Here is a 144179-nt window from a genome sequence, read left to right as displayed (position 1 = left end):
ATCTCCTTGACGGTATGTTACAAGAAGAAGTGAAGAAAATAAGAGGATTAATTAACCCTCCCTATGTAAGAGTAGGTAGCTTGAAGGAAGCTCTAGATAATACAACATTAGTAAGATGCTTCCTACAAGATATCTTAGTTTGGAGTGAGTGGTCTTTTGTGAAATGGGGTGTTGACCAACTTATAAAAGCCGAGGAACTCATGAAAAGAGTGCTGACCCAAGAAGTAGAGAACATAAAGGAAAGGTGGACTAAAGAAAGAAAGGAAGAACAGAATAAGAAGAAGAAATTAGAATTCGACCAACTGAATAACAACTGGATGAAAATACAGGCCAAGTTCCGAGCCATGGGTCACCCGGACTGGATGCCGGAAACAGAAAAGAAAAAGAAGAAAGGAATGATGGACAAAATAAGAGGATGGTGGAAAAAGTTAAGAAGTTAAAAGAAGAAGAAAAAAACCCAAAGGCCCTTTTCAGGGCCAGCCATATTTCTCGAAAAGAGATAGCCTTTCCATTGCCTACCCCTTTTTTATTTTGTTTTTATTTATTTTTTTTAAAAAAATAGAGACCCTCCCTGTTTCAATTTTACATAGACCCTATACAGTCCCAGGGTTTTTTTGGCCATGTTAAATTTACATAGACCCTATACAGTCCCAGGGGTTTTTGGCCATGTTAATTCCCATAGACCCTATATTGTCCCACGATTTTTCTCCATGTTAAATTTACATAGACCCTATATTGTCCCAGGGGTGTTTTTAATGATAAGTCCCATAGACCCTATACTATCCCTATTCACTACTTATACTTGATGAGCAGCAATACTGTTTTTGTCCCAGTCCTATAGGCTTGAAGATTAGCAATGCTGTGTTTGTCCCAGTCATGTAGACTTAAAGATTAGCAATGCTGTGTTTGTCCCAGTCATGTAGACTTAAAGATTAGCAATGCTGTTTTTGTCACAGCCCTGTATATTTAAAGAGTAGCAGTGCTAGTTCTGTCCCAGTCATGTAGACTCGAAGATTAGCAATGCTGCCTTAGTCCCAGTCCTGTAGACTTGTAGAGTAGCAACGCTGTTTTTGCGCCAGTTATGTAGGCTTTTCATTGCCTTGAATCTTATCATTGGAGAAATACAGTCAGTTAATTTGCTTTATACGAATAACAATTGAAATTGTGATTATCGTTTCTGACACGAAACGACAGATTAGGCAAAATTTTCCTTTGGTCAAGGAAATGTTTTGAAAAACTCAGTTAATTTTTATTCAAGTTACCGAAGCGAATTCTGTTTCAAATTATTATATTGGTGTATTATCATTTTGATTGACAACATTCGAAGAATGGAAAATACGAATGAATAATATAAAGGTAATATACCAGACCCTAGACAAAATATAAATTAGAAGCTACTGAAAAAATAAAGATTGTAAGAAAACGGTGTTGTCAAAATGGTAGAAAATGAATGAGTTAAAGTGGACAAAGAGAGAAACGAAAAGCGCTTGTGGTGTTATCAAGGAGGTGGTAAATGGAAATTTATGAGTTTGCATTAAAAAAATAAGTATAGAAAAAGCATAGCATTGAAAAATGCATAGGAAGAACCTGTTTTTTATACGACTTTTATTGCTGATGATACATTTTCGGACATCATTAAACATCGCAATTTCCTTTTGTGTGAGTAAGGGTAAGAATAAATTTGTATCGGTTGGCACATTTTCTGTTGGGCGATTTCTCAAAACAGTACATTGTTGGGAAATTCGAGGGGAATTGTTTCGGGAGTTTCTATTTCACCACACAAATGTTGCAACCTAATCTTAGTCCGTAAACTCCAGACAGTTCTTTCTCCATGGTAGTAATAAACTGAAACATTTACTGAGGCTCTTTCAAAATATGTTTTGGAACAGTGCAAAGTAGAGATCATAATCTTTGTTGGCAGATGGTTCAGTCAAACATTTTGGTATTAAGCGAGTTTTGATACAAGTTGTTCATAAAAAAAAACAAAAAAAAAAAACAAAAAAAAAAAACAAAAAAAAAAACCGGTGTTTTTAAGTGTATACCATCATGGAGTCGTCTATTGTTTACCTGCTGGACTCTTTGTGGAACCAAAGTCTGCAAGTAGTAGGGAGCACTGTCATTGGCTATTTTGGAAAAGGGCAGTATTTTAAGTTTGTACCGGCTGGTGGGGAGGTTTTCTCCATTTATTATCTTCCAATATTTGGAACATGGAGTGAACTGTGTCGACCCACAGATAGAATAGTGATAAATTAGAACTCCTTTTTTTATACCAAGAGACCGTATGAAAGAAAAAATAGAATTTCCAACGACTGCATATAGATCCCGAATTTGAGGCTCCGTAAAATGTAAATCGTCCAATGCCAAGTTAGATTTTCGTACTGAATGAAGCCTTAGTGTTTGTGAGATTTGATTATCTTGACAGAATCTTGTTCATGCAGAATATTGGTTGAAGATAATTTTGTTAACATAAAATAGTAATAGAGTATACTTTATCTGAGCTAAAATCCATAAGCAATTGATCATCCCGTGATTTTTTAAAAAATATTACTTTGCAGATGCCCATTCAAGACACAGCGAGCCAAGGCTTGGTTTTCTGCCATAATTGATATGGAGGTGTCGTCAGCTGACATGCTAATACCGGACCGTACCTCGCGAATAATATCGCTAAAATAAATGATAAACAGCAGCGGTCAAAGTAAAGATCCACGCGGAACACCGGTCCTGATTCTTATTGTTCTAACATTGACTCTTTTGCATGTTCCATACTTGATATAATTTTGAAACAATTTCAACAGTCTATTATAAATTCCAATATTTCCAAGGATGTGAGCTAGACTGTTATTGCCAATTTTGTCGACCATATAATATAAAATACCGCTATAATTACTTGGCCGTAGGTTATTGCGTTATGGCTTTGCAAAGGTATTATAAATGTCAAACACATGCATACGTCAAAACGATTAAGTTGTATTCTGTTTTTTTCTTCTTCTGTAAGATCGCCAACTCATTTAGGGCAAAAAAGAAGGATTAAATATGAATAATAAATAATAATAATATGAACATATATGGTTATATATATATAACACGTGGTTTCTAAAGTGTCAGAAGTTTGTTTCTGTAGCAGTATGTTGAAGTCTTTGTAACAGTATATGGGACTATGATCATTGCACAAGGAGTCTAACACTCCATATCAACACAACTCAAGGATAACTTATAAAGTATATAGTAAATCAATGAGGAATTGAAAGTTCTTTTTCCTATGGGGAGATTTTAGATTTTATCTATAAAGCTACACAGCAGTAGTTGAAAGTTCCATTTCCTACGTCGAGAATTCCAATTTCACATGTTGAATCAAAATGCTTGTTGATATTTTCTGTCATCAAACATATGTTGTTTAGGACACTTCATGTTTTTCTTCTTCAGAAGTGTGAAGATTAGACAACATTAGAAATAATTATATTCCAAATACTGGTTACAATCAGAGCACACTTGTATATTGCAAGATTTAAACACAGTTACTTCCATCTTCCTGAAGTGTTTCAAGCGAAGACATTTTATTCAGTTCTATAAATGATGATACACTTTGAACCTGTCATACCTTTAAGTTCCATCTTGTATGTCCTTGCATGAGAGCTAATTTGTTCACTATAATTTGAAGAACCAATGTTGTTGTTTCTTTTTGCTTGACTGTGGTCTTTTTATTGAGTAAGTCCTGTTTATATTATATTAAAATCAAAACGACCTTTGGCTGTGTATTGATTGAAAAATTATGTTGCAAAAAGGGATCAGTCATTTTCTGGCTTGTGTGTGACAATCATTTAGACTTTGCGGCACACTTCTAGCAAGAAATAAATTGTGCATGCCTCACAAATATTTCAAACACGGTCTAAAAAGAGCGTGTTAATTATCCCAAAAAGGGCACTTTAAATGTGTATCTCATGATCAAAAGGGCACCTCATTTTATCATGAATTGTATGGTCGGATCGAGAAGTATAGCTTAGGGCATCATCTGCATTTAATCCGTTCCAGAGCATAATTTTAAGCGTCTAACTGTAAAGAATATATGATATAGGAAATGTTCCGGTTCCATCGTGCTAATATTTTGTTGTGGAGTTGGGTTATGCCTCCATTACATCCTCTGAATTGTCGTGTTTCGTTGCTTTGTTTTTTTAAAAAAAATTAATTAATTAATTAATGCTACTACTATATACTACTACTACTACTACTACTACTACTAATAATAATAATAATAATAATAATAAAACAAAACAGCTTATGATGCATATAATCCTTGAGAAACTGAACACTAAACAAGAAGGCCAGGGCCTACATGTTGAGACCACAATCAAGCCAGTAATATAAACCATGTGACCTTGACCCCCAATGCACAAGGTGGAGCGAGCATGTTTCATTATTACTTGTCTAACGTTTCATAATAATTCAACCAATGTTTGAATAAAATCCGTCGAGGTTTATAGGAAATATAAGCAAATGAAAGAAGAAGAAAAAGAAGCAATAAAAAAGCCTTAATGCCAATTTTCTATATGAGTGTGACCTAGACTGATCTTAGCGTCGAAATGACGCAGCCCAAGTATGAAGAAAACTCGTCTAGTGGCTCAGGAAATGTAGGCAAATAAAAAATAAAAACCTTAAGGCAACGTTTCTATGGTGGTGAACATGACGCTAAGGCTTCCCACTAACATGAGCTCGAAAATAAATATTGAGCAAAATCGTGAAGGGTATCAATGAGATTGCAGTGATCTACTTTAGTTGATATTTGTGGTACTCCCTCAAGTATAATTTGATTTAATAAAAAACGAGATAATTTTTTTAAATAAAGATAGTAAAAGTAATTAGAAACCATGTTTAGGCATGATTGTTGGGAGTGCCAGTCAGTTCTCTCCATCTTGGATCAGATAGTCATTACAAGACAACATTAAAAGAATAGATTTAATGAAATCAACAACAAAGAGACTAAAAAAAGGTGCAAGAATAAATACAGATGCAACCATAAAACATTGTCTTTCACACTATGGAGATTTCCCGACATGGGAAATGGAACCTTCAGCCACTGCAGTAACAACAGAGAAAATCTAAGAAGTCCTCGTATTAAATGGAACTTTCATCACAAACAATTTGATTCAACGTGTGAACTTCGAATTCTAGACATCATTGGAAAGTTAAAATCTAAAAGCTAGACTTACAAAATTTAAGCTTTAACTCTCGCTGTGTAAATCAACAAACACAAGTTTTGAAATACGAGCTATGAATGGAAGCTTCAACGCAAAAAACTTTGATTCAGTGTGTGAATCTGAGCTGGAATTCTCGACATACAACATTGAACTTTCAACCACCGCAGTGAAATTAGATAGATTAAATCTAAAAACACGACAAAAGAAAATGGAACTTTCAGGCACTGCTGTGTAATTCAACAGATGAAGCTGAAAAACTATAAATATGAACTGGAATTTTCAACACCATCACTTTCATTCAACACGTAAGACCTGTATTTTCGACAGGTGATAGGTAATTAAAAACCGCAACTTTCTCGTTGGACCAGCCCTTATCCGCATTGGATCAGCTTTTGTATACTACAGTGCCCCATGATTCCACAGAGAAATTCCACCATGGGTCAATTGTCAAATCTTGGATGACAGTACATTTCAGTTAATGAATTCCCATTTAAAAATTTATTTTAAAAAATGCTATATGGTCCTACTTCTATTCCTGTCAAGGCAAATCGGTAGTTGAAAATTCGAAATTAAGATATTTCACTAGTAATCGTTCTATCAAGCTTCACTGACTGTAATATCATTCGAGTTGCTGAACTCATTACTGCCCTGAATAATTTTGTAAAATATTCTCCGAGTATTAACGTGGCAAAAATAAAGGCTTTTTAGAAAAGTCGTTTTTCAAGGGTGAGCCAGGAGTTTCAATAGCGTCAACAATATTAGCATTAACTATATGAACGATTTTTAAAAAATCTATATTGGTATATGAATATTTACAGGCTAATTTAGATTAAACATCAGTAGTGAAAGGGGTGAGATTAGCGACAATGGGAATTAGCATTAAAAACACCCCCTGGGTAAGATTAGCGACAATGGAAATTTAACATTAACCACCCTGGGTAAGATTAGCGACAATGGAAATTTAACATGGGCAAAAAACCCTGGGTAAGATTAGCGACAATGGAATTTAACATTGGAGAAAGGAAAAAAAAGAAATATCGATTTTAGCGACAAAGGCATTCGAACAATGGAAAAAAAATATCGATTCTAGGGACAAAGGCAATTGAACATGGGGAATAGAGTTTGGGTCTGTCTAGGGACAAGGGGAATTGAACATGGGAATAGAGTTTGAGTTTGTCTAGGGACAAAGGGGAATTGAACATGTTAGAAAAAAAACTACTTTAGGGACAAGGGGAATTGAACATGGGATTTTTTTTTTTGTAAAAAAAATTTTTTATAAAGGGGTAGGCAATTGAAAGGCTATCTCTTTTCGAGAAATGTGGGTGGCCCTGAAAAGGGCCTTTGGGTTTATGTTAATATTAATATTAACATAGACGGCATCTGTCACATCTTCTTCTTCTTAAACTCCTTCTAACTGCAGGTCCATACACAAGTACCCTCTTGAGACATCCTTGTCTTTCTATGTAAACTCTTCTCATCCATAGACTAGTATCTGTCCTATCAACAACAGTCCACTTGGACCGGACATACATGAGCATGTCCGTCCTAAACATCATTGAAGACACAAGGGTGGATGATTCAACTGTGGTCCACATCGTGAGGCGACGAGAACAGGTGAATCAATGCAGTGAACTGCGCTTATTTATAGGTAGAAGAAGGATTGAAACGGATTGAGTTCATTCACCAATCCGAACACGCGTTACAAAATTCAGTCAGTCCGCATCCAATCCGAAGAGAGCAGTCTGTGACGTCATGTGGTCTATATAGATTCGCTAGCGCCTGTGTGCTGTCAATCTATGCGACAGTGATTCAACATGACGGAAACTCAGAAAACGATCCATTGGGGTGCACCAGCAGTGGAGACCGCCCAAGGGAACCCGGACTTACTTTCAGAAGAGGTACATTGGGATTTTGTGGATTTTCTTACCTCGCAAGAATTTGTTCCGGAACCTTCGTCTCATTCTTCATTACCGCAAGTGGAGAATTTTAGACAGAGACAGAAAGAAGAATTGGAGAAATTTATGCAACGACAAAAGGAAGCGGAACAAGCTTTTCTCCTACAGCAACAGCAACAGCAACAAGAAGAGGTAAGAAAAAAACAACAACAAGAAGAAGTAGCAGCAAAGAAACAAGAGGGTGAAAATCAAACGGTCACGGTACTGTTGGACATTTTAGCGGAGTTAAGAAGTCTGAAACAAATGTATCAGACTTCTTTATCACGACCGAAGAGAATACGACCTTCCCGAGCTAAACACGCCAACCCTGTGACTAAGCCTATCGTACCACCCTTAGTGATTTCAACCCAATCATCATCATCAGAAGTAGGCCTCGGCCGTGGCAAAGGCTTAAGGCAGTTAAAGTTGATTGCTTAAACTCACCCCTACACCAAAAAAGACCCTTTTCAGGGCCACCCACTTCTCTCGAAAAGAGATAGCCTTTCAATTTGCCAATAACTCAAAAATCAACAAAAAATAAACCATTTTACCCTTATAGTACATGTCTGTGTATGAGTGCGTGAGTGTAGCTTCTTATTTTAAAATCAAAACTCAAAGACACTTACCTTATATAATTAATGTATTCTTTTCTCCATAGTTACAATCCAATTCACAATTCACAACAAAACACTTTATAAATTACATTCACTTCTTCTGTTTCTTTTTTTAATCTCTCTTTGTTTTCAATTTCTTCACCGTCACAGTCTTTTCCTCCTCTTCCTCCTCACTTTCTTCCCTTCTTCTTTTCTTCTCCTGTTTCTTTTTCTTCACCTGGCTGCTTTCTTCCTCTGAAGAATCTCTCTCTTCTTCTGAAGAATCCCTCTTTTCTTCCGACTCCTTGTTTCTTTTTTGGGCAATCTGGAGACCAATGTCCTTTTTCTTTACAATAATAACAGGTATCTTGACTTTTGTCTTTTCTAGCCCCTGTTTTTGTTCTTTTTTGACGGTCTGGACACTCTGAAGACCAATGCCCTTTCTTCTGACAGATATAGCAAGTATCTTGACTTTTATCTCGAAAGGAAGGAGAGTAGTCCGTCGGCTGGTCTGAAGAGAATTTTCTAATGACCCCTCGCAAAGCTCTGATGAAACGTTCCATCTGGGTAGTCTCTTCCATCGTTGTGCTCGGTTTGAGAGTGAAATGAATAGTGAAAGGATAAGACACACACCCTTTTTATATACGCTGGTTTGCCATGACTATAAATTAGTCTATGGTGTTTAAACTTGAGTCATTTGACGTTTTGCACTCAAGATGAAACGATCCTATTCATTCAAGAAGAAAGAAGAAGAAGAAAGTAAGAGGCAGAAACGTGATCTATCGCCTCGTACCAGAGCTGAAGTCTTGGCACAAATTCATGCCAGTGATTTTGAAGAGGACATGAGTGAACCAGAATCCGAACCCTCTAAACAAAGTTCACCACCCTTAGTCAACCCTGAAAAGTACTATTCCATTCGAGAGACGGAAAAGCGCTCCTCTAGAAAATTTAGAACCACGGCTTACACCTACACGGTGAAGTTTAAAGATTTCAAGTCCGACGTACCATTGGAGAAAGCAGAAGGGTTTATCACCGAGATGTGGGATTCGTTGCTCACCGCACTCAAGCGAAAATGTCAACCCAAAGAAGACGATCGCTTGACACTATCCATAGATCACGACAGCTTGAAATCCCCTGTTTGGATCGAGTTTAGCAGACCCGCAGAACTAACCCCTTCCAAAGTCATGGACAAGATTCAACACGTACAACAATCTAATGACCAGTTTGACATCACCGATGGTAAAGCCACACTGAAAATGGCCCACGTCTCTACTCCTCAAGGGACCGGATAACGCAATAAGGTGTTATTGGTGAACGACCTTCGCAACACCAAAAAGAGTCTCGTCCAAATTCACAATTCTCAAGACCAGATGTGTTTAGCCCGAGCCATCGTTGTGGGACGAACCTATGCCAACAAGAACGACACGGTAGAATGGAAAAGAACCTGGAAAACTATTCAACGATCCGACCGAGCCAAACAACGAAACGAAGCAGAACTCCTGTTACAACAAGCCGGACTGTCCAAAGACACACCCTGTGGTATTCCTGAGATGCAGAAATTGCAAGATGTCCTAGCTCCACTCTACACCTTGAAAGTGCACCCTCAAGAAATGCGCGGACCTCTGTTGTTTCGAGGGAAAGACTTTAAGGACGGAAAATACATTCATGTCTATTATCACGATGACCATTTCGATACCATTACCACTATCACTGGATTCCTGGGATACAGTTATTACTGTGAGAAATGTGACTATGGCTATAACAATCGAGAGCAACACAAACATTGCGGATGGAAATGCCCAGGATGTTTGGCCTCTCCACCCTGTCTGAGCGAAGGACAAGAAAGAGTACAATGTCCTGCTTGTCTGCGCACGTTTGTCAGCCCTGCCTGTTACCAACAACATCTGAAGACGCAAGGTTCACAGCAGAAATGTGCTTGTCAACTGCTGAGATTGTGCCCTACGTGTCGACAAGGCCTACGTACCAATAATGCCAAGGCACACGTATGTTCAGGAAAGAAAAAATGTCACATTTGTCACCACATCGTGGACTTGGAACACGAATGCTACGTGCAAAAATACCAACCCACACCAGAGAAAGAGGACGGTCACAAGAAGAAAGGCAATTTCATCTTTTTCGATTTCGAATGCATGCAAGAGACTGGCATTCACATTCCTAATTTCTGCGTGGCTCATCGAGCGTGCGAGAAGTGCATTCAAGAACCTATCTTCAGTCATTGCCCTCACTGCAGCAAGATTCCTGGAGGGCGTGAAAAAATCTTTCGAGGACCGAACACGTTAGCCGATTTTGCCCAATGGGTCTTAGATCCCATCGACAAGACGTGGAGCCAAGAGGACATCGAACGTTACGGAGATTGTCATCGTCATGCCACAGTGATGGCTCACAATTTCTCCGGATACGATGGACAGTTTCTTCTCAGATACTATACGGAACAAGGCACCGAACGTCCTAAAGTCACTTTGAACGGAGCCAAAATCATTTTCATGCAAGTGGGACAAGTACAGTTTAAAGATTCGATGAGCTATTTGGCCATGCCTTTGAGTCGAATGCCTAAAACGTTTGGAATGACAGAAATGGCTAAAGGGTACTTTCCACACTTTTTCAATACGGAAGCCAATCAACACACCGTTCTACCCCATTTGCCCGAGGCTCACTATTACGACCCCGACAACATGCGTACCGAACAACGAGAAGCTTTCTACGCTTGGTACCAGGCTCACGCCTCGGACCCTTTCGACTTTCAGGAAGAAATGCTAAAGTATTGTCGTTCCGACGTGGACATTTTACGGCGTTGCTGTGTAAAATTTCGAGAACTGTTCATGGAACACGGAGGGGTCGATCCTTTGAAAGAAGCTTGCACCATTGCCAAAGCGTGTTCCTTAGTGTATCGACAACGATTCATGCCTGAAAACAACGTGGCTGTCATCAGCCCTCAAACGACCCACTATGTCAAACGTCAATACTCGGTCAAAGCCCTACGCTGGTTACATTACTTGTGCGACAAGGAAGACAAGTGGATTCAGCATGCCCGCAACGGAGGGGGCGAAAAGACCATCGGAACGTATTCGGTCGATGGTTGGGACTTAGAAAACCCCAAGATCGTGTACGAGTTTAACGGTTGCTTATTTCACGGATGTCCCGTCTGTTACCCTGACCGTGGCACTAAAAATCAGTTTTTACAACGAACCATGGAAGACTTGTACCAGGACACTTGTCAGCGACGCCTAAAGTTAGAACAGCAAGGATACCAAGTGGTGGAAATGTGGGAACACGAGTACGATCACCGTATGAAAATCGATCCCGAGTTTAAACGCCTCGTGGAAAGTTACCAGTTCATGGACCCGCTGAACCCGAGGGATAGTTTGTACGGAGGAAGGACCAATGCCACCTGTTTGCTGTACCAAGCCGACGAAGAGAAAGGAGAAGAAATCAAATACTTGGACGTGTGTTCGCTGTATCCCTACGTGTGCAAATATTGTCGCTTTCCTGTAGGGCACCCGCAATTGCTGACGGAACACATCGACCTGGTCAACATTCGACAATACGAAGGCTTGATCAAGTGCAAAGTTTTGCCTCCCACGAACCTATACCATCCCGTCTTACCTCACCATTGTCAAGGCAAACTGATGTTTCCCTTGTGCCGTACTTGTGCCGAAACGTGCAACCAAGACCAGCCTTGTCATCACAGCCAGGAAGAACGGGCCTTGACGGGAACCTGGGTCAGCGTGGAATTGTTCAAAGCTCTGGACATGGGATACCAACTGTTAGAAGTGTACGAAATTTGCCACTTTCCCAAGACACAACAATACCGCAAGGGTGACCCCATGCAGAAAGGCATTTTCGCAGACTACGTGGATGCCTTTTTGAAACTAAAGCAAGAAGCCAGCGGCTATCCTTCCTGGTGTCACACTCCCGAAGACCAAATACAATTCAAAGAGAAATACTACGAACAAGAAGGCATCACTTTAGACCACATCGAGAAAAACGAAGGCAGGCGATCGTTTGCCAAAGTGATGTTAAATTGCTTGTGGGGTAAAATGGCACAACGACCGTGTTTACCTAAGACGGAATATTTGACAGAACCTTCCCGCTACTTCCAGATGATTCACGACAAAACCAAATACATGAAACACGTGGACGTCGTTCGAGAGAATTTGATCTTGGTCAATTACGAAGAAGATCTGGACTTTGTACAAGACGACCCTTTTGGAAATGTCATCATTGCGGCTTACGTGACAGCTTATGCTCGCTTAAAATTGTACGAAGCTTTAGAACTGTTAGAAGAACGCGTCCTGTACTTTGACACGGACAGTTGCATTTACATCCATCACCCGATTCAACATCACCCTAATATCGAAGGAGACCGTTTAGGAGCCTGGACAGACGAGCATCCCGACGACAAGATTCTAAGTTTCGTCAGTGGCGGTCCCAAAAATTACGGCTACGAATACCGGGACAAACAAGGAGAAGTGCACACGACGTGCAAAGTGAAAGGACTGACTCTGAATTATCGTACCAGTCGAGTGGTCAACTTTGGGGTATTGAAAGAAGCCTTGCAATCGGGAGAGGATGGAAACTTTAAAGTGACCACTTACCAACCGAACAAGATTGTACGTTTACCCACTCACCACATCGTCAGTCGACCTTTGGAAAAAGTTTATCAAATCGTGTACCAGAAGCGAGTTCGACTTCCCAATCATTTCACCTTACCGTATGGACACGTTGGTATAAAACATTGGTTGTAAGAGGATAGCCACTCACCAGAAAGATGACTTCGCCACAGCAAGAATCGAGTGAGAAACCCGATGAGAACTCCAAGTTCAAACCCTACCATTTTTCAGTCTTCTTACCTGACTATTGTGATTGTGCCCGTCGATTGGACACGTTTCAGAAATGGCCTACGGATAGGGAAGGATTACCTTCTTCGCATGTTTTAGCTAGAACAGGATTTGTCTACTTGGGACCTGAGTCAGGATTGGGATACGAGGTACAGTGTTTCGCTTGTGGACTGAAGTTACGAATGGATCTATGTATCTATAAAGATTCAGCTATTCTGGAACATACTCGATGGTCTCCGCACTGCCCTTACCTTTCTATGGCCTTTCCACCCATTACACTACGGTACAATGTTGACGGTACCTTAGAGACGGTACCTTCCGAAACAAGACATAAAAAACGTAAAAAAGGAAAGATGTACAAGCTGGAGACTGCATTGCGACTAGTATAAAAAGGGGGCTATGGTCAAGATCGATAGTTCATTGTGACTACCAAGACCGAGCGAACAAGATGAATACTTTGAAAAAGACATCGTTCCAGTTTGGGGATTGTAAAAAAGTTGTATCTTCCTCTAGTGTGACTAATATTGGATGGATAAGACCCATGCATTGCGACGGAAAATGTCCGGAAGGAAACTGCGATTGTCCATGTGGTTACCATTGTAATTGCGTAACGGAGTTTGCAGACGAGTGCGATTGTGAGCCTTGCGATGGGTACGATGCTGTACGTTGTGACCTGAGCGATGCCGTAAAGCATCATGGGAACTTTGTTCTCACTACCCCTGTCATGGAAAGTGATGCTGTGCGTGTCAAACCTGAGGGATGCGAAAGTGATGCCGCTCGTCCTCTTGGACATTTTACTGGGTTTCGTTTTAAAGGGGAATGTTCACCTTCACGTCTACCCCCCTACGGATGTCATCCAGCCCTGAGCAAACTCCTACCCATGTCACTCAACCCTCATCGAAACGAACCTGTGAAAGACGAATATTCGTTCCCTGTGCGTTTGTCGGAATACTGCGACTTTGAAAATCGTCTTCAATCGTTCAAAGGAAAATGGCCTAAGTATCTGGGAGGACCGACCCCCGAAGAATTAGCCAGAGCCGGATTTTTCTACTTGGGCGAAGGAGATAAAGTCAAGTGCTTCAGTTGCGGTGTGTCACTTCACCACTGGGAACCGCAAGATTCGGCCTACGTTGAACATGCTCGATGGTCACCGAATTGTCATTACTTACCCTTAGTGGGACCGAGACATTGAAGTAACTTCTTACCATAATAATCTGTTCATGGATACTTTACAAGAGAACATTCGTGCTTTGCCTGTGGAGTTGAGAGAACGCATTTACCGAGAGCTGGTCAAAATACAAGTGAAACGTAAAGAACAATTGCATCCGTTACGTCACCGGTGTTTGAACCACTGGTACCTGAAGGCTATACAAGGATTGATTCAATTGAAAGTGTTCCATCGGACAGACATTGATCAACGATCCTCTAGTTTTAAAAAGGATTGGTTTGGTATGGACGATTGTAGTTACATCATTGTAAACGTACTGCATCGAATTCCAGAGGAAGAGTTAACGAATTACCAACATCTTGAACACAATGTCAACTTGGTGAAAGAGGAAACTTCTGAACGAATTGTAATGTGTAGATTAGTGACTCAACGATTTAAATTCGACACTGAAGTGAAACCATGTTTGTGCAAAGAGTACATTTCTTGTGTCAGACCAAAGAGGATTTAGTATGACCTATTCATGGATACTTTGCTAGAGAACATTCGTGCTTTGCCTGTGGAGTTGAGAGAACGCATTTACCGAGAGCTGGTGAAAATACAAGTGAAACGTAAAGAACAACTGCATCCGTTACGTCACCAGATCTTTAACCACTGGTACCTGAATGGTATAAGAGAACTGATTCGTCAGAAATTGTTTCAGTGGTCAGACCTTGTTCAATACTTCCAGGCCCCCGATGATTCACGTGTTGATCATTTTGGTTACTTCGAGATTCACCTAGAGCAACCCATTGAGGAAGACGAGGTAAAGGATTACCAACATTTGTTACGTGGAATCTACTTAGCGGAAGAGGAAACTTCTAATCGAACTCTGACGTTTCGGTTACAGTATGCAAGATTTACATTCCCAACTGGAGAACGAAGATCTCTGGCTAGAAAGTACGTGTATTCTTTTCGAAACAAAGAGACTATAAAAACAGGCTGCTATGCTACGACTTATGTCGTATGTAATCCAACAGATTCCGTGGAAGGAACTCAATGACCATATTCAAACTGTGGATCATTACCATCGATTATTACAAGAACTGTATCCATTCAATTTGGGACGACAAGTGGTGTGTGTCTTAGTGACTTGTTTTCTGGGATTTCGTTTACCAGCCGATTCTTTGTGGACTCTTTACGATCAGTACTTACCACCTCCATGGCCTTAAATGGTCACGAAAAACTCCTTTTGCTCAAAGCCTTGCGTTTTCATCTGGATACTTCTCGACCTCAACAGGAAAAAAAGATTCGTCAACTTTTAGCTACCCAAGACGTGTATGACGATGTGTGTGTAGCTTGTGACTTACATCCCCATTGGACAGATGTCCGTGCCTGGAAAGAATGGGGTTTTGAGGCTTGGACCCAAGAAGTGGTCCAGTATGCACGAGAGTTGTTCAAGGAAAAAAGTTACTTTTCAACCCGTGTTAGTGACGGTGCCAGAAGAACCCGTCACCCAGGACAGGACTGTCGTGGACAGGCCTGAAAGACCCTTTCGGGAGGACACTTGTGTGACCTTACCCCCTACTATAGAACTGGTTAGAACATTACCCAAAACATGTGATTGTTGTACAGACACTTGTGTTTATTCCACGTTCATCGTTATCATGTGCCTTTTATTGTTGTACTTAAGCCTTTGGCTTTTATGTATTTTTGTCTTTCGTATTCATGTTTGATAAAAAACATTCAATAAACGTGTTCTGAAAAAGTATATAAACTCTTGTCTTGTTTGTTTTCGTGTCACAAGTGACATTTCTGACACCATGGCTACCTCTACTGTCTCTGCTCCCTCTTCCTCTACTGTCAAAGTCATCGACGAACACTTAGATCGTGCCAGTTGGGAGGCTTTGTATCTTCGCCATCCCTTTAACATGCTCATTGCTGGACCTAGCGGTTCTGGCAAAACCGAATTCGTCAAACGTTTGATCGAACATAAACATCATTTGATCGATCGGCCCCCCAACGGATCGTGTGGTGTTACAAAGAGTGGCATTCGGCGTACAGCCTCTTGCGAGAAAGTCAAGGCGATTCCATCGTGTTTGTGGAAGGCATTCCTAAAGAAGACGATGGCATCGTCTCTGACTCCCGTCTAACCCATTTGGTCATTTTCGACGACATGTTAGGAGAAGACGAAGAAGAAATTAAATTGTGGTTCACGCGCAAAGGGCATCACCGTAATGCCAGTGTCATTTACATCACCCAAAATTTGTTTCAACAAAGTAAAGCCCATCGTACCATCAGTCTCAATGCGCATTACGTAGTCTTGTTTAAAAGCCCTCGAGATAAATCGCAAGTGCAAGTCTTAGCCAAACAGTTAGGAACGCCTTGGCTGACTCAGGCGTACGACGATGCCACTCAAACGCCACACGCCTATTTACTCGTCGATTTGAAACCTACGACTCCCGAGGATTTGCGATTTCGTACCCACTTGTTTCACCACTGGTGCCAAGACGGAGGACCTGTCCTGTACACGTCTCCGTCCTCGACTTCATTTCACTCCCCATGAAAAAAATCTATAAAACCTCAGACCCTTTTTCGTCTGTCTCACACAGTGTGAACATGACGTCCCTTCAGTCGCATCTTCCCGTCAAATTGATTCGTGCCTTGTATGGCATCAGTCGAGAAAAAAATCCACAAACACGAGCTCGTGTCTTAGAAGCTAGTCTCAAAGAAGTCTTACGATGGTTCACGGTGACGGCACGTCAAATACTCCAAGGAATCATTCAGATTCCTCATCAAACCCAACGTTTTTTCGATCGAAACAAAGTCGCTTTGGTCCAACTGGCCGATCCCCGCATCGACACTCAAACCAAAAAACAAATCATTTTGAAACCTGGAGGGAGCGGTACTCTAGGAGGGGTCATCATTCGCTCACTCTTAAGATGGGATCCTAATGCCCCCAAAGTTATCCCCAAGACAAAAGTCCAACGAAGCCCCAAGAAGAAAAAGAAAAAGACCAGGTCCCCAAGAAGAATAACTTCTCCAGTGGCAGGACCCTCCTCTTACCAAACACCATCCCGGAAAAAGAAAAAAAGCCCCCAGAAAAAGAAACAGAGAAAAAGTCCTCAGAAAAAGAAAAGTCCACAGAAGAAAACTAGTCGCAAGAGAGGCACTTCGGCCAGGACGCAACCTTACACTCGCAAACCACGACCTGCCACAGCGGTGACTGCGTCTCCGGCAGCCTCACGTTTGTCCACTTCTCCGTTGATGTCACCAGGAACTGAAGAGTACTTGGAGACGTTGATCACACCAAGAACTTCTCCGTTGATGACCCCCAAAAGAACTTCCCCAGTGGCAGGACCTTCCAATTTAGCGGCAGTGGCTGCTGCTCACAAAGTACCTTCTCCCAAAATCAAAGTCCATGAAAGATCGGGCATGTTGCAAAGTTTACTGGATTTGTCCAAGCAAGAACTGGCTCGATTTAGTCCGTTACGTACCCCTGCACGACGTGTCATGCCTGTCCTCAAACTAATACGCCGTAAAGACAATCAGTGGCGACGTGTTCCAGTATAAAAAAGGCCTGTGACCGAGTAGGGTATCAGTGTTTTTAGGTGCTCCTAAAGACTCAAAGATGTCACCCTCCAGAAAACCCCAAGGAAAGAAAAGGAAACGACTGCCACCACGTTTAGCCAAACATGGGGACCTGTTATCTGTCCTGTCCAAAGCTTCTCCACCCCTACGAAAAAAAATCATTCAAACGGCCTCCAAAGAGGTCATCGATACCGTGTGCGAATGTTGTTTGAACGTTTTGAAAGGCACGATCCCTTTGTCCAAACATCAGAAACAATGCTTAGGCAAACATCGTCACGTTCTTCGGAAAATGGTTCAAAAGAAAATTCCCATTCGTCAAAAAAAGAAGATGTTGGTCCAACGTGGAGGCATTTTACCTCTCTTGTTAGGCCCCATACTGAAAGGAGTCTTGGGAACCATGTTGGGAGGACTGGTGGGAGCAAGATAAAAAGGCCTTCGGAAGTCCCAAGATCTCAGAATCGACCCCTGACAACCCCATGGAAGGACGAAAACTAGCTTTAGTGCCTTACAAACGATGGATGGAATACCATCGGTGGCAAGAACAACGCACCCCGCATTTACCTCCCAATCCCAATTTGAGCGAGATGTCCCAGTTACAACACGAATTGCAGTCCTTGATGAATCGCCAAGATTTGTCCGAAACAGAAAAATCGCAAAAGTACGGTCAACTCTTGCAAAGACTGCAACTCTTTCACCAGAAAGCTTTAGACGAAACAGCTCTACCCACTTTGAAAGATTTTAAGACCTTGATGAAAAGTCCAACACCATCACCAGTACCAGTACCGGTACCAGTGGTCAAGACAGAAAAAGGAAAAGAAGAAGAAGAAGAAGGGTTTCAAACTCCACCAGAAAAAGTACGCAAGTTAACAACACCACCTACCTCCAGAATTGGATGGATTAAAAAGATGATGGCCACCCCTTCTTCATCACAAGAGAAAAAGAAAGTGAAGACAGAAGTGAAGACAGAAGTGAAACAAGAACCGATATTCCCCGCTCAAACATCCTTCTCCTCTTCGACACCTATTGCTGGCCGCACACGCAAAGCCTTGCAATCCAAGAAAATACCCCAAGAGAAAAAGAGTAGCCTCTTCCAAGAGTGGGTGCCTTATTAACACACCAACCAACACAAAAAAAAATGGAAAAAGTCTTAGCCAGCATTTACTACGATCCCTCGCATCCTGCAGGTTACGCAGGAGTTCAAAAATTGTATCGTGCTGCCAAAACTCGAGTGAAAAGTCTCCGTTTACCTCAAGTGCAACGATGGTTACAAGAACAAGCTACCTACACTTTACACAAACCCATTCGACGCAAGTTTGCCAGAAGTCGCACCCGAGTGGAAGGCATCGATCATCAATGGCAAGCCGATTTAGCCGATGTCTCTCATTTGGCCAGCTACAATCGTGGCTACAAATATTTGTTTTGTGTCATCGACGTCTTTTCCAAATTTGCCTGGGTCGCACCCTTGACTTCCAAATCGAGCAGCGAGTTAGTGCGAGCCCTGCAACGGGTGTTGAAACAAAGCGGTCGTCACCCTCTTCGATGGCAAACGGACAAAGGCACCGAATTTCTGAACCAAGCTTTCCAAAAAGAATTAAAGAAACGTGACATTCATTTTTTTACCACCGAGAATCCCGAAACCAAAGCCAGCATCGTGGAACGTTTTCAACGCACTTTGAAAGAACGCATGTGGAAATATTTTACGCATCACCACACTCTGAAGTACATCGACATCTTACCGCACCTGGTGCAAGCGTACAACCAATCTTACCATCGAAGCATCGGACGTGCCCCGCAAGACGTGACTCCCGACAACGAAGTGCTGGTGTTTGAGCGCCTGTTCGGTACGTCCCCGACGAGGGCTGTCCCCAAGAAAAGTGGAGAGTTGGCCGTAGGAGATTGGGTGCGCATTGGCAAAACCAAACGCACTTTCGACAAAGGTTACTTACCTAACTGGACGACCGAACTGTTTCGCGTTACTGGACGAGTGCATGGCCGTCATCCTACCGTCTATAAATTGGAAGACATGAACGGAGAAGTACTCAAAGGAACGTTTTATTTGCCCGAGTTACAACGTGTCACCAAAAAAGAAGACGACGTGTACGACATCGAAAGCATTCTCGAACGCAGAACCCGTAAAGTGGGCAAACGACGTGTCAAAGAAGTCAAAGTACGTTGGAAAGGATATCCACCCAGTTTCGATTCTTGGATCGACGCTTCGCAAGTCATCGACTATAAAAAGAAGAAGTGACCATCATGCCCTTTCACACAGCAGACGCAGCTACGTCGACCACTCCTTCTTCACCTAGTTCTTCTGTGCAAGATTTACAAAAACAACCCTTGTGGGTGTGGTGTGGAGAACGTGTGCCTAAAACGCAAATCGTCTTTTTCTGCCAAATCTTCGTGGTGTATTGTGTCATCGGGGCAGCCATTGCCAATTTGAGTTTGCAACAAGGAGACAAACAATTGTGGACCATTTTATTGAGCAGTTGCATCGGTTACCTGCTTCCCAATCCCTCCCTGAAATTCTCCTCGAACGTGAAGCCCGGGAACCTTGTGTCCAGTGCCAGTGTCAGTCACCATTCCAACAACTACAACCAGAACCCCATTTTGGACGGAGACACGCCTCTGACGTCCAGTAACCCCTCGGACAGCCACAGAACTCTGGAATTATGAGTCACCAAAACCAATTTTACTTAACCTTACCCAGTGACAGTTCCATGGAGGTGTTTCCCCACAACACGTTGTGCTGTTACACGGCCAAATTACCTCAAGCCATCCCCTTAGATCACGAAGCCCATTGGGAAGTGGCTTTAGTAGAAATGATTCACCCGACCCAAGTCCTCAATGTCCTTCCCAATCAAAATAAATTTGATGTGGAAGTTTATGACGAGCAATTGCAACAGGAGTTGGATAAGAGAGTTACCATATCTGACATTAAAACCTATAATGAGAAAACTCAAAAGTCGACCTACCACTTGTCCATTCTCCCAGGCTATTATTTCAGTGGTCAACATTTGGTCAACACCATAGCTACCAAGTTTAATGGCGTGTTTGGGAAAGCTTTTGACATTGTCAAGAACAAAAGTGTCACCATGGAGTACCACAAAGTAGCTCGTCGCTTCTTAATAAAATTTGAACGGACTAAAATCCTGTCCATTTTATTTTGTCCTGAATTGTATGACATGTTGGGCGGAGACATGAACATGAGAATGACCATACTCAAGAACAACGAATTACCCAGCGTTTACGACAACGAGTCTTTTAGCAAGTTATTTCGTACCCCGGTAGAACTGAACCAAGGACTGAATTTGATGTTCGTGTACTCCGATGTGGTGGAGTACAACGTGGTGGGACACACCTCCGTGCCGTTACTGCGTGTCATTCCTTTCAAAGTGGATTCTGCCGCGAACGCTGACAAGGAAGGTGGAAACACTTACCACGTTCACCGCGAATTTGTCCATCCTCACTATTTGCCGGTCAGCAAGTCGTATTTGGACACGGTCAACATTACTATAAAAGGAGATTTGGGACAAAATATTCCATTCACCAAAGGAAAAGTCACGGTGAAACTCCATTTTCGAAAACGGTTCTCTCACGACTCGTAAGTAAGTCATGTATCCAGTGTACCGAGGGGTTGCTCGACAGCGAGGACACGGTTTAGGAGACATGTTAAAATCGGCCTTTCGTTCGGTGGCCCCAGTGTTGAAACCGATGGTGACACGCGGATTGCACGCCTTGAAAGATGCGGCACTGACGCAAGGCAAAGAATTTCTCCAAAATGTCATCATCGACAAACAAAACCCTAAAGAAGCCTTCATGAGGGCAGGCAAAAATGTCTTGCTGCAAACGGGTAAAGACATTTTAGGTCGACGAGACACACCTATAAATGCCCTGCACGCTACCGAGTCAGGCATTCAACAAGGACAAGGCAGAAAGAGACGACGAAGAAAACACCCTTTCACCAGACTTCAAGCGAGAAAGGCCAAGAAAAGAAGAACCGTTCGAGACTTAGACGTTTTCGATTATTGAGAAAGAACAGAACAAAATGATGCACCGAGAGTCTTGCGCTTGTTCCAAAACGGAACTGGATCTGTTTACCATGCCCCCCACCATGATGACGATGCAAGAATCCCAGTGGGTGGAATTTCACCCAGTCTCCTCATTGACCGATTCCGCTCCCATCGAGTTTGAAATCAAAGGACAGCCCGAAGATTACATCGATCTGAATAGCAGTTATTTGTACTTAAAAGTCAAAGTTCTAGATAAGGATGATGGTGGAATAGATGACACTGAGAATATAGCTCCCGTCAACAATTTCATGCATTCCTTGTTCAGCTCAGTGGACTTGTACTTGAATAACAAACTGGTCAGCAGCAGCATGGATACTTACCCTTACCGTGCCTACCTGGAGAATCTCTTGACGTACGGAATAGATGCCAAGGATACTCATCTCAATGCCTGTGTGCTGTGGGAACCTGACGAAGCGGGCAAGTTCGACTTGTAGATGGAACCAATAGCGGCTTTGAGCAAAGAGAAATCAAAATCTTAGACAAGAGGAGTTTAGAACTGATGGATCGTTTGCATTTGGACATGTGGTTGCAAGAGAAGTATTTGCTGAACGGGGTCAATGTCCGCCTCAGACTGAATCGCAGCAGTACCGCTTTCCATTTGTTGGCTGATGCTACTAAGGCTCCTAAAAGCAAAATCGAAGAGGCCAAACTCTACGTACGACGCGTGGAAGTGTTACCCAAAGTAGGTAACGACATCAGTCAAACGTTGAGCAGAACAACCGCCAAGTATCCCATACGACGCGTGGAAGTGAAAACGTTCACCATTCCCGCTAACCATCATTCCATGATCGAAGATCATCTGTTTCAAGGACAGTTACCCAAGCGTTTAATCCTTGGCATGGTCGAGAATTCAACCTTCAACGGACACTTCGCTAAAAATCCTTTCAACTTTCAGCACTTCAACGTGAAGAAAATCGAAGTCAGTCGCGATGGCAAGACCTTGTGTACCAGACCTTTCGAACCCGACTTTGCCAAGAACAATTACTTGAGATCGTACTTGTCCTTGTACGAAGCCACGGGCCAGTTAGGAACCAACACCAGTCACGGCATTACGTACGACGATTATGCAGGAGGCTATGCTTTGTGGGCTTTCGATTTCACTCCAGACCAGGGCAGCGACGAGGGACATTTCCACCCTATAAAATCAGGCCAGATTCGTGTGGAACTTCAGTTTGCAAAGCCACTGGACGATACAGTGAACGTCATCCTGTATGCAGAATTTGATAATACCATAGAAATCAACAGTTTGAGAGAAGTCATCCTAGATTACTAGAAACCATGGAAGACTGTTATCTCTCTTTACCTAGTGGAGAAACTTTGGAGATGGAATGTAAGGAGACCGTAGAAAAAGAAGAAGAAGTGATCATGATAAAATCGAGATGGCCAGAACAAGAAGCCCATTTAGTCTCCTGTTTTGCCAAACACTTGGTACACAAAATGACGGAATTGATCAAGAAAAATTGCTATGGATGTCAAAACGATCATCCCAGTCAAATTCAACACGATAAATGCCTAATGTTGAGTCAAGAAGAAATATTGGACGAGTATCTGGACGAAGCTTGGAGTCTCATCTCGAACAAAGACGTGTTGCACCAGTGGTATAAAGACTTGCGTGAACATTCTTGTCCACCATTAACCACTCAAGAGATCCATCGTATCGAAGCTCTCCTGAATCAGAGTGAGGAAACAGAACGAATAACCGTTTATTCGTCAGACATTTTCAAGCAAAAAGTCAGGATCGAATTGACGACTTATTATTACCTGTGAAGAAGAAGAAGAAAAAAACACAAAACAATGGATACCTGGGAACTTTATTACCTTTTGAACCACAGTTCGTATACGGCTTCTTGGAATCCTGTCGTCTGTGCTAAAGATGAACTCCCTCATCGCAAACCTAAAGACCATCAAGCTTACGTGATCAACACGGACGACAGTCATCTCCCAGGAACCCACTGGGTAGCCGTCTACTTTCCTCAAGAAGGATGTGTGGAATATTTCGGTTCGTACGGATTGCCCCCTTTGGAAGACGATATCATCGACTTTATGAGAAGAAATGCTCAAACCACCCGATTCAATAATGTGAAATTACAAGGCACAGATTCCTTGGTGTGTGGACAGTACTGTGTGTATTTTCTGCATCATCGCAGCCTGGGCTATTCCTTAGAACATTTAGTGACTCATTTTGATCCTCGTTCTTCTGCTAGAAACGATGTGAAAGTAGATCGATGGTTTTGTGACCATTATGCTTATCTTTTGTCTCAAGCTAGGAAACGTAGTGTCCATCAATGGCCTAATGATTTCCAACAGTGGAAATCACAATTTCATTCACAACGTTGTCAGCCCTGTTTAAAGTAGAATGTCTTTTGAGAAAAAAATGTTTGTGATTTGAAAAAAATTGTTTGATGTTATAGTGTTGGATTATTGTTAAAAAAATGTTAGAGTTGTTGTTTAGTGTTAAGTGATTTTTGAATAAAAAATGTTGTGTTTTGAAAAAAATGTCTTTGTCTTTTGTTTAGCTAGAAGAATGTTGGATTGATGCTCTTTGATTTCTTACTATCCATCTCATGACACTCACTAAACGTTGCGGCTCGAAAACCGTGTGGGGATGTTTTCCTTCACGTCCGCGCTTTGACTTTAAGAACCGGGGTTGTTTCCAGTCTAACCATCCATTGTCGACTCATCCTCCTACGAAGATGTGCTCCAAACTAGCTAAGCTCAACGAAGCCTACGTGAATTTGCATAGGGTCAGACACAGTCTGATACCGAAGCCAGAAGAAATAGAGAATGTGAGAATGTTAAAAATCACTGAAGACCTGATAGAAGAGCTCTTCAGAGAAGAAATGAACAGGGAAAAAGAAGAATGGACAGAGAAGTACAGACTTCAGAGACAGCAGCAACAGCAGCAACAACAGCAGCAGCAACCTGAAGCTGACAGAGGCTTTGTCGATTGCCGTATCGACACCAAAGAGTTCTTCTTCTCTTTTCGAAGAAGCAGACCTATTGCCAGAAGGTCTATCCTCAGAGGACATCGCATTCTTAGAAACTAAAAAAAGAATGCCATAGCAAACAAAAAAAAACAGCCCTTTTCAGGGCTACCCAATACTCTAGAAAAGAAATAACGATCAATTTGCCAATGTGTGTAGGTAGAGTAGTGTGAATATAAACACTAACTCTTTTTTTAAAAAAATGTGAGGGTATGTGTTTGTGTTTGTAAGTGGTTAAGTAAGTTGGTATGGATAGTAGATTAAAAATGATGTCTTTTTTGGTGTTTGAGGTGTATATTTGGGGTTAGATTGGATTGCTTTGCGTATGTGGATAGTCGCTTGAAGTGATTTATAAAAAAATTTAAAATAGTGATGGGGAGCATAAAAAGTGAGTGAGTGTTTCTTTTAGGTCCGCGCGTTGTTGTTGATTTTGGTCACGATCTAGGTAAGATGAATTTTATGTTTTTAGGGGGATGTTTTCCTTCACGTCCGCGCTTTCAGTATAAATTGAAACTCGTTCGGCAGTCCAGCTACCCTTGTTGATTGATCAACACCAAAAATGAACACGAGACTGGAGAAACTGTTGGAACTTCATGTGCATCTGGAATATGCCAGGCGCATATTAAATGAACTGGCCGCGGAAGCCATTGTCGAGGAGGGAAGGATAAGAGAGGAGGAAAGAAGAAACAAAGAAGAGGAGGAGAGAAGATATAAAGAAGAAGAGGAAAGAAGATACAAAGAGGAGGAGAGAAGATACAAAGAAGAGGAGGAGGAAAAGGAGAGAAGAAAAAATTTCAGAATCCCAGAGAGCGAAAATTGGGATTTTGAAGCGACATATCCTGCCTCTGCTCTCTCCCCCCAAAAGGTAAAAAGTAATTGGGGGATAAGATGTGTATGTGGCGCCAGGCCTGGAAGGTGCCACCATTAACCAGGTGTCCATGAAGTTCCAAACAAAACAGCCCTTTTCAGGGCTACCCGATACTCTAGAAAAGAAATAACGATTGATTTGCCAATGCGTGTAGGTAGAGTAGTGTGTATATAAACACTAACTCTTTTTAACAAATGTGAGAGTATGTGTTTGTGTGTTTGTGTTTGTAAGAGTAAAGGTATGTTTGTGAGAATAGTAGATTATGGGTTTCTTTATTGATTCTTAGCGTATGTAGAGAGTATAGTTAGGGTTATATTATATGAAATGAGAAAGTAGGGGATGTTTTCCTTCACGTCCGCGCGTTGTTGGGTCATGATCTAGGTAAGATCAATTTTATGTTTTAGGGGGATGTTTTCCTTCACGTACGCGCTTTCAGTATAAAACTAACAGTGTTGGCCATTGGAACCCATTCTACGGAATAAGCAAACAAGAAGATGCCAGCAGCTTCAGCTTTATACAACGATCTTATGGGAAGTTGGTATTGGATGGTAGATGGATTGAGTGTAGTAGAAAGGGTTGAACAGGAATGGAGGTATGCAGTGACAAAAGACTTCGTCTCAAGACAAGTAACCAGCCTCCACTTATCCGTAAATATTGTAAAAGAAATGATAGAGGATGAGGAGAAGAGAATCAGAGGTTTTATTAACCCACCGTATGTCAAAGTGGGTAAGTTAAAAGAAGCGATAGATCATGTGACGAGTGCAAGGTGCTTTCTAGAAGACATTGTAGAATGGACAGATTGGTGTTTCGCGAAGTGGGAGTTAGAAAAACTTAAGAAAGCTGAAGAACTAATGAGGAATGTGCTGACCGAAGAGGTCAAGAAGATCAAAGAAAAGTGGTCAAAGGAAAGAAAAGAAGAAGAAAATAGAAAAAAAGGGATGAATTCGAAAAACTTAACACAAACTGGATGAAAATCCAAGAGAAGTTCCGGGCCATGGGCCACCCGGACTGGTTGCCGGAAACAGAAAAGAAAAAGAAGAAAGGAATGATGGACAAAATAAGAGGATGGTGGAAGAAGTTAAGAAGTTAAAAGAAGAAGAAAAAACCCAAAGGCCCTTTTCAGGGCCAGCCATATTTCTCGAAAAGAGATAGCCTTTCCATTGCCTACCCCTTTTTCAAATTTTTTTTTTTAAAAAAAAAAAAATCCCATGTTCAATTTCCCTTGACGCTATACAGTCCCACCCTGTTTAAATTCCCCTTGACGCTCAACAGTCCCACGATTTTTCTCCATGTTAATTTCCCTTGACGCTATATGTTCCCACGATTTTTCTCCATGTTAAATTTCCCTTGACGCTATATGTTCCCAAGGGTGTTTTTAATGCTAAGTCCCATTGACGCTATACTATCCCTATTCACTACTTACATATTTCTTGAAAAACATACGTCAGAATTTATAAATTTAGTTGCTGAGAATTACTTCTGGAAACTCTGCCACATTTGTAATGCTTAAATATTTGGAAGCAAGTTTGCAATGTTTGGTGAAATGAAGTTTTTTTTTACCATTGCTAGCATTGCTATGTTAAGTGCCTGAAACATTGGTCATTTATATTTCTGACTTATATGGTATTTACTTGTGTTTAGTCTGTGCATTCGACATTCTCATCAAAAGATTGCCCACAGTAGTATGTAATGTCTGTTCATCCGTGTGTTGCTAATTTTATTTCTGCACAATGAATCGAGTTCACCTAATATCTCAAAAGAAAAATGGGTTTTGCAGAATAACTCTTATTCTAGAGTAAGTTCCTTTACCAAATTCTGTGGATTCTTACACTTAGAGTAATAAAAACACCTCTAGATTATGGGATATAAAGGTCAGAGATTATGGTTATGGTACGGCTAACAAGAAAATAGTTCTTTCTGCGCACTAGGTCTGGCGTGTTAAGTTCCTGCATAGCGAACTATTGTCAAGGCTGCATACAGGTGCCGCTGGCAGTACTCCTTATGTTGTATCAAAGTGTTTCTTCTGTGGATTTTTGGTTAAAATAAAAGCAAAGGTGTTCAGTTTGAGAATAACATGTCTTTGTCTTTTGTTATTGGAGACCCCAAATCTAATCCAAGGCAAGTTTTTGACGAGTCCATTAATTCATCTTCAGATTCGGATGCTGTGCAGCAGAGAGCATAATGAAGCTTGTCAAGTCGCTGTGAATTTCATTTCACACATATTTTTGTAACAAGCCAGCCATACACAGGTATATTTTAATGTTATCTCCAGATTCATATAACAAATGTTTTGACTCTATCCCCATTTTAATCAAATAAATATCAATTTAAAAAGGTTTCTCTGTGTGTTTTGCTTTAATTAGTAAGCCGAATGTAAATGCAGCAGTAAATGTTGTACATAAGGAACCAAGAGAAAATAATTGTACTCAAGCCATCACTGGTAGCAACTCTTCTACATAAAACATCTGATACGGCTTCCAGTAAAACTAAGGACCGTCTAGTTATAAGCGAGCATAATCTTCAAATTAGGTAGGATAGTTGTACAACTCATGAAACAGTGTCATACAAATTTGTGAGAAAAAAAGAGTTATATATTAGAGAATCATTTCACTTGATTTAATTAATTATTAATATAAATATTATTAATTATTCCAATCTTTAATTACATTAAATCAAAGAAGGGTATTGTCCTGCGTCTGTCATGCTTCATTCATCCATCAGTACTTGCTATTTTCAACTTTTCAGGAAACACTAAACCAGCCTCAACCAAATTTAACAAACAGCATTCGGACCTGATGGCCTTTCATGTTGGTACAAATGATACCTATCCACAATCAAATATGCCCACCATTATTAAAAGAGAAGAACCTTGAAGAAATGACTTCTCAAAAACCACTTAGTATTAATATGACCATATTTGACAAAAAAACATCCTGGCATGAAGAGCTTTCAGTTTTTTTTTTTTTTACAAATGCTGAGGACTTAACGTGGCTACTACTACTAACAAAATAGAACAACTGTATCTAAGAAAGAAGGTTCAAACCATTTGACCATCTTTGACAGAACGCATCCTGCCATTAGGGAATTTCTGTATTAGACAATGCCTTCATATATGGACAAGGATACAACTTTTTTTAGAAATCTTGAAACTTTTGTTCTCACAACATATGCACTTGTAACCTTTGAAAGGAATTTCTACACAATGCATACTTCTGACAAAGATTTCTTGGCCAGCTGGTCTAGTGTTTCACTGTAAAGCAGATTTCATTGAACCATCCCAGGCCTCTTTGTTAGCTAGGTTGAAACCAGGCTGCCGATTTAAAAAAAAAATTTAAATGGCCAAATTATTCCACTACTAATAGTTATTAAACATAAATCTGGATGTAATTTAACCAAAAGTGCAAGCAACAGCCCGTCATAACTATTTATGTACAAAAAGTTCTGTAATTGTTCATCAATAATTGAAAAGTATAATAGCTATAATTCTGTCCATGAGGCGGGTTGGGTTCAGAAATCAGCGTTGGCTTTAGGCAAGGTATTAAAGCAGGAAAATGAAGAAAAAAATGTAATCAGATGTCAGCATGCTTTTTCTGTTAATTCCAGTAAAGGAGTAATGTAACCTCCTGGAATAAATTTATTTTAGAACTTCTCTCTCCATTTGCAACTGTTTTCTTTGTTAATATTGTGAATGTTACTAGAATTTAACGAGATCAGTGCATACCCTGGTCACAGTTGTGACAGAAGTACCAACAACAGATGCAAACAAAACTCTCTTACAGAAAGTGGAAAGACATAACACTACTATATATATATATATATATATATATATATATATATATATATATATATATATATATATATATATATATATATATATATATATATATATATATATTGGTTATACATTATCCATATATCTCCTACGCTAATAAGAATTTTTACAAGCCTATGCATCTATTGGTTTGAGATGAAATTAAATAGTAGCAAAGTAAGATTTCAGTTTAGTTCCCATGAGCCTGGGTCAAGAATGCTTTTTGACTGCCTATAACTGGAAGTCCGCATCATATGGCAGAGGTGTGCTGCGGGTAGTGCTCAGTCAAAATGGCCCCAGAACACAATTTTACTATATATTCTCTACATTTATTTATCAGCAGTGAACTTTCCACTGTGTGTCAGTCAATACAAATCGTATGTTAATCTAAAATACCTTCAAAGATGACTTCACGGCGAAGTTCTTGCCATAGGTTCACCAGCAGTTTCTTAAGAGGCTGGACTCTTAACAAAGCAACATGCAATGGAACACAGATTTCACTTCTGGATCATCAACCAATGCCTTATTACTCACTGTGCATTGTCTCCGAAATACACACAGACAACCACACCCTAAGCTCATATTCTCAAGAATAAACAATTACCTTTAAATCCCTACCAAAAATGAATAAATATAACTCTTCTATCACCACCAAAATGAGAGAGGAAAAAATGCTCTAAAAATAAACGAACTACATTTATGGTTACTGAACTGGAAGTGCTAATTGTGACCCGATTCCTGACAGTGTTAGACAATTCACCTGAATGGACAAAACCTCCATCCATGATAAAATCAAATCAATGTCTCTTAAGTACTGCTGCAAAGTTTCAAGGAATGTAATCCAAGAATATGACAGTTAGAGGCTTTTATCTGACACCACTGAAACAGAAGCATAAGCTAATTCCAAATGGCCGGCTGTCAAAAATGCACAAAACTTAAAGTTTAATTGTTATTTTGCTAATCATGATAAACACTTCAAATAAACTGTAATTAGTTTTTAGTCCTAACACCAACCTGGAAAGTACTAGAAATTAAACTTGACTGTTAAACTTTCCAAAAAAATTCAAGCAAGACAAGGAAATATGATATAGGTCCATCTGAGGTACAGGACTCAGCAAGACAATAGGAAGTCTGACTACTACAAAGGACTGCTAGACTCCAAGGGCAATTACTCCTATGCACAGATTTAGCAGGAGCCAATGGACACTGCAGATAGAAAAGATTATCTTAATTCCATGTGCAAAATGACAGTGCTCAAAGACACCATGAAGAACACATGGTACAGAAGGGAAAACTAGTGGGGAAATCTGTAGGTAACACAATACATGTTATGTGCAGTTGTGTTACTTACCGTACTACCACCTGATTAGACCTATGGAAAGGTCGAAACAGTTTTCTCTGAGTATGAAGACACAAATAAAGAAAGTAAAAGAAAGTAAAAAGCAAAATAAATAATTCTTTAAAAAATTCTAAAATAAAATAACATGAAATGACTTAGCAGAATGAATGAATGAATGAATGAATGAATGAATGAAATAAAATGAAGGAAGGAAGGAAGGAATGTATATAAGACCGCAGTGTGAACTAGTAAAATAAAGACCACACTCTTTCTTTTCTCATTCTTCCTCAACACAGTCATCCATCCATTCATCCATGCATGCCAGACATGATTCGATATAGATGTGGGTGTGGGTGTAGGACATATCATGATACCTGTATTATTCCATGTTACAATTTCAACGTTATCATGCAGTCTGGAATGTCACCATGCTCAATGCAATGCCCATAACCTTTGCAGCACTGCCTCTTGTTGTTAACATAATGAGGTTCTAGAATCAGGCGATCAACATTCACACACAAACTACACAAACTATTATGGCATAAATGGGTTGCATCAAGCTCCTTGGAATATTCAGACTTCTCAACTTTAGTATTAATGTCCGTCAGTGGACATGCTTTTTCTTCCCTATATGACAATAGGCCATATAAATCTATTGGATGTTACATTTCTTGTCCATATTATACAATCATTATTAATTATATGCTGGGCACAGAATTTAAAGATATTTTCGCTGACAGGCTTTGAAAAAATCCTGCATTGCAACTTGTATATGGTGTAGGAATACACTGCTGCTAATAATAATGAGTGTCATCTACAACAGAAGCCATTTCTGTGAATTTATGGGGAAAAAAAATCGTTTTTAATTTTAAAGAAAAATTCTAATTTTTAAAAAATTAAATTTGTAAAATTTTAATTATATTTTCTAATTTTTACAGTCAATATACACAGGATGTGAAAATTTCATGTGTCTATCATTAATAATAAACATGTTTTACTAATTTAAAGTTTAATCAATACTGCCCTGACAGGACCCAGAACACAATTTTACTATACAATCTCTACATTGTTTATCAGTACTGACCTTTCCACTGTGTGACAATCAGTGCAAATCATATGTTAATCTAAAATACCTTCAAAGATGACTTCATGGTGAAGTTCTTGTCATAGGTTGACCAGCATTTTCTTGACAGGCTGGACTGTAAACAAAGCAACGGATCATCACCAAGGCCTTAAAACTCACTGTGCACTGTTGCCGAAATACACACACAAAACCAAACCATTACCTTTAAATCCCTACCAAATATGCATAAATATAACTCTTCTATCACCACCAAAATGAGAGAGGAAACAATGCTCTAAAAATAGACTAGAACTACATTCGTGGATACTGAACTGGAAGTATTAATTGTGACCCAATTCCAAATGCAGTTTTTCCAATGATTTCTTTTCTTTCGATTTTCCTGTTGTTTTGATGGCTAAAACACAGCTTAATATGAATTTTCAGTGAGAGTTTTCATGAACTCGCAAGCATCATTTCTTTTACAGGAAATTAATTTTGTTCCATTTAGTCAATTGCCACCAAAGTGCACACCTTGTGCAACGCAGTCCATATTTCATTTTTGGAAGTGTCTATCCATTGTTTTCACGTGACGTCACAAATGTGTGTACTTCCATATCAGCTATTTTGATTCTCTAGCCACGCAAAGCTGGCACCTAACTACGTTGTTCTTCCCATATAATTATGAAGACATGTCTCATTTTGTGTGCAAGGATATAATAATGCATCACATTTTGTTGTGCATATTAACTGCACGAGAGAAATGCGTGACTTTTCTCCTTTTGTCTTCAAGTAAAACAATGAAACTTCAACTATCTTTGTTATTCTTTCATAAACAAACAGATCCATCAATACACAGACGCATAAACAAATCACAGGGACTTGTATCATTGCTTACAATTTACCTGTCATACATGCACTATACAATAACTACAAGCTTGTAGTTATTATATTGTACATGTACGGCAGGTGAAATGTAAGCAGCGATACAAGCCCCTGTGTAACAAATGGATACACAAACAAGTAGAAACATGTAATGATTTTCAATTCATATGGACTGAAATCAATCATTTGTTTATAGTTCAAGTTAAAAAGCCAATTGTTCATACATAATTTCATATTTCTATAAGTATTTCAAGAATAATTTGTTTTGACATTCGGTACAAAGTTATGTTCCATCTGGCAAATGTTTCATTTTAATACTCTGAAGATGAAACTTCTTAGAACGGTTATCGCTTACATTCAATATCATCCTACGTCCCTCATCTCCACTGCAAATACAATATTTAACCATACTAATCAAAATTGGTTCGTCAGCTGTCTTTGGCAAGGTGACAAGCTTAGGGACATCCTACAAAATATTTTTTAAAAAAGACAATATTGTCTGTCTGTATAAAAAATAACTGCATTTCTATTTGATAGCAATATGCATGATAATGGTTCAACTTCACTCTTCTGTCTTTCAATATAAGGTAACATAGTTTTATTTTTATTTTCATGTTATTGGGGCACATAATTTCATGTATAATCTATTTATCATTTTGATTAAGTAACACATAATTTCAAGCATAATCTATTTATCATTACATAAATGTCCTTATCGACAATTAAATCAGATTATTATCTTGAATATATGTGATTGACTAATGCTGACTATATATGTAATGACTAGTGTTGACTATATATGTAATGACTAGTATTGACTATATATGTAATGACTAGTATTGACTATATGTAATGACTAGTGTTGACTATATATGTAATGACTAGTGTTCATATAGGTTTGTTAGGTACTCAAAATAGTGGCACAAGATTCGCATGCATTGCATTGTGGGTATTGGATTACACAAATGTGATGTTTGTGAAAACAATCCATTCGCACAACTGCCATGTGGCTACTTTTGAAAAGACTATTCACATGGCCACCGTGCGGTCAGAACAGAAAAGACTATCTGCATGGAGATAAGTGCATTAGGGATGAGTACATGTTTAAGAAAATAAATTGAATTTACAATAATTTGGACATCTGGGCATTATACACTTAGTAACATGTTTATATAGTTAAATGGAACAAGAGGTATTTGTCCATCTGGATGATTGAACTTTCCTAGAATCATTTTGTAATGTAGCAATGCTTGTGACCTGCTAATAAATCAATCGAAAAATAGGTTTTGAAATATAATAATTTGCAAGCATTTGTACAACAGGTGATGCATAACAATTTTCTCAGGATTAGATGTTTGTTTTGTTTTGCTGCAAAAATACAGATAGTATATATGCAATTTTCACATTTATTAACCAGATCATGATTCCACTAAGTAAGTTTATATTTTTTGTATTTTGCATTATGTTACAAGATTAACAATATAAAAATGCAAATAGCACACGATTCCCTATCTCCTAAAAGCTTCTGACATATGCAGATGAAATCAACATATCCAACGCATGTTTACTTGCTAAACCCAAGGCTATTATTTCACAAGTTTCTTCAGAAAGTAGTGGCGAGACTGCCAACGTTTCTACATCTAATGTACCTATACATATGGACCACTGATCAATACTATCACTGCAAAGGTGATATATGAAAATCACATTAATTCACAGACACCAGCAGTTCAATCTGATTAAAATCAGATCTCCACTGTCCTACTTCACCCAGGACAGTGGAGATAAGATTTTAATCCGATTGCTGGCAGCTTGATGGACTCTCAGATTTAATCTGTCATCTGACTGCCATGAATCTTTGTAACATGAGCATTTTTCAACAATTGAAGAAATTTTCAGTATGCGCTAAAATAACAAAACTAATTCACACTGGGTGTGTGTCAACCTAAAACACTTTGATTTTATATGATGTACTATGCAAAGAGTATGGGGGTATTTTTATGTGTGCACTGGTTAAAGGTCAGTTTTATTTGAAAATCATGTCAAAACCAAAGCAGTTTTATATGGATTATGGAGTTGGGGTTCTTTTACTCCAAGATTTGAGGATAGTTAATAATGGACTGAACAGTTGCAGTAGTAGTTTTTTTTCTTCGGTCTTTCAAATGGTCATTAGTACAGAGAACTGACATTAACGTAACATGATGTCAAAGATGCTCAAGGAAAAAGCTCATATCGCCCCTTGCCCCCAAGCCCAAAGTACCAAATCATCAAATTAACATTACTTTTAACACAGAGAAACATACTTACAGGATTTAGCATATTTTTCTTGTATTCCGTTAAGTTTTATGCATATTAATTACTGAATAAATTTGAGAAATGGACTTAAGATTATTCATATGCATTATTCGGCTCATACTAATAAACCAACAAACACGAGACCAATTAGATAGAAGAATCAGAAAACGAAGAAGAGGAAAAAGGACAAGAAAATTAACAATACCAGACAAACAATTTTGTTTCTAAAATTAATCATCTTTAAATGGACTAACCCTTGCTTAACTTCTTTGGACAGGACTTACTATAATATATACTCATCTCATATTTACTTCATTATTTTATACATGCTTTGGATGGGTGTACCCAATGTATAGAAATTTTATTGCATTTAATCGAGTTACAATGTGTGTGTATGTGTGACTTGGGATTTTTAACGTAGCTTTAACAACTTTTCAATCATTTCACTATGATGTCTGCAGTGTGACAGTTTATAGTGATGTCTAGCACTGGGGCATCATGCTGTAGACATGTAGCATGATGTCAAACCAAGTCACATTATCCTGACACCAGGCCGACCAGTCCTAACACTAACCTCTTAATGCTGAGCACCAAGTGAGGCAGCTGTTAGTACCATTTTTGTAAGTCTCTGGTATGATTTGGCCAGGGATCAAACCCACGAACTCCCGCATCTGTGGCGGACGCTCTAACAACTAGGCCACTGGAGCAGTGTAATCGAATTACAAAATGGATTGGTAAATTACAGATAGGCAGGTATTAGCTTTTCAGAAATTTAAAAGATCATCTTTAATAAGTTTTTTTACGCATGAAAAAAAATATTTTCTTGAAACGGCAAGTACAGAAGTAAATCAGGTAATCTCTTTGGAGCAGGTTCGGATAACGATGAGATGGGCTTTTTAAACAAGTTTTGCTATTGTTACTCAGATCATAAAATAGTAAAAAAAATCATGTAACTTACATGTAAACCTATCTATAATTATGCAAATGTGCTTGTGATATGATGCAACTGATGCAATGTGGTTTCCTGATAACCCTTAAACATAGCTGTCAGAAATAGTCCCATACCCACAAGGTTTGAATGGGGGTGGTGGTATTAATTCTGTTGGCTGGGTCAAGGGGACGGTGTGTGCATTAGGAGCTCAGAAGCAAAGTCATAATGGGACGCCTCAATTCAAATCCCCAAGAAGTTCCTAATAATAGGTAAAGGCATTACATAGTTGGCAAAATGGATTATGCAAGGATAATGAAACCAATCATACTAGTTCACAGGAAGATAGAAAAGGATATCCAAAATGAGGTGGAGGAGGTGGGCTCAGCACCCATTGCACCCACCAGGCACCACCTGCCACCAGATAGTGGTCTGAGAAAATAGTACCTAAAATTTTTTTATTATTAAGCCACTAAACCTAGAATTATGATAAATGCTTTAAACTTCATGCATTAACGATATCCATACTAATATCTTCATTGCAGCACTGGTACCAGAAAGGCCATTAAACAGATGGATGTTTAATATTTTTTGAAAAGTGAAGCAGAAAATGACTGAAAAGATACTGACATCACACTAAAATCCAGATAGCAGGGTTACAGTTGTTCCGAGTCAGTGAACAAGCGCAAAACCACACTATCAACCTGGATATTTAACTGTGGAAAGTGAATGATGTCCCTTATCCCCATATGGTCGGGTAGGTTTGATATTTATTTTTTCCTTCTTTTTGATCATGGGAAATGAAAAGAAAGACAGAAAAGATAATAGAAAAAATACATAGAACAATTATGATTATACTCATTTTACAGTATTGCAAAGTTTAAGATAATTGATAGTTTTCCATCAATTACCATCCACTTTCATGTTCTCATATTTTCTTCAGTGAATTCTTGTTAAATTATTAATTTAAATTAAAAAAAATAAAGTAGATATAAAAAGGCAAATTTTGAGGGGAAAAAATGCCAAGAGGTCCTGGCCAAGTGGATTTCCATACATACATACAGCAAAAGTATTTTTTGTTTATAAATGAAATCTGCCATCAGATATTTTTGTTGAAATAGCTTCCACTGAAATTTTAAAAAAATATTAAACTTTTCATTTATGTTATCATTAATGAGCTGAACAATATTTATGGACAAGAGCATTGTTGTTGTTTTGATATACTGTCTTTATTGGTGTTCCATTTTCTTGTTTTATGAAAAACTGTATTGAATATATAAATAAATTATAAAATAAAAAAAATACAGGTGTTGTTTATAGTGACATAATTTGATACTATTTCTCTAAAAGTTCCATAAACACGTCCATTATCAGAATTCTCAATGACATATCCCAGGCAAGTATGTTACCACTGTATTGACTTTCATCATGAGAATTCTTTCCATTGTTTGTTTTAGGAAGTCTTCCTGTAGTTTAAAAATAGTCACTTGATTCTATAAGCTTGAAATTTTCATATCTCCAAGTTTGATTTTTCCATTTCTGTCTAATGGATAAAATCAGGCAAAGAGTCTGATGTTCACAAATCACCAAGGCAGGTAGACTGGAAGGCTTTGTTGCTGCTGCTAGGTCACTCCAGACTGAACAAAAACGGATATATTTAACTGGATAAAACTGTGTAATAAGATGTACTTTCAATTTAATTCTGTACTCAACAAATATGATTCAATTTTGTTGACATATAAACAGAAGTAACTTAAATTTGTTATAACTACAAATTTGTAGGTGAAAAGCCCACTATAACCTTGAAATCCTTTGTGTCTTAAGTTCGAAAAGATTTTGTATTAGACTCGTGCAGTTTGTTTGAAGTAATCAGTAGAACAAATGTAGACCCTGATCTGAAAGCACATTAAGTGATGGCAGCTTAGGGTCTATGCTGCTTGCAGTTGGACTCTGCTTACAAGCAAATTTCTATAACACTATTTTAATTTATTGTGCTTTGTTTCTGATCTTCCTCTTTCATCCTGTGCATATCAAGTTTACACATATTAATTTTGGGATGCAGTGTGTATTAAAAGAAACATCCCAAAAATTTAATGAGAAATGGAGGATATAGATTTAAAATAAAAAACACTAGCTGAGCTTCTGATGTATAGTATAATAGTATTTATTACATCAATTTGCATAAAGATGAAACAGCAAATCAAACCAACAATTAACTTACATCAGATTTTCATTATTTTGTGATTTAAAAAAAAATGATTATCACATACCATTACCTTGAAAAACAGTATTCATGCATTCAGATACAGTATGAGATAATTCACAATTGTAATTTAATTCACTTGCCACCTATTCTTTAGGTGAAACAACATGTATATACAGTATTAATTATTACTCAAACTCTGAGAGCACTCTTCCTTCTTGGTTAAACTGCAAACTAAAATCAACAACTGGTGATTTTACAAGAACTGAAAGTCAGATTAATTAGACTTTATTACACTATCTTAATCTGACTCAAAATTGCTCCATTAAAAATACAGGATTAACTTGTCTGAGAATTGATACAATGAGAGAATTACTGCCATATTTTTAATGCAGGGGTCTCAAATACAAATCACCATGAGGGCCACATAAAGACTAGTACACTGTTCCGAGGGCTTCATCACTAAAACCTTTTCATACATCGAAAGCAGCTCATATAAAAGATAGCCAGCTGACACGTTGAAAACATGAAGAAAACAATGTAACAACTGAATTTTCATAAAAGCTAGGTGACTGTGAAGAAAACATTAACATTATTAATTATTTTACAAAATTTCGTTAGTCATAGCAGGCTGATGTTGTTGATGTTGATGTTGTAGGGTTTAACGCCATGTTTCAGCACACGATAGGCTAGACATGGTGGCCAGTATTAATGGTGGAAGAAGAACCCAGGAAAACCCCAGAAAGAACCACCAACCCATGAGAAGCTACTGGCAAGCTTTCTCACATACCCACATTGGCTGAATCCGAGACTCGAACCCACGCAGACAGAGGTGAGATGGCAGTGATCCGTAACGGAGCACTTTAGACCACTCGGCCACCCCATAGCAGGCTGAAGGAAATAACTCCATGGGTCACATGCATCTCACAGTCTGCATATTTGAGACCCCTGATCTAAATAAAGCATTGTAGTAGAAGACTACTCAAACAATTCGTTACTAGAATATGGTAGTGATGGTGGGGGGTGGTGTGTGGGGTTTTCAGCACAGCAACACCCTAAAAGTTATACTGTGCCGAGATAAGTGCCTTGCCGCAGGACACACCATGGCAGGCAGAGCTGGTATGTATACTTGTAACATCATCATACATCATCGTGATTTCAGACAAATTTGATTACAAGACATCTACACATATTAACAAGGTAATCTTGCATCAGACTGGTTTACCCTGTGAAACACTATTGAGGACATATTTCTGATCAGATTTGATTTGATTCTGTATGTAAGGTTATATCACTGAGATTTAAGATGATCTGGATTATAAGCAACATTCACACATTAATGCAGTAACCTTGCATCTGATTGGCTGTAATTGTGAACTTGCTAGAAGCCATACATCTAATGAGATGTTGATTAGTTTTGGTATGTAAGCTTATACCATCCAGATCTGTGGAGCATCATTATGATTAGGATCCACACACATTAATGAGGATCCAGGCTCATCTGTAGTGCGAACTGAGCCTAGTACCTTCTTGTCATGATCACTAAACCACCACAGCTCCCTTTGTTGGGATCTTACTGTGTGTGATTCTGCATGTCTGCTTCCCAAATAAGCAAATACTCGGTGCACTTGGGCCTCTTCTTCAAATCCTGTGCGGATATAATCTGAATGAAATCAACTTTTGAAACAAGAAATAAAATTTGAAGGTCACCATTCCTGGGATAAATCTAAAGAAAATATTTCATACAGACTGAATAAAAGTATGCTTTCAGTCCAAGACGCAGATCAGAATATTGTCCTAATTTCACCCGATACAAGTAAATCAACAAGTCATTTTAATTTGGAAATTAATTAGTTTGTACTAAAAAATTTTCAACCTGCCTGAATCTGATTGTATAAAGGCAGTTTTCTGTGTCAAATAAACACGTCTCAAAGCCATATTCACTTTGGACCTTTTTCACTGTATGTTGTAAAATGACTTATCTAAGTGTAACCTTTACCAGCAGTGAATATTATTTCATTCATTTGTATGAAATTGCTTTCTGTTAACAACCTGAAGGTTACAGAGTGTTTTTGTGTGTGTTACTTGCAATAAACTGGTTGTCTATTGATTCGTATACTTTTATCTTGAATCAAAGTAATTCTGAGTCAGATGAACAAAAGTACATCTGATAAAACTACATGGTGTAATTTCTGTACACTTTAAATGATCTCTTAAAACTGGAATATTTACAAAATCAATGCTTTTGTACAAAAATAGTATTGATAAAATCATTCAATTCACGTATTGACATAATGACAAGAAAATTACATGTCCATTGAAAATTTGTATTAGTACACTAACCATGTATACTTGCTTATAAATCCAATTGCAAATAACACAGATCCTAATCTGTACAATGTATCAGCAGACCAGGGTCTATGTTGCTTGTCATTACTAACAAACTGCACATACCCAGATCTGAAAGCATGTTATGTAACTGCAGTTCTGGGTCTATGCAGCTTGTAGTCAGACTCAAATCATATGTGATTACAAATGGTATTGTGCATGTTCAATGTGCATCCTTCAAATACATGCTATAGTGTTGCACCTTGAATATAGTACTCTTTTTTTCTTCCCCCCCATGTCCTGCCAAATATTCACTAGGGATGGTTTTCTGTCATAAGTAGAATTTTTTAAAAATCCCCATCAATTCTCTTATGTACACACTGTTCTATGTCTATTTTGGTGCTAGCAATGGCTAATGTCATCAAAAGTTACGAAACCTTTCAGAAGGCAATAAATTTCAGTTTTAAAATGACATCTGCCTACTGAAACATTCAAGGTTTAACATAGTTTGCCAAGTTCTAGAAGAAAGTCACTGACGGTTGATTGTGTATTTTTTTTTTCCTGGTTGAATTAATGATAAAAGCAACTGTATTTATTTTGTAAAAATAGATTTTTTTAAAAATCAGTAAAGATGTGAATTTTTATAATAAACACTTGTAGATAATGAGTGAATGCTAAAGTTAAGAGCAAGAATCAGAAAAGAAAATTCCATTGTGTAGCTCTTTTCAAGTGAATTGTGTATTCAAACATCTAACATTTGTATGGATTACCTGAGTTCTTAATAACACATTACAACAATGTAAACAGCTAATGAAACATAGCAAAGTCAAGGTGGCAAAAGTGTTGCATCAAACAAGATTATTTTTTATTTTTATTTTACCACTATTAATGCATCAAGTAGTAATGTATCTAGCATTTTCTTTGTCCCTTTGAAATTCTTTGCATGCCCTCCAAAATGCATTGCAATATCTATGTTTTGTGTGGACTCAGCTGTCATGAATATTCCATTATCAGATGACTGGATCACTTGAATGAAAAGAATCAACATCAATCTTTAAAAAAGCAGAATGCAATGAAAAATAAATTTAAATTTTTTAAAACAAATATCATTCATTTAATTGTGAATTATTTAGGGAAGATAAATCCAACAAAATTACAAATGCATGTAGCATAATTAATTTTTACTGATATGCAAGGACCTGCTGAAAAAGTGTTTCTTTTTGCCTAATTGGCATCATGAATGTACTGTCCAATTTTTAGCACTGTGCTGGCTGTTAAAACAGCTGTCTTTAAAGCATTAAGGCATGCTGAAAAATTATCCAGGACCATGCCTCTTGACTTGATGATACCCAATATTTCTTGATTATCCACTTTTGTAAATGAGAACCTCAAGTCTAATTTCTCTTTTAGGAAAACATACTGAATATGGCCATTGTCAACCATTGCACGGAGTCTGCAGCAACAATGCTTGCCATGATGACCACCTTGGTTTGTATAAAGATGGCCACAGTCATCAGTCATGTGATCCCCATCTCCATGGAAACTATGAAGTGCTGCCATCTGGAGGCAGTTGGAGAAAATTTGAGCAGCTGCTGATAATACAGTTGAAGAACACTCCAGCTCTTGCTGTAGAGATTCCATATCATCATGAACCTACAACAAAGAGATGGAAAAAAGTGTGATATTGTACATTAATTTATTCATAACTCGAACAAAACAACCAAAGCAAATTTTGTGTCACACTCAAAATTAGCTTCACAAGATCAACTGGCGGACATGAGTTGTCAAGATCACTGGATAGACACGAGTAGTATTAGCTAATTAATATTACATACCATATGCACTGGCTTATACATTGAGTCACCCTGCACACAATATAGACCCTGATCAGCAATAACAGGTTAGTATTAGGACCGGTTGGCCTTGTGTCAGGATAATTTGACTGGGTGGGACATCATACTACATGTCTGCGGCATGATGCCCCAGTGCTAGACTGCCACACTGCAGACATCATAGCGATATAACTGAAAAATTGTTAAAGCTACGTTCAAAATCCAAATTACACACACAAATCACACACGATATGCTTGCAGATGTAAATTACAATTAAAATTTTGATTACTCAGGGTTATAACTGTTCAATTACAATTAAAATTACACCATAACGGTAATGTTCAATTGTAATTACAGTGTAAGTGTAATTAATTACTCAATTACACCAATTATGTTGTAACTGAATCAAATCTGAATCCCATAGTAGATTAAGTAAAATCATTTATATACACAGCTAAAACTTAGCTTTATTGTCTATTCTATATTAATTTCTATATTATTAGCCTAACATCTGGCAGTTAAGATAAATCTGTATAGTTTCTCAATTTTTATAATCTGTTTGGCATGAAAAAACAAGTTTATCTTTGCTTTTGAAACTGACTTGCAATTGAGCAATTATGAAAATCTAGATCTTCAATTACAATTACACCATCCTGGTGATGTTCAATTACAATTACAAATACAGTGTAATTGTAATTAATTACTTAATTACACCAATTCTGTTGTAATTGAACCCAAGTCTGCTAAAAATCATGACAAGTAGGAGCAAAATCTTTGCTCATCACAGTGCAAGCATATGAGTGACTATTCAGGCATTATAAATTCACTATAAACTTTGGAACTTGTCTTTCCATAACAAATTTTATCTGTGAAACTAAGCACTGAGCATGGACTTCAGTTTTTTGTTGTTGCTATTTTTGATCATATTTGCAAAAAAGTAGGATAACCCACTAAATAATGTTCAATATTTTAATTATGTTTAATTAGTTGACTTAACACATAACCATGCCCGCTAGCTTTTATGTAGGTAAGAGTCACATCGGCTGTAACTCTTGTCATTCTTACCCCTTTAACTGATTTGACACAAAGACATAAATAATGTCACAATACAAAACTGATCTACTTTGAATTGATTCAATATAACAATAAAATAAATACTTCCACAAGTCAGAGGTCAAATCACAGTAGAAATGCTTACAGGCATCACAGTAACAATCGATTTACACCTTTCATGTCTGAATACAAGAGGGCATATCACGTTTATGATGATTACACTAAAACCAAATAAAAAAATAGAACTGAAACATGAATTTCACTTGAAAAAACTTATTTACTAAGTTTTTATTTCATAAAGGTGTTGTCACCAGTAGATATTACTAACATTTATTCAATATTTTATTGAATATTGGTATGTACATTATAATGAACATTTTAAAAAAATAAAATTTAATAAATTATGTGATTTCCTATTGCAATTTGTGAATACGAGCCAATTATTTGGTATTTTTAAAAGAATAAAAATGGAATCCATGCCTGCCCTAATAAGTGGATTCAGCAGTTATCTGGCCATACTACAAGTGGTTTAAAATGAACTGTACATTATAAACCCATCTTAAGTTTAATAGCCCTGTATGTACAAAGAATCTAACCAGTACTGACATATGGGTCTTGGCCCTGTATGTATGTACAAAGAATCTAACCAGTACTGACATATGGGTCTTGGCCCTGTATGTATGTACAAAAAATCTAACCAGTACTGACATATGGGTCTTGGCCCTGTATGTAAGTACAAAGAATCTAACCAGTACTGACATATGGGTCTTGGCCCTGTATGTATGTACAAAGAATCTAACCAGTACTGACATATGGGTCTTGGCCCTGTATGTAAGTACAAAGAATCTAACCAGTACTGACATATGGGTCTTGGCCCTGTATGTATGCACAAAGAATCTAACCAGTATAGACATATGGGTCTTGGCCCTGTATGTATGTACAAAGAATCTAACCAGTATTGACATATGGGTCTTGGCCCTGTATATATGTACAAAGAATCTAACCAGTATAGACATATGGGTCTTGGCCCTGTATGTATGTACAAAGAATCTAACCAGTACTGACATATGGGTCTTGGCCCTGTATGTATGTACAAAGGATCTAACCAGTATTGACATATGGGTCTTGGTCTTTAACTCCATAGACAATAGGTTCATTTCCTACCTGAAAGGAAAACATTTAATGAATTATGTTGAAAGGAAATTGTGCAGAAAACCCATCTTTATTAGGGTCATTGTGACCTTGACCATTAAGCTGTCTTAATTGAAACCTGTAGCATAATTCCTGCCAATATCATCAAGTTTGGTACCACGATCTGGTTTGTGATTGAAGTTAATTTACAGAAACTGTCTCCCTTATTTATGCCATAATTACCCTGACCATAGACCTTTTCACTACTGATCAATAAGCATTTTTTTTCTAAATCCATGTGCCAGTTATGCACATAATTTAGTCAATGTACGTAGTCTATACCATTATGATACCATTGTGTTCTTATCCAACTTCACACAAATTTTACTTTTGGCCTTCTGACCTACAAAATATTCCTGTTCTTTCTTATCCCAATTGCAAGCCATCTACAAATCATAGTCAAGGAACTTCAACTAGAGCAAATGTTATTATGTAGAAACCATGTTTCTTCCACAAGTCTCTATGAACTTGACCATTTGACCCATGTCCCCCAAAAGGAATGAAAAACAGAACAGATATGCCATCTCTTTTGTTGTAAGAGGCAATGTAAGCTGGAGCTGCCTTTGCTCAGTAATTAGTGTGCCAGACTAGTGATCAAAAGGATGCAGGTTAGAATTCTACCATTTTTTCAGCCTGGGTTGGCTATCATAGTGAGTTAATGGGGCAGGCAATTTTACCTACTTGTGTTGCTGTGGCACCAAATACCAAACCAAACCAAAATAAAACTGATAGGAATCTTCATCATCTCAGTGCAAGCTATGCACAAAGTTTGGTTAAGGCATATGGCCTAAAATCAAAACATTACTGAACAAACTAATCTTATTTTTTATTAAACATAGTGTCCTCAACCTAAAATCTTTTAAACCCAAATCTGTCTTTCTTACTCCAAGTGTAAGCCATGCACAAATCTTGGCTAAGATATTTGGTTCAGATCTAAAATTACTGTGCAGAAATATTTTTCTTTGGTCTATCAATGCCTCTGACATCCGACATTTTGACCCTTAAATTGAAGGGTTCTATTTTTACCCCATCAACAAAGTTTGTTTAAAGTAAATTACTGTGTGGCAACCATTTTTCTTCTTTCAATAAGTGTCCTTGACCTTTGACATTTAACTGATGACACTAAAATCAGACAGCCAGGTAATTTAAGGACGTAACTACTGCAAATGAAGTCATGGAATGCAATAAACTGATGTCATTCACAGCCTGATGACAACCTAAATGTACATGTAAAATGTGGTTGAAAGTAACTGTTTAGTAAATTATATTTCTCTGAAAATATTTACCCAATGCCACTATGTTTGGAATTGAACTCTGCTACCTCTCAAATCCAGCCTTCTCAGAAAGATGAATATCACATATCTTGTTCTTTATATCTAATATAGACAAACGGATTTAACTCTCACCATTTATCTCCCCTAGCAGTGGCTACTTATAAATCCGATGTTTATGCTGTGAGATACATTGACATGGATGCTCTGATTTGCAGCAAGGTGTGGAGGGGCTTTTGGAGTAATGTGACCCAGCAAGTATTCTCTGAGAAACATAGCTTGCTAAAAATTTAATTTCTATATCAAATATGTATCTTGATCATATCAACGTTAGGAGATTTGATGATACGTGAGGAAAATGCATAAGCATCAAACCTCAAGCATGGTTACTCTTTCCCTTTAAGACAGATGTGGCTAGAGTCCTCTTATGATTGATAAACCACTCCCACTCTTCTAATGAGAAGGCACATCTACTGACATATATATCGAGGAGTTCAAGTAAGTGACCACCTTCCGATTGCATCTAGATAAACTGTTCTTGGCTATTATTCCTGGTTCCATTATTTAGACCATAAAAATATCTGAGCTGAAAACATGCTGCACTCACCTCAAGTTCCTGGAGTTGCAAATGTGGAAATAGTGCAAGAAATGGCATGACAGTTTGCTGGCTTTAGGGGGGTTTCTGTCTCTGTATTTTTAATGTCTCTCCAAAACAGTCTTAGAGTTGACTGGAGACTGTTCTCCCATTTATGGCAGTACAGTGGGCACAAGTCCCAAGCATGCAGAGCATGGCCTGTAAGTAATGCTTGCACGGGGTATAACACTATGTTGAATCAGTCATCTGTGCCATACACTGATCTGGACGCTGACCAGCTAGTCCAGTTATTCTTTTCAAATAACAGCCACAAGTCCATCATACTGACAGCTTGTGCCACATACCTGCTGATTATTTCATTACAGAATCTTCTGGGGATCCATCAAATAGGTTCTTCCAATTTGTTGACTGTCTATTCACCCATACAGAATGCTTTCTGGCTTCTTCTCAAGTTACTAGCACCAGCAAGACAAGTTGAGCTGCTGGCATGGCAAACAGTCCAGCTGGCAGATTGGATGTTTATGATATGTCCAGTGGATATATGTCATGTTCTGCATAGGGACAATGGTGCAATCTCATCCATGCTGCTGGGAATATTTTATCTGGACACACAAGTATTGCTGACAAGGTAAAACCCAATAGTGTGGAGATCATAAGACTTATTTCAACCCCACCTGGGAGAGGTCTTTATGGCATTCTCTGGCACAATAATTTTTTATATGGTCTTACGGTGAACACTTGAAATGTCATTGACTGACTTCAACATCACTCGTTCCTCCTGGCTTCTTTAACCTTCTGTGCACCATTGTGGAACATTTTCCCTCTGAAACTTTGCAAAAATCAATGCATGGTGAAGATGATGAACACTTACTGCAAGCTAGGCATAACTGGAGTGGGTGCTTGATGATTGTAACCCTCTTCAAATCACAAGAATTTTTAAAAAAAACAATGGGAAATAACAACACATAAGTGTTCACTTTTGAAATAATGCACTCACTAATAAACAAGTCAAAAAATTCAAGCTGTGTATGCAAATAAGACAACCAAAAACAAACACCAATGATACCATGTACGAGTACAAAATAATGTTGCCAATTATTAGCAAATACATTAATAATAAGTACTATACAGAATTTTGAAATGTATGGGTAGAATTTACAATTTCTGATTGATGACAAGGCAATACATTGTGTGTTTAACTGATGTAACTGCAGCAAAAACATAAACAGGTATACATCCAGTTTATGGGAGGCCATCTAGCAGTGGGAAGGAGAAGTAATTGTTAAGTTTCTTCCCTTTGTCTATATGGTCTAATGAGAGGAGGGTTGGATAAGAAAGGTACTGGATTTTATTTCTAACATTAACATGAGCAAGAAATTTATTTGACAAACAAATATAACAGTCCTTGATAAAGTTATGCTGCAGAATTGAAGGCAGGCAATCACAGACCATAACTTCTGAGGCTGAGAATAAAACTGCATACCAAATTGGGCGGAAACGAAACAATTCACAGCAAAGTTATCTTTTACTGATTGACTAATGGATGAACAGACAAGCTGATGGATGGATGTACAATGGGATTACTATAGGGCTTTGCCAAGTTCATTGAGTGGGACCCTAACTGTATTACATGCTCACTAGCCAATCCACCCAGCACGTGCACATAACTTTGCTTGTGCTGGCAGTCTATCAGTTTTCCATTTAGTGATTTTGTGTCCTAAGTTAACAGTAATGCAAAATGTGACATACTTTCCATTGGATAAACTGAGCCAGACTGGTTTGCCAACATCCTCCTCCACACAGCACATATGGGTGGTGAAGTAACTGGTACAGACTGGTCAGTGCAGTATGGCACACTTCCTAGAAATGTAACATACACGATATAAACAGTGCTGTAGGTGAATAATTTCATTCATGATTAAATACTGTAAATCTGGAACAAATAACACATAAAAATTATTCTGGGCAAAGCAGGGAGATATATACCATACTTTGTTACATTTTATTTTTACATATCTTATATTGGTCAGAGTAAGTTATGTAAGTGACATTATCAAAGTTCCTCTGAACAAATTTAACTATCAAAAACTTCAAGAGGGCAAACCAAATTTTCCATAAACAAATTCTGGCAAAATTAACAAGTCAGGAATGTCAAGGTGAAAGGAAAGAAGAAAAAAAAAAGAGAAAAGCTTAACAAGACAAATGTGTATTGAAAATTCCAACTTTGGTTACTTAATCATCTAAGATCCAATTGCAATGAGAAAAATGATATCAAAATTTTCAGTGTAAAAAGCCTATCATGATCATTTTTTGTCCTCCAAGTAATTCATTGCTCCTATTTCACCTTCCCATATCTGTTGGCCCTGCTTCTTGGCTCAAGATTAAAGCTTGAAAACGGATATGCACATTTATGATCAAATTTCATTCCTACTTTTGTAAGGCCGCAATTTTAATATTGTAGATATAATGCAACACCTGGAAACACATACAGATGTATCTTCTGACGGGCATGATCATAGAGTCTGGTATTACATCGCTGAGGGCCCTACAGAATTGACAAGCGGAGAACCATACAATGATGCAGGTAATAGGATTTTCAAAAACTCGGACACAAAACTTCAGCAGTCACTCAAGAAGTTCAATATTAGCTTATGGTCAGACAACAATGGAAATTTAACAGCTCTAAATTTGAACGGGTTTCCATTAAAACCCATTAGAATTGTGCAGCTTTCATATAGAGATAGAGTCTGAATATACCTCCCCATTCATTTGTACCCCCCTACTAATTTAAAAAATGAAAAGCACATATGAGATAAAAGATACATAGAAGTTAGTCAGTTCATTTATTGATTTATAATTTCAAACCTGATTATGTCCAGGGGGCCTTAACATTGTTATCGTCTGTACACGTCATTCCAAAGGGAAATTTTCAGTGTAAAAGACAACCCTGTCCACCAGTCATTTCCAGTTCCTGGACAAGTCCATTTTCAGCGATGGGGTACATGCATAACTACACATGTACGTACATAGAAGGAAAATACTATGTCATCTGTTTCCGATATTTACAATGTCGAAAAAGAAAGAAAATACTATGTTGTTTGCTTACGACATTTACAATGTCGAAAAAGAAAGAAAATACTATGTTGTTTGCTTACGACATTTACAATGTCAAATCAAGCAAAGGAAAAGAATGAACTACAATCTGCTGTTCACATGGATTTCACAAGTGGTGTAAATTCTTCTATGCACATGCACGCAAAAGGAAATACCTCTAAACTCACAACATTATGGTAACTTACAAATTATTCTGCAGTTACCAAATAGGATGAACTACGTCACAATGTTGTCTGAGAAAATCAAATTGCACATATTGCACGCAACATGGCCCGTGTTAGTAAGGAAAGTCCATTAAGCATGAAAGTTCAAGAATGCCAGTGTTTGGGCCATTCTGGTCATAGTCAGGTTAGAAATTATTAATCAACGAATGAATGACTAAGTTCTGTGCATTTCTTTTATCACATTAAAGATTTCCGTTATTGAAATCAGTAGAGGGTACAAACAAATGGGGAGGGTACATTTAGACTATAGCACATTTTTTTAGTTATTTTTATATATATAAAAAATCCAATTTGCATTCATGTGAGAAAACAGACAGGCTTGGTTACCTAAGGGTTGTTGCTGGAATTAAGTTGCTGAAAAGTCAATTTCTCATACTATATTCAAATAAATAATCATGCACACATTCTTCAAACCTCATCAACTAGGGGCTATTCCAGGAAATCTTGATGTTTGAGAAGACGCAATGGAGCAGTTTTCAGAGTTGTGCAGAGCTTTAGGTATGATTTGTGTGAGTGAAATCTGATATAACAGTCTAACTCTACAGAAGGAGGAAGGAAGGACTGGGATGAGGGAAAGATGTTTGAAATAATATGCATCTTAAAAAAAGGTTTAAGCCAGCAAACCTTAAATTCTTGTAACTGCTCTTCTTCAGAGTGACATAAGAAAAGCGTAGTAAGTGTTTTATCATTCCTCTTCATTCTGAGGTAACTTTTGTTGAACAGAATTTCATGTTCCATGCTGTCAACATAGCCAAAACCTTCCTGACTGGGTCTAGAGATGACAGAGACTACAGGAACTGCATCTGAAGTAACAGGTTAAAAAAAATTACAGTACTGAACATTGGATAAGTGTGAATAAAATGTTGCAACTATTTACCGTAATCATCTATATCAAAGGAAAAAATATTTAAATACCTTACAATTTACATATTACACAAGGTCTAATCAAGCATGCACAATTGCATGATTCAAATCAAGCATGCACAATTGCATGATTCATGCAAATGTTCTCAAAACTCATGCCAACACCTGCCCATCATATTTTCAAGCCCTGCCTTAATTTCTTCATTAAATCCCTCTTATATGCAGGAAATACTGTCTTTATTGCATATATTGGGACAAGATAAAATGAATGAATTTTTTGCCATCCCATAACTTATGTTTCCACTTTTTTTTTTGACCTAGATCATGTCCCAAAACATACAGAATTGAAGCAAACTGTGTTGAATATGCTCCAATTTAGATGTTGCAAAAGCAATAAAGGAAGTAAATAGAACAGTTATCTGATAATACACTGACAGAAAATGACCATGTTCTGTTCTCATTTATTTCATTTTTCCTAAGTAATTTATGTGCAACAGACACAAATGTATCCACTATCCAAATTCTGCATTTCTGTATCACTGATGTCAGGTAAAAAACATTGGCATATTGCCCATTGACATGAAGATATATATCACAAATCATGTTTGAGAGAGAAAGAGAGACAGAGAGAGATGACATCAAATAGGGAGAAATAATTCAACTTGGGATACTAAATACAAAATAAATTTACTTACAATACAAGCCAAACCCAGAAGCTAAATTCTGGTTCTCTTAAGTATATATATAAAGCTGAAATAATGGAACAGTTGGGGCTCTTTAAGTGACACCTTGAGCATATATTGTAAATTTTATTAAACTGCCATCTCACCGATCTGTGTGGGTTCAAGTCTCGGGCTCAGCCAATGTGGATACATGAGAAAGCTTGCCAGTAGCTTCTTGTGGGTCAGTGGTTCTTTCTGGGGTCTTCCTCCATCATTTATACTGGCCACCATGTATAGCCTATATTGTGCTGAAAAATGGTGTTAAAAATTACAACAACTTGCTAATACAGCAAAGTAAAGTAAGGAAACAGGTGTTGCTCCTCCCCCCGCTAAGGTGGCACTTTTCCATGCACCTTATTATGCACACTGGGTCTTGCATTACTGCCTCCTTTGACTTACTCATGGTGAAGAGGGGATGACAATTCTTTCTTTCTTCTGTTCTTTTCTATATAGCCTGGGTGTGTTATCAAAATCAGTGAACCATGAGGACTCTGCACAGTGAAGTTACAGCTCTCAAGAAACATGTTTTGCATGAAAACAGTTTCAAGGAGGTGCTGACTAAGAGCTCAAATGATCTGAATTGAGCCATGTCAATACCCATGGTAAATTCTACTTTGGAAACTGGTGAAAGATTTTGGTCTATTACATTCAAAATTGGATATTAGGTCTAATAAATCCTTATTATGACCTATATCCACTCTATCATGATGTCTGAACGTGTCCAAGATTATGGAGCAGGAGACTTTGATCACAAAAGGCAGCAAGCTTGTATCCTTGAAGAGCCAGAAGTCAGCCAATTCTGAGATTCAGGCACTAAAAGGGTCAACACTGTTGTTGTTGTATCAGTCCCTGAAATCTTGCCACTTTCCTGCATACACCTTCAAAGAAGAGGGACTTCAGACTTGCAAGGTTCTTTCAATGTCAGAAAACTGAAATTCTTTTGTTCGCAAGACTCTCCTGACAAGAGCCAATCGTGATGAAGTAAACTATTGGGGCATGGATGGCCTGCCTGCAATAATGGCTGTTTGAGAAGCTTAGATCTAGGGGAATTTTTCCAAGGTACATCTATCACTAGATCAAGCAGCTTGCTCACCCAGGGCTTGTTCCATCTGAGAGAGGATGTCTTTGCATTTCTGTACCACTCACTGTCTGAATTATTTTCATCATGATGGGGAATGGGTAGGCATAGCCCAAAAACCCCATCTATTTGACATTTGACAGAATGCATGCACAGCTCAGGACTGCTGAGATGAACATGGACACTAATTTCACCTGGTTGCAAATAGATCTATCATCGGGTAGCCCATATGTACACAAATCTCTTGAAAAATATTGGATGGATGGAAGATTCTGTATGAAGGGTCTGGCCCATTCTTGTCAGTGAATAAGCCAGGGTATTGGGCCTGCTCGAAATATGTCTGATCTGGGCAGTTATATTCCTCTGAGTGCACCAGCTGAGAAAATCCCAAACTGGTATGCTAAAATCCGGCCTGACTCCCCCCCCCCCCCTTTGCTTGATAGATAGACCACCATCGCAGAATTGTTAGACATAATGGAGAGTGCCTTTCTATATACTTGGTTCATTTTATCTTGATGCCTGGAAAAATTTGCCATTGAGGTAGCAGGGCCATTCACAAAGGGTGAATGAAAAGGTGGCCGAGTGTGATGTGCACAACTGAGGAAGGCAAACAAGACTGAGATCTGTAAATTATTCATGCTCAGATGGACAAAATGCTGGTATAGAATGATCTAACATCCCAACTGATCAGAGACACAAACTGACTCAAGTAGCAAAGAAGATCATTTCTGACCCTGACCAAAGATAAATTCACCATGTGGTTTTTGAGGATGTTGTTGAAATACGCTGCCATCACTGCTACTGTGGTATGCAGGAGTCAGGTTATGTGAGCTCTATATATGATTGGCATAATACCATCTCGTGTCTGCCTTTTGTTTTCTGTATGAGGAAGTCACATTTACAATCATGGGATCTGAAGCTTGTTCATGCAGTTTTTGCCAAATATATAGAACATGACATCACATTTGAAGTCATTATACAGAATCTTCCATTCATAAAAGGATGACAGGAGTGCAACTTTGTAAAATTATTAGCCTTAATATGAACATGTAAAGGCAGCCAAAAACAGCAAAAATGTTGGGGGGGGGGGGTTTCAGACAGTACAAGTAAATCACATTTCTATAAGATGTGGGATATTAACTGGTTGTCAAGTTTAAGATTTAGGATGCTTTCATTATGGAAACTGAATCTTAAAAGATCAAATTTGTTTTGAGAGGTTTCATGTAGTTCAAAGATTTGAGCATGGATCTATTTATTTTCCTGCTAAAAATGAGTCTGTATCTAGTATCTAGTTTGAGATGGTGCCATTAAGTGTTGCAATGGCAGCTTCAACCTTGTTGCCATATTTCAATGGAATTAAAGAACATTTTAGATTATACAACATGCAGAAAAGATGATCATGTACAAAACCACAAATGTATCACACAAAACAAGTTTGATTATATTCCTATAAATTGGCATGCAAAGTCATTTCAATGTACAGAATAAAAAATAATTCTAACTTTATTTTGCTGACCTGCATTATGTTGCTAAGTGGGAACAACATGATAAACATAAATTAGTTTTGTTTCTTTTCAAACCTTTAATTCTAAAGAATTCTATAGTAATATATATATGTATGTGTGTGCATCTTGTAGAAAGTAAACATTTCCTATTACAGTATAAAAAAACAATAAATGCAAATAATTAGAATCTTGTCTTGTAACAAAGAGTTTAACCCTGAATTTATCTGTGCCAATAAAATCCCTAACAAGATTTTTCAAACAACCTAATCTCCTTAAAATGATCTGTTTAAAAAAATACATCATTTAAAAAAAAATTCAAATGGGTTGATTGAAATTTTGAAGAAAAAAAACTTCAAAATTATATACTGTTGTATACGCAAAGACTGATTTTTCTGTAAAATCAACTTGTCTTCTTGTAATTCAGTAAACCAGTCCCCAAACCTGTTCTGATACAGAGGATCGTATTGTTTGTAATATATAACACACGGGATGACAATTTCTCATTTCTCATTTCAGTTCTGAGATTCAACAATTTGGACTACAAATTTGGCTTAAAACGAATAGCAGTCCATTTTCTAATCTGGGTTTCCTCAGAATATTCCCACCCCATTTTTCATATTTGGATATTTGGGTGTGAGGTAATTGCAACTGCATATTGAAAATTTGGAATCTGCTGCAGCAGCAACATATGGTAGTCACTTATCAGTGGGACTAGAAAATTTAAATGTATGTTATATCGACTTAAACCTGTATGAAATCTATAGGAAAATGATTTATTTTCTCAGAAATGGCAAGTATTATAATCGTTATGTCTTTAATCTGCTGACAGACTAGACAAAACTACAGCGTAGATGAAATCTGACCATGTACTTGCCATTTGCTTTACTAGTCACATGACTTCACAAATCTCAAACGATGACACTGGAAGTCCAATAGTCATGTGATATCAACAACAAGCTCTTTTTTAATGTTGTTGTACAGAAATTCAAATATATTAAATGAAAGTCTGATACTTTTTGTAAAAGCCAGCAATCTGGCCAGTCTGATTTATCAAACAGAGAGCACATGTCAATGTGGTAGTCATGTGATACAACAAAACTCACGAAGTTGTTCTTGGAATATATATATAGGTGGCAACCTGGTTATTCTTGGAGATTTCAACTTTCACTTTGACTGTCCCGGAAACCCAAATACATTAAAACTCATAGATTCCATTAATGTTTTAAACCTCAAACAGTCAGTTAACCAACCCACCCATAAACATGGTCACATTTTAGACTGGATTCTTCATAGACCTGATGATAACATTCTACGATCCTCACTGGTATCCCATGACCTTGCATCAGATCACCTCTGCATTATATGCCATCTTGACATATCAGTCCCTAACCCTCCACCTTTATCTGCTACTAAGAGAAACCTCCGTATGATAAATAGAACCAAATTAATGCACGACATCCAAGCTAACCTAACAACATGCTTACTTCCTACCGCAGAACAACTCAATAACTGTCTGCGTTCATTACTTGACAAACATGCCCCAGCTACCAAGTGCAGAGTATCAATTAAAAAGTGTTCTCCATGGTATAGCAGTGTTAGGGACCAGCTTCGCACTGCTAAAAGAGACCGCCGTAAAGCTGAGAGGCTCTGGCTTTCCACCAGACTCACTATTCATAAGCAAATCTATGAAGTCGCTAAGAAGAATGTCACAAATATAGTCCATGCAGCGAAATCAGCCCACTACACTACTAAGATCATGGAAAGTTCCAGCTGCAAAGAGCTCTTCGAGATTACTAACAAGCTAATGTCAAGGAACAAATCAACACCACTTCCAACTACCTTTTCTCCAGTTGACCTTCCAGACATGTTTGCAAATTTTTTCCATGACAAAGTACAAACCATTAGAGATAAGCTTGACACCACAATTTCAACTGACTCGTCGTCACCATACAGTTGGGATACAGAATTTGAGCGGCAACCATTAGCAGCATTTGAACCTGTCTCTATGGATTTCGTACGTACAATCATGATGAAGAGTGCACCAAAGTCATGTGAACTTGATTCAATTCCAACATCACTGCTGCTTAAGTGCTTAGATCCAGTATTGCCTTCACTAACTGATGTTATTAATACCTCTCTCTCATCTGGGGAATTCCCATCATTTTTCAAAACTGCCATTGTAAAGCCTCTGCTGAAGAAACCAACACTAGACCATAACGATTTAAAGAACTACCGCCCAGTTTCTAATCTCCCATTAATTTAAAAAATCTTAGAAAAGGTTGTTCTATCCCAGCTTGTATCTCAACTAAATTCAAACAGTCTTTTTAGCAATGTACAATCTGTATATCGCCCTTGCCACAGTACTGAAACTACTCTTATAAAAGTACTGCCCATGCGCGAACTCGGTCTTGAAACGTGGGTTGTACACTAAATGGTATGACGACCATAACGATTTAAAGAACTAACCGCCCAGATTCTAATCTCCCATTCATATAAAAAAATCTTAGAAAAAGTTGTTCTATCCCATCTTGTATCTCAGCTGAATTCCAACAGTCTTTTTAGCAATGTACAGTCTACATGTCGCCCTTTCCATAGTACTGAAACTACTCTTATAAAAGTAGTTAATGACATTCTTTCTGCTTTGGATAGCGGAAAGATTACAGTCCTCGCCCTCCTTGATTTGTCTGCAGCATTTGACACAATAGACCATGATATATTACTTCACCGTCTCCAGCATGTATTTGGCATTCATGATACAGCCTTACTGTGGTTCAAGTCCTACTTGGTAAACAGGACACAAATTGTATCTGCAAATGGAATACACTTAAACCCAGTTGATCTATGTTGTGGTGTTCCACAGGGGTCTGTTCTCTTCATTCTGTACACTCAGTCGCTCTCAAGTGTCATAGATCATCATCCAGTGTCTCATCAACTGTTTGCTGATGACACCCAAATATACAAATCTAGCCACCCAACTGAAGTTGACGCTACCATCCGAGGTGTAGAGAGGTGCATTTCTGATGTGAAATCATGGATGACATGTAACAAGCTGCAGATGAATGATGATAAAACTGAGGCCATTCTGATCACAACACAAAGACTTTCTCATTCACATCCTTCACCTCAAACAATAAATATCAGCAATACCAACATTAAATTCACACAATCAGTATGAAACCTAGGTGTTACTCTGGACAGTACTCTCACATTGCACCAACATGTCATGAACATATGCAAGGCTGCATATCTCGAGCTGAGACGCATCAGCTCAATTCGCAAATATCTTTCAGCTGATGCCACTAAAACACTTGTGTGTTCATTAGTACTTTCAAGACTGGACTATTGTAACTCAATTCTGTCTGGTTCATCTCAATATCTACTCCAGAAACTTCAAAAAGTTCAAAACACAGCTGCTCAGATCATACTTAGAGTACCATGATCAGAGCACACCTCCCTGCTGCTCTGTACCCGACACTGGCAATCCATTCGATCCAGAATGAAACACAAAATTTATTCTCTGTGCTACATTACACTGACAGACTCTAGTCCAACATACCTATCCGACCTCACTTATGTGTATACACCAGCAAGATACTTACGCTACTCTTCTGACAATTGTATACTCATTATTCCAAGTATGAAAACAAAGTCATATGGACAGCATTCTTTTGCATACCAGGGCCCAGCAACGTGGAATAAATTACCCACTGAACTTAGACACAAAGACACAGTGATCACATTCAATGAGGGCTCTCAAATCTCACTTATTTTGACAGCAAGAACAAACTTAAAGACCTAATAATGTTTCCTACCTGAAATATTCTCAGCATGTTTTTTTATAATTTTTTATAATGTTTTTCTAATTTCATGTTGTTTGTTTTAATAATATTATTATGTTTCTTATCTTATAGGTGTTCTCTAAAGTTGTAAAGTGCTTACAGCTTCTAAAGATTAGGCGCTAAACAAGGTCCCCATTATTATTATTATATATATATATATATATATATATATATATATATATATATATATATATATATATATATATATGGAAAATTTTGTGTTATTTCGTTTTTGCATTTTTATTACAACCACTATATGACTTTCATTTAATATTATTTTCTTTTTTTTTCTCTACAACATCTGAAGGTGTGGGTTGTTAGATTTGTGTATTCATGCAACTAGCAATGCAAATCACTAGTACCAGTTTATATTTCACCAATGCCGTAGTTTTATCTTGTCCTTCTGCAGATTGAAAACATAATGTCAGATTATAATAGTCATATAATATAATATTCTGGTTAGAACTCCATAAATTTAACTCACAATCAGTTTAGTTATGACTTAATTATGTGATTGTTTTGGACATCAAGTGCTGGCAGAAAATGCCTGGGTTTTTCCCAATGTTCATCAATATTTGCAAAATTCAAGGACTTTTCACGGTTGGGAAAAAAATTATCATTTCTCTTGACTTTTTCCCTGATTTCCCAGTTGAGTGGGAACCCTGTTCCTCTAATGAAACATGACATCAGCTGTTCATCCTGTACTTACACAGAATGTTTGTTTCATCCAGTATATGAGAGTATTAAACAAGATCTCAATTTCATTTCTTATATTACAATGTAACTGGGCTCATGAAAATTCCCTTTTATCAAAATATGTAACATAGCAAAATTTACTAACATTTTACCTGTTAATCTGAGTACCAGTTTTGTTTGCTGCAGGCCAAGTCTATCAACCACTATTATGCCAGACTGAGTTAGCTGACTCTTCAGTTTGGGATGGATCACTTTTTGACAAAGGACCAAACCAACATCCTGTTCCTCAAGACTGGTACAAAATTCTTTGTGTCTTTCAAAAAGAATCATTCCAGGATGAAGATCTGATTCACATTCATATTTTGTTTCCACAACTTCCTCAACATCACCTGACATTGATACAATTATAACGGCAACTTTCACTCTTTTTCCCCCATTATGCATCACTGTTCTCGGAGAAAGTTTACGAACTCTCAGACTTGACACTTCTGGAAAATCAATCGACAAACCATCTGTACAGAAACTCTTCTCAGCACAAACTCCTTCAGAATACATGATATGAATATTATCCAAAATATATGTTAAAGTTCCTTCTTTGGGCAAAATGTTCAGAAAGACTTCAAGTAAAAGTTTAGCAACAATGTTCAGCCTTGACCCTTGAAGTCTTATCAATGGCTTGCTCTGTATAATTGACCTAACACAACATAACATAAAGTCAATATCTCCAATGGCAGTCTTGATAATAAATGGACAAGATGAAGGGTCTAGAAACAATGTTATTAAATGAAGAAACCTTTCATAAATCTCTGGCAACAATTTCCTATTTATATCTGATTCCAGAGATCTAATAATTAAATGAGTGGCAAACTTTACAAGGAACAATCCAGCATCATCACAGGTAGCCAAGTGACCCTGAGCAGCAGTTATTATTAGACGTATCACTGGTTTAGAGATCGAGATGCTGCTAAATAACCTTTTGGAGGTCGTTGTCATGGTTATGTGACCCCCTGATGAATTTTGAACCATTTTAATTCTTCCCCATGGACCCTGCGCAGAAGATGTGATGTCTAGCAGTACAGCCAGGGCATCTCGAAGTTGTGGGCTCTCATGGGTCTCGCACTCAAGGCTCGACTCTTGCTTGGGAATCATTCTAGATGATGCGGACATTCTAAATTGTGCCTTAAATCCTGAAAACTAGGAAAGGAAACTGCTGTTAGGCAAACAGTCAAGATAATTATTCAAGACTGAAAAATCAATATAATACAGTTCCTACAACAAACAACATAGACCCTGGTCTGCCACTGCATAATGTGTAGGTGGATCAAGGTCCACACTGTTTCCTCCATGGATTACTCTTAACTGCATAGACCCAGACTTGCCAGCACATTATGCAACAGCAGATATGGGTCTGTGCAGTTTACAACTGGACTCATCTTACAAGCATCCTTGTAGCAATTTAAAGTATTTACCTGTTTAAAAAATGCGAAACTGCAAGCAATAAACACCCAGATATGCCAGCACACACTATGTTGGCAGGTCATGGTTTACAGTGTTTGGCATGCCTTATATGTCATCATATAAGCTGTTCATGCATCCTGTATGCACTATAGTTGACATATTTAATGTGTCACAATGTTGAACATCACTTCAATGCTTGCAGGTAAAATAAGTGATGTTATGGAGTAAAAAGAATATAAAAATCCACTTCCTCTCAGACTAAATGGGTGAGTAAAATAATCACTGTGGGGTTTGGCATCAAGACAACGAAATCTGCTTTGGAGATACATGATCTTCTGCTCTACCAAGCCTTGCAAAGTAAAAAAATCGTAACCCTTCAGTTGTGATATCCTCGTCTCAGATGTCTACCCCAACATGGATTTTACTGGTCTCGTATAACACTAATATTTTTCTTGATTCCAGCTTTAGCCAATAGCACATTAATAACTTTTCAGCCGCTAGAGATGGACTGGTATCAGCAATGTTAAGATTTTCATGTTAATATTTTGTATCCCTGTTTTAGAAAGTCAAACAACATTCATTATAGTTCAGTGTTCCATTGTAGACTTCCTATACAAGGTTATTCTTCATATGAGAATTCATTACCTGTCAGAAACATAAGAAATGAGACATCTAGTTACAATATTTTCTGTGTACCAAAGCAGCAGACTGTCATATTTTTCATAATTATTAGATACATCCCAATTCCCTGACCCTTGCTTACAAAAATAGGACACATGTTAATAAAGTCTAAAGGTACAAATATACATAGGCCTCAGGTAAATGCTGCTTAAAAACTGTTTATACGAGATAAGAAACTAAACAAAAGTAAATTTATATTTTTTTCCATCAAGATTTAGATATGCCTTGTGATTATATTATCAGAAACTAGATGCTAAATATGATAATTTTACACAGCTTTATATCGCAGTGGCTAATGGATGGATAGCCACTAAACACACTGATCACATCATACAAGGAACCTAAAATGCTTATGTAACATACATATTCTAATCAAAAGTATACAGGAAATACAAGAACTTTATAATCATGATGAAACGAGATTAAACAAGCATGCATGGGAAGTTAATATTCTAAAGGGAAGGTTGAAATTTATTTTAAAAAATGAAAATAAAAAATGTATATTTTTGACACCTCAAGTAAAGTAATAACAATATAAATATTTATAAATTTCTTTGAAAATAAAAAGAAACAATAAATATGTCAACTGTATTTATGCTGATAATCATTTTCACATGCAGAAAAACCATTTAAATCATAAAAAAAAATGTAGATGGGGGGGGGGATAAACTAATTTTAACAATGCAGTACTTACCTGTCGTATTGTGTTGCTCATCTTTCTGGGAATGCAATTACCTTCATCCATGTAAGACAATTCCATCTTCCCATTAGATGGAAAGTTCCTGAAAGTTCACAACCAGAAAGAACACAGACCCAGTCTGTCCACCACATCATAAGCCGGTGCACAATGGCCATGTTCTTTCTTAGGAACTGAGACTTCTTATGGGACATCAGAGTGGGATGGGGGAATTGAATCTGGCAATAATGACAGGTAAGTATTACATCATTAAAATTAGTTTACCCCTGTCCCCAGTATTAATTTCAGTAATAAATCACATGTTGCTATTGGCCCCAAAGAAAATACGTTTTCATTCTGGTGCACCAAAGACTGAAGGTAGAAGCAGGAAAAAGCAGTGTTTGCTAAAACATGGCTCTCAACATCCTCCAATGATGAATGAGTTAGAGAGGTCCAAGAAGCAGCAGAAAAGACCCTCTCAGTAAGGACCTGACAAGCTCTCTTGAATGTGAGCTCAATCCAACTAGAAATAGTGAATGCCAAAATATCACAAAAGCCATTAAGAGGAAGGGAAAAGATGCTTCCAAAACTTAATTCTCCCTTTTGAAGTGGTCCAATAGAAATGCAGTGCCCTAACTAGGAATAAGAGTCTACCCTGATCATCCCCAACACAGACACAAATGAGAATGGGATCACAATAGGGAGTGCAGCAACCAGAGGAAGCTGTTTATCTGTAAAGAATCCTGGTTGATAGAGGAGAGTTAGACTCATAATTGACAATCAAACATAAACAACTTTTCCAATAGATAGAGCATGAAACTCAGATGCTGAGAGCAGGAAAATATTTTTAAAGGAAAGGTTCTCAACAGAAGTGACATAAGTTAAAGGGCATTTTTATAACAAAGATCACAACAAGCAGGGCAAATGGATCTCTGAAGCTCAAAATACCTTAAAGAGCAGAAATATGAGGATCTGAACCAATGGCCAGGTCCTCTGAGAATTTGAACAGGCAGGATGGGGCTGCCCTATTGCCCTTAATAATAAAAAAAATAGAGCATTCTCTCTCTTAAAAACATGAATACAAGTTTGTCTTAGAGGGACAGCTAATGCACTAATTAAAAATGATTCTGCACTCTGCATCACTGAACCAGGACATGGACTGTGCTCGAAAACTTGTCCTGGCAGAAAGATCACTTGAGATGAGCCAAGCATGAAGATGGAGAATCTGCACTGTTGTGCTGCTACAGGTCCCTCCTCTGATGCAATGTTCTGGGCCTGACTACTAACAGATTGTGAAGATAAACCAAGGTAGTAAAGACCACAGATCACTAAAACAAAACAAACAAAATGAGCTTCACAGTGGAGATCCTAACTCTCTTGGGTTTTGCTGAATCTTCTGAATGATAGGAAGGCATAAGCGAAAAGACAATCCCACTTAAGAATGAAGGCTTCTACTGCCTAGACCCTCTGGTCTTGGAGTGCAGAAACATAAATAGGTATATTTTTGCTAAGCCTCTTCATGAACAAGTCCACCAAAGGTATATCCCCCCCACCCCATCTAACTGAGACTCAGTACAAGATTGGTGCAGACACCATTCAAAGACTAACCTGCCTCTACTGGACAGATTGTCTGCCAGAATATTTGAAGCTGACCAGCAAAAGTAGGTTCCAAACCTTCTCACAAAGAGAAGGAGCCTGTCTTCTGAGGTATGCTATGACTGATGTTTATCAGGAGACAAACATACAGAGACTTCTTACTTGCTTGACTTCAAAAAACATGCACTAACTCAAAAATACTGCCCTCATTTACATAGTGTATTTGTAGTTTCTTCCCAGAACAATGAACCCTAAAGAACTAGTCCTTCCAGCTCCAAGTCCAACACATCTGTAAACGGACAGGATTGGGTTTCAGGGGCATGCATGGAGACTCTGGACAGAAGCCGGTTCCAACTGACCCACAAACTCAAATGGTGGTGAAATTCTGATCTGGAGAAATCAGACTTGTTAGGGGTTTTCAGTTTGCCTGGACAAACTGGAGATGGCGCAAATGTAGTTGTACTACGGGAACCTAGTCTGCCATGATCAAAGCCCCCAACAACGAGGTCTTGGCCTAAAGCATCTCCAAAAGGGCCAAAATTCTGTCTCTGTCAAGAGGACACAAAATAATCCCATTTTAGTGAGGAAATTCATTCCCACATATGCAAAATCCTGAAAGGGAGCAAGCTCCAATTTTCCCAAGCTTTGAATGAGTCACATCCAGGACACTATGGACCAGCAGCTGGACAGATCTTTTCTGAGGGACTCCACTCTGACCTCAGGTGGGCTGCAACTACTCTCATTTTCTTTATGCTAAGCCAAATGGCTGAGCACAAAACAGGAAAACATCCTGGTTGAGGCAAAACCAGAGGTATTTCCCATGAGGAGAAAAACTGCGATGTGAAGGTATGCATCCTCACAACTGATGGAAACTGCCAGTTGCTGAGTTTAATGAAGATACTTTTTACAGCAAAAAGAACAATAATCAGCTGAAACTTTCTGCCTTTTCTGGATACCAGGAAATCCAGGAGTAAAAAGCTGGAGAAAAGTCATTTAATGCCCTCTCAAATGTACCCTTCTGAAGAAGGGTGTGCACATCTGCTATTAACAGCACCAGATCTGACTGGTGGAAAAGCATGGGGGTTATTGCCAGAGAAGGATGTTCCCATATCCTTCCTTTATTATATAGGACCCAGCAAATCATCCAAAGAAGTCAGAAGGTCAAAACACTTCTCAACCTTCCTTGGGCATCTGGGATAAGGTCAGCCACCCTCCATTCTCTGATTCCATATAAGCAGGTGATATAGTACATGAATCACAAAACCAGTACTGCTACAAGGCCAAAGGCTGGATGTCCATGTCACTATAAATGGGAAGGTCAATTCACTTCCCTGAAATGAATGCCCCCTGAAAAAATTAAAAGGAATCAAAGGGAAGGAAGTCTGTGCATGCAGACTGCCTGTCCCAAATGGGGTTTATCAACAGCCTGGAAAAGCTGGAGGGGGGAGGTATCGACCTGATCAATGTCCCTGTACTACAGGGACTCTAATGAATGGTGACCAGTACTCAAAGACTGATGCATGGAACCCAATTACCTGCTAATGACCAGTCAGGCAACTCGGATCTGATGGAGGAGACTTCCTCAGCAATTACAGAGTGAGATCACTGCTTTCCCTCTCCAGGAGGTTCAATCTGCTTGTTGCCATTGCTGGGCTAAGATCTTAGAGAGGGTACTGCTCCTTTCTTATGGGAGAGGGGTGCAGCATGACTGAGATGAGATCATATGTGTTGAGGAGAAATGGTGTACTTTCTTCCTCCCATTATAAGTTCCCAAGCATCCACTAAGCGCAAAAGAGGCATTTGGGGGGTGTATCCTAAGGGACTACATTTACCCACACTGTAACATTTTGATCCAGTAAAATGAAATTTTTGAAAAACAGGAAACAATAAATAAAAAATACTGATAATGATAATGAATGGTGTGAGGCATCAATCTAACACAATTTAATACCAACAATATATTAACTGTCAATACTGTATTGATGATGAGTGGTGAGAGACCATAAACATACTATTTATGATAATGGATAATAGTGAGTATGCAACCATTGAAACTCACTTCAAAGCACATTATTAAATGATAATGATGGTGTAAGACCCATTAAAAGCACCTTAATATTAATCATAAAATATTAGTCAATGTACAATCAAACCAGATATATTCAAAATATACATATAGGTGAAAAGCTGAGGTCAGCAAAGTTTCAAGATATGAAGCTAGTATTGTCTATTGTTTATGTTTAGTCTCTGTCATGGAAATACCACTGAAATACTACTTTGTATGTAAGTTCAAATGTTATATTGAATGTTTTCTCAACAATTTATTACTCTGTTTTAAAACTGCATCTAGCTTATGTAAAGAACTAATAAGTTAGCGAAAAAATGAAAGATGTCAGTGACCTACATTTGTTATGAGGGTGTAGTACTCATCAAGATGCATCTCTTCACCAAGTTTCAATATTCCTGGTATAACAGTGTTTATACAATGTACAGAAAACCTGAGATGAATGCAAAAACTAAACCAAGAATGTACATCTATGGGAGTTAATGTGGCTCAGTGGTTAGCATGCCGAACTAATGACCGAAAGGGTGTGGATTCAGATCTTACCATCAAACCAGATTGGGTCAGCTAAAGTGGTGTATCCATGGGCAAGGCACTTTACTCCAATTTATTCGTGTTCCTGAGCTATAAAGCACCAATGAAACCCTCCAAAACTTAGGTACATGTACAAATTTAACACCTCACACACCTGCACTGCTTTGAAACCCACTCCAACCTATTGCCTAAGCCCTAGGAAGAAAGACTGTTGACACTGCATGAGGTTAGTCACATGTATATGCTTTTACCTGTACAGGTGATTATGTTAATGTTAGTGGTAGTACACACTCTCATTTGTTGAAGTGAGCTAAAATTTAAATCACTCAGTTTGGAAAATTCCAACAGATTAATTGCTGTTACCTTATGTTGGATTCTCCTTCTGGATTAGCTGGGCCCTTTCCTCAGCAGTTGGCACATGCCCTTTCTTTATCTTTTCTTCTGCAGTAGGAACTGTTATTTTCTTGAAGAAGGAAACTGGGCTCATCCAATATCCAACACCAGCCAGAACAACAAAGGCAACAATATCTAGTTTATAACGAAGACCTGTTAGTACGGCCTTTCTTAATCCACTACCAGGTATTTGTTTCTTATCCATTCTTGAAAAGTTGCCAGGCTGAAATATACAACAGCAACAGAGATTAAGAAGCATGCTAAATTCCTTAGCTACCATCCATACTAACTTATAAGTCAAGTCCAACTTTAAACAACATGGTCCTTCAGCTGCCATTGCATACTGTACCATCAGAGCTTGATCTCTTGTTTTGTTCTACTCATTACTCCTAAAAATAATTTATGGACCAAGATCTGCCATTGCATAATAAGATGGCAGATCTAGGTCTGTGCATTCTGCACTTGGATTCAACTTGTAAGCAATTATATATAGTATGCAAAAGCATTTATTAACATGCCATATTTCACATGCCATATTTCACAAGCTGACTGCTCCAGTGACCTAGTGGTTAGAGCACCTGCCTCAGATACGGGAGGTCGCGGATTCAAACTGTGGCTGAGTCCTACCAGAGACTTATAAAAATGGTACTAACAGCTGCCTTACTAGGTGCTCAGCATTAAGTAGTTAGTATTAGGACTGGTCGGCCTGGTGTCAGGATAATGTGACTGGGTGGGACAGGTTTTTTTTTTGTAAAGTACACAGTCATAGTATAAAAGACAACTAACCCTAAATTTTACAAAAATCATTCCATCCTTAACTGGTATTAACTGAGTAAATAAAATCAGGATCATTAGATAAAATCCATCACTTCTGTGTTGAAATATAACAGAAATTCATATCTGGAATAAGTACTTGGAGATTTAAAATGTTCCTATTGTAGAGGTACTGAGCAGCATACTATGTATAGTTATGGTTATGACAAATTTATGGTACAAGCATGGGATGTTATGAAAAGTTGCCTGGGCTCGAATGCAATCATGTCTTTCAAATTTCATTGGATTTCTGAGAGCAGTTTTGGAATGTTTAATGAACACCTTGCCTCAAAATATCATCTGGTTAGTTTGACAGTACATGTCTGCTGCTTGTGGTACTTCAGTAAGCAGCCAGGTTTTTCCTAACCAACGGTGCTTTAAATGTCACATGAGCCAACCAATCCAGAGTGAACTGAGTTAGATTCTTTTGCTGTCCAAACATAGCATATCTATCTCAATGAATGTTTGTTTTGGCTTAATAATAGTGAAGAAAAATTATTCCATCATTTTTTTAAATATGTTACAGTGGAAGCCCCCAACTCTGCACTCAAATTTCCAATGATGTACACTGAATGTAGTGATATAGAACTAAGATCTTTGTGGCTATGAACAAATCATTTCTGCTTTTAAATCAGTGATTCTCAAACCATGTGCCGCGGCACACTAGTGTGCCGTGAGAGATTTGCAGGTGTGCAGTGAGAGTTTTGAAAAATATTTAAAATTGCTAGCGTTTTGAAACCTTGAACATATCGAAAAATTAAATGGTAAATCAATGTTGCAAAAGTTAAAAAGTAACATATATAAAAACGCAATCTCTGTCAGTATGTCATTCATTGGTTCCTTTTGTAAAGCGAGACTTGTGAGAGATCTCGGGACAACTCGATCACTCTAATTATAATAACAGTCTAATAATAAATACATACAGCCCATTATACAATGTTCTCGAATTATCCACGCTAAAAAAATAAATACACGACGTAACAAATCAGACCGCTACATTTGGCCACTAAGGGTGGCAGCTATACAATGTTCTTGTATTTTCCACGCTAAAATAATAAATACACGATGAAACAAATCAGACCAAAAGCAATCAAAGTAATTCTGCCATTTGTGTCTTCGTGGTTTTGTGAGTTTGGATTTTCAGCACTGACTGAAATCAAATCGAAAATGAGAGAAAGACTTCTTAAAATCGACGATGAAATGTGCACTTCTTTGTCGACTTTAGAGCCTCACTTCGATCTGATTTGCTCTCGAAAGCAGGCACATCCTTCACACTAAATTTAAAATTAAATATATATGTAAAAAATATGTTCTTCACCACAATTTTTTAAAAATCTTTTCAGGTGTGCCGTGAACATTTTTAGATCTATTCTATTTGGTGTGCCGCAAGACAAAAAAGTTTGAGAAACACTGTTTTAAATTGTTTTCTTTCAACTGTCAATCTAAGTTATTCCTAACTCAAATTCCAAAATGTTCAGCTCAGAATTCGAACCAAAATCAGAAATAAGTGGTAAACTGGGTCAACAAGTCTTGTGCTGAAGCCGTCTGCTCTTAGAAACATTTAATAGCAAACTAAGAGCAGTAATGGATGGATGAACAATGGATAAGAGCTTTCCTTAAAACCTGATAATTTTGCCAGACTGTTACTGATTAGACACCAACAATTTTCCGGCTAATTAATGTACTTAAGAGTGGATATGTAAGGATCTTTTCTATTTTATTTTCATAGTCTATTTTTCTTCTTTAAAAACTCCATTGCTCTTAACCATACAGTATGTATATACAGGGTATAAAGGTTGTATGGCAAACTGTTAGTGCCATAACATGGAAGGAATTTGTAATCTGGACTCTCGATTATGAGATACTGAGAAAGCCAATAAGAGAAGTATTTCTTAACGTGTTTTCTCTCCTATTTAATGATGCCAATGGGTACCCAGTCACATGTGCACCCACCCACTGATTAATAACCTGGGTAATAAAATGGACAACTGGGTACTGCTTTAAAAAGAAGTTTTCAAGTTCAGATCGAGGTAAAGAATAACAATTACAGTTTGAAGCTCGTGTCGTCTGCACATTTCTTTATCATCACAGGGACTCATATTGTTGCTTACAATTTACTTGGTCATACATGTACTATATAATAATACGTCAAAAAGAAGACTTATCTCCTTTCTCATGCGACCTATTCAAGATCAATGGTGATATTTCAAGCCAGATTTTGCAATTTGCATAGCGTATTAAATTTGGTTCTGACCCTTAGCTCAGGTATTCAACTTTGTATGCCTGTCCAAAGTTTAGCTCAATTTCATACCTTTAAGGAAAGCCAGGCAATTTTCCCACGCTATCGCTCGACACTGCCAAGCCATGATCACACCCACTTAATATGCAAGTGCAACTTGCTGAATGGAATACTGCCCTCTCATTGGCCAAAGAAAAATGACGTTCTGCACCTAATTACAACTTATTTTTGTTTTCTTATATAGTACATATATGACTGATCATTGAACTGGAAACAATAATACGAGCCCCTGTGTTCTTCGTGAGACCTCTGTCTAATTTCCTTTTTTTTCTATATTTATAGTATATACATCAAACAGTTAAAAGAAAACAGACAGGTTTCTTGATTGTGAAATCACATGTAATAGAGTCATTCTATTTTGATGCTACATATGTAGTGGACCAATCTAAACTGAAAATAAATGGTGCCAGAGATCACAATAAAAGTGCTATATTGATTTGACTAATAGATGTTACATGACTGAAAACTGTTAGAGGAGAGGGATTTTGTTAAACTTTAAAAACATGTTGCACCAGAAAATGACAAATCAATAGCACTTAAAAAAACTGAATAAGAATTGGACAATGATGTAATACAACAGTCGTCATGTGTGGATTTTGTGTATATTCACGAAAATTACTATAGACTTGTAGACTAGTTAAAGTGAGTGTTATGCATAAATAATTTATCAATTATTTTGTGTCTATACTCTTGTACTAACTACTAATCCACATGGATTTAGCTGATTTGTAACAATTTTTTTACTGCAGATCCTGTAAGTAGCAAAAAGAAATGTGTATTTTTCATAGTTTCTGTAATTATTACATGAAACATATAGACTGCACATTTTATGCTCAGATGACGTTTTTTTGCCACTTATACCTATCTTGGGGGTTGGCATGTGTGAACCTACAACAAAAAGCAGTTCAGGTTAACATTTAATACAATTTCCTTTTGATCGGGTACCTGGATAACTGATCACTGGGATCAATGGGTACCTGGTATAAGTTTCTTTTTATAATTTTGGCACCTCTACTCCTATTCATGTACTAAAAAGGCGAGTTATATTTTTAAGCCTTGAATATCTATTTTGAGTTACGAATACAATATAGATCAATTCACATCAGAGCAATTGAAGTGAGTGTGTGATTAGGATTTTTTAACATAGTTTTAACAATTTTTCAGTCACATAACTACGATGTCTGCAGTGTGGCAGTTTACAGTGATGCCTAGCACTGGGGCATCATGCTGCAGACATGAAGCATGATGTCCCACCCAGTCACATTATCCTCTTAATGCTGAGCGCCCAGCGAGACAGCCGTTATTACCATTTTTTAAAGTCTTTGGTATGACTCGGCCAGGGTTCGAACCCACAACCTCCTGCTTCCAAGGCAGATGCTCTAACCACTAGGCCACTGGAGCAGTCAGCAATTGAAATGAAATTCCTCAAATGCACATTTCATGTAGGACAAAAATATTAAAGATAGTGAATTCAAATATCTACTAAAATGAGCAAATATCTCAAAACTTTGCTGAAAAGTTAATAAATACATACTACAAAAAGTTAATAAATACATACTGCAAAAAGTTAATAAATACTTACTACAAAAAGTTAATAAATACGTACTACAAAAAGTTATTTAGTCATGGATGCAACAATCCTGAGCAGAATGAATGCTAACAAATAAAAAGAAAAAAATGAGAAATTCAATATGTGATGCATGCATTTTGTAAGACAATAAAAAAAGATATTTAACATGTCAAATTAAAGAAATTAATTGTATACTGTAGATATGCTGTGATATTGTATTTTAGATAGGCAATGACATTTACATGATTCCTCATTATTTACATGTTTCAATCATGACACTGTCAAAACTGTATTAGTAAGCAATCACCTCGTCATGTGAACGAGGTTCATGATATAAAATAAAATCAATACATGACTATATTTGTGCTTAATTTACAACAAAGACTAGTTCATGTTAACAATTCCACCAATCAATCAGATAAGTTTTTTTGCATACATTCTTTCCTTTTACAAATGTTATCAGCATTAGTTCTGATACAATGTTAAAATCTTTAATTGTCCCAATAGCTCGTTCAATGTGAATAGGTGTTCTGGACATTCATCTGACATACAAGCAATATGGGAATGTGCTCTGCTGATACTAACAAAATGATTTCAGTACAAACCGGTTTATGTGGCTAATGGGAAGTGTCATGCCGAGGACTCATTTGTGATGGAACGGCTTCAACACTGGACTAACAGATTTAGAGTCCACACCATCTACCCAATTTAACACACACACATGTGCACACACACACAAAGTTATTGTTTAAGACCTATTATTGAAAATATAGTAATATATTTTAAAAGAAGAAAGTACATTAAATAAATTTCTGTGTTAAAGTTCATGACTGCTTTATATGACAGCTTAAGGTATGTTGATGGAATATTAAGGGTCTGTTTTGGTAACAATCTTTACCTGACATGATTAAATTCAACTGAAAGCAACAGATCCGTGAAACCATTTTTCAAGGATCTGATGCTTTCATTTGAATTGTTTTCCGGTTGATTAAATGTTGATAAAATGCTCACAATCAGTAAATGTTTGAAAAGTCAATGTTATTTGTTTTGCTCTACGTAGAATGCACATGCACGAAATTTAATCAATATCTGGTTTTAACACCGGGCAACATTCAGTGTCAAAAACTGATCTAGAGAGAGAGAGAGAGAGAGAGAGACATTCAAACCAACTTTCCAATTTTCCATAAAGAGATTGTGTATTTGAGTCTTCATAGACCTGCCAACCCTGACGAGTCCGTCTCAGTAAGGCAGTTGATTTTTTTCATAAGATTGACCAGTTTTCAGTAAGGTTTAACAAAATATCAATAACTGCTATCATGAAACTAGAAAACGTAAATAAAAGTTTGACGCATTGATGATAAAATTATGTTTAACTGAATAAAAGTTTGATGCATTGATGATAAACATTATGTTCAACTGAAAAGTTTGTAAAGTACATGTAGACTTTATTTACCACTAGTATAGTTGCACAAACTCTAGTTCCAAACCCTATGCAGCTCAATGGCTTGTTGCTATCTCTCAACTTGACATAATTCTTGGAAATTGTTTTCCATTTCGCATGATGACGGCAATCATATCTCCCACCACGAGACATACACAAACTGACAAGTGATGTCCAATTTTTGTAATTGTTTCCTTTCCAGCTTTTATTCACAAAAATCTAAGTACTCCTTTTTATTCTTTTGTGTTGATTAGTAACACTTTTCTAGAAGCTTATTTTCCCCTTAAACATGCATCGTTTTCTGTACGCCATTTAAGAAAATTCTATAATCAACAGTTTGATCATGCAGACACTTCACATGAACAAATTGGTGCAGTTTAAAGCGTCCAAGGTGTTTTTGCAAAGCTAGTCTGGTTCCTTGACTAATTTTACTAATTTTAAGATGAAACCTGATCCAAATAAAACACGGATGAACCAATTATCTGGACTTTTCGGCAACGATAATTTTTCCGTAGTTTTTGCTAGTATGACGTAAGTCAGTATTTTAAGGGTAATTTTTGTAATACTTACAGCAAAATTATAAGAGTTGGCAGGTCTGCCTTCAGAAAATGCATTTATGTTGTCTCAAATATGTCATCATGCAAATCAAATGACTTTTCCAACAGGCTCTTTTAAGATCATGCATTCAAGTTTCAAATACATGGATCCCAGCAATGAGAACATGATATAGTCATGTTATGACCCTGTTGTCTTTGTCTGAATACATGAAGTGAAGTTTTTATTTCATGAGGTGGAGAACCAGACTGTGTAATGGAGAGTTTGATTACGTGAGTGACAGAGATCCTGTGATCTTCTGGATTAACTTTCTCAGGTTTACATAATCAACCCTTGAGACTGCAAAGTATTTCCATGTTATGGTACAGATGGCCTGCCATACATGTCTGATCAATACTGGCCACATGGTGCAAATTAGAAGTTCTAAATAAGTAAAACTAAAGCACTGCAAAAACTTTAGAAAGATCATAAAGCTTCTCAAATAAATGCAAACAAAAGTACTAATAATAATAATAATGAGGACTTTGTATAGCGCCTAATCTTTAGAAGCTCTAAGTGCTTTACAACATTAGACAACACCTATAAGATAAGAAACATAATAATATTAATACAAAAACAAACAACACGGAATTAGAAAAACATTAAAAAATAAAAAACATGCTGAGAATATTTCAGGTAGGAAACATTATTAGGTCTTTAAGTTTGTTCTTGCAGTTGAAATAAGTGAGTTTTGAGAGCCCTGTTAAATGTGATCACTGTGTCTTTGTGTCAGAGTTCAGTGGGCTATTCATTCCACGTTGCTGGGCCCTGGTATGCAAAAGAATGCTGTCCATATGACTTTGTTTTCATAGTGGGAATAATGAGTATACAATTGTCAGAAGAGGAGCGTAAGTATCTTGCTGGTGTGTACACATGGGTTAGGTCAGATAGGTATGTTGGACTAGAGTCTGACAGTAAAATATAGCACAGAGAACAAATTTTGTGTTTGATTCTGGATCGAATGGATAGTCAGTGTAGGGTACAGAGCAGCAGGGAGGTGTGCTCTGATCGTGGTAGTATGATCCGAGCAGCTGTGTTTTGAACTTTTTGAAGTTTCTGGAGTAGATATTGAGATGAACCAGACAGAATTGAGTTACAATAGTCCAGTCTTGAAAGTACTAATTAACACACAAGTGTTTTAGTGGCATCAACTGAAAGATATTTGCGAATTGAGCTGATGCGTCTCAAGATACTACAAGATCAAAGATGAAAGGTAAATTCTATAAAAGGCATATAAAATAAAAGATTAATGTAAAATATAATCCTAACCATAAAGACATTTTGTGCATTAACTCATTTTGTCAACAATTACAAATATTTATATGGCATAAACCTACCATATACACTTGCTTGTAAGTTGAATCTGAATGCAAACAATAAAGATCCTGATCTGCCATCATATAACACAATGGCAGATCTGGGTCTAGACTGTTTATTTTATAGATTACTCTGAACAAACCACAAAGACACAGATCTGCCATCACATTATGCAATGGCATACCTGGGATCTGGGTCTGTGCAGTTTGCAGCTGGACTCTTTTTGTAAGCATGTATAAACAGTAGTTTAAACCCTAAACCGGCAGCAAATGACGATCAAAATGTATCAGATCTGTAATATTGTACATACTTGCAGAATCAAACCGCAAACTAACAGACCATGCATCATATAATGCATCAGCAGATCTGGGTCTGACCAGTTTGCTACGAGTAATCAAGCACCATACACCCTAATGTGCCAGCATATGCAGTTGCTTGACTTAAAATCTGAGTATATATTGTAACTCATAAAGACAAAAATTAATAAAAATTACCCTTTCTTACTTCAACTCCATCTGCACTAAATATATTACACAAATCTACAATTCTTTAAATACAGATGGTCAGAAAATTGTAACTATTCAAACTTACAACTGTCTTCTTTTCTATTATTGCTTAGTTTCTTTCTCTTGCTGTTTGTCTCCTTTCACAACAGCAAAACCCAGAAGTTTAGTTTCTTTTGCTGAAGGAGGTACAAGGTAAGGTATTTCCTGGATGCGTAACCAAATGTAGTGTATGCCAATGAAACCAAGCGTAACAGTGATTGGCAATCGGAATCTATGCAAAAAAGCTCGGAATGAAGCCATTCCAATTATGCCAGTACATGGGATGTGTATTATGGTCCTGTAAAAACAAACAATAACTTTAATCAACTCTGTTCTGTAATGTACATACATTATTCACACAATATATAAAATGTTGGTGATTAGCTTTAAAAATGTTGGAGAATGGACACAAATGTTGAAATACTGTTCCAAAACAAATCATCAATAACTATTGACAATAACTGACTTCATTTCAATCTTTGTCTATTCAAATAAAATGAAAATAATTTCTTAAGTTCCAAAATTAAAAGTGTTAGTGTTTCTGTTAATAAACTGATCTATGTTCATTCTAATCATCAACAGAGTTTTGTTGTTTTTGTTGTAGTGGTAGGGTTTAATGCCATTTTTCAGCACAAGATAGGCTATACATGGCGGTATGTATAAATGGTGGAGGAAGAACCCGGTAATACCCTGGAAAGAACCACTGACCCATGAGAAGCTACTGGCAAGCTTTCTCACATACGCACATTGGCCGAATCTGAGACTCAAATCCCTGCAGTCAATAAAATGTAATGAGGAACTTAACGACATCTTTTTTGCCCCAAATATATTAAAGTGCTGAGACTGGGTTGCCTTGGTGTTACGAATTACAAAATCAAATTGCTCATCAGCTATGTATAACAATGCAATTATTTAATATACACAGTGTAAAATAGCAAGCAAGTTTGCATTGGTTATACATTATTTAAAATCCACATTTCTGAAGCTTTTGAGAGAGAGAGAGAGTCTTTGATGTTGTTGCAGGGTTTAACGCCATTTTTCAGCTCAAGATAGGCTATACATGATGGCCAGTATCATTGGTGGAGGAAGAACCCAGTAAACCCCCGGAACAAACCACCGACCCATGAGAAGCTACTGCCAAGCTTTCTCACGTACCCACATTGGCCAAGCCCGAGACAAAGAGAGAGATGGTATGGTATAAGCATTTTGATATTATCAATCATATAATGAAAAAATAATAAAAAGCTTAGAAACTATATTCATGTTCATATCAATAAATGTTTGAAATATGGTATGTATGTATGTATGTATGTATGTATGCATGCGTGTGTGTGTATGTGTGTGTGCATGTATCTGATTAGAAATAATTTTTATATAATTGATATAAATCACTTTTTATTGAATTCTGGCAGCAGTCTATTTTAAACATGTATTTTAAAATAATTTATCATGCTTCGTTCTTTTAAATGATCAATTTTCATCATTCAGTTCACACACTTCAAATATGTATGCATCATTACATTACTAAATACCTTCCTAAATTCTGATACATTTGTATGTTCCCACGAACATACATATCAACATGTATATATACATGTCAAGGATCCTGAAATACCTGCAGATTTGCTGCCGCTTTAGTAATAGTATCAGAAGCAGACGACATATGTATGTACATCTGTAGTCGTGCACACAACCCTTTGCTAAAAACAGACATGTCTGGGAACTGGAAATGAATCTCGAGCATGTCCGTCTATTATATTGAAAACTTCTGTTAGGCACGAAACGTGCCGATGATGACAGTGTTATTGCCACTCTACTCAGTCAGGTTAGAAATTATAAATCAATGAATGAATTGACTCAGTTCCTTGCACTTTTTATCACATTAAAGGTTTTTATTATTATTATTAATAATAATAATAATAATCACAATAATAATGAGGACTTTGTATAGTGCCTAATCTTTAGAAGCTCTAAGCACTTTACAACATTAGACAACACCAATAAGATAAAAAACATATATAATGATATGATTACAAAAACAAACACCACAAAATTAAAAAACATAATAAACATGCTGATAATATTTAAGGTAGGAAACATTATTAGGTCCTTAAGTTTGTTCTTGCAGTTGAAATGAGTTTTGAGAGCACTCTTGAATGGGATCACAGTGTCTTTGTGTCTAAGTTCAGTGGGCAATTCATTCCACATTGCTGGGCCTTGGTATGCAAAAGAACGCTGTCCATATGACTTTGTTTTCATAGTGGGAATAATGAGTATACGATTGTCAGAAGAGGAGCGTAAGTATCTTGCTGGTGTGTACACATGGGTGAGGTCGGATAGGTATGTTGGACTAGAGTCCGTCAGTGAAACGTAGCTCAGAGAACAAATTTTGTGCTTGATTCTGGATCGAATGGATAACCAGTGTAGGGTACAGAGCAGTGGGGAGGTGTGCTCTGATCATGGTACTCTAAGTATGATCAGAGAAGCTGTGTTTTGAACTTTTTGAAGTTTCTGGAGTAGATATTGAGATGATCCAGACAGAATTGAGTTACAGTAGTCCAGTCTTGAAAGTACTAATGAACACATGAGTGTTTTAGTGGCATCAACTGAAATATTTTTGCGAATGGAGCTGATGCGTCTCAGCTCAAGATATGCAGCCTTGTATATGTTCATGACATGTTGGTGCAATGTGAGAGTACTGCCCAGAGTAACACCTAGGTTTCGTACTGACTGTGTGAATTTAATGTTGGTGTTGCTGATATTTATTGTTTGAGGTAATGGATGTGAATGAGAACATCTTTGTGTTGTAATGGCTTCAGTTTTATCATCATTCAGCTGCAGCTTGTTACATGTCATCCATGATTTCACATCAGAAATGCACCTCTCTACACCTTGGATGGTAGCATCAACTTCGATATGTATGTTGGTGGGAACATACAAATGTATCAGAATTTAGGAAGGTATTTAGTAATGTAATGATGCATACATATTTGAAGTGTGTAAAATGAATGATGAAAATTGATCATTACTGAAATCAGTGGGGGGGTACAAACAAACAAGTTGGTATAGTCAGACATTTTCTATTTTCATTCTTTCCTTACTTCCAGTACTGAATAAAGAATTAAGTAACCTAATATATGGAACTCAATACATTTTCACATGAAAAATATTTATATTTTGGTACATTAACATTTACGTAATTTAATAAACAAAACAGTATTAAACGTTTCTAACCCTTTCATAAATGCATTACATGCCATTTGCATGATTTTCAGAATGGTAGAAAACTGCATTGATGTTATGACCAAATTTTTTTAATAAAACCATACATGAATGTTAAGGAAAAGAACAAATTTAATCTTATTGAAATTTGGAGTATCCAAGAATCAAAGGATGGGGGTTCTAACCTGTAACAATCAAGGGATGGGGGGGGTTCTAACCTGCCAACTGGATACTCCACAATTTCTTTGGTGTTGTGTGGTTTAATGCCATTTTTCAGCACATGATAGGCTATACATGGCGGCCAGTATTAATGGTGGAGGAAGAACCTGGGAAAACCCTAGAAAGAACCACCGACCCACGATAAGCTACTAGCAAGCTTTCTCACATACCCACATTGGCCGAATCCGAGACTCGAACCCACGCAGACAGAGGTGTGATGGCAGTGATCCGTAACGGATAGTGCTTTAGACCACTCGCCCCCACCCCCAATTTTCTTTGTAACAAACCCCTGTGTAATCGACAGTGTTGCCATTTCCTGTGATCATACATTTCTTTCCTCATCTCTTTGATGGCTGCGAGTGTCGCCGTGATCAACCGCTCCGAAACGATGACGTTATAAACAAGGAAAGCAAAACATGGTCCTCATAAATAAATAGTCACGGGACAAATGTCTGCAGCCATGAATAGTTTAAAGTTTTTAATTTTGGTTCAGGCATGATGATGATGATTCAAAGTCTAAATGAACTTTAATAAAATTTAAATTTACTAATTACTGCGCGAATTCTTCTTAAGGGCTCCAAAACCGATACCCCGATGATACTGAACAGTGTTCCAGGCTATTATACATCTATAAAAGACCAAGCTGAATATTTCACACAGTCCGCATCAGCCTGCACCGTCAATAAAAGACAGTCTTTATATAATTCAGGGTAAGTCATCCAATGAAGTCGTTTTGTACAGTGGGTCGGTGGTTCTTTCCCGGGTTCTTCCTCCACCATTAATACTGGCCGCCATGTATAGCCTATCGTGTGCTGAAAAATGCCGTTAAACCCCACAACAACAACAACAACAACGTTTTGTACAGTTACCTCTACGTTCACAATACTCATTCGACCTCCATCTACAGGTATGACATTGGATCTGTACTCGGCATGCACATTACAAACGGTTGTACTCGATTCTTACGTATACTTTCTTCCGTTGATGTTGTGAACTCGGTTGATCACGCACAAATATCCTGTCGTTGCTTAACATGTTAACAATCATAATTACAAATGAATTTATAATTCGTAACATAAGTGTACTCGTGATTACCGTAAATATCTACTGATGGACCAAAACTGTTTCATTCACACATTTTCCATAGTAAAGATTCCATAGCTTGTTGTGGTGCCTTTGCTAGGCACTGATGCAAAAACGCTACAGCCAGCATAAGTAATCAGCCAATATTTAGCGAAATGCTTGTTTCGCTCATTTTAAAAAGGGATTAGACACTTTAAGACATAACCATCAGCTATATTATTGTTACTGTTAACTTTTCATCCTTTCTTCTCCGAAATTCAATGCAAAATTGACTGACAAAAGATGACCCCTATTGGTGGTTGGTTGGCCATTCACCCGGTTTTATACATAACAGTCCTGTCTTCAGCTGATTTGTCCCCTTCTTAAAGCGATAATATCTGCGTATGTAGAAAGGAATGTCCGATATTTGATTTCGTCAGTGGCCACCCTCTGTGTACTCTTCTGTATATTCAGTTTCATTTTCATAGCTCTCTATCTGAAACTCCACTGAAACTGGCGGAGGACTGGAAGGGTGCCCTGGACAATGGCTTCCATGTGGCTGCAATACTAATGGACCAGTCCAAGGCCTTTGACATTTTTCCGCATAGCCTTATGATTGAAAAAAAATTAAAGCGTATGACATTGTTCTGAAATCAATCAAAACTAACTGAAAACTATTTGAATAGCCTAAAACAGCGTATTAAACTGATCCTCATATAGTAACTGGTATATTACTTCCAAATGAGTACGACAAGGCTCAATACTATGACCTCTCATATTTAATACCTCTGGAAACTGCATTTTCTACTTCATTAAACAAGCAACAATGAAAATTACACTGACACCACATACACACCTGACATCCAGAAAAAGCCAAAATAATTCAATATTCTTTCTAGAAGCAAACCCTAGAATTCCAAGCCAAAATTATGGCAAAAACGTGAAATTTTTTTCCAATTTCACCACATTAGACCACGAAATACCCCGCGAGAACTGCGTAAAACTCCTTAAAGTAGATATAAATTATCTACTAAAATTTAGCAAGATTTTCAAGATGGTAGGTGTGACAGCCATATTGGTTTCCGAGCGGCACCATTTACATTTAGACCCAACTAAAACACAAGCCAAATCCGTGCGTGAAAGTTCATGGTAATCGTCCAATTAATTTAAGATGAGTAGAGTATAAGAGTAAGAGTTTAAGAGGAGTGTATTTTGTCTTTCCACTTTGGGTTGGGGCATACTTGAAGGTCTCTGATGTGGCTTTTTCCACTTCAGTAGTCTTGACCTTGCTATTGTTTTTTTCAAGCAGGCTCCGGCAAGATTTAAAAAAAATTAAAAATAAGTTTCACAACATAGGATACACTGAATTTTTCTGTCATCAATAATAAATGAAGCATTTGCAAAACACATCCTTTGAAATATGGCTATAAGTTCTCTTACATGGAAGTAGTTGCAGTATGTGTGTGAAGAAACACAGTACATTTTTCCTTCGTATGAAAATATGGGGCCAATCATATGAAAAATAAACAATGTAAATCAAGTCCAATTTACTTTTAAAAAACTTGAATAACAGAAGCTCATGGAGAGCTTTTTCCCCTTACGGCCATTTAGACTTTACTCTCACCAGATTTTGTTTGTACCACGCTAAGTACTTCGTCATCCTACGGATGCTAACCACGATATTACACAGTCAAGGGAACTCAGTTAATAATAATAATAATAATAATAATAATTTCTTTATCCAGCTGACAAAATATGATTCAACATAGTTTTTTGCCATGGTTTTGCCTACATCACCAACTATGCTATACAACATACTGAATTTGTCTACAACACCAACTATGCTATATAACATACTGAATTTGTCTACAACACCAACTATGCTATACAACATACTGAATTTACCTACAACACCAACTATGCTATACAACATACTAACCACAATTATAAATACACAAAATTGCATACGAGTTTTTATTCTGAGTTGGCGGAAAGAACAAGTTTATAATAGCGTAAGAAAACGTCGAGGCCGTCAGGCTGAGATGAAATCATAAGCCATGTCAAACGAGTTCTTTTCATAAGCCATGTCAAACAAGTTCTTTCCCCAGACTCGGGACAAAACAAGAATGAGGTTTTGTATTTATTTCACCACCTCCCCATTTTACCCTATCTCGATATTTGTACCTTTACTGTATGCATAAAATTCAAAACAAACTGGCATTTATAAAATATAAAAGTTCGATTCATAAATATAAAAATATATACGGATAGACATCAAAGAACGTACCTAAGTAGTTCGCGCGCGCGCGTGTGTGCGTGTGTGTGTGTGTGTGTGTTACGGATGTGCGGAGTGAACAGTTGTAAGGAACGCCAGATTTATATGTCTATGTAATAAAATGAACTATACAACAGTGAATACTTAACTCTACAAATGGCGTTCACTCCAATGTTGAACGCAATGGCTACAAATGTAGTGTATATGTAGCAAGACACATGTATTATGCATAGCATGGTTCGAAACAGCAAGTACGGGCTATAAACAATCGAACAGTTTTCTCACAGAAGAAAATCTCTAAATTACCATCTTCTTGGAGAGTTCTGCATTCTCCTTCACCCTCTGGCAAAGGCCCTATAGTTCTTATTTCGATTCGCTGAGATTTGTAAGTATTTCTTGACCACATTCTGTTTCAGGGCCTTTGGGGTTTCCCCCAAGATTTTCCTAACGATAGCAAAATGCTTGTGGTGATTTTCAGTAACGGTGTGAAGTTTCATGAGAACACTGACCTGATTTGCAATAACGGTGTGAAGTTTTCATGAGAACACTGAGCTGATTTCAATAACGGTGTGAAGTTTTCACGAGAACACTGAGCTGATTTTCAATAACGATTTGAAGTTTTCAGGAGAACACTGAGCTGATTTCACTAACGGTATCCAGTTTTTATGAGAACATTGACGTGGAAATCTGGAGAAAAAAAAGTGTTGGGTACTATAAGCGTTTCTTTAATAAAAAAAATCGCTATTAAATAATTATAAAGATCTGTACAAACAGTAGAAATGGTGCTAATGATGAAAAAATGTACAAAATAAAATATATATTTCTATTTTTCAACTTATTTAAAAGAAAAATGAATAGAACATACTATCATTGTAATCCTTTGTTGTTCTTTTACTCCTTTCAATCATTACGTCCCTTTTTCGTTTCTGCATTTTGACGTAGATGCATTTGGCATTTGGCATCAAGCTTATAGAAGAGGATGGCGTAACTACGAATGGAAAATATAAAAAAACAAACAGTGGAATTATGAACAGAGTAGATACATCAATGAACAAAGAATCTCAATCTTACTTGCATTTACAACTAAGTCTCGTACAGTATGTTTTTATGACATATAATTTAACTCAGGACACATCTCACAATGTTAAAAAATACCTAAGATACAAAACTAACTGTCATGTAGCGATCCTCCATTTCCATTCATACAACTAAATTAGAGAACAAATTTGATGTTTGCCTAAATGTATATGGTACTGAACACTAATACTTATACTGTCAACAATATGACAAGACAATTATCAACAGAAGTGACAGCACACCCACGAGTTAGAAATGCATCACAATGTAAAAGTTGCATTTTATTGCTGCACAACACATTTTTTTTTTATTTCACTGATGCAAATTAACCGCCACTTTGGACATTTTAAAAAATCAGCGCAGCAAATGACTTAAAACTAATGATATGATACATCAAACAGTTCTTCTGCTTGGGATTAGAGGAATAACTTCATAGATGTAATAGAAACATGAGTTACGCACACATTTAGAGTGTGGTAAATGAATAAAATATTACATGTTGTTGTTGTTGTTGTTGTTGTGGGGTTTAACGCCATTTTTCAGCACACGATAGGCTATACATGGCGGCCAGTATTAATGGTGGAGGAAAAACCCGGGAAAACCCCGGAAAGAACCACCGACCCTCGAGAAGCTACTGGCAAGCTTTCTCACATACCCACATTGGCTGAATCTTAGACTCGAACCGCCGCAGACAGAGAAAATATTACATAAGTCAACAGCTGTATTATCTGTTTCTTTATTAAAGAATAAAATGATCATGTTTGGGTATTTATGGATGTGTAAATTTTACCTAATCAATCACAAAGAAAATAAGTCCGAAGGACTTTATGTTAACTTTGTGAGTGATTAGGTAACAATTTACACATCGATAAATACCCAGCCATGACCATTTAATCCTTGTAATTCCACTTTACTTTCTCTCTGTCATCTTATCAGAAGATTTAATTAATAAAGCATTCACTTTTAGGTAGATCAAAGTTTGTCTTTTTAGCATCTTCACTGTGACAAAATGCATGATAGATTTATAAATTTGTAAATTTTGATCGGAAATCTAGAGGTACCTCGGTGGGGGCTTGTTGTTGTTATTATTATGGTGTAAGGCGTTGATATCGATACAACTTCACATAAAATAACCTGGAAACAAGGAACCAAAAGTAGTCCTTAGAATGTATCGATGTGTAACAAATTCCAGATGAGTATCACGTGACCGTTTTCATCCAATCAAATTAGAATTATTCTCCTGCGCATTCGTCGTAAGTCTAAATATTATATGCTGTCGAAAGAAATCGTTCACTTGTCCGTTCAAGAGCGGACGGAGATGACAATGTTTTCTGGATGCAGCTGAAGATTAAAAGAAAATCACTCGTCATTAATTGCAGTAATAAAGAAGAAATAAAGAAATCAGCCTTGATTTATTTTTGGCAATTTAAATGAATTACATATTGGGCACAATGGCGCTTGCGTATGAGACAGTGATACAATACATCACAACATGTATTCATTAAACTGGTCCTAAATTGTCCTAGAAGTGAATATACAAATAAGGAAAGAGAACGTCTCGGTGTATGCTATTGCATTTCTGGAAGCTTTTGGAAGAGACGGTTCGCTAAAAAGTCTCCAAAACTTTGACAACGGTACCACTTGAGGATTTTTAGTTTAAACAATATTTATTTGAGAAACTTTGTCAAAATAATGACAAACATATGATTCTGGGGGATTCAATAGAAAGAATAAACTTATCAGCACTGTCTCCTCCACTGTAACAAGAAAAAAAATATAACATCAAGAACCTCGCTGTCGGTACCAATGGTTTTACAGAAAATATGCATACACAAAGCATAATAATAATAAGAACTAATTAATGGCAATTCAAATGGTTGTGAGTTCAGTAAATTAAGTTAATCTCTGAGTCATCCTAGTATAATGTTGCACAGCTGAAAGTATTTGTGTGTTGTTTTCTACAGTTAAAATAGGGTTGCCGAATAATAATGAGGGTTTTTGTCTTTTTTTCTTTAAGTTCACTGTTTTCATCTTCACCTAAAATATTAATGAGAATTTGTAAATACTGAAAAAATTCTCGATTACATTGAATCCATGCTAGATACCATGTATGCAGATCACACACAAAGAATATTTACAACTTTTCAATCAGGCGGATATGCCGATGTCGCACGGGATGTTAAAACCAAGCGGGTAAGTGCTTCGGCAATAAAAAAATTAATGCTCATTCCGAACTCCACATATATAATCAAAAGTGACCAGTCCTGAGGGGAAGTCACTCTATTTGGCCCTTGTTACTTGCAAGCTGGCCAGCTGTTAGCAACATCGGTATGCAAGGCCAATATTCAACCAACATGCACGTGAAGAAATGAAACAGACAGGGCAAACTTACTACGTCAGGGTATGATAAAGATAACAAGGATGACATGAAGTATGCCGCACTAGATAAAATTGTTAACAAAACTGTGTTTTTGTGTTTCCACCAAAATATTACGAAGTCATTTGCTACTGTATTCATAAAACCTTGGACGGACCCCCTCCTCTCCCCCCAAAAATGAGAGCCAGAAACCTGAACGTTTATATGAATAAGTTTTATTTGGATTTAGATGGTTAAATGTATGCCATGAAAACGCTTAAATTCTTGGAGGTAGCTGGCGCTCTTGACTTTGGCCCCCCTCCCGGCAGGATCGCAAGTTTGCGCTGGGCGAAATTGCATCTCGCCGAACTTAGAGCCTCTCACTCTGGGAAAAAGAAAAACGCGAAATGCCCCTCTCCCGGCCCAGGCGCCATAGGCGTTCGTCTGTATCGCCCGCCTCAAAGGATGGCCTTGCCTACAGGGGTTCTGTCTCATGCTCCCTCACCCCCCATTAGGATATTTCTGGATCCACTTGTGGCAACAATGTAAAGAAGTCAAAGCTTGGAGGTGTTAGAAAAACATTTTACAAAGTCTGTAGCGATTCTTGAAAACCCATGAATTCCATAGGCATCGCAGCAGATCTTGAAAAAACAGCCACTTTTTAATATAATCCCAGAATTCTGTCAGGAAACCCTTGAAAATGAAAGATGATGCAAAAAAAGATATCCTAGGGTCAGATGATTTACCAGAACAAATTGCAACAAGCCATAACAAGTTTAATTCAATTCAATAGTTGTATTATAGAGGTGTGCGCACATATGTGCATGTACCACTGGTTAATGATCGCACATCGACCTGTTAATTGATCCTGGGGTAAGGAATTAGAGCCTCATCCCCCAGGCATTTATGTGCTCAAAGAGTACTGTTAATTTAGCTTCAGGCCGTTGGTCCATACAGGTCTCTAACAGCCTGAATGGAGGGCTGACATGAGTGGGAATGGACCCAACAACACACTGATGAAAGAAAGACTTGACTTAAACACTACTGGCCAGGTGTCAACCAATACAGTATGTAACACCAGTCGCGATTGGTTGGCCACTATGACGTCACATCAGGACACCTGTTTTTTAGTGGGTGGAAATCATTCCACATCTTCACTCATGTGTACCAATGTTTGGAAGTGGCAAGGGAGGAAAACGGTCCAGCAAGAAGATTTTTTGCAATAGTCACTGAACACCAGCCCATTTTTAATCAAATTTTAATCCGTTATTTAATGAACCCTAACAAAACCAATATTGTGTGAGCCACCAGTGCATTTGAGTCAAATCCATATAAGTCTTATAATTTTCCTATCTCCAAATAAAATCAATAAAATTATTTCAATGTGTACATAATAATTGCCCTAACAATTTAAATTTGCTAAATGTCTAAGCGACATATAAAAAGTTGAGTCACTATTAGGTAAAAAAGTTTTAATTTTGAAGCAAAGCGATCGAAAGGATATCAGTTTTGTGGTTTTATCGAATTTGAAAACCAAGCCAAAATGGTTCCCTTAAATAAGAGGCAATTTGGTAGCCCTAAAAAGGGCTGTTTAAGGCAACCGGTTAGAAGGTATACCGGCTGGTTTCCTGGTCAAATATCTTTTCCACTGTGCAACTCTCTCTATACTGCTGATTTGGGAATGCCTCAAACCCATGGAGTTCTGTTAGATATTCAGCAGCATCAATTAGGGTCGACATTGGGTGTTTTTCATAGGCTTCTTTGTAGTAGGTGGAGATGATGCGGTTGCCAAAAATCCGTTGTTGTGGCTGTGGTTTCTTTGTTTTTAGAGACTTCCATGCTACATAAGTAACTGCATTTATGTAGATTCCTGCTTTTTTGGTGTCCTCTATAGTCTCCTGCAGTCCAAGGGTGTGAAGTCTCCTCATGCCTGGGTCGCTGTCCTCCCCTCCCTCTGCCTGACTCAGCTCACCTTCTGTAGACCCCTCTTGTTCGTCATTAGTTTCCTCCATTTTTTTTTCATGACGGGAGTAGTTGCTTCCTTAATGGCCCTCAGCAATTCTTGTAATAGATCCAATTCCTTTTGCCAGTTAGTAGGAGTAGGAATAGATGGACTTACTGGAGGAGTCCTACTCGTAGGAGATGAGCGAGAGTACTAGCATACGTCTCCTTTTCTTGCTGTTGTTTGTGTACCAAAATGTGGTCTGGTTGTGCCGGGGCAGTCAGTACTGGTGACCAGGCACTAATAGTTGTAGTAGTTGGCTCGGTAGGCTGCTGGTGACTCGACTTTTTGTGATTTGTAGTAGGCAGTGTGCTGTTGGACTGGGTCTGTGTGTGCTCCCTGTCTCTGCTTTTCACCCCCTTTCCAACTTTTGTGCCTTTTCTTTTTTGTTCTACAGCATTATTTTCCCAAAATATGATCAAAGTTCTATTTGCTTTCATTCTTAAGCTCCAGTATGTTGCAACTGTGAGGACTGGACAGAAATTATTTCCGTCGCCAGCTTTGTTACTTCTATGTTACATCCTGCTTCATTTGCTGCTGACTGCCAGAACAAACAAAATACCAGTCTAGAACAAAAATAGATAATACTGGAACAAAGGTTAAATCACAAATTCTACTTCCATCTATAACTTGTTATACTTTTATTTCTATTATTTTTAATTAATTTCATACTGATGTTGGTTATTGAACTTTGTTTTTTGTTATTTTTTGGTATTGATACTATGATGTAAATGGGAGATATTTTTGTTACGAGTTCATATCTTCTGTGTACTTCAAATGTATTGGTACCAAAATTATATTACACTGTATATATTAAGGTATGTTTATTTAAAAACATTGAACTTTGTAAGCAGGGTATCTGCATGAATCAAATTTCGGCAAGTAGCGGCTTGTAGTCAGAAGGTATAAGTTGTTATATTAAGATTGTTTGCAACTGTGCCAATAAGTTGTTATTATTGTTTAACCACCCTGCTCATTTTCTCATGTATGAATAAAAACATGGTCAATTAAAATGATCAGATTATTATTGTATTGCTCAGTATCAAAATTTAGTATTAAAATGCGATTTGATTACTGAAGTTAAAATTTTTGATATTTTATCTGGCTCAGATTCTAAGCAAATACAACATATATAAAGAGTTTGCCAAAATTTTTGCTTTTGGTCAAGAGTAATATATATCAGATATGAAATTTTCTTAACAGCAATCTTTACTTCATACCAGTAAATTAAAAAGAAAAAAGACAAAAGAAGATAAATGATGCTCTCGCATCTGTGCACACAGCACATATTGTTTGTTAATGTTTCATCTGTTTGCATTATTTCTGAACTGTCAGAAAATAATTGTTACAATGTACACTGTATGAATATTCATTAAATTGATTAAATTTAGTACTGTAACAATTAACCAATTACTATTATTTGCTTGTACCTGTTATCCCAGAGTATTTAATTTTTTTATTCTCGTATTGTTTACCTTTAACTTATATTTATTGCTATTCAGAACTATCACATGCAAGTGTATTCGTATCATCAATGTGAATCTCCCATCATGAATAAACTTTGTTGTGAAAGGCATATTTGTACAGTTACTATCACTCCGTTTTATTATTTTTCTGATCCAAAGTAGTTGAATACTGATATTTGTGATATTCTGTCTATCTATCTATCTATCTGTCTGTCTGTCTGTCTATCTATGTATCTATCTATCTGTCCGTCCATCCATCTATCTGTCTGTCTGTCTGTTTATCTGTCTGTCTGCTGTTTAAAGAGAATAAAGAGCAGATGGATGGCAAAGCGGTTTCCTAATTGATAAAACAACCACTGTAACTTACTTTTGTTGCTTTTACTCTGGTAAATTATAATTCAGGTATGAGACTGTTTGATCTACACAAAATTGAAAATGAAATGCTCCTTTCTTGTATTATATCTCATTGGCTCTTATGTTATGTAAAAGTGTCAGCCAATACAAAGAAAGAGCCTGTTAAATATACAGTATTGTCTTTGATGCAACTAATCAATGTCCAGTACCACTCTTTTGCAAAGAAATAAATAAAATGAAGAAGCAAATAATCACAATAATGTACAGAATACTTAAAATGCTGCTAGAAATTGATGAAGAAAATGTCGATTATTTAGATCAACCATGTTATTATTCATGTGATACATACAGAAGACAAAACTACAATACTTCATTGTAATGATTGTTGCTCAAGCAGATTCATGGCAAATGTTTGTTTCACAATATCCAGAAAGGACCACTTGCTTTGAATTGTTGCAGCAGCTATTTACCACATTTCATTTATAAATTAAAGCTCTATCAATAGCTCAGTATATAAAATTATATTTTCCTTGAAAACAAATCTCATGGACCTGTAGACAGTTTTGTTATACATGTATACCTCTTTCAAATAAATCATAAAACATCACATCAGACTACTTAGAGATTAATTATAATTAACATTCAGAAAACATGAAATAGTGTGTATTTTCGACTATCTATTTTTGTTCTGGTATTTTTGGTTTGTTCCTTATTTTTTGTCTTGTTCTGCAATTTATGGTTTGCCTGGTTGTTCTGGCTAATAGTTGGACCAGATATCCCAATCTCAGATGAGACTTTTGTGATTTTCAACAATCGGTTTTGCCTGGATGCAGTTTTTTGCCCATACACATATCCGGATGCAAAGATGGTGAGCAAGTCAAAGTTAGAGCATGAATTGTTTGTTTTGCAGTTTGACTTGACTTATGAGTGAGTATATAAGGTATAATGACATCACAATGAATATTCATATAATACTTGAATACAGGCTATGAATTATTGTATAATAAATTTAGCATTTGTTTCAGCACTACTTTGAAGTGATCCCAATTTCCAATCACCCTTGAAGAATCCCACTTGTCACTCTGTAGAAATAATTACGAATTTTCCTTATAAATACATTAGTATTGCTAATGGAAATCTGCTGGCACAAGTTTTGTACCAAATGTGTTAATATCTGACAACTTTTAATTATTTGGTTTTTCTAGGTTGGTGAGAAGTTGGTGGTTTTATTAGAACTGCACTCTGTACATGATAGTAAGGGGCAGCAAGTACACTCAGAATTGGACTGGTTCCAGAAAATTCATTTGCTGGTATGGTATATTGCACAATGTAGTACAAATTTTGCCTTTTTCTCATGATATAGCAAGATAGTTTATATATATGGATACATGTACTACTGAGATTCTAAAGTATGTACACAGTTATATGTATGGATGTATCGGCAAAAAAAGATTCTAATGACTGTACACCAGGGCTGCACAGCCCATGGCCTGTGGGCTGGATCCAGCCCTTGAACTTGTTATGTCCGGCCCTAAGGGCAAATTAAAACAACACAAATTGGGCACGTGAACAGTAATTATGTTAAAGAAATTAGTGTTTGTGGCTCTTGAGAGGTCTTAGAAAATGCTATCTGGCCCTTGGCTGAAAAAGGTTTTATGGGCCATTGAGATTCTAATGACTAAACAGTTATTTGTATGGGCCATTGGGATTCTAAAGACTACAAACAGTTATTTGTATGGGCCATTGGGATTCTAAAGACTACAAACAGTTATTTGTATGGGCCATTGGGATTCTAAAGACTACAAACAGTTATATGTATGGGCCATTGGGATTCTAAAGACTACAAACAGTTATATGTATGGCTGTGTGGCTATTGGGATTCTAAAGACTACAAACAGTTATATGTATGGATGTATGGGCCATTAAAATTCTAATGGTTTTACATACATTAATATTTTTAGAAGACACAGTATACGTAATGGATTTGGAATTTCTGATTCCTTCATGACATTTTTGCAGCAGGGTTCAGGGTTTGCGCTAAAGAGTATAATATATATTTTGTCTGCATATATTTCCCCCACCCCCCCTTTTTAAATATGAAACAATAGTGCTTTTTCTGTTACCATTTTGTAAGTTAGATGATTTTAGCTATGATATTACAACTATGGTCTTAAACTAAGTAACACTTATATTCCACAAATTATTTCTCAGTTTTTTGGATTTTGATGTTTGTTAATATTAAGTCATTGTGAATAGCTGAGCTATTCTGTCTGCCAACAGTTCTTGCTTTAATTCTGTACATAATTAAAAACGTGTTGAACTTTTTAGCGAATCCCTGTTAGCACTATTAATTCAGTATTGAAATTCAGTAGGTATATTTGCATTTAGTGTTTGTTAGAGCAAGATTTCACATTGCATCTTTTAGGAGTTAAATGTTTAGTCTGTGTTCAGGGCATGTGTTTTGCAAGCATCATCCTCATACACAGACATACTGTCTGTACAATCCTGTGTAGTAAATATATGACTGAAATCTGTGGTCCAAATACACAGGCATACTGTCTGTACAATCCTGTGTAGTAAATATATGACTGAAATCTGTGGTCCAAAGACACAGGCATACTGTCTGTACAATCCTGTGTAGTAAATATATGACTGAAATCTGTGGTCCAAAGACACAGGCATACTGTCTGTACCATCCTGTGTAGTAAATATATGACTGAAATCTGTTGTCCAAATACACAGACATACTGTCTGTACAATCCTGTGTAGTAAATATATGACTGAAATCTGTGGTCCAAATACACAGGCATACTGTCTATACAATCCTGTGTAGTAAATATACGACTGAAATCTATGGTCCAAATACACAGGCATACTGTCTGTACAATCCTGTGTAGTAAATATATGACTGAAATCTGTGGTCCAAATACACAGGCATACTGTCTGTACAATCCTGTGTAGTAAATATATGACTGAAATCTGTGGTTCAAAGACACAGGCATACTGTCTGTACAATCCTGTGTAGTAAATATATGACTGAAATCTGTGGTCCAAAGACACAGACATACTGTCTGTACAATCCTGTTTAGTAAATATATGACTGAAATCTATGGTCCAAACTTTTGCATTGTAATGCAGAGAACTTGGCAGAAGTGGCACAAGAATACATAAATTAGTTGTGTAGATGAATTAAAAATGGTATTTTAGGCTTGTCCCCCTGTCTTCACTTGAAATGCACTTTTTTATATACTTCTGTGATAGGAATTGTTACAGCTGGTACAGGATGTAATTCAACAGAGGGTGGAGCAAGTAACCACAGCTAAACATCAACAAGCTGTTGCCAAGGCAACCAGTCCATCAGGCATTATTACAGGTAAGAGACTCCCATTCCCACAGCATTTCAGACTAAAGTCAAATAAACTATAAACATGTTTACATTTGATAAAAAAGTTCTTTCTCCTGATTCATTCTCTTTACTTAATTCTTTCACTATGTTTCCATTAGTTATAGTCAAAATGGCCACTGCCTGTTAATTTTACCCATTGGCTACAAATTTTGATAACCATTTTGTTTTAGTTACTCATTTTTCCCCCATTGTTTTGTTGGAATGATATGGCCAATAATGTGTTAAAATTCAATCAACCAATCATAATTTTTAAAACAGTTGTGATTATCTGCAAATTTTAGATTATTAATGTAAGTTTGGCTGCTGTTGAAAATTGATTAGTGGGAACCAAGCTTTAATGAAAAATTCATTATCAATAATTGTGTTTATCATCCAGACCAGATCTTTAAAGGCCTTCAGGACATTGGATCTTTAAAGACCTTGGGGTCATTTGATCACTGAAGGCCTTGAGGGCATTGGATATTTAAAGGCCTTCAGGACATTGGATCTTTAAAGACCTTGGGGTCATTTGATCATTGAAGGCCTTGAGGGCATTGGATCTTTAAAGGCCTTGAGGGCATTGGATCTTTAAAGACCTTGGGGTCATTTGATCATTGAAGGCCTTGGATCTTTAAAGGCCTTGAGGACATTGGATCTTTAAAGACCTTGGGGTCATTTGATCATTGAGGGCCTTGAGGGTATTGGATCTTTAAATACCTTGGGGTCATTTGATCATTGAAGGCCTTGAGGGCATTGGATCTTTAAAGACTTTGGGGTAATTAGGTCATTGAAAGCCTTGAGGGAATTGGATCTTTAAAGACCTTGGGGTCATTGAAGGCCTTGAGGGCATCAGATCTTTAAAACACTGGGTTCATTGAAAGCCTTGAGGGCATTGGATCTTTCAAGACGTTGGGTCATTGAGGGCATTGGATCTTTAATGACTTTGGGGTCATTGAAGGCCTTGAGGGCATTGGATCTTTAAAGACCTTGGGGTCATTGAAGGTCTTGAGGGTATCAGATCTTTAAAACACTTTGGGTTCATTGAAAGCTTTGAGGGCATTGGATCTTTCAAGACATTGGGTCATTGAGGGCATTGGATCTTTAATGACTTTGGGGTCATTGAAGGCCTTGAGGGCATTGTATCTTTAAAGACATTGGGTCATTGAAGGCCTTGAGGATGTTGGATCTTTAATGACCTTGGGGTCATTGAAGGCCTTGAGGGCATTGGATCTTTAAAGACCTTGGGGGCATTGGGTCTTGAGAAGCTTCAGTATATTTAGATTTATTATGAAATCATTTTTAAATGAATCAAAGTAATGTTGTTTGCTGTTTTGAAAGGCTGTCATTATTTATGTATTAATCTTAACATACACTAAATGATTTTTTTAGATGATTTGCAGCATTTGAAATATACGAAATTAAAGATATTTTCTTTTTAAGGGAATTCTTTAAGACTGGTATACACCTTTAACAAGCGTCCAGGTCACCAGATCTGCCTGATATCTAACAGTGACCAGGATAGTAGAGGGCAACAGGAGGAAGAGGAGGAGGAGAATGGAGATAGTGAGAGCAATACTGATAATTTTTAAAGTTTCTTTAATACACCACTCCCTTGATAACTCGTGAACCTGCTTATAATGCAGGGTCAGGCTTGGATCCCATTTTTTAAACCAGAAAATACCTCAAAAATTGATCCCTATTTGTTGAACTTGAAGAAAATCGCCATCAAAATTGGTAAAGAAAACTTTGACGTATTGCTCGTTTTATTGTCGAAAATGGTAGATAGGACCTGGAAATTTTAATCAACACTTTGAAATATCAAATTTAAAAATAGGTCATACAATTTTTGTACATTTTCTTTCCAAATGACATTCCTAGTACACCGCAATTAATGATATTTTAGGAAATTTTGATCAATGAAAATGCCACTTATGCCGAGTGGAGGCAGTACTTTAATAAATAAATACAAATTAAATAATTTTTTTATCAATTGAAATTTGTGTTCTAGTTCTATCTTTTAGTTCCTTTTAAGTGTAAGTGTCATAAATGCAATGTGTCCTCTTATAATTAAACGTAAAATGCGTCAATCTACCGTAACAGCTATGTTCGCGAGTGTTTCTGACTTGCGGAAGTATTTCTTGTATTGTTGCACTGAATTAAAAGCTGGCCTCCTTTGTATTATCACGTTAATTATGTCTTTTGAATCAAATAAAGGAGGTGGAATAAAAGAAAAGTCAAAAGGTACGAAAATCCTACATACTTAAAATCTAGCGGCCCTGGTCATATGTCAGGTGAACTCACTTCTTTTGATCAATCGAACACTGTTATAAATGTTACTGTGTATGTAACATAAACTAAATTGACCGACTCTTTCATAACTGTGATCAAAGATAACAAGGCAGCCAAGCGAAACGAATACTTTGTAAAATAAAGAGCTTGATTTCACAGATACAAACCATTGTGGGCAAGTGAGTTTCAGAGAATTCTTGAACTGGCACTTAGAGATATCCCCAAGGATGATAAGAAGTTTCATTATTACTTCAATGAAATCACAACATCAATATTGTACTAATTGAACAATGTGAAAATTGAGTTTCGACATAGACGATTGTCTCACGAAATAAATGTTGCGTGTTTTTGTAAAAAGGAATCTTGTTTGGTGGTGTATCAACAGTTAGTCCAGTTAGTCCAGTTCCCTACTCTGTGGATACTATTAAACACCACTACGGGAACCAAACTCATCAAGAAAAACACAAAGCAATGACATAATACACAGACTTTTAGCATACACGTGATAGTTGTTGAAACCAGTTGGAACAATCTTTCATATGTTGGACATTTTGAAAATAAGGTTATTTAAACAGAATAACAAACAACTTCATTAGAAAAAGCGTGTTATTAAAAATTATTATCGATGTGATTGTAAAATAAGGATTTAGTCATTAAACAGCCCAGTTCCCTAACGCAGCTACCCCCTATGGTTTTCTTGATGTCAAAGCAATTTTTGTCAATTTTTAGGAGGTCCCTCTGTAACTCACGCCTCACTTATAGTGCGGTCTGTGTTTGTGGACCCCATTGTGCCTTCCAAATACATGAACATGGAATGTGACTGTATGTACTTGTATATTAAACTGCAAAGCCAGTCTAATAACTTAATAAGTTTTCATGTAAAATCTTTGCTCAGAGAAACCGCAAATAATTAATCTTATATTTTACAGCTACAGTAATGTGTTAAGTTGTTTAAAAATTGATACTTAGGGCTGTTCCAGTAAATCATACATGGGACCCAGGGAAGGCACTTTAAATGGGGTGTACTCCTCCATAGATGTAATTTAGAATTTTCTTATTATTTGAATATGAACTCTTTGAAATCAAAGTATCCTAGCATATAGTTTTCAAAAACTGACTTTCCTAGGTACTATGTATATTTAAATGGAACAGCCCTTAGGCATCAATAGACCTTTTTAAATAATTATTAATTCAAATATTCCTTAGGATCATTTTTGAAATACACCTATGTATTTTATTTTAATGAATAGCAATCATAATCGAATTTACTTAGTAAGTCTTGTGTTGCAGATCCTGGCAGGAAGAATTACACAGTTTTCCAAGAAAAAATTATTGTTTTTGTCTGCCAACGAAAGCAGGGAATTCCTCATGGAATGTCAAAGGTATCAAAATTAAAATCTAAAAGTGTACTTCCTATCTATACTCACTTACAAATGGATTCAAACTGCAAACAACAAAGATTTTGATCTGCCAGTGCATAATGTGACAGTAGATCTGGGTCTGTGCAGTTTGTAGTTGGACTGATAAGCAAGTATATGTGGTAATCACCATTCAATATAACATTTAACATCTCAAAACTTCTTTAAAATTTTCATTATGTCACTGGATGCAAGACTTTAAAAAAATTCTAGTACACTGCACTATCAGACACAAGTATGTAAGGATATATATATATATATATATATATATATATATATATATATATATATATATATATATATATATATATATATATATAACTTTTTGTACCATTAAATGAATATGTTCTGTTCTAACTTGTCTTTGCATGATGTGTGTTTTCTTGTTGGTCAAACATCAAAATATGTGGGTGTAAAATGCATGATATAGTTTCAGAAATTTGATGTCATTGTGACAGAACTTTTGCAATGGCATACTGCCATGGAGAATGTGAAAAATGTTGTTGTTGTTGTTGTTGTTGTGGGGTTTAACGCCATTTTTCAGCACGATAGGCTATACATGGTGGCCAGTATTAATGGTGGAGGAAGAACCCGGAAAACCCCGGAAAGAACCACCGACCCACGAGAAGCTACTGGCAGGCTTTCTCACATGCTCACATTGGCTGAATCTTAGACTCGAACCGCCGCAGACAGAGGTGAGATGGCAGTGATCCGTAACGAAGAGCGCTTTAGACCACTCGGCCACTCGGGGCCCCCGAAAAATGTTGTAGTTTTGTAGTCCAGTGATCAATGTTCAGAAATTTAACATCAAAATAAACACTGATTAATCTACCACTTAGTGTGATCAAATTACGGATCTTTAGAATTTGTATAAATATGGATAATATTTGATCCGCATATAGAACATACATACGTTTATATATATATAATTTTCACTCAAATAGTGACACTGCTAAATTTATTTTAAAAAATGGAACATAACTTGTGGTGTCCAGTTGACACCTACAAAGTATCTTCAGTCCACTGCTCTGTCAGATGATCAAGGAGTTGCCATATGTGCACCACCCCTCCCATCTGCTAAAGGATCCATCAAGAACTCTCTTGTTTGTTGCAGACCTGTTGGTCCTGAAGCTTTGATCCTTCAACTTGAGACATCCACATTCTTCCTCCAAGCTTATGTCATCACCAACAGCAGCACACAGGTTATTAAAAAGACCACAGAGTTGTACAAGCCTGCATCTGAGCTATTAGCTCTACTTCTAAAATCATACCTCCAAATCCAGATGACACATGGTCACACCTCCAAATCTATATACATGATCACACCTCCAAATCCAGACACATGGTCACACCTCCGAATCCATACACATGGTCACACCTCCAAATCCATACACATGGTCACACGTCCAAATCGATACACATGGTCGCACCTCCAAATCCATACACATGGTCACACCTCAAAATCCATACACATGGTCACACCTCCAAATCTGTACACATAGTCACACCTCAGAATCCAGACACATGGTCACACCTATAAATCCAGACACATGGTCATACCTCCAAATCCAGACACATGGTCACACCTCCAAATCCAGACGAATGGTCACACCTCCAAATCAAGACACATGGTCATACCTCGATATCCAGACACGTGGTCACACCTCCAAACATCAAACATAGACGGCCAAACAGTTGAAAATATAATAGCTAAAGCCATGTAATACATGCAACATGGTCATGTACAAATGCAGTGTTATATGTTATGCATACGCATCCACTGAGTTGATTATTACATACTAAATCATTTCTTCTGAACTACTGTACAGGATTATTATCATAATAACCAGGTTTGTATGCAAGTCTGTATCTGACAATAAGACAGTAAGAATCTTACAGAACTTTAAGGATTCGAACATTTTCTCCTCCTTTAATACATGCAGCATTTAAATGAATTCAGCTCACCTGTTAAGTTATAAAATGGCTAACTTGTTAATAGGCTATAGTGTATCTAATATATATATATAGAACACCTAATATATCAAACAGTTCTATCACATAATATGGATAACATTAAAAGAATGCAGTTTTATATTTCACTTACCTCAATAGCTGAAGATGCTCCAGTAAAGTGGACAGCTTGCTGTCTACCTCAATTCTATAAATACATCGTGGAATCCATAGCCAGAGAGCTTATCTTTATTAGTTTTCTCATTGCAAGCACTTTGCTCCTGCTGCACGGGGTGGACCAAACTTAAATGTTTTGAAATAATGTAAGATATAAATGAACCACTTTGGTGATGCTGTATGTGGATATAAAACCCAAGCACATTTTAGTACAGGTATAAGGTATAAACGTAATACACAATTCAATGACACGTACCCATAGGAATATACAATTCTATGACACATACCCATAATACACAATTCTATGACACATACCCATAATAATACATGATTCTGTGACACATACCCATAAGAATACACAATTCTATGACACATACCCATAAGAATACATGAGTCTATGACACATACCCGTAAGAATACACAATTCTATGACACATGCCTATAGGAATACACAATTCTGTGATGCATACCCATAAGAATACACGATTCTATGACACACACCCATAAGAAGACACAATTCTATGACACATACCCATAAAAAGACACAATTCTATGACATACCCATGAGAAGGCACAATTCTATGACACGTACCCATTAGAAGACACAGTTCTGTGACACATACCAATAAGAATACACAATTCTATGACACATACCCATAAGAATACAAAATTCTATGACACATACCCATAATAATACACAATTCTGTGACACGTACCCATAAGAATACACGATTCTTTGACACATATCCATAAGAATACATGATTCTGTGACACACACACATAAGAATACACTATTCTATGACACGTACCCGACATCAACTCTAAGCAGCAAGTTCCAGATCTTCCATTACATAATATACTGCAGATCTGGGTCAAGGCTGTTAACAGATGATTTAAAGCAAACTGTTGGACAGCTAGCATATTATGGGATGACAGACCTTGATCTTGGCTGTTTGTTTTACTGATGATTTCATTAAAACTGTGTTGATCCTGATCACTTGGAACATTACGGGATGACAGACCTTGATCTTGGCTGCTTGTTTTACTGATGATTTCATTCAAACTGTGTTGATCCTGATCACTTGGAACATTACAGGATGTCAGACCTTGATCTTTGCTGTTTGTTTTACTGATGATTTCATTCAGACTGTGTTGATCCTGATCACTTGGAACATTATGTGATGACAGACCTTGATCTTGGCTGTTTGTTTTACTGATGATTTCATTCAGACTGTGTTGATCCTGATCACTTGGAACATTACGGGATGACAGACCTTGATCTTGGCTGCTTGTTTTACTGATGATTTCATTCAGACTGTGTTGATCCTGATCACTTGGAACATTATGGGATGACAGACCTTGATCTTGGCTGTTTGTTTTACTGATGATTTCAGACTGTGTTGATCCTGATCACCTGGAACATTATGGGATGTCAGACCTTGATCTTGGCTGTTTGTTTTGGTGGCGCTCTACAGTTTCGTATTTTGCATAGGGTTAGGATTTTAAAGAAAATGAATTTCCCCGGCTTTCCTCACTGGTTATGCTGGCTATTTAAGAAAGACCTTGTATATCTTAGGTATAATTCAAAGAACCTTTAATTCCCTTTATTTTGGTGTATGATTGATGGGTGTACTATGGGTTATAGAGTATACAGCTTGGCCTTACTTCAGATGTGCACCTTTCAAAAAAGTGCTAGCTCTACTTGGTCATTTTCACTTCCTGAACTTCAGAGGTAAATTGTATAAGAAAGAGCTGATAACTTTTTTTACATTTTATATATTTGGTAATTCATTCATTGCACTTTCAGAAGCTGGTATTGCCTAGTCTGGCAAAATTCATTTTCCCTATTTTAATAGCTTCTATGTATAGTATACTTTAGACTAATTCATGCTGATATTTTAACACAAGGGAGCAGTCATTTTAGTTAGCATTGTGCTTAAATCATGTAAAATTTCCAAAAGTACAGTATCCAAAGAAATATCATCCACATTACATTAATGTAGCATAGAGGTATACCAACATTCTCTCCATTGTGCATGTTTTAAATGCGAACTACTTCACCTTACATACGTCACTCTCTCAAAAGTACATATTAACTGGTGAGCGCCCCCTTTACTGATGATTTCATTGATCCTGATCACTGGGAACATTATGGGATGAAAGACCTTGATTTTGGTTGTTTGTTTTACTGATGATTTCATTCAGACTGTGTTGATCCTGATCACTTGGAACATTATGGGATGACAGACCTTGATCTTGGCTGTTTGTTTTACTGATGATTTCATTCAGATTGTGTTGATCCTGATCACTTGGAACATTATGGGATGACAGACCTTGATCTTGGCTGTTTGTTTTACTGATGATTTCATTCAGACTGTGTTGATCCTGATCACTTGGAACATTATGGGATGTCAGACCTTGATCTTGGCTGTTTGTTTTATTGATGATTTCATTCAAACTGTGTTGATCCTGATCAGTTGGAACAATATGTGATGGTAGATAGAGGTCCAGGCTTCTTCCAAATGGATATTAGGTGTATGTGTCAAGCAAACTGTATAGTTTAATCTCTTTAATTGAATTAGCTGGATTAACCTGACATTTAAATATAAAGCGAATTGGGTTCTGACATTTGCAATAAATCATTCTGATCCTGGTATTGTACAGTTGTAATAGTTGGATCAAGAGGCATCATATAAAATAAGCTAGACCATACTTTTTAATTTTTCTTTTAAATATCAATAAGCAGCAGAGTGAGACCTGGAGATCATAAAACCCGGAGCTTTAGTTTGAGTTTGAGCTGAGTTTCTCTATCAGCCAGTCAGAAATGACCCTTTAGTGAAACAGTCTTACTGTTTCATTAATGCTTTATTTAACAAAATCTTTGAATTTGGCTATTTTCATAAGCAGTTGTAGAAAAGTGTTATTGGTCCTCTGTATGAGTATGGTGACAAGAGTGATCCAGACTATTACAGAGGGATATCCTTTATTGATATGATAAGAGTGATCCAGACAATTACCGGGGGATATCCTTTATTGATGTGACAAGAGTGATCCAGACAATTACAGAGGGATATCCTTTATTGATGTGACAAGAGTGATCCAGACAGTTACAGAGGGATATCCTTTATTAATGTGACAAGAATGATCCAGACAATTACAGAGGGATATCCTTTATTGATGTGACAAGAGTGATCCAGACAATTACAGAGGGATATCCTTTATTGATACTTTATGCAAGATCTTTACTGAATACTCATATATACAATGGTCTGATAGATGAAGCACAAGCAGGGTTTAGGGAAGAATACCCCATATACAACAATATGTTTATTATTCAGGCTTGAGCTCAAATATATATCTCAGCAAGGTAAGGTAGATCTTATTGTCATTTCGACAATTTTAGAAAGCTTTTTGATAAAGTAAAACATGATAAGTTTTGGTTGTCATTAATACATACAGGTATGAATAGTAAAATAGTACAAATAAAAAAATAGTAATATAATAAATATTTTAAGAGATATGTATAAGAACCTGAAAAGCTGTGTTAAAGCTAAAGGTTTATCTGCTTACTTCAAATGTACATTAAGTACAAGGCAAGATTGTGTTTTGAGCCCCATCATTTTTTCCCTTTTCATTAATGACTGATTAAACAGCATAATCTCAAATGCAATATTTATGTCATAAAAAATTTTATTGTATTTTTTCAAAACATTATGCTGATGATATTGCTAACTCTGCTGATACAGTTAGTACTCCTTCAACAACAAATATATGTCATTGAATGTCATCACAATAAGTCATTTCCATCCTGGTGTTTTACAGTTGTAATAGTTGGATCAAGAGGCATCATATAAAATAAGCTAGACCATACTTTTTAATTTTTCTTTTAAATATCAATAAGCAACAGAGTGAGACCTGGAAATCATAAATCCCAGAGTTTTAGTTTGAGTTTGAGCTGAGTTTCTTTATCAGCCAATCAGAAATGACCCTTTGGAAAAGTAATATTTGAAACAAAATTATATCTTTCCCTACCCTAACCGCCCCCTGCTATGAATACTTTAAATCATTATTGAAGAAGCCAGTCTCCGACTTAGATGAATCTGACAATACATTAGTGAAAAACATCTTCACATACAGATGATTACTTAAATACTCCAATTACAAATGATGAAAATATGAGAAGTTTACTTAAAATCAGAAACAAAATTCCTGGATCTGATATGATGCCAAACTCTATTTTATCATCGTATAACTGAAACAATCTTACCGATCTGTTTAACAAAATCTTTGAATCTGGCTGTTTTCCTAAGCAGTTGATTTTATTGTCTTTTTTGGTTGATTTTTAGAAGCTTTTGATAAAGTACAACATGATAAATTTTGGTGTCATTAATACATAAGGGTATGCATGGTAAATTAGTGAACTTTTTAAAAGATACTTAAAGAAACCTGAAAAGCTGTGTCCGAACACCTAAAAGGTTTAACTGCTTACATCAAATGTACATTATGTACAAGGCAAGATTGTGTTTTAAGCCCTATCATGTTTTCCCTTTTCATATACGATTGATTAAACAGATTAAGCTCAAATGCAATGGAGGGGTGTGTGTTGTATTCTTAATGTAGCTTTTACAATTTTTCAGTCATATCACTATGATGTCTGCATTGTGGCAGTTTATTGTGTTGTCTAGCACTGGAGCATCATGCAGCAGAGATGCAGCATGATGTCCCACCCTGTCATGTTATTCTGACACCAGGCTGACCAGTCCTAACACTAACTTCTTAATGCTGAGTACCAAGCGAGGCAGCTGTTAGTACCATTTTTTATAAGTCAGACCTGGGATCTCCTGCATCCGAGGTGGACATGGTCTGCAATAGAGGTGCATTTATCTAAAAGAATATTGATTTTACTTTGTCAGTACTTTATGCTGATGATATTACTAACTGTGCTGATACAGTAGGGCTCCTGCAAAAACAAATACATGTCATTAAATATTTCTTTGTTAAAACGGGTATGATGGCTAATGGCAATACAAATTAAAATCATTGTTTCAGAAATTTGAGATATCTTAAGCAAAAGGAGGTTTGGTTTTTCAAAGAAAGACATTAGATGTGTGCCTTGCTATGAAAATATGGGTCTATCTTTCACCCCATAGTTTGTTTGGACAAAAGCAAAGCAGATACTAGCAGCTCAGGTAAAGAAAGCAAGTACATGGTTTTTAAATTATGAGAAAAGATTTGGCTGTTGTAGTGAAGAGGATGTTTTTTTTAAAAAAAAATTGTTTTGTGATAAAAACCATTTGCTTGCTGTGGGTTAGGAATTTGGGGATTTTTAGTAGAGATATTGAAATGGTGCAGTACAATGTTTGGTATTTTGGTGTTCCTGAAACTACCAATAATGTGATTTTATTAGGGGAGTGTGGAAGTTATCCACTTTTAACCTTGTATTTCTTATTATGTATTACACACTGGCTGAAGGTTGTAAGAATGCCTTCAACTTGTTACCCACAACAGTGTTAATTAATATTGAAAAGACTAGATGAAGCCAAACATGTCAACTGGGCTACCAAAGTTGAAGATATGTTTATGTTTCAATTTTAGGTATGTCTGGCTAAATCAGGATGTTGGAGGCATGTTACATGTATTATGTTTCAATTTTAGATATGTCTGGCTTAATCAGGATGTTGGAGACATGTTACATGTATTGTGTTTCAATTTTAGATATGTCTGGCTTAATCAGGATGTTGGAGGTATGTTACATGTATTATATTTCAATCTGAGTTATGCCTGGCTTAATCAGGATGTTGGAGACATGTTACATGTATTGTGTTTCAATTTTAGGTATGTCTGGCTAAATCAGGATGTTGGAGACATGTTACATGTATTGTGTTTCAATTTTAGATCTGTTTGGCTTAATCAGGATGTTGGAGACATGTTACATGTACTATGTTTCAATTTTAGATATGTCTGGCTTAATCAGGATGTTGGAGACATGTTACATGTATTGTGTTTCAATTTTAGGTATGTCTGGCTTAATTAGGATGTTGAAGACAAATAGCAATTTTGCCCACTATTTTTGCAAAGAATTAGGATTCAGCTTTCCAAAACTAACAAAGCGATAAAAACAGTTAACATAAATGGGTGTATTATAGCATGTATAAAACTGAATTAGAACCAGAAAAATATATATCATGTGGATTATCATATTTATTTAGGAAGTTACTTGCTAAATTCAGGTGTTCAGCACACATTGAGAAAGAGGCTACAGAGAGACAAAGTAGGACTTAGACAAATAATAGGTACTGTGACTTTTGCCAGAAAAATGTCTTTTTGGTGGAAATATTCATCTAAAAATTTGTATCACTCATGACTCATAATGATATATTAATTATAAGAATTCTTACTATATCAGGTCAGCTTTTCATCTGAGACAATTTTTGATAACTCGTGCAAATGGTGAATGATACACTTAGTGGTAGTAAAAACCTGTATAATATCATGTATTGATTCTTTATAGGAAAGTGTGCATGTATATGTATGTTGAACACATTTAATTTCAGTGCACTATGGCATACACTGCATTTACTTGTAATTTGTAATATGGGCTGGTGACCTAAAGTACTGAATAAAGCATGCTCGAAACAAAATCTCAAAAGTTGTTTGATTTACAGGGTGATTTTGGTTCATCCTTTTTTGACATTTAGGAAATATATAGATTGATTGCTTCTATAGTAAATATATAGATTGATTGCTTTTATAGGAAATATATAGATTGATTGCTTCCCTGATCATTGCACAAGACTACATCCCACCCCAATTACCCTTACCCTGTATATCCTTCACCACTTATAAAATAATAAATGTAAATTGGTGCAACTGGGAAAGATCTGTGTTAAATTGAATATCTTCATCTGATGTAATTTTAATAAAAATGCATTTTTTTCCTTTCAGTTGCTGAAAGTTCTAGGAGATATGGGACAGCAGACTGGTTCCCAGACTGTCAGCATCAGCAGTTATTTCAACAGACTGCCCTCATCACAAGCCACATATGCAGCAGGACAGTCTGTTGATTCACAGGGTCAGCAGGGATCGCTGTCACAGAGGAGCATACATACTCAGCAGTCTAAGTCACATGAAGACATAATTCGGAACATCAAATTGGAACCACATGGAAGCTTGCCTCAGGCTCCACCAAGTGAAGGCAGACGTCATGCTATAAAAACAATGTAAGTTAGAAAAGTTTTGATGTTGATTTCATTCAGGGAGTAAAGTTCAAATCACTCCTATGAAAATATTTAAAAAATATGCCATGTTGACTTATTTTAAGCATGTTAGAAAAAAATGGGTTGCAGTGTAATGACTCAGCAGGCTTTCACCTTACATACTTTTAGTTTGTATTTTGTAGACTTACATGTAGTTTAACCATACAATACTCTTTCATTAAGAGGAGAGTAATAAAAGTGAGGGAAACTTAATACTGAGGATTATTTTAACAAGGCTATGTCCTTATTTTGTACTAACCACAAAAAAAGAGTTTTCAGATGATGTGAATTTAAATAATAATTGGTTTTCATTAGCCAAGAAATAAAGTAAAATGAAATAAACTAAGTAGCAATGATAAAAAGAATGTGACCAAGATAATGGGGTAAGTGACCAAACCTGCATTATAAGTGGGGTAGTGCTTTACTGAGGGACTTTATATTGAGGGATTACTGTATTGTGTTTCATGATTTACTTTCACCATTTGCTTCTGTCACTTTAATTTTCAAGACATTTCATCATAGGCATCAATCTTGATCCTTAGCAATGTTAGCTTTGTTTTTTTTGGTGATCTCCTTCTCTGATGCCAGCCAAATGGTGAAGCATTCTATAACAGTAACCCAGTCCCATCATGTCTGACAATTCTTAGCATATTAATTAATGGTAAGCCAGTCCATTAATCTTCCTTTCAACCCTAAGCATGTTATGCTACAGAAAGCTAGTTCCTTTATCTCTGTCAACTCAAAGCACACTAGGAAATGGTAAGCCAGTCAATACATTGTATGTGAACTCTTAACATACTAAATACAGTAGTCCCCCTCTTGAACGGCCCCCCTGATCAGTGGCCACCCGCTCCTTACGGCCAGAATCCATTGGCACTGACAAGTTTGTGTTCAAAAGTACCCCTCAGGAAAGGCCACCTGGCTAACGTGACCAGCAGCCAGCATATTAGTGGAATAATATAAAATTTACCCCTCACAAGCGGCCACATTTTATTTTAATATGTATCCAGAACCAGTATTTTATTCATAATTTGTGTTAAGTAATCTGATTTCTGTTTCCCGATGTCAGGTTTTCGTTACTGAAAGAAGTGTTGACTAAAAGTAAATGTACCACTAAGGTTAATATTATATCATTTATGCCTCATGAGAGGCCACATTTATTCCATAAAGCTGAGAAAGACTCAAATTTTAATTCATACAAAAGGGTAAGTACATGTAGTCCAATTAACCTTACTGCTGTGTTATCATAATATATCTGGTTCAGTCACTCTGATAATTGTTAAGATTACAATTATTGAACAGTAGTAACAGCTGAGAAGTGGCAACATTGATGTACAATACACAAGTCAGCAGGAAAATGGTTTGATAACCTTTATGGCTTCCCTTAGTAAGATGTTGAGCGTGTTCACTTTGATAATTAGTGGCTATTACTACTGACAATAATTGTCAAAATTACAAATCCTAATGGCCGCTAGGTCATATCTACGTGATGTTAATGGTACATATCGAAGCTGTTTTGGGTTCTCTCACTTAGTGTAAACAAATGTATAAAAACAATAGGGGACCAGACTGCGACTAACGAATCACATGACAAGATCACTTCCTTTAAAAACACACAGCAATTTGTTTAGAGACAAAAAAAATTGTTTTCTCAGTATTTTAGTTGGCAACATGAATAACTTACTGCAAAAAGAACAACATGTCAAGGAAAAGAAAAATTCTCAGTTTAGAAGAGAAAGTGAAAGTAATTCAACTGACCGGGGGTGGGGGTGATCGAGGATCCTTGCAGAAAACTAATGTCAGGAAGACTCAGATGAACAATATTGTGAAAGATAAGGAAACAATTCTGCAGAAGTGGGAAGGTGCATTGGATGGAGAAAGGAAGATTATTTGAGCCAGGAGATGTTTGTATTCTGATTTGAATGACAAGAAAAAGCAACAGTTTTGTCAGTTGAATTGGGATATGACAACTTTACCGCAAGTAATGGATGGTTGCACAGATTTCAAGTGTGATACAATATTAAATGTTCTGTCCTTAGTGAAGTTGTTGAAGACTGGAACAAAAGACTAAGCGATATATGCAGGTAATATGACAGCAAGGATATTTTTAATTGTGACAAGACTGGTTTGTTTTTTAGACTGTTATCAACAAAGTGACAGATGATGTGAACTGTAACATAATTATAAAGACAGTTTTAAAACTATATCAGTGTTATTCATAACATTCTTTTGAAAATGATGAAACAGTTTGATTTACATTTATTTCACAACATGCATGTGATTTTTTTAATGAAAATATTAAATGTTTTAGAATTAAATGTACTTGTGACTTTCTTCATATTCGCATTTGTTATCTCCCTCTAGAAAGGCCACCCTCATTATAAGGCCACTTCCCTGCTGCAATAGGGGTGGCCTTATAAGAGGGGGACTACTGTAGTAGTAAACCAGTCCATTATTCTCTGTCAACTCAAAGCACAATATTTAAGAGTAACCCAGTCACTTTAATATATAACAGTAAACCAGTCCATTAATCTCTGTCAACTCGAAGCACAATAAAGAGTAACCTAGTCCCTTTATCTATCTTTATACTACATGTCAAATGTCTTTAACACTGTAAATTCACTATATCTCCTTCGAATGTCTCCCAGTCACACTAATATTGGGAGTGTCAGCCTGCTAAAACATGAAAATACATCTTTTCTGTCTGTATTCTGTTGACAAATGGCAGTAACTCCTGTCCATTACATCTCGTTGCCAACACCAGGTGTTGCTAGTTTTTAAGCTTCATTTCCATACAGCAACAATGTGTGACACCACCCCTGAATCCTTGCCAAATGTTTGGTGAATTCTAACCATCCATAGAGAATTTTTTGTAATATTCATGCCTTAACACTTGATCTATTTCATTTTTTCATATATTTAGACCTACATAGTACAGCATGCAATTGATTCAAGTTTTTGCACACACTGCCTATTGTAAACTCACTCCATTAAAAAAAGGTGTTGTTTTAGTGACTTTTTAACATGTTGTTATGTTAATTTTCTTTTTCTTCCATGATTGTATTGCTTCAGTGAATTTTGTCAACTATGTGCAACAAGTGCAAGATTTTTAAAGCCAGGAAAGACATGCATGAGTAATGTCTTGTGTGCATAGAAAGTACATCATCTTCCCTTGCACCATGTATGTTATGGCCTGAGGACTTCTGGTCTATGGTGCTTCAAAAACAAAGGTAAAGAGAAGAGGGAAAAATCATGCAAGGCAGCACTGATGTTTTAGGTATCTATCAGAATATGAATCCACTGTGAGGTTTGTGGGGAATGTTATTCAGTCCCATATCCCCACCCAAAAGGAGATTGTCACAACCTCCTGCCACTATCACCTCATTGCATTTGGGGGAACTAAATACATATATTTTTCTGTCACAATTAGACATGCTGTGCTTTGAACAAAATATGTATCAACTGGTAAGGAGACAACAAAGCTGTATCAGTCTTAATTCTGGCCATATTTTGCCTCCTTTTCCTTATCTCATTTTCAGATACCATTAGAACCATCCTGGCTGTCCAGCTATCCCAGCGCAGCCTCAAATATGGGGATTTTTGTGACAGCTCCATCTGTCTAGCTATGCCTATGGCTTCATGTTTATAATTATAGGTATTGTAGTCTACCTTGATGGGAATATTAGTGAAATTTCCATCTTTCCAGCCATGCTGACAGCTACATGTGCCTATCATGATGGAGACTTCAGTGAAAAATGTGTCCATCCAGCCATGCACATAGCAATGCTGGTACTGGAGATAACCAGGGTAGATTTTTGCATGGCTGACAACCATGCCAACCATTTTTCTGGCTAACTTGCAGTCCATTCCTGTATCTGAGAACCTTCCCGTGGAGTTGGTTTTTCCTATGTTCACTAGGTATTTGCCCTGAACGATGCAGGGATGATTTCATTGCATCATCATTACCACCGGGAATGGTTTAGCCTGAGATGGAACTTAGAAACATACCATGAACAGGAGACTTTACACAGTGAGTGTGAAGATACAAAACCATGGAGAGGACAGAATTCATTTTTAAGGTTGCCATTGATGAGATATTTTGCTGAATTTAGAATGGCCAACATCCTCTATCACCACCATGCATGACTACATAGTAAAAGCATCAATCAAATAAAACAATGAGGAACAGACTTCTTCCTTCCAGCTGTTTCCTCAGCCAAAAATCCAAGATATTGAAAGCCTGTTTGGATGTATCTTTGAGACAGGAAATGCTAAGACTTTCTTTTCTGAGATTCAAGTACCAGTGGTATTTTTTTCACGCTGAAAAAAACACATCCACTGCTTACCATAGTAAACTCCTTATATTGGATAAAACTTTAACAACAGTTAACATTTATAAGAATATGTGTCATGCCACATTGATGATAGTTCAGAACATTGTTGCCACATCTTCAGCATTGGATTTGGTCTCGTGGCCTATTTTCCAACTGGTGGAAAAATCAGCCATTTATCGCACATGGGAATTGATAGAGTCATTAACAGGGCATCTCACCATTCTATGGTAATTGAATTGACTGCCTCTGCCAGTATTGACCTGGTACATTATGACACGTGTTTGTTCTCCATACTGCTAATGCTGCATTATGCTCTAGCTTTAAAGATTACTTTTTTGTTTAGGAGGAATAACTGAACAAGTTCGGAGACAGGCAGCTCAAGAACTACCCCTCCACCTTGCCACCTCACCCACACCTTCATTTAAAACCCAGCCATCCCAATCACATAGGATGGAGTTGAGGAGAAGGGATCTGTTAGGTCAAAAAGTGCAATTCTGATTTCAGCCTTAAGCCAGGAGGCAACAGTTGAACCAGTCATGGATGCAACCTTACATGGAAGGTAAGAAACCAATCCTGGATGCAACCTTGCAGGGGAGGTAAGAAACCAATCATCAATGCAACCTTACAGGGGAGGTAAGAAACCAAGTTTCACCAACACATCCTGTCTTCCACTGCTGACTTCCCACCTCATCACCTGCAGTTTTCAATCACATTGGATCAACCTGTTTCTGCAAAACAAATGGTTGATCAAAGTCATTTGGAGAGGCATTAGATTTTGTTTATCCAAGCCACTTCTCTTTCAGCTATACAGCTCTCCATTCAATGCAACATGTATGTCAACAGTTTTCATCTGACCATTGCCTGCTTTCATATTCCTATTCACCCGGCATTACAAAATTTCCTCAGTTTGCTTACCTTTCTGTCCAAACATCAACCCCTGATTCTTAACCAAAATTATGGACTGCACCATTACCCTGTTTTCAGTCAGCTTTTTTTAAGCAGTGGTGGCATTTCTGGACATTATCCTCCAAAAATACATGGGGATTTTTTATTCTTTAGGGCAGAAATGATCTATCCCTTTTGAATTATCTGTTTTCTCATGATCTGGGATAAATTCGACCTTTACCTTCCTAACGTTTTGTCCACCTGGGTATGAAATCTATAACTAGTCACAATCTTGTATGGGGAGAAAATAGGCAAGAGTTATTGGTCTTTGTTTATATATGATATAGGCAGAAAAGAAAAAATTCATCTTTTAATATAGCTGGATTCAAGTGGTAGCAGGCTTTTATTCCTAATATTAATGGGTTCAAATAAACATTCTTGTACAAGCGCAATTTACAAGAAAAATTTGCTATTTTGTTAGGATACCAATTTTCATGGATTTTTCAGTTGCTGCAAATGACAAATTTGAGCAATGATCATTCTGTGGAGACAATAGGACCACTTACCAAATCCAAAAACTTTAGTACTGACAGAAATATCATTTATTTTTGCAGATCACAAAAATTAATACCGTCCATTATAAAAGATGGATTAGTGTCAGTTTATTAATTCTGTTATTACATATTTGCCCAGTTGTTACATGCATGCCCAATTATTACATGCATGCCCAATTGTTGCATGCATGCCCATTGTTATATACGTGCCTGGTTGTTACATACATTCCTATTGCATATACATTCCCTTTGTTATTTATATGTCCATTGTACATACATGCCCAGTTGTTGTATACATGCCTGTTATTACATATATTCACAGTTGTTACATGTGCAGTTGTTGTATACATGCCTATTGTTACATACATTCCCACTTGTTACATACATGTGCATTGTTACACATTTCCAGTTGTTACATACATTCCCATTTGTTGCATGCATGCCCAGTTATTATATACATGTCTGTTGTTACATACATGTCAGTTATTACATACATATCAGTTATTACATACATGTCCAGTCTTCATATTCATTCTCAGTGGTACAGGACTACTATCCTTAGTGGACAGGACCAAATCCTGACCGCTTCAGTGGCCTAGTGGTTAGAGCGACTGCCTCGGATGCAGGAGGTCATGGGTTTGATCCCTGGCCATGTCATTCCAAAGACTTACAAAAATGGTACTAACAGCTGCCTCGCTTGGCGCTCAATATTAAGAAGTTAGTGTTAGAACTGGTCGACCTGGTGTTAGGATAATGTGACTGGGTGGGACATCATGCTACATGCCTGCGGCATGATGCCCCAGTGCTAGATATCACTATAAACTGTAACAATGCAGACATCATAGTGATATGACTGAAATTTTTTTAAAGCTACATTAAAAATCAAAATCACACACAGACACACACACACACACAGGACCAAATCCTGATGCATGAGTTACAGCTTTATTGATTACAACAGTTACAGCAATAACTTTTTAATCACACTGTCCTTAAATTGAAATGACATTCCTGTTCTTTATATATTAAGTGTTCAATTACAAACAAATTTATGGAACTTACAGAAGAATGATTTTGGCAAAAAGAAATCTGAAATTATTATGTGCATCTTGTCCTTCACTCCCTGTTATTACAATGGACTTAACGCTGATATCCATGTTCATTTATGTGGATATTCCACTATGCATTCAGTTACATAATTTTAAGATTGCTAATTTTATTTACCAGTTATTTTTGCTCATTTCCAGTCTGTCTTCACATGTATGAACTAAGTTAGTGCAAAAATATAACTTGGATTTCTTTGTCTGGGATCTCATTTATTTTTTTACAGAATATTGTAAGTAAATGCCATTTTTAAATATGCATACTAATAACATAAACTTCACTCACGTTGTTCTCACATAAAGTAACTATTCTAACAAGACACTTGATACATAATGCCCTGGCAGATCTAGGTCTGTGCAGTTTGTTAGGAGTAATTAGTAGAACAAACAACATATATTCTGGTTTGCAAGCTCATTATGCTATGGCAGATCAGGGTTATTGCTGTTTGCAATTTTAATTGACTTATAAGTGAGTACATACAGTAAGTTATAAATTTTGCCCTCTCTCGCTATGATAATTGTTACCTAGCGAAAACAGATTGCACTGACACTGGTCTTGGAACACATGAAATAAAGTGTGTTAACTCTCTCTTTCTCCCTGTCTAGCTCTGTCTCTCAATTTGGAGGAAACTATATAATTTTGAAAAAGCTGATCAAGAATAGGTAAGGAATAAATTGGATGGTATAGAAAAGAATATAGTTTGCTCATATAAAATAACAAATACTTGGTGCCTTTGTTGTTGTTGTGGAGTTTTATACCATTTTTTAGCACAAGATAGGCTATACATGCCAGCCAGTATATATGGTGGAGGAAGAACCCTTGAAAGCCCTGGATAGAACCACTGACCCACGAGAAGCTACTGTCAAGCTTTCTCACATACCCGCATTGGCCGAGCCCGAGACTTGAACCCACGCAGAAAGAGGTGTGATGGTAGTGATCCATAACGGTGAGCACTTTAGACCACTCGGACACTCGGAGCCCCACTTGGTGCAGTTACATTTATCAGATTTACCTCCATTGGTAGGTCATTAATTTTTCACATATTAATGTTGCCACTGAACTCATCATTACTAGTTCATTCTTTGCAGAGTTGACAATGTTAATATATCACATCACATAATACGACAATGATTTCAAGGCATTAGCAGAGTATTAACTTTTGCCCTTGTTCTTAAAGTTTTATTTAAGTATGAAATCATCTTGGAAAAGTAAAATACATACATAACAGCTTATGGCGTTTCAGTAGAATCTAAACACCAACAACATTACAGATATCAGACGTAACCAGCATAGTGTGCAACTGTTGGGGACAAAAACTCTATGGAATAGTTAAATATGAAAATATAATCATACAGTCATTAACTTCTGTAGTTTAGTATAACCCAATCGCTACAAAAATGGAAGACAACAAATATACCAGGAAACTCTTCAGTTTTCTGTGACAAAAGTAAGATTCCTAATTAACTTAAAATTCACATAGTTCACAAAAGGTTTAAAAAATATCCTTAGCTGATTATAATTGACGGTTGATTTGTTCTGATGAGCCAAGTATTGATCAGTTCCCAAGGGTGGAACCTTGATCATCTGATCTTAGTTGACTCATCCAGCCAAAACCATGTCATATATATTTGTAATACATAGATCAATAGAGAGTCATTATTTGACTCACTCAAACCATTCTTATGTCCTGCAAAGAGTTTGGAGGATAGAGGTTGTAAAGTGTACAATTGAAGATTTCTGTTATGGTAAACTTTGTTTATTGTCTCCACTTTGGAGAAAAACATGCTTGTGAATCTGTGATCACGTGAATAGTTGAGGAGTTTAATTGGTCATTACTTTCAAAACTTGTAGCACTTGTGTCAGCTGAGTTGTCAAGGATTTCTTAAGAACTGTCAAAACTTGACACCACATGTGGAATTTGCTCTTGTGCATTTGTGATCTTGCACTTTATTGGCATACTGTATAACACTTTTGCCTCTAGTATAAAACATGTTGGCCAATTAAAACTGTCCTTACAAAGCATAAATTTTCTGCCTAATTGCTTTCGTTAGTGTAGTTATGTTCACCTTAATTTATGTTTGGCTTCCACTTTGTGCTAACAGCAGTATCTCAGCCAGAAGAGTGTTGTACGGTTATGGGTTTGATACCTGACCAGGTTGCCTCATTATGTCCTTGGGAAAGACACTTCATTCCCATTTCCATGGCATGATATAGCTGTTACTCTGTTAAAAGTGCTGTTATGAAACTAAAAAATGTGTTATTTAAAGATCCACTTCTGGCATTACAGCAAAGTCAAAGATCTTGAGGGTGTCTATAGATACAATTTTTTTTAGATTTGCAATATCTATATAAAATACACTTAATTTGTGGCATTTGTTTTAATAATGTGTAACTGTCAGAATAAAAACTGAAATTTAAAATCAAGTGGAAACAAAAATTATAATTCAGTGGAAGAGGTGAGATTTTTTTTTCATAAATTCATTACGTTTGCTTTTGCAGATTAAAGAGAAATGAACTTGGCATGACAAGGAAGAGGAAAAGAAAATTACTGAGAGGAGTAGACACACCAGCAGTAACATCTGCAGAGGAAAAAGATCAAAGTGAGAAAATATACAATGATCTGTTACCTATTAAAAATGAAGCAGGTTCTTCTGACATTGACTCAGAATCAGAATGCAAGTTTAAAACTGAAGAGACATGCCCAGGTGATGATGATGAGGAAAATGGCATAAAATATGACTCTGTCAAGCAATCAGAATTATGTGAAAAGAAACAAGACTTTGCAAAGAAAAAATTACCCAAGTTTAAGTTTAAGGACAAAGCTAATAATGAAACAGATGTATTCAGAAAGAAACCAGATTCCAAGGTTGATATGGACAGCAGTAGGGATCATGTTAGGTCAAGGAGTACATTTAGCAAAGATCAGGCAAGGACAGAGTCACTAATTGGGAAGAGGAGTTGTAACTCCAGTTCTGTTTCAGAGCCTGCAAAAATTTGCAATGGTCAACCAAAAACACCACCAGAAAAACACCAGCAAAATGGTGCTAATAGTTATTCATGCACTTCACCCATAATGTGTTTAAGCCCCAAAACCAAAGAAATATCAGATATAGAGAAATGCATCAGAGAACGACACGACTTTGTTACCCATAGAAAGGTTGGTAATTCACCTGTTAAGGTGATGTCCATTCAGACTGGTGATAAAGTCACCCAGCCTTCTGACAGGTTGTCCAAGGAACCTACAAAGGAATCTTCCAGTGAGAAGAACTACTACAAAACACATCTGGAAACTATTTTGCCAAAGAGTAAACAAGAAGAGTCTGACAAATCTAGAAGGGATAAAAAACTTAGCAATTATGACAGAACTGAAGCTTTTAAAAATTCTAAAGACAGTGATGAACATTGTAAGCGCGATAAAAGAAAATGTCAAATTGAAAAATTGGGTGATGTTGAAGACAGGAACAGTTGTAAACATGCAGCACAAAGTGTGCCAACTGGTAACATTCATGAGATTAGAAGTTTGCTTGGGAAAAGAAAAAAATATCATGATAATTCTGACAGGGTTGAAGACATGTTTTGCAGTATTAAGAGAGACAGAAAATCTGGGATAGATATGAAAGGTATTACTTATACTAAGGGAAAAAAAAATGATAAAGACGTTAAGCCCAATAAAAACAGGCATGTACCAAAAGAAACTAGCATCTTTAATATAGCTGAGGATTTGCCTGACCTTTTGCCATCAGGCATACACTTAATGCCAAAGTTATCATCACAGGATAGTTCAAGATCATCTTTATCTCATGTGAACATATCTAAAGGATCATCTCCACTTCTTTCTCATGGATCACCAATAGGTTCAAATGGCTCACCTTCAAAAGGGACAAAACTGTCTCCAGCTCTTTCCGAAAAATCTCCCGGTATAGCTGACAGATTTTCGCATCTGATAGACAGATCTCCAGGTTTATCGAAAAAGTCATTGTGTCTGTCAAAAGACTTACAGACTCCAGATAAAGAATATCGTAATTCAAATACGACTACAGCATTATCTAACAAATCTTCCTCATCCTCGGTGACACCAGATCCATGTTTAGTATCAGTCTCAGCATCATCACCTAGGAAGGTCAGATCCAATCCCCAAACCAACTGTACTTCAACACAAAAGATTTCATCATCAGACAGTTCACCATTTTCTACATCATCTGGATACACTATTAAGCCAGTCAACATTCCTCGTGCAAGCTTGACCCAAACCCAGAAAGGGGTCATGGGCTCCGTGACTGTTGTCAGCGTTGATGCTTTCAATGACATGTATCAACCTGCTTTAGATGCTTTGTCATCTTTGCCTGGCAGTCAAGAATTACATAGAAATCCAGTTTTTCTGAATTTTCTGACACAAGGTTCAAATAATTCACATGTTGGCAAATCATTTGTGCCTAGAACGAAGGTTATAGAGGAGTTGAAAAATAGGAACACTAATGTTGAAAGTCACCGTAAATCACAATCAGAGGAAATGTCCTCAAATTATTCATCCAAAGGTATTGTTGGTCGATTGCAAACTCTTACTAAGCATCACAGAAAAAAGAGACAACTACCAGACATTGTTGATCTGTCTACTTCGTCAATGGAGGATTCTAGTGATAAGAAACACAGAATAAAGAGAAAACTATCAGATTTTGGAGATCAATCTACTTCTTTGTCAGCGGAATCGAGTGATAAGCATCAAAGGAGAAAGAGACAACTACCAGACTTTGCAGATACGTCTAATTTACTGACAGCGGAATCAAGTGAATATAAATCAGAATCAACAAAAACAGCCAATGAATTGGAACAAAAATGTTCACTAAACTTCAAAAATGTTTCCCTTACATTTGACAAGAAGTCTGATGAAATATTTCAAATGAAGTTCACAGATTCCAAAACAGTTCACAAAAGTCCAACCAAAATTTTATTCCTGAATGAGCAAAATCTTGGGGTTGATACTACGGACCTGGATGAGACCAAGGAAATGGAGCAAGACCATGTTCTTTTAGAGGAGTTAGCAGATGAGTTCAGGGGCATAAAGGGTACCTTAATGGGGGAAATCAAATCTGCCAAGTGAGTAATACATGTTTTGTCCACATTTTGTTTTTGAAGCAAACATGACAGGTATCTGATCCTTCTCCTATCAATGCATAAGTACACATGTCAGTGCATACACCCTTGCATGCTGTGTAGTGTAGCATTAACACGTGTCAGTGCATACACCCTTGCATGCTGTGTAGTGCAGCATTAACATATGTCAGTGCATATACCCTTGCATGCTGTCTAGTGCAGCATGAACATGTGTCAGTGCATACATCCTTGCATGTTATGTAGTGCAGCATGAATATGTGCCAGTGCATATACCCTTGCATGCTGTGTAGTGCAGCATGAACATGTGTCAGTGCATACATCCTTGCATGTTATGTAGTGCAGCATTAACATGTGTCAGTGCATATACCCTTGCATGCTGTGTAGTGCAGCATGAACATGTGTCAGTGCATACATCCTTGCATGTTATGTAGTGCAGCATTAACATGTGTCAGTGCATACACCCTTGCATGCTGTGTAGTGCAGCATGATCATGTGTCAGTGCATACATCCTTGCATGTTATGTAGTGCAGCATTAACATGTGTCAGTGCATATACCCTTGCATGCTGTGTAGTGCAGCATGAATATGTGTCAGTGCATACATCCTTGCATGTTATGTAGTGCAGCATTAACACGTGTCAGTGCATACACCCTTGCATGCTATGTAGTGCAGCATTAACACGTTTAGTGCATACACCCTTGCATGCTCTGTAGTGTATCATTAACATGTGTCAGTGCATACACCCTTGCATGCTGTGTAGTGCAGAATTAACATGTGTCAGTGCATACCCCCATGCATGCTGTGTAGTGCAGCATGAACATGTGTCAGTGCACACATCCTTGCATGTTATGTAGTGCAGCATTAACACATGTCAGTGCATACACCCTTGCATGCTGTGTAGTGCAGCATTAACATGTTTAGTGCATACACCCTTGCATGCTGTGTAGTGTAGCATTAATGTGTCAGTGCATACACCCTTGCATGCTGTGTAGTGCAGTATTAACATGTGTCAGTGTATACACTCCTGCATGCAATGTAATGCAGCATTAACATGTGTCAGTGCATACACCCTTGCATGCTGTGTAGTGCAGCCTTAATGTGTCAGTGCATACACCCTTGCATGCTGTGTAGTGCAGCATTAACACTCGAGACTTAAGACCTTTCATTATTACTTAAATGGCTTGTTTTTGTGCACATTGTTCAAAAAGTTTGATTCTCTTACTCTCACTCTCGTCTTGGATGCTGGGATGTTAGAACCTAGGGGTATGTGTAATAGGGCGGAAATCAAGAAAACAACATTTCTTTTTGCTGCAAATATTTCGGTCATAGTGCTTCTAAAAAAATTTGTTCAAAAAATATATATCCCGTAATTCGTAACTATCTCTGAAAAAATTGACCTCAACATAGATATCCTCTTGGGCTTGAAATGTAAGGTTTCCTCTAGTTTAGTTAAGATAAAATATTTTAATTCTGGTGACAACAGACAATACATTACCCAGAATATGATTCAATACAGTCTTTTAGGTCGTGCCTGTATGTAAAGGCAGAAAAGAAAAACTTCTTAAAAGATAATTTTCATTTGATTATTTTGTAATTTCCAAAAGTCATTTTGTCTATTTTACATTCCAGTAATATGTATCCATAGCAACAGTTTATTATATGTATTAACACTTCATCGATATTAATTTAACTTGTTCATACACCGTGTGTGTACCTGACATGATGAATACTTTTACAGACATGTGAGGGATCTTAATGAAGAACAGCTTAAGTTCCTGGTGATGAGCAGTAAGAAGTATTTGAGAGATATATTTCAGGGAAAGGTTTGTTATCTTCAATATTTTATTGTATTGTTTTTTTCTTCTTTCTAAACCTTACAACTTTTCTATTTGCAGTTCACTATCACAGTTTATGAACTTTATGCAATTACACTTGTTTCTGTCTGTATTTCTTTCTCTCCATTCATCTTTTAATTTAGTTATATTGCAGCCATAGTTATTAGTAATAATCAGTAAAAGAAAATTATTCATTGTACTCTGCTCATGCATTGTTGTTCACCAACATTTTAAAAAAGAGCAGATATCATGGTGTTTGCATTTTTATCCATCAAACCTTCGTTTCTTCTCTGTAACTTTAAAGCTGTTTGAGATTGAATAATGAAGCTTGGTATACTTATACGGCATTGCTAGAAGGTGTGTTGTATACAATAAAAATGTGTGGAATAGCTTTAGGGTCAAGGTCACAGCTTAATATAGTGTTTTTATCAAACTTTCTTCTCTGTACTATAATTTTAAAGTTATTTGAGATTAAGGAATGAGACTTAGTATGCTTATAAGTCATTATCAAAAGGTGTGTCACATACCATAATGGTTTTTCTGTGTTCAAGGTCAAGGTCACTGCTAAGCATTTACATCTTCCATCACACCTTAGTTTTCACTCTATACCTTAAAGCTCTTTGAGGTTAAGGGATGAAATTTGGTATATTTGTGCATAATCCATAGAAAGTATGTAACATACAGCATTGTGGGTCCTATCTTCATGATCAAGGTCACACCTGAATTTTGCACATTGTCATCACACTTAAATTTTGAGCTGTTTGAGATAAGGAATGCAGCTTTGTATGAATATACATCATCATTAAGAGTGGTTGTGTAGCGCATTGGGGGCTTAAGTTCAAGGTTAAGGTAATAGTTTTGTACCACATTGGGGTCTTATGTTTGAGGTTAAGGTCATAGTTGTGGACCACATTGGGATCTTAAGATCAAGGTTAAGGTCATAGTTGTGGACCACATTGGGATCTTAAGTTCAAGGTTAAGATCATAGTTGTGGTGTTATATCTTGAATTTTTCCATTATGCTTTCCGAAAGTGTTTGAGTCATTTGAGACTTAGTATAACTTGGTTATTGACAGTTCTGTCTTCAATGTCAAGGTCACAAGTAAATATTTTTCAGTTTTGGTCATATTGGCAATTCTGATTTCTTGTTTAAGAGCTGTGTAAAATAAATGGATGAAGCTTGTTACACTTGTATATTAACACTAGAAGATGTGTTTTATTGTACACTTAGGTTTTATCCACAAAGTCGAGATCGCAGTTCAATGTATAAACTTTCTTTAGTTTAGCTATCTTAAAAGCTGTTTGAGGTAAAGAGCTGAACCATGGTAAACTTCTGCTTCTCAATTTGGTGTCATCTTATGATATCTTATGTATCATATATAACGGTGTTTTTATTTAAGGTCAAGGTCAATGATCAGTTTTATTTTACCCTTTATTGCACTTTCCCTCTGATGCCCTTATAGATAGGGGAAAGAAATTTGGTAACTTTCTTTGTCAACCCCATAACTCTTTCTTAAAGGTCATGGTCAGATTTCATTTTTGTAACTTTTGTGATGGTAGGCAAGGACTCATAATCACTGAATTTGGTTGTTAAATTCTGTTTTAATTGCAAATATGCTTCTTGTAAAGTTTTCACAGGTAGCTGTTATTTTCAAGAAAATAATGGTCTCATGGCAACTAAAGGTTTAATTTCTTTAGTTATTACTTAAATTCAGAAATTCAGAACCATTTATTTTTGTATATGGTAGGTTACCATGTAATGTCTGAAAAATGTGACTTCTATGTCTACCTTGATTATGGTACAAGGACATAGTATTAACGTCCATATGTCCAGATAAGGCATGGATTTGTGTCTGTTTTCAGGCACTGTAGTGGGACATGTATGTTCCTTGAACACATTTCTGTTTATACAGTATGAAATGAAGTCATCATATTTGTCACTTGTGACCACCATGCATCAGAAATGTATACAATGGTATATACTTGCTTATAAGTCAAGTCCAACTGCAAATGGCACAGACCCTTATCTATTGTAGCATACATCAGCAGATCTGGGTCTGTGAAAGTTGTTAGTAGTAGGAAGTAGAACAAAAGACATAGACCCTGATCTGCTGGCATGATATGTGATGGAAGATCAGAGTCAGTCTTTTTGCTGTTGGCATGCTGGCATAACATAGACCCTGATTTGCTGGCATGATAGGTGATGGAAGCTCAGAGTTGGTCTTTTTGCTGTTGGCAAGCTGGCATAACAAAGACCCTGATTTGCTGGCATGATATATGATGGAAGATCAGAGTCAGTCTTTTTGCTGTTGGCATGCTGGCGTAACATAGACCCTGATCTGATGGCATGATATGTGATGGAAGATCAGCTGGCATGATATGTGATGGAAGATCAGAGTCAGTTTTGTTGCTGTTGGCATGCTGGCATAACATAGACCCTGATCTGCTGGCATGATATGTAATGGAAGATCCGGGTCTGTCTTTTTGCTGTTGGCATGCTGGCATAACATAGACCCTGATCTGCTGGCATGATATGTAATGGAAGATCCGGGTCTGTCTTTTTGCTGTTGGCATGCTGGCATAACATAGACCCTGATCTGCTGGCATGATATATGATGGAAGAGCAGAGTCAGTCTTTTTGCCGTTGGCATGCTGACATAACATAGACCCTGATCTGCTGGCATGATATGTGATGGAAGATCAGGGTCTGTCTTTTTGCTGTTGGCATGCTGGCATAATATAGACCCTGATCTACTGGCATGATATATAATGGAAGATCAGAGTCAGTCTTCTGGCATAATATAGACCCTGATCTGCTGGCATGATATGTGATGGAAGATCAGGGTCTGTCTTTTTGCTGTTGGACTCAGTTTATATCTACAACCACCAACCACTCAGCCAATATGCAACAGTGAACCATATTCACTATAGTGCTGCAACAAAGTGATTGGGAACATCACACTAATCACTCAGTCTAGGTACCACAATTTATTCACTACAGTGCAACAAAGTGATTAAGAATATCCCACTGACCACTTAGACAAGGTACCACAATGAACCATTTATTTACTACAGTGCAACAAAGTTACTGAGACTATACCACTCAGTCAAGATACCACAATGGACAGTTTATTCGCTACAATGCAACAGTTGTTGTTGTTGTTGTGGGGTTTAACGCCATTTTTCAGCACGATGGGCTATACATGGCGGCCAGTATTAATGGTGGAGGAAGAACCTGGAAAACCCCGGAAAGAACCACCGACCCACGAGAAGCTACTGGCAAGCTTTCTCACATGCCCACATTGGCTGAATCTTAGACTCGAACCGCCGCAGACAGAGGTGAGATGGCAGTGATCCGTAACGAAGAGCGCTTTAGACCACTCGGCCACTCGGGGCCCCCAATGCAACAGAGTGACTGAGAATGTTCCACTGACCACTTAGTCAAGGTACCATAATGGACCATTTATTTACTACCATACAGCAGAGTGATTGAGAATATCCCACTGACCACTCAGTCCAGGTACCAAAACTTAGTCACTACAATGCAACAAAGTGATTGAAAATTTCCCACTTAGTCAAGGTAACCAAATGGACCATTTATTCACTACCATACAACAGAGCGATTAAAAATTTCCCACTGACCACTTAGTAATGTACCAGTGGACCATTTATTCACTACAATGCAACAGAGTGATTGAGAATATCCCACTGACCACTCAGTCAAGGTACCACAATGAACCACTTACTACAATGGAACAAAGTTATTGAAAATGTCTCACTGACCACTCAGTCAGGATACCACAGTGGACCATTTATTAACTATAGTGCAACAGAGTGATTGAAAATATCTCACTGACCACTTAGTCAAGGTACCACACTGAACCATTTATTCACTACAGTCCAACAAATTGATTGAAAATGTCCCACTGATCACTTAGTCACAGTACCACAATGAACAATTTATCAACTACAGTGCAACAAAATGATTGAAAATGTCCCACTGATCACTTAGTCAAGGTACCACAATGGGCTATTTATTCACAACAGTACAACAGGGATTGAAAATGTCCCACAGACAACATAGCCTAAAATTTTTATATTGTTTTTGTACATTTCAGGTCAGTTGTGAACGTCATAAACTCTACAAAGAAGGTGGAAAAACACGACGTGAGTGCATGTACATTTTGTCCCCTACTTTAACAAACCTTGCAGTAGTAAATTTGAATCTAAAGAACTCTGGCATGGAATCCCACAATCACCTACATATTGACAGAATGCGTGTATTTTGTTATAATCAAACGTTAAATGATTTGTACATTACAATAGTCCTCTTATAAGGCCACCCCTTTTGCAGCAGGGAAGTGGCCTTATAATGAGGGTGGCCTTTCTAGAGGGGGATGACAAATGCGAATAGTAAATACATAAGTCACAAGTACATTTAATTCTAAAACATTTAATATTTTCATTAAAAAATCACATGCATGTTGTGAAATAAATGTAAAACAAACTGTTTCATCATTTTCAAAAGAATGTTATGAATAACCATTGATACAGTTTTAAAACTGTCTTTATAATTATGTTACAAATCACATCATCTGTCACTTTGTTGGTAACAGTCTAAAAAACAAACCAGTCTCGTCACAATTAAAAATATCCGTGCTGTCATATCCCCTGCATATATCGTTTAGTCTTTTGTTCCAATTTTCGACAACTTCATTATTAACATCAGCTGATTCTCCACTAAGGACAGAACACTTAATATTGTGTTGCACTTGAAATCTGTGTAACCATCTGTTATTTGTGGTAAAGTCGTCATATCCCAATTCAACTGACAAAATTGTTGCTTTTTCTTGTCATTCAGATCAGGATACAAACATCTCCTGGCTCAAACAATCTTCCTTTCTCCGTCCATTTCACCTTCCCACTTCTGCAGAATTGTTTCCTTATCCTTCATGATATTGTTTATCTGAGTCTTTCCGACATTAGTTTTCTGCAAGGATCCTCGACCCCCCCCCCCCCCCGTCAGTTGAATTAATTTCACTTTCTCTTCTAAAGTGAGAATTGTTCTTTTCCTCGATGACATGTTGATCTTTTTGCAGTAAGTTATTCATGTTGCCAACTACAATACTGATAAAACAATTTTTTATGCATCTAAACAAATTGCCGTGTGTTTTTAAAGGAAGTGATCTTGTCATGTGATTCGTTAGTCGCAGTCTGGTACCCTATTGTTTTTATGCATTTCTTTACACTAAGTGAGAGAAGCCAAAACGGCTTTGATATGTACCGTTAACATCATGCATATTTGACCCCGCGGCTGTTAGGATTTGTAATTTTGACAATTATTGTCAGTAGTAATAGCCCCTAATTATCAAAGTGAACAAGCTCAACATCTTACTAAGGGAAGCCATAAAGGCTATCAAACCATTTTCCTGCTGACTTGTGTATTGTACATCGATACTGCCACTTCTCAGCTGTTACTACTGTTCAATAATTGTAATCTTAGCAATTATCAGAGTGACTAAACTGGACATCTTATGATAACACAGTAGTAAGGCTAATTGGATTACATGTACTTACCCTTTTGTATGGATTAAAATTTGAGTCTTTCTCGGCTTTATGGAATAAATGGCTTCTCGTGAGGCGTAAATGATATAATATTAACCTTAGTGGTACATGTACTTTAGTCTACACTTCTTTCAGTAACGAAAACCTGACATCGGGGAAACAGAAATCAGATTACTTAACACACGTTACGAATAAAATACTGGTTCTGGATACGTATTTTAAAAACTGTGGCCTTTCGTGAGGGGTACTTTTGAACACAAACTCATCTGTGCTAATGGATTCTAGCCGTAAGGAGCGGATGGCTGCTGGTCGGGGGGGCCATTCAAGAGGGAGACTACTGTATTTGAAATGTTAAATTAGATAAGTAAAACCAGTCTTTTCGACAACACCTCCATGTATGTATAATGCATGCTTTTAAAGGGCAATATTTCTCTTAATTTTTCATCATCAAATACATTCTCTGAACACATTAATGTTAGGAAATAAACTACACTACCTCTTGAATCTAGTGCTCCCAGAATGCCAAAACTTTAGTTTGCCTGTCTAAATACCTTGTAGAGAAAGGGAAGAAAATCTTACCCATTACCTCCCCTTTGCCACTGCTAGGTGGCTATTCTTCAGTAGGATCCACACCCACTTCAGCTTTCTCTCGATACAATCACTATCATATGACTGTCAGTTGTAAAGTCCTTATGTTAGGGAAAAGTTTATTCTTCATATAGGGAATCCATCTTCGCTAGCCAAGGTTCCGATAACCCTATCTATATCTTGGCAGATCGAACAGCTACATTGGTGCTTTGTCCTAGCAACATCTATTGGATTTCATGTGTTGCCTCCCTTAGTATGTAATGCCAACTAACCAATAGTGTGGTGCATTTTATATCAGCTGAAAACGGTGGTGGCAATTGACCTAAAAACAATACTTTGTAAGTTTAACATTGAAAGTATGACTATGTACCAGATGGAAGTCATTATGGGTGTATTTGAGTGACAGGTATTTGTGCAAACACAGACCGGCACTGGAAAATTGCTTATTTATCAGTCCATTCAAGTTGTGTGCTACCCTTGTCTTGATCACATAGGAACAGTGTTAAAATTTGAACAGCTTTAATTGGATGCTGTGGCTTGCCGCCGCATCCAAGGAAATTCACAGATCTGAAGCGCATAAATATCTGCTCAATATGCCAAGCTGTAGATAGTGTTATTGAAACCTTGGTGTTGGTGTTGTTTGGTTTAACGCCATTTTTCAGCACACGATAGGCTATACATGGCGGTCAGTATTAATGGTGGAGGAAGAACCTAGGAAAACCCCATAAAGAACCACCGACCCACGAGAAGCTACTGGCAAGCTTTCTCACATATCCACATTGGCCGAATCCGAGACTTGAACCCACGCAGACAGAGGTGAGATGCAGTGATCCATAATGGAGAGCGCTTTAGACCACTCGGCCACTTGGGCCCCTATTGAAACCTTGACTAGCGAAGATGATATGGAATCCAGTCTTTATTCCCTTAACTCATTGAGCCCTGGAGGTTTTTGTCATTTTCGCCTGAAATTAGAGAAGAAAAGATATTTCGGGGGCTATTTCTGAATACATCGTAATACATCAACTTTCAAAAAAAAATCCATGAGACTAATGCCTAGTTGTATTAGAAACATTGTTTTCCATTGGGTATTTTGCTTGCGCATGAGCAGAAGGGTAAAAGTTGGAGGTTTTTTTGGTTGTTTTTTTTTTGCTTAATGAACCCATCATTTTCTTATGGAGATCACTCTTTATTCCAAATGCCCACCTTATCCTAGTTTTTGCAAAGGTTCACCTGTCTGTGTGCAGTTCATACTGGTCTGCCTTAGATCTGAGGCCAAAAGATCTAAAATCCAGACACAAAATCAGATTCCGACCAACGAGTGAATTTTAGGTGAAACAAATGGGTCCAAAAAAATTTGTTATTCCCTCTGTATATTGCAGTGCAGCTAGAACGTCCAGATTATTTGGTATCATTGTAGAGCTCTGTCTGTCAGCTTTTTTGTAATACCAACCACTTTGTGTATCTTAAATGACCTTGATGCTGCAGAGCTTGGAAGTAGGGTACAGCCTCATCACACCTACAGGCGGGATTGGGGCTGAATGAGTTAAAGGGTTATTCATACAGAGACAATCAAGCCTTTATTCCCTCAAAAGGTTCCCATAATAGAACTTACCTGCTCATGCATTTCCTCCCCCATTTTCGTAACATTATTTGATAAAGGAATTTATTCAACATAGTAAATTTTTGGGTAAATTATGTTTTTCCAAAAATGCTTACCTGATCACATTACTGTTAAAATGCTCCCAAACACCCCACAAATGTGGGCATCCTCATTGATATATCACTCAGCTTAAACTGGAAGTCATCTGGTTGATGGGTAGCCACATGGTGAGGAAATGTGTAAGAGTTTCTTCCCTTTTTCTATATGATATATAGACAAGAAAGATTAAATATTCGTCTTAATAGGAGGGATGGATTTGAGAAGTAGCAGAGTTTATTTCATAATATTAATGTTATAAAAGTAAGTATTGTCTGAGAAATATAATTTGTTGAAATATTTATTTCTTAATATAACATTCATTTATAGGATCTAAATGAAGGAACTTGACAACAGGAGACAAAACTGTGTATCATTTATCAATAGATTTCCCAGTATGATTATTAGCATCTTTTTTATTTGCACTTTTGCAGAAATATTTTAATTGGTCATGTCTGCAAGTCTCAGACTGCTAGTGCGTTTGAATAGGCCTAGCCCTAGGGCAAGGCCAATGAGGCAGCCATCTTGGGCCCCCGCACTTTCAGGCAATGCAGATTTTTTGCTTAGGACCCCACGCTCATCACTTGCTGCCTTGGGCCCTCACATCCTAGGGCCGGGCCTGTGTCTGAATGTGTGTCTGTCCATCACTTGGTTCTCATACTAACCTAGATTCAGTCATGATTAACTGAGATAAGGTGATCATATTGACATAATTGTAGCAGGAAATAGTGAAGAAAATCAGTTTGGATAGTTCAGGTAGTAGGCTATCTATCTGGTACACTGTTGAATTGTTTCAGTCAGTGGGAAGCTAACAGCCAGGTTTTCAGTGGGGGAGGGGTAGGTCTACATGGTGGATTATTGGAGAAAAAGGGAAATGTAGAAACTGGCTAGGGAAATGGCTTTGGATTGCTCAGATGCTAAATTACCATTTGTATTTGCTTATAAGATGAGTCCAACTGCAAACTGCACAAACCCAGATCTGCTGTCACATAAAGCAATGACAGATCTGGGTCTGTGCAGTTTGTTAGGAGTAATCAATAGAACAAACAACATAGACTCTGTTCTGCTACAACAGGTCAGGATCTTTGTTGTTTGCAGTTTGACTTAACTTATAAGTGAGTATATATGGTACTGTGCTATAATTAGAATGGTCCCTGGTGTGAGTGCTGGTCTTACATTTTTCTTACCTGTGAGGTGTTTATTTATCAGGCTGCTCAGATGACAATGAAATGAACTCTATTTCCATTAAATACCAACCACCCAGCTCCTTCATAAATTAACTATACATATGCCTAAAAAAATCTATCAGTCCAGGAATAAAACAGTTTTACTTAATTATTGCATTTCTTGACAGGTGATTTAAACTATCGGATCCATTTAGGTATGTTTACTGAGGAGCAGCATGACATTGTAATGGAAAGTATGATGTCCATATTTTGCAAAAAACACCACAAGGTAATAAAACCCTTTTGTAATATTATAGGTAAAATTTAACTTGTATAAAATTTGTTTTTGAGATTTTGATTCTGCATAATTTTTTTAGATAAGTATTTAAAATGCAGTTTAAAATCCTGTATTGAATAATTAGGAAGCCATCATGAAAAGAATAAAAACCAAAATGTTTTGGTCGTAATTGGCATATTTAAGTTTGGCACCATCTGTTCTCACTTATAAGTCAGTTCCAACTGTAAACTGCATTGACCCAGACCTGCTGTTGCATAATGTGCTTGCAGTTTTGGGTCTATGCAGTTTGTTTGGAGTAATCAGTAAAATAAGAGCATAATACCTGATCAGCCAGCACATTGTATGCTTGCAGATGAGGGCCTATGTTAGTTACAGTGGGACTCAACTTGTAAGTGAATATATACTGTAACTTAAATATGTATTCTGAAGTTAAGAATTTTCATTTAAGCAGCATCTCCATCTTCTTCTTTTACTTAATTCCAGTAAGTCACTCTCAGTATATTTCTAATTTTCAAGGGTATCTTTGCTGCAAAAACTGAATATTTGGGGAATATTCATTTTAGATCATGCTGTATCTTTGGTTATGTTCAGGAGATTTACTTCTTTTCTTGCACAGATTATTTAATTATTGCATGGTGTACCATTTTCAACATTAATGCCATTATGTTCTTCAGTTTTTGCTTCATATTAACTGCAGAAGTGTGATACATGAAATATTAGGTAATTTTGCTTTATTTAGTACATAATGTTTATAATGATCTCCCCTTAGCTAGTTACTATTTAGCAACTTCTCCATATTGGAAAAATTAATTTATGGTGATCTCCCCTTTGTTGATGAACTTTGATTAGAGTTCTGGGTCTTTTTCAGTATCTTGACTACTTGCTGAGAGTTTTGCTTCCTGAAATGCTGATTAAGATATACATGGAGGTTCATGGGACCAGTCATGCAGAAAGTGACAAAATCATGGCCAGTGTTCCACAAAATAAAGTCAGCTCTTAGTTTTCCAGATTGTTAAAATTTTGAATTGTTGATGATAAATGAATTTGTATGAAGGGCATTCAGTAATTTGAGTCGTGAAAGCTAAAATGTAAATATTGGGTTAGCTTCCATAAAAAATGTAATTACATTCATCAAGTATTTATCTTCTATTCCTAAACATGGTTCTAAACTCTCTACACTTACTATTTTGAGGAAGAGATTGTCCCGGACAGTGAAGAGGACTTGAAAATATTTACATGATTGTCAGTATCAAATTCACTTGCATCAGATGTGATTGTACTTGGGTATCATATACTAGTACACTAACACAGTATTGTAACAGATGGGGGGGGGTATGTGCTGATTTATATATTATTGTAATACTAATTTCAGAAGTGCATCAGTTCATTGCCTTTTTATACTTGGTGTGTAATGACCATAAAATATCTAATTTTAAAGTAAAAAAAGAAAACTAAAACATGAAAATGTTAAAATACAGAGACTACATGCGGCCTTCATAACCTGAAGTTATCATTCAGCAAGAAATGGATGGCCTACAGTTCAAGTATTTTGAAAGCTTAAACTCGTAGTGTGGTGGGAAATAGCTGCCTAAATTCCTTATGGCACAATATTACTTTTCCATTCTGCTAAGATAAATAGTAGTGAACTGAGTCTGGTTGAATTGAACTGACTCAGATTATTGTACTAAAGATTTTGTGTCAGTTCTTTATTATTGGTAAAAAAATAATTACAGTTCCTCAGTTTGACTTATTTTTATAACTGTTATCATCTTATTGAATTTTTATAACTATTATCATCTTGTTGATGTGATTTGGAAAATTTCTGGTTTTAATTTATGCAAGACAATAAACATTTTGGTGGGAGATATATCACTATGGGAGCTATGGATGCTGCAGCTGCTGACAGCTATCTGCCAACTTTAATATTTCACTCCTATTTGTACTCTTTGGAAAATAGTCATGTGATGTAATCTGGACCAATCATTATTTGTCCTGCATGCCAAACAAATTGGGGCATGACAAATAGATACCCTACAACCAGTGATTGATGCAAACTTGGGATTATCATACAATTTAATTGCCTTTAATTGTCAGTTTGATCTCAAACAGAAGCAAGTAAACCCTTTTTGTATTATCTCTTGTTCATCAAAAATCAAAGCTTTTTGAGTCATAACCAGAGTCACCTGCCATGGGTTTAAGAGTAGTCAAGTGCCAGTGAATGCTTACAACATTGAAAATATTAAACTAGCAGAAGAATAAAGAATACAGAATTAAAAATTTTAAACATGTATTTATAAAAATAAGGCCAGCATTTACAATGAACAAGTAAAAATTAACACAGACACGAATTGAAATGAATTTGATGAATGAAACCAGTGTCAGCCAGCAGTGATGCAGGCATATTTTTAGTTTCAGTTGATGAATTCATCATGCTTGGTGCTATTCAAATGCGATTTTTGGAAGAGAAATTAAGTGTGATAAACACATTTCTGAGTGTGAAAAATAATTTGAAGTAAGATTCTAACAGATTCTGTGAGGACTTAAGAGTGAACTGGATAAAAGTATAGTTGCTATAAACATGACAGGTGATTATTAAGGATCCATAAAATGAACAGATGCATAAATATATGAAGGTAAGGCAGGATTTCTACATTTCCAATCACTTCATATTGTGCAAATTACACTTTTCAGCTGCATATAATCTTTAAAATTAACAACATGCTTAATACATGAATGGAAAAACCATCCTTACAACCCACGATGTTCAAGATTTAGATCTCCAAGTCTATTACAATATATTGTTTGAATACGATGTATATTTGCATATGAATCCGCCTGAAAACTGCACAGACCCAGATCTGCCATCTCGTGATGTGCCAACAGATCTGGGTCTGTGCAGTTTATTAGGACTAATCAGTTGAACAAACAACATAGACCCTGCTCAGCAGGTGTTTTATGTTATGGCAGATCAGGATTGTTGTTGTTTGAAGTTTGACTTGACTTATAAGTGAGTATATGTATTCATTTAAAAAATGGATAACTATGACATAATCATAAGTATTCCATAATCATATTTTAATTCTTAAACCCTGTGATTCCCCTAAAATGACCTGTATTGAGGGATTTCAGATAACATTTTACAAAGTTTATTTTACTTTAAATGTCCTTGTTTAACTGAAGCTTTGTAAGAGAAGAAACCATAATAAGATAAAAAGAATGACAATTATACAAAGTATATTCCTTATTGCCTCAGTTTTGGATATATATTTTGTATCTAAATATTCGCAGTATTGATATTCTTATAAACTCAGTTTAGTTTTTAATTCCAAAATGATCATGTTGCTTGTTGATTTTTGTTTGCAAGTAAAATGACATCTACATTACCACAATGATTACCCATTTTCATTACCCATAAGTGTATGTACACTTCCTGTTGTAGGCAGCATTCGGTCTTGTCAAGCATAGCTCTTGCTTTGAATTCCAGCATTTGAACTTATTGAGTATAACGGTGTCACTGGTTAAGAATGCAATTTACTTAAATGATTTGCACTTGTCGTTAATGTTAATTATGACATACCATATAATTAAGATAGATGAACATTTTTGACTAAACAAAGACTAAAACTGTTAAAGCTATATTAAAAATCCAAGTCACAAACACACACACACACAGGAAAAATTTAAAATATATTCCACACAGTACACAATATGTTGAGCTAGAATCGTGTGACTGCAGATGCAAACTCTTTTCACAATGAATTCATGTAATCTTTGCATATCTATACTCAAAAATCTCCTCTCAAATGAAACACAAGGTTTTTCGTTAGATTTTGATTGTTTCCAGCATTGTTTTCACTTATAAGGGGCTTTTATTTCTACAACACATACAAACCCATCATGTCATTGTGGAAATAGGCACTTTCTGACTTATAGTAATGGAAACTGTTTAATTCTTACTTGTCTTACTTGTAGTAATAGAAACTTTAATTCTGATTTGCATAAAGATTTACACACCAGAAGACTTGAATTGCTATAACTTGTTGTCAACACTTCTTTTCTAGTGTTGCGTTCTATGAAGGACACGGATATTATTATTTTAATATGACAATGATTTGTATCTGGTTATCTAGATGAACATATTAGCCAACGTTACTGTCCTAATTTCAATTTAATGTATGTTCTGTTGAAAACAAGCAGTTCCTTTTTATTACAAACTGGTATTTGAGAGAAAATCTTGAAAGGGAATCTTTATAAAAATGTCAGGAAAAAGCTAAGTGATGCACAAGAAATTGTTAATAAAGAGCTGCTTTGGTTTTGACATTTTTGTATAATATTCGTATTTGGACAGTATAACCTGTCAATAGCAGCCACCCATGGGAGAAGGCAATACTGGACTTTGTGCACAGGAGACCCATCTACACAGGTTCACTTTTAAAAAAATGGTTTTGGAACAAATACCATATGCTGAGTATCATCATTATCATTATTAATCTTAATATTATTAGTGTTGTTGTTGTTATTATTATTATTTTTATTAAGAAAACTGTACCCTGCTCATTCTAGTCCATTTTATAAATTAAATCATCTCCGACTTAAAATAATCACTGATCTTAGATTGTTTTGTGCATCTGACACGGGGAAGCAATAATTTCACTATTGATTGACAGGTACATATGACTGAACTACAGAGGATTGCTCTTTTGTCTGCCAAATTGTGTAATTATTTAGTTGCTTAACTTGCCAAAATAAAAAGTCAGTTTATTTGAGAAGCCTGTGCTGAATAGAAAATCAAAAGCTGGACATGGCTGTTCTTTGTGTCCCATGAACCAAAACTTCACCTGCCTTTACAGACAAGTTTTTAATTATTGAATTTCTCAAAGATGAATTTCTTTCTTCAGAGATAGCTTTAATTTACAGCAAATATATGAAGACATATACTTGTCACACTGGCACAAAAGGCAACTTTCATTTCTGCTGCAATAACGGGACTATTTGCCCACCATCTGGCAAATTAATTGCTTCTGCCCAGTACCCTGCTAAGAAAAACTGCTGTGTTTTAATTTGACATTTTGGCACCTTTGAGTTACATTGTCATTCTGACTGAGTACAGTGAGTACAAGCAAGCAAGATAAGAAAGGTTTCAACATCCAGTCAAAGGATATTTCCTTATCTAAACAATGCATTCCCCAGGAAGTAACGATTTAGTCACATAGACATATAGATAGACTGTAGATATATGCCAGTGATGGCTTAAGGCAGGGAGAAACCATTGCTTGGTAAGGGAACAACTGACAGCTGTATGCAGAAGGCAAGTGACTGCTTTATACAGTTCTGTATTATGTAGGAAATTTGCCAGGGGAAATTACATTGGCTCTTGTGAACAGGTGATGGCTAAGTAAATATGATCATTAAGAAAGGTTTGAATGTACTCTAATTTTCAAATGCATCTATCTTTAGATTTTAGATTTCATTTGTATTAAAAGTTTAGTACAAATAAGTTATTATGACTTTTATGGGGATTCTGTGTACAAAAATTGTAAGGGTATGATCAGTTACATGAATTACTGTATTCTTTTATTCAGGTTGCATATGAAAATTCATATTTTTCAGTAGCAGATGTTCAATAAATTGAATCATCATTTAAATTTTAAAAAATCTCATGTCTCTGAAATATGCACAGACACGTTATTGTTGCAATAAAGCATGATTAATTTCACATATCCCTGTATTTTTTTATATCCCGTCTAGGTTATTTTAAATAGAACTATAAATCTTTAACCATCATTTCATCATTGTTTTGATACATTTTATGGCCTTTTTCTGTATCAGTGCTTAGGAGTCTTGTTAAGATGGAGGGCACCAAATGAAGACTAATTGCTCTAAATTTCTAGGCATGGTATAAACTTCATTAAAAACCCCTCATTAATTAAACCATACAACAAGCTGGTAGTGTGTAAATTATGGGCTCTGGTCAACTTAACCTGTTTTATCCAGTTTAAACCAGTGAACTAGTTTTGATCCATTTTTGACTGGTTTAAATCTTTGTCAGATATTGTGACCAAGAGCCCAAGGACATCTCCTGTCTTCCAAATTTCTATTAAAAACCTTTGGCCAATGGCCATCAAAATGGCTATAGCTTCAAAAAAGGGACCACTGAAATTCAAATATAATTGTACCAAAGCCTTGGCCACTAGCATTCAGAATGTTATAACTCATGGGACATTTAAACTTTGACTTTTACCCATGGCCATTGTTCCTCAAAATAGTTGTTATAACAACACAAATTTGGTCCACTGGTACTTGGAATAGTTGTAATACAAAAGTTGGGCTGCCTAGGCCAGTGGTCATGCAAACAAGTATTTATAGCAGCAGAAACTCAGGCCAGCAGTCATCAGAATAGTTGTTAACAACAGGGCCACCATGATCTGTAAAATAGTTGTTAACAACAGGGACACCATGATCTTTAAAATCAACAGAGCCACCATGATCTTTAAAATCAACAGGGACACCATGATCTTTAAAATCAACAGGGACACCATGATCTTTAAAATCAACAGGAACACCATGATCTTTAAAATCAACAGGGACACCATGATCTTTAAAATATTTGTTAACAACAGGAACACCATGATCTTTAAAATCAAAAGGGACACCATGATCTTTAAAATCAACAGGGACACCATGATCTTTAAAATAATTGTTATAACAACAGGAACAACATACATCAAACAACATATAATAAAAAGCCAGTGCATATCCCCAATTTTATTAATTTCAATTCACTATGCAGTGAATAGAAATTAGGTATGAAAAATTTGATATAAATAAATCATGGAAAAAGCTAAAAAGTTCTTAAAGTTACCCTTTTTGTGCATCAAAGTTTAACACATTATCTGATTTTCAAAAATGTATGGCACAAGAATTTTAACAAGGAAAAGATAAGACATCTTACACAGAAAATGTCAGTTTTGAATACAGGCTTCTAAACATGTTTGATATTTACTTTTTAAATCTGATCGCGATGATTTAGTGAACAAATATATGTGGCACAATGTGAGATGAAATTTGGCAAAATCAGTTAAACTGGGCAGCATGGATGGCGACATTATCTTGGCATGTATCAGATAACAATGTAGTAAAACCAATCCATAGGTTTGATACATACTTTTGCATAAGAAGACCTGTCTGAATGTGAAATGCTTTGACCATACAATAAAGCGTTTAATCCAGCAAACAACAGCGTCGAGATATAACACAATTTAAAAAAACAACAACATTGTAATAATTTAAATATCCCACAACATTTTGATTGGGGATATTGAAAAAGGGAGAATTAAAAAGTTACTGATGGTCCAACAATTTATTATAAATAAAAACTGAAATAGCTGCTACTGATATGAGAAGAAATAAAAGATGTGAACTCGACAAGTGGTTGGATATGGAATATAACAATGATAGAGTATGTCCAATTTGGATTATTGGATCACCTAATTTCTGTTTTGGGTGCTCCAATACAATAGAGAACAAGTATTATATAGTACGTTCATCACACCCTGAAAAAGTTAATTGAACATTTAAATTTTAGCTGAAGAAGGTTGTGATCCAGTCAAAATTATTACAAAAATGTTTCAACAATATATTTTAAATTCAGAAGTTAAGCTAGAATGTTGAGTTGGTGGTTGAGACGTGACGGGTTGTTATGCCCACACTGTGGTAGGTGTGTTATGGTTGTGGTGGGGTGCTCCTAATATTCTGTTTAAATAATTATAGAAGTCCCACCCAGGCTCGATTTTGGTTGGAAGTTAGATTAGTGAAAGTTAGATGTAAAGCTCCAAGCCCCCAGTCAGCAATGCCGACAGTTAAATGATTGAAGATACAAAAAAAGTGAAATTCAACAAGTAACAATTTAATAATAATTCAGTAGTCAAGTGCTTCAAATTTCCCAAGTACTCTCCTTCCACTCAACCCTGTGATAGCCTATTGCATCATTTGATTAGTAGTGGGAGTTAGCTTTCCACCTGTCCTTGTATTCTACTCATCTATGTATTGTTCTCTCCTATTCCTCCAATTCCTTTTCCTCTTCCTCCTGACTTTCTCCACGACTCCTCTATACTCCTCCTCCAGTTTCTCCTTCTGACTACTTTTCTTCCTCCTCCACTTTCTATCCACCTTCTCTCCACTGACTAGACTTTATCGACTCCGATTGCTCTGCTAGTCTCACTTCCGTCTCCCCTCTTAGAGACTCGGGACTTAACTGAACCGAAGTTCTGTCCCAATAAAAAGCTTCCTGTGAAAACACAAGGACGGTACAATATTTTCCTTAGCCTTCTCGTCTCACACTACAACCAGCCTATCATCAGATAACGGCTATTAAATTTCTTCGGTCACACATTCATACGTTCTTGTATGTTAAAACAACGTCGTAATAAAAGCATAGTATCAATTACTTCTCATACATAATAAATTGCATCACTTCAGTACATATCCCTAATCCCATTGTACTAAACAATATCACAGCAATCAGATGCATTTCTTTACATTACAACTCGTACAAAGTACAAAAATATTCAAATATCCATGCTCTGATTTATCCATACATCCATATTACCAGTAACTAATGTTACACACTTCAACCATTTTTCAAATTCACAATTAGAGCATGTGTAAAATCTAATATATCACTTGAATAAATGAACTAGTTTACTAAGAAGTAACCTAATAGTGAGTTACAAAATTAATTCTGACCACAAGCTAACAATCTACATAACTTTTTACATAATACTCAAATTCATTTCTTAAATACGCATGTAAATTAAACTCTACAAAGGTAATTCTACATACTAAATGATCCTAGTAATTAAGTATACATACTACACATAATTACAATTACAATGCCTTAATATTCTGCAAAAATCGAGCAAATAACTTCCATGCCTTTACAAAGCTTTGTCTTTCCTTAGAATCTCCTCTCTAAGTTTTACCGCCAAATTACGAGTGGCTTCCCCACAGTAACCCTATATTGCTGAGCAGTCTTCCTAGGCGAGACTAAATTTTCGCTTGCTAGTTCGAAGTCATAATTTGGATCAAAATTGTTATCACAATTCCGATTGGGTGTCACTTTGACCCAATCCAATCAAACTTAGCGGACAATGTCCTTCTTGCTGTCTGTCCATATGGGGACGGATTTAGAACATACCCGAGTTCCTTGCAGGTTCCTCTGATCTTAGGACTAAGCTGTAACACATAGGTGGGAATTCGCTCGATCTAACGCCTGTGCCGGTTAAAGATGTCAGGTCTTCTCTCTGGTCACGGGAACCTTGCATAAGAGATTAACTCTAGCCTGCGGCAATGTTTGGACATCAAGGCATGGCTTGTAATAATACTATAGTTTATACATGACTTATGAACTGGGGCTGAGCAAACGTGACAGAGGTGATGGCCTATTTTTGATACCCATTGATTTGTTGATTAAAACTGGTAGTAGGTTGTAATAATAATTTATAAATGTAATCAGTAAATATGTAAATACCTTTTGGTAAAGAAAACAACAACAGAAGCTGATAAACAGTCATTAAAAGACAGACAATGAAGATCAGAGAATAAGAATTATGCAAAACAAGCCTACAGTACCAATAACAAAGATACTTGATAATATAGATCATGAAGCAAGCAAGCATTTATTGCTATGTCTATGCTTGCAGGAGCTGGCTTAATTTACATTTTGAAATAGATTATCTAGGTAGTTAATGGCTAAACGTAAATCCTTATTTTCTCTACAAATAAACCTTTTAGAATAATTGTAGAGACGGGGTTTATTCAAGAAGTATCAAAATGGTATTATGAGATGTTGAAGAACTGTTTACAGCTGATGTTAAAAGTCGGCTTATTACACTATAAGTTATATCGGGCAATGCTGCTGCTTCTCGTTTTACCCAAGTTAAATATTCAGCAATACCTTTTTACCTTTTTGAATTTATCATTGAATGAAACCACACTGCTGCTGCTGGCACTTTCTATTGTTATTCATTTTTAGACTTTGCTTAGGTCAAGAGCTGCTGCTGTAATATCACTATCTGCAAAAAGTCACAATTGTTTTACTTATTTCTTTGAACAGCTGCTTTTAAAACGTTGCACTTAATGGTAACCATTATCGAATATTTACTCAGTATTATTTTTCTTTACTCAGTGTTATTACTGTTTTGTCAAGTATTATTTTCCATATCTGTCATGGCTTTGCAAATCACGCCCATCTCATCTCAGTCCACACGGGTTTGACTCTCAGCTAGGCTGAAATACAATTTGGAGGAAATGTGTCATTAGCTTTTCTTGGGTCAGTGGTTCTTCTTGGAGGCTTCCTGCACCAAAATATGTTGGCCGCCATGTATAGCCTGTCATGTGCTGAAAAATGGCATTAGACCCACAAAACTAAAAACCAACCCTTTCACTGTCATGATCTTGTAAGACCACGTTGTCTTTAACTTGTTCATATGGATCTTTTTCTGTAACAATGAAATCTTTCGTTTTCTTTATGAAGTCGTCATCCATGCCATAACCTCCTAAAAGACCCAATGCCGTCGTTACATGCAAGTCATAAATGCCCAATCATCAGAATAGTACTTAATCTTGAAAGATATTGCTCACAAACATCGTTAGTATTCATTAAAAGCAGATAATATCGATGTTTCATCACATTAGAAACCATGCAATTTCTCCCTAGAACTGAAAACCCTGCCATTGTTCACATATGTACGAATTAAACCGATCCTGATCGGCGACGTCTGCAAGTTAAGCGATTTCAGCCGAAGACAGGAATACAAGATTTGATGAAGTCACTGTTTTAAACTATGTTGGAATGTCTTCAGCCCAGGTTCACCCTTCTAAGTATTCTAGAGCACCAGCTGATCACAAATATTCATCTGAGTCTTATTTTTATCTAATGCACACTTGTTTCTCAGATGCACTTAAAAAAGGGCTTCCATCTGTTCATTCTCTCTTGAATCAGTTTGTGCGCCACATTCAGATGTTGTTTTTAGATTAGTCACTAATTGAATTTGTCGAATGTGTCACATCATTACTTTTGGAGCACTTCCGAAAAAGAACCAAATTACGAGCGAAGTCAGTGACTGAATTACGGCATGGCAATTGTTAATTCTAAACTAAATATTTGAAAGGAGTTTAACCTACCATCTTGATTATTTCAAAGAAAAAAAATGGTTTATGTCAGCTTTTAAACAAATAATTTCCTTTCTTCCAAACTTTAGTAAGATTGGAAAAATGGTGAAATTTATGACAAACATCGGCATTGGGGCTTTCATTCTCTTTAATCTTGTTCTGTAAATAGTCTGAACATTTCCTTCTCAAATCATAGATCTTTCTAGTTCATTTTTTAGTGTTTTCCTTGGATTACCAATTTTAACATTTAGCGCTCGCTTGATAAATTTGAAGCACACCAATTTTAAACATGAAGGTGAACAAGTTTTAGAAAACTAGGGCGCAACTGCATCAGAAAGTCGGTAAATATAGATACTATTTAAGATATTTATAAGTTAAAATAACTTGAAGGTAACTTGAAAATAGCTTAAAGATAACTTGAATAATTGTTTTGGAAGGTGGTGAAAGTAAATTAAAGAAAATTTAAAGCTGAATAAATCACCAGAGAAAGTAACTTCACAAAAGATCCATGTAAAGTTGAAATTAGCAAATGTACAGAAGAATTTAAAAAAGCCAGAGAAGAATAATTAAAACATTATGGCTACTCGAAGAGCTAACGTTAAAGAACCCGGCAAGCATGACTTAGATGAAGTTAGAATGGGCTACAAATATACTAAAGGGGCTACAAATAGGCTAAATGGGCTACGTTATTTAATACGTGGCAACTGGTGTAGTTATTGAGAAGTGTGCCTGATATATATGTCTAATAAAAAACGCCAAGAAAGAATTAGTGAGAGAGGAGCCTACAAACATGTCCCAAAAAGTCAAATCAGGTAAATCCCTTTCCAGTCATGAATACATTTAATAAAATTTATATTATTTAGTGGCAAGTTAAATGAGTAACATATATTTATTTACCATATAGCATTAAATGCAGCTCTTAAGTAAGTTACGGTATGCTTTTGAAGAGGATGTTTACTGTTAAAATAGAGTCACTAACTAACATGGATATGGAAGAGGTACTCAAATTGGCTATTTCAATATCTTCAGTCAGTTTACAGGTGACTAATAGAGCAAGGAATACCGCCAAATAAGATAAATCAGTAATTAAATGGTAGATAAATTACCTTACGATCGTGGAATTAATTTTAGGCTGATGCAAATTAATGAAATTAAAAGCAAATTAATTAAAGAGACAGAGTATTATAGAGGTGTAAGAAAAAATTGGAAAACGGCACAAAAGTTTTAAAATTTTTTGAAGTTGGTATGGCGAGTTTTTCCGGTGGAATTTCTATTGCAGTTGCTAGTTTAGGAGTTGCAGTGACCAGCAGCTTAATATGTATTATTCCTTAAAGCGCCGTTTTAATAAATTTTCCATTCTTCCAAGCTTGGACGGAAGGAAACGATTCGTTAAAAAAACTCTGACATTAACCATTCTTTGAAATAATCATAATGTTAGGTTTAAACGCCGTTCAAATATGCACTTGTATCACAAAAACTAATAAACTCCTAAACCTACAAGAACAAATAGATGATAAAAACATTTTAGCTGCTGAAGAATATGTATTTGCCGAGAGATTAAGAATTTTATCAGCTGCTTGACAAGATTTACAAACTGTTTGAGCGGAATCTAAAGTATGTCTTGTAGTAAACATTCAGAAATTATTAGAACCAGTTGAACAAAGGATAAATGATGAAATATCAGCCTTAGAGAGTGACTTGGGAGAGGTAAAGAAGTCTTTAGAAAGCTATAATAGATTACAATCACAACTTGAACCATTGCAGAAATAATTAAATAAAGAAAAGACAGACAATGATGAAGATATTAGAAAGTTAATGACTTTAAAGCAGGTGTGAAAATTCTGAAAGAGTGACAGCTGTCAATACGTTCTCAATTACAGAGGAAGGATGACTGGAGAAGTCAACACAGAGACTGAGGACATGAAGAATAAGGTTCGCGTAGATGAAGCTACAATTAGAACTATGAAAAGGGCATACGATTTCTATATTTCAGATAAAAGGATACATTAAGATTTAAGGGACAGGCTAGTAACTCTCAAAGTTGAACTGCTTGCTGGAGTACAACAGGTTCTAAGCGATATTAAAGTATAAATAGAGAAAATACTTTAAAATATTAATGTAACCTCCGAAAGTATTTGCAGATTAGATAAATTGTGAAACGATTAAGAAGATACAGAACAAAAGATAACTTTAGAAACACAATTTAAAAAATTAATACCAACTTGGGCATAATGTAAAAGGAATTATTTTTGTTGTGATTTGTAATCGCCCTGTCGTAGAACTGAATATTGTGTTTCAGATCATTGTGGAAGTTGTCTGTTTAAGTACTAATGCACAGATAATCCATATTGGTGACTAATTTCATTTTGTCACCATATTAGTTCTTTAGTCTGTTGTAATAACAGTTGTACATCAGTAACTTATTTTAGCAATGTAAAACCATCATAAATAAGTTTGGCTTATTCTTTTTTCTTGTTCTTTTAACTAATACAATATCTTCTTCTCTTAGTGTTCTTCTTGGAACTGAAATATACTTTTGAAGATTAAAATATTTTATTTCTCCGGTACATATTTTGAAAAAATATTTTCTTGAAGTTGTTATTTGTTTTCCAAAGATATTATTATTTATTAGCTTTATATAAAACCCAAACTCTTTTTTCAAACTTATTACTTGTCTTTTATCTTGAAGATATCTTAAATTATATGTAGGATTGTAACCGAGCTCTTGTTCGAATAAAATTGCTCAATGAATCTTGTTTGGTTGTATTCCTAACTGAAGACATAACTTAAAACTATGATAGTGAATATAATTTATTAACGTAAATAATTTAGGTACTGAAGGTATTGTACCCTTTTTTATATCTTATATCAATTTCTTTTGTAATGGAGATATATAATCCTCGCTAGGAATTAGTTTTAGTGCCAAAAGAATAATCTTTAGAAAAAGAAATGGCTTGCAAATCTGCTGGTTGTTTTTAATCAACTTCTAGATTTCCTTCAAATACATATTCATTGCTTTAGGACATCAAATTGCCTTAAAGTGTTTTGTATCTTCGTATTTAGGTTATTAAACCTTTGGAATAAGCATTAGTTGGCACATGGACGAGCAATAAAAACCGTTGCAATCTGGTTACATAACAGATGCCATTCATTTTGATATCATTTTTTCGATTGTTTAGGTCGTCAGGACTACTTTTCAAGGTTTTGTAATTGTGAACTTCGTTGGAATGATTTGCTTTCACACATCTAGTAGGTAAAATACGTATTCCTTCGCTGATTCCAAACTAAGTCATCAGAAACATATCATAGTCGGTTTGCAATTCAAATTCTACCTTGATCATTTCAAACTATGATCCTGAGCTAGTCCGGATTCTGTGTTTTGTTTGTAATTATTCATGAACACAGATCTAAAATTCCTTTTTAAGAAAATCAAACATAACAGAAAAAATCGTTCTATTCGGATCACAAAGAAAATGAACTTGAAATGTTTCACAATATCTTTCACATGTTTATATTTCTCTGCGCTAAAATTCCTGATCTGGTTAGTTTTTCAAAAATAATTAACGACTGGCGGTTGTTTAGTTTCATTAAATCCTTCAAATGAATCTACATATTCCTGTCGATAAATGTCTTAAAAAATCTGGGCTCCATGTCGCTGTCTTCGCTGTGCCTTTCAGATAATATTTTTAAAATATTTTTCTAAGCATTTACCATCCTTCAGATTTTCAATCAACTGCTGTAGTGACTACCCCATAAATTGAGAACAATCTACAAATCTTGTTCTTTTCACAAAAACCTTCTTGGGACTGTCGACTTCTATCTTCAATCTATCGACTTCAAAATCGTTACTAAAAATATATATATTTTTCATCATATTTTGGGTATTACTAATACATCTTAACCGGAATCATTAGTTTACTAAGGCATTAGTTGTTGTTGGTGTTATGTATCTTAAGGACCGTGAATGCCTTCAAAGACCAGTTGACTATCAGGGTGTATATGAAAAAAAAACATAGTCTCTGATAGAACAATTCCATACATATAACTTAGCCTTTTATTATTTTTCTCATTATTCTTATTTTTACCGATAAAGTATGAATGTAATAAATGTCTTAAAAGAGTTTTATGTACCGTTGGCTAATTTCTTATAACAAACTTTTCTGAAGGTTATTGGCTTAGGTGTCCCAGGTTTTTCTTGTTCTGAAGACTAAATTTATAGGTCAGTTGCATAGGGTTTTTGTTTGTCAACAGCCGTTTTAAAGTCTAGAAGTCCATGTTGTTCTCATAAACATTTGAAGGCGGATAGCATGGCCTATGTTTTGTTTTTCTAATTACAATTTGACAACTGGTCTGGGTGACCGGGGATATTTTTTGTTGTTATAACAACTATTCAGAAGTTGAAACTCCCATGTTGTACTGAACATGTTTGAGGATGGATATCACCTCAGGCAAAGGCAAAAGTTTAAGGGTAGAGTCAAATGGCCCAGAACACACTAGAGCTAGGAGTCGTACAATTTTGAATGCCAGTGTCCTAGGCCAGATGAGCTGTTGTCATAACAACTTTTAAAGGTAAGTGGTGTAGGAATCCTGGAGTTTTGTTCTTATAACAACTAAATTTAAAGGCCCATGGCCTATGGCTTTCGATTCTTGTAACAACAATTTTGAAGACTAGTGGTGCAGGTTTTTCTCAGAAAATTTTAAAACAGTATATATTCTTTCTTATCAAAATTTGGCGGCCATGAGTCTATGTGGTCCTGTTTTTTTTTGTTTTTTTTTGGGGGGGGGTCTTTTCTTTTTTTAGGGTTGGGTTGTTATAGCAACTATGTTGAAGTCTAGTGGCCCAGATGTTTTATAAAAAAATTGCTGACCTCTGACCGAGGGTAGAGGTAAAAGATTATAAGTTAATTCAGCTTACTTAGAACAAGGTAGAGATTAAGTGGCCCAGGAGTTGCAAACGTTTTGAGGCCATTGGTTCTGTGAAACTTTGCAGGATAGGAAGGTTGGTGGCCTAGGGTTTCGTAAAGTGAACAATAGTGGATGTCTACATAATAGTTTTAAAAAATGGAAAGCAGGTTTAAAGTAAAAGAAAACTGATTAAAGTGGTTTACACTGAGCAGAGCAGGTTAAGTGGTTTACAATGAACAGAGCAGGTTAAGTGGTTTACACTGAACAGAGCAGGTTAAGTGGTTTACACTGAGCAGAGCAGGTTAAGTGGTTTACACTGAACAGAGCAGGTTAAGTGGTTTACAATGAACAGAACAGGTTAAGTGGTTTACTCTGAACAGAGCAGGTTAAGTGGTTTACACTGAACAGAGC

General features: G+C 36.8%; 2 protein-coding genes across 8 annotated transcripts; one reads left to right on the top strand and one right to left on the bottom strand.

Moving 5' to 3' along the window:
* Positions 1-37701: 37701 nt before the first annotated feature.
* On the bottom strand, positions 37702-78608 carry LOC149808141 (molecular chaperone MKKS-like). 6 transcript variants are annotated; one of them, XM_089973802.1, is made up of 8 exons: positions 78359-78488; positions 74095-74346; positions 65440-65692; positions 58222-59263; positions 49990-50168; positions 47777-47887; positions 41505-41737; positions 37702-41110 (listed from the first exon to the last, which is right to left on the bottom strand). In XM_089973802.1, the coding sequence occupies exons 4-8, from the start codon at positions 59234-59236 to the stop codon at positions 41095-41097; spliced, it is 1554 nt and encodes a 517-aa protein (XP_089829928.1). In that variant the 5' UTR covers positions 59237-59263; positions 65440-65692; positions 74095-74346; positions 78359-78488; the 3' UTR covers positions 37702-41094. The 6 variants fall into 6 exon arrangements, with proteins under 6 accessions (XP_089829928.1, XP_089829903.1, XP_089829888.1 ...); XM_089973777.1 differs by lacking the exon at positions 78359-78488 and adding an exon at positions 78585-78608 and having other exon boundaries at positions 37702-41737; XM_089973762.1 differs by having other exon boundaries at positions 37702-41737.
* Positions 78609-84193: 5585 nt separating this feature from the next.
* LOC149808140 (uncharacterized) lies at positions 84194-133407 on the top strand. 2 transcript variants are annotated; one of them, XM_089973740.1, is made up of 11 exons: positions 84194-84304; positions 89287-89391; positions 91343-91454; positions 92907-93029; positions 95046-95137; positions 104246-104520; positions 113933-116527; positions 118283-118367; positions 122497-122545; positions 127582-127682; positions 128560-133407. In XM_089973740.1, the coding sequence occupies exons 1-11, from the start codon at positions 84272-84274 to the stop codon at positions 128689-128691; spliced, it is 3702 nt and encodes a 1233-aa protein (XP_089829866.1). In that variant the 5' UTR covers positions 84194-84271; the 3' UTR covers positions 128692-133407. The 2 variants fall into 2 exon arrangements, with proteins under 2 accessions (XP_089829866.1, XP_089829876.1); XM_089973750.1 differs by lacking the exons at positions 84194-84304; positions 89287-89391 and adding an exon at positions 96288-96375 and having other exon boundaries at positions 91437-91454.
* Positions 133408-144179: the final 10772 nt, after the last annotated feature.

The sequence above is a fragment of the Sinohyriopsis cumingii genome, chromosome 1 (assembly GCF_028554795.1).
Source record: "Sinohyriopsis cumingii isolate HCF-2022 chromosome 1, ASM2855479v2, whole genome shotgun sequence".
In the NCBI taxonomy this organism is placed as follows: domain Eukaryota; kingdom Metazoa; phylum Mollusca; class Bivalvia; order Unionida; family Unionidae; genus Sinohyriopsis; species Sinohyriopsis cumingii.
This window is presented reverse-complemented; position numbering and strand designations above follow the sequence as displayed.

Coding starts and splice junctions, on each gene's coding strand:
- LOC149808141 (XM_089973777.1), bottom strand. CDS start 59,236: ATGTCCGCATCATCTAGAATGATTCCCAAGCAAGAGTCGAGCCTTGAG. Junction 47,888..49,989: donor AGCAGTTACAAGAATTTAAG/GTTTGCTGGCTT, acceptor TTACATTTCTAG/GAAGTGTGCCATACTGCACT. Junction 41,738..47,776: donor CTCAGTTTATCCAATGGAAA/GTATGTCACATT, acceptor TCTTTGTTGTAG/GTTCATGATGATATGGAATC.
- LOC149808140 (XM_089973740.1), top strand. CDS start 84,272: ATGAAACAGACAGGGCAAACTTACTACGTCAGG. Junction 91,455..92,906: donor TCCATCAGGCATTATTACAG/GTAAGAGACTCC, acceptor TTTCTTTTTAAG/GGAATTCTTTAAGACTGGTA. Junction 104,521..113,932: donor CGTCATGCTATAAAAACAAT/GTAAGTTAGAAA, acceptor TTGCTTTTGCAG/ATTAAAGAGAAATGAACTTG.